The sequence below is a fragment of the Pelobates fuscus genome, chromosome 1 (assembly GCF_036172605.1).
Source record: "Pelobates fuscus isolate aPelFus1 chromosome 1, aPelFus1.pri, whole genome shotgun sequence".
NCBI lineage: Eukaryota > Metazoa > Chordata > Amphibia > Anura > Pelobatidae > Pelobates > Pelobates fuscus.
The window spans coordinates 49,379,850-49,524,028 of NC_086317.1; the positions used below are offsets into that span (position 1 = coordinate 49,379,850).

The following is a 144,179-nucleotide window of genomic DNA, read 5'->3' on the forward strand; positions in this document are numbered from 1 at the left end:
TATATATATTTTTTTATATATTTGTAAATGTTGGCCCTGTTTTTGTAGGAGATCAGTATTCTTGGTGCATCTGGTTGTAATACAGCTCCACAGCAATAATACTCACAATATTGTCTCTTTAAACTACAATAAATGTGTTTAGAATTCAGTTTGTGTAAATAAGATACATTGTTCTTGTTCTGAATTATATTTTAGTTGCATAAATTTTTATAAGCAAGTCATCTAAAATGTATTGCATCGCTACAGTGGGAGATGGGGGAAAATTGTGTCCACCTAGATTATACATGGCCCCGTATGCCCCCTGCCTAAAGTGCCAGTGCTGAGGGGCACCCATCTCTAACTGTGCAGGCTTAACTGTACGTGGCAGAGTAAGCACGTTCCTACCCACATGACAGGTGTCTGCTCTACCCAAGTATAATACTGTCTGGGGAGGGGGGGGGTGGCGGGGAGTATACAGGCAGCGAGGAAGCTATGTACTTAATGTGATCTCTCTGCACAGCTCCCTTAACGTGCATATGTCAATGTGTGTATGTCTCCATCAATGTGTGTATGTCTGTGAGTGTGAGTATGTATGTGATTATGTATGTATGTATGTGGTTATGTGTGCATGTATTTCTGTGGTCATGTTTGTGTGTGTGTATGTCTGTGATCGTGTGTGTATGTGTGTATGTCTGTGATTATGTGTGTGTCCATGCAAATGTGCGTGTATTTAGTAGATATCTGCCTAATTTGGTATCTTAAATATGGCAATTCTATATAAGAATAGCAAATAAGGGATTTATTTTCTAAACAACTGAAAGATCAGTTGTTTAGTAACTCCCTAAGTTGGTACCCTTATGTTGCATTTCCATATTTAAATTAGGGCCCTGTTTAGCAGATAGCTCCCTTATTTGGTGTCCTCAAATATGGTGATTTTACATAAACATATGAGGAGATATTTACTAAACAGTTGGAAGAACAAAATTAAGAGGTGTCATTAGCCAGCCCAGAACAATTCTGGATGGCTAACGTGAATTCTGTGCAAATTTATTGTCTGACAACAGCACACACAGCATGCCAATGGTGGCATGTTACACCCCCCCCCCCCCCCCCACCCCTTCCAGTGTAAATTATTAGTGCTCCCACCTCAGTTTTGACTGCGGTATTTTATGTGCCCCCCCTATACATAGTTCCTAGAGTTACCACTGCCTACATTTTTGCATAACAGCCCTGCCCTTCACCACACACCTAATCAGACCCCTAAAATTAAAGTGTTCTGCTCTTTGTCCATTTGAAATATTACAATGTAAGATAATTTGGGGGACGAGGCCCCTGATAGACTTAGGTAATCTAACTATCCAATGGCTTTTGACCTGAGAGCCTTATATTTGTGTTCTATAAATAAAACTATGGAAACTAAGTAAAACGATAGGAAACGTTACATTAATTTATAAAAAAACACTATTTATAATTTGAATGACTACGTTGACCAAGTGCCAGTATGCCAAGTAAAAAATGTGTGTATGTATAACAAGCCATTATTTTAACAGAAAGGGGTACAATACACCAACAATATAAAAAGAGCAAAAAAGAGACAGAAAGTCAAGCGGACGATGAAAGAAATAATAGCGAGATGAGAAGAGAGGTGGTTTGACTTCATTCCGTCCATAAACCAGTGGTAAAGCTGGAAGGGACAGTTATATTTTGTAACAATACGTTTGCTGTTACATATTTTATTTCCAAGAGAATGTGGTGCTTATTTAGTTCTAACTTAATTTTACCACAATGGCACTAAACATATCTTGACTCACTCTCACTTTTTATAAATATGGTTTCCATTGAATTTCTAAACCAGTTTTAAAAAAAACATCAACACATTTTCACGATAGGCTTCACTCTCTCACATCCAATTTTACATTACCGCAAGACTTTAAAAACCTCACACATTTTTATATTTATAGGTTTTTGAGAGACTGGTGTCAAAATGCCAGGAGCCAAAATTTAAAAACATGCATTTGGATGGAAAGTTCCAAAAATAAATCAAAGAATTGTCATCTCACATAATTTGTTTTAACGGGTAATTGTCAAAATCAGTTTTGCAAACAGACCCCCAAATACCAAGGCGACACGTCGTTGATATAATGTGAATACCTGTGCAAATTTTGTTACATGAGAATACAACGGTGCTTAATAAAATATGCCCTTTTTATAATGCTGAATCTTTCTGGGATATATAGAAACATAGAATGTGACGGCAGATAAGAACCATTCGGCCCATCTAGTCTGCCCAACTTTCTAAATACTTTCATTAGTCCCTGGCCTTATCTTATAGTTAGGATGGCCTTATGCCTATCCCACGCATGCTTAGACTCCTTTACTGTGTTAACCTCTACCACTTCAGCTGGAAGGCTATTCCATGCATCCACTACCCTCTCAGTAAAGTAATACTTCCTGATATTATTTTTAAACCTTTGCCCCTCTAATATAAGACTATGTCCTCTTGTTGTGGTAGTTTTTCTTCTTTTAAATATAGTCTCCTCCTTTACTGTGTTGATTCCCTTTATGTATTTAAATGTTTCTATCATATCCTATTCCCTGTCTCGTCTTTCCTCCAAGCTATAATATATATATATATCAAGTACATGGTCCATCACTAGCGACCCTACGCATTTGATAAAGGAGCCCAGAAGTCAAATATATCTTATTGATTTGATTTCACTGAAACACAAAGGGTTCTATTGGAGAAAAAAAAACGAGAGGATAAACATGAATAAGTATTATATATTTTGTGTTGAAAAACAAGATACGTGCTAGCAGTTTATTTTTAGTATTGGATTTGGGCCACGCTGTCTCATATAAATCCATGACTCCAGAATTCTGTGTTTTTGTTATTTCTCTCTACAGACTTAAATATTAGCATCAGGAGAACCGAGCTTGCTATGCTGAATTGCACTTCTAAACACAATCTTTTAATGTACATCCTGAATGTAAATCCTTGGTGGATTTTCATCTGAAGAGACATTAATTCTAAAGAAAATCCCGGACATACTTAGAAAAGTGGCATAATGTGGCATAATCTAACACCAGGAAAAAGCAAGGGTTTTCAGTGCTTCTCCCAGGGCTTTCATCATCTTTGCAGAATTACCATAACTTTTATATGTTTTATGTAAGATTTGAGATGAAGAGGAGAGTGTATCCAGCTTCTTTATTCTTTAAAGGATTCAACAGAATGTCAGAGGTAAACCAGAGGCAGGAAAAGAGAGAGCTGTAAATGTTTGCATGGTTAGAAGTGCACTAATGCCATCTGCTGGATTTAGAGGGTTATTGCATTTAAGAATAAGGTAGGGGAATGTTTTATTTATATTTAGAGATGTTGCGAACATAAAATTTTCAGTTCGCGAACGGCAAACGCGAATTTCCGCAAATGTTCGCGAACGGGCGAACCGACTTTAATAGGCAGGCGAATTTTAAAACCCACAGGGACTCTGGCCACAATAGTAATGGAAAAGTTGTTTTAAGGGGACTAACACCTGGACTGTGGCATGCCGGAGGGGGATCCATGGCAAAACTCCCATGGAAAATTACATAGTTGATGCAGAGTCTGGTTTTAATCCATAAAGGGCATAAATCACCTAACATTCCTAAATTGTTTGGAATAACGTGCTTTAAAACATCAGGTATGATGTTGTATCGATTAGGTAGTGTAAGGGTTACGCCCGCTTCACAGTGACAGACCAAACTCCCTTTTAACGCACCGCAAACAACCGCAAACAGTCCATTTGCACAAGGTTGGATACCAAGCTAGCCATGTCCCGTTCCTTGTCCTCACTGATGTCATTGAAGGTCTCTTCCTCCACCCAGCCACGTACAACACCAAGGGTCCCCGAAAGGTGACAACAAGCCCCCTGGGACGCCTGCTGTGTTTGGTCTTCCACCTCCTCAAAGCCACCTTCCTCCTCTGAATCCTCTTCTTCAGATTCCTCTCTCTGCGTTGCCTCTCTCTGCGTTATTATAAGGTGTGTTAAGTAGTACTATTCCTATCAGTTTAATCCCTGTTACGTCCTCCTACTTCAAATTTGGGACACTGCGCGTGCAATCTAATGTGCCACCAGATAGGAGTGGTGTGTTAAGAAGTACTATTCTTATCAGTTTAATCCCTGCTATGTCCCCTATCAGTGGACGTGTATATGGCATCGATTTTAGGAACCGGGAGATGGAAAAATATGCTTGTTTGGTCCTCCTACTTCAAATTTTGGGCACTGCGCGTGTAATCTAATGTGCCACCAGATAGGAGTGGTGTGTTAAGTAGTACTATTCCTATCAGTTTAATCCCTGTTACGTCCCATATCAGGGGACGTGTATATGGTATCGATTTTAGGAACCGGGAGATGGAAAAAGATGCTTGGTTGTTCCTCCTACTTTAAATTTGGGGCACTGCGCGTGTAATCTAATGTGCCACCAGATAGGAGTGGTGTGTTAAGTAGTACTATTCTTATCAGTTTAATCCCTGTTATGTCCCCCTCATCAGGCCTTTTTTAGTCGAATGTATCGCCCACTGTCAGTCCCTTCGGGATCCATCCCTCATTCATCTTAATAAAGGTGAGGTAATCTAGACTTTTTTGACCTAGGTGACTTCTCTTCTCAGTGACAATACGCACTGAAGGTCCTTTCTGACAGGACACTTGAAGCGGGGCAGGCCAGAAGTTCTATCGCAAATTGGGATAGCTCAGGCCACAGGTCAAGCCTGCACACCCAGTAGTCAAGGGGTTCATCGCTCCTCAGAGTGTTGATATCTGCAGTTAAGGCGAGGTAGTCTGCTACCTGTCGGTCGAGTCGTTCTCTGAGGCTGGACCCCGAAGGGCTGTGGCGATGCGTAGGACTTAAAAAGCTCCGCATGTCCTCCATCAACAACACATCTGTAAAGCGTCCTGTCCTTGCCGGCGTGGTCATGGGAGGAGGAGGATTACGTTCACCTCTTCCCCTGTTAGATTCCCGTTGTGCTGTGACATCACCCTTATACGCTGTGTAAAGCATACTTTTTAATTTATTTTGGAACTGCTGCATCCTTTCCGACTTGCGGTAATTCGGTAACATTTCAGGCACTTTCTGCTTATACCGGGGGTCTAGTAACGTGGACACCCAGTACAGGTCGTTCTCCTTCAGCCTTTTTATACGAGGGTCCCTCAACAGGCACGACAGCATGAAAGACCCCATTTGCACAAGGTTGGATGCCGAGCTACTCATGTCCCATTTATCGTCCTCAGTGATCTCACTGAAGGTATGTTCTTCCCGCCAGCCACGTACAACACCACGGGTACCAGATAGGTGACAACGAGCACCATGGGATGCCTGTTGTGGTTGGTCTTCCTCCTCCTCCTCAAAGCCACATTCCTCCTCTGACTCCTCTTCCTCACAATCCTCTTCCAGCGTTGCCGCAGGTCCAGCAAGTGATGCTGATAAGGCTGTTTCTGGTGGTGATGGTGTCCACAACTCTTACTCTTCCTCTTCACGCTCATCTACGGCCTGATCCAGCACTCTTCGCAGGGCACGCTCCAGGAAGAAAACAAATGGTATGATGTCGCTGATGGTGCCTTCGGTGTGACTGACTAGGTTTGTCACCTCCTCAAAAGGACGCATGAGCCTACAGGCATTGCGCATGAGCGTCCAGTAACGTGGCAAAAAAATTCCCAGCACCGCAGAGGCTGTCCCAGCACCCCGGTCATACAAATAGTCGTTAACGGCTTTTTCTTGTTGGAGCAGGCGGTCGAACATTAGGAGTGTTGAATTCCAACGTGTCGGGCTGTCGCAAATCAAGCGCCTCACTGACGTTGTTTCGCCGCTGGATATCTGAAAAGTGCGCCATGGCCGTGTAGGAACGCCTGAAATGGCCACACACCTTCCTGGCCTGCTTCAGGACGTCCTGTAAGCCTGGGTACTTATGCACAAAGCGTTGTACGATCAGATTACACACATGTGCCATGCACGGCACATGTGTCAACTTGCCCAAATTCAATGCCGCCAAACAAATTTCTTCCGTCACAAACCCCTTTGCCGATCTCCAGTTGGTGCCAGCCACTGATCTACCTGTGCGTTCAGGGCAGACAGGAGTGCTGGTCCGGTGTGACTCTCTGCTTTCAGGCAAGTCAACCCCAAGACGGCGTGACACTGCCGTATCTGGGATGTGGAATAGTACCTGGGGAGCTGGGGGGTGCCGTTGATGTGGAGCAAGACAAAGCAGCAGAAGAGGACTCAGCTGTGGAGGTTATGGAAGAGGATGGAGTAGGAGAAGTAGAGGAGGTGGCAGCAGGCCTGTCTGCAAGTCGTGGCGGTGTCACCAACTCCTCTGCAGAGCCACGCATTCCATGCTTGGCAGCCGTCAGCAGGTTTACCCAATGCGCAGTGTAGGTGATATACCTGCCCTGACCATGCTTTGCAGACCAGGTATCAGTGGTCAGATGGACCCTTGCCCCAACACTGTGTGCCAGACATGCCATTACTTCCTTTTGCACAATAGAGTACTGGTTGGGGATTGCCTTTTGTGCAAAGAAATTTCAGCCGGGTACCTTCCACTGTGGTGTCCTAATAGCTACAAATTTTTGGAACGCCTCAGACTCCACCATTTTGTATGGTAAAAGCTGGCGGGCTAAGAGTTCAGACAAGCCAGCTGTCAGATGCTGGGCAAGGGGGTGACTTTGTGACATTGGCTTCTTACGCTCAAACATGTCCTTGACAGACACCTGACTGTGGGCAGATGAGCAGGAACTGCTCAAGGCAAGAGACGGAGTGGCGGATGGTTGAGAGGGGGCAAGGAGGACAGCAGTGGTTGACGTGGCTGAAGATGCTGGACCAGGAGGAGGATGGTGGCTTTGAGTTTGTGTGCTGCTTGTACTCATGTGTTGATCCCATAGGTGTTTGTGATGTGCGATCATGTGCCTTCGCAAAGCAGTTGTACCTAGGTGGGTGTTGGACTTCCCACGACTCAGTTTCTTTTGGCACAGGTTGCAAATGGCATCGCTGTTGTCAGAGGCAGACACACAAAAAAAATGCCACACTGCTGAGCTCTGCAATGAAGGCATTCTGGTGGTGGCAACAGCATGCGTTGATTGGCGTGCAGTCTTGCTGACCCCGGGTGCCGATGCATGCTGTCTGACTGTGCCACTAGCTCCTTGCGATGACCTCCCCCTGCTTCCAACTCATCTCCTCCTCCTCTCTGTCTCCCCATCTGAACTTTCACCCTGTTCTTCTTCTCTTCTAGCGGGCACCCACGTGACATCCACGGACGCATCATCATCATCAACCGCTTCACTTGTATCTGACAACTCAGCAAAGGAAGCAGCAGCGGATACAACATCATCATCATCACAGCATACGTCCATGTGTGTAATGCTGCCTGACTGAGACATATCCCTTTTATCTACATCCTCTGGCAATAATGGTTGCGCATCACTCATTTCTTCCAACTGATGTGTAAATAACTCCTCTGACAGATCAATTGAAGCGGCTGTGGTGCTAGTGTTGGTGGTGGCGGCAGGCGGGCAAGTGGTAACTTGAAAGGGGCCCGAAGCTAAGCTGGAGGAGGATGGTGCGTCAAGGTTCCGAGCGGAAGCTGTAGAAGATTGGGTGTCCTGTGTTAGCCAGTCAACTATGTCCTCAGAACTTTTCGAGTTCAGGGTACGTGGCCTCTGAACACTGGGCATTATTCTAGGGCCAAAGGGAAGCCTGCCTCTGCCTGTCATTTTTTTTTCGATTAGTGGTACTATGCGTGCAAGCTACTTTTTTTTTTTAAATGTACACTGCTGTTACACCAGATATGAGTTGCACTGGTGTGACACTGTGCCCTGGCAGGAAACGCACACACGTGACTGAAACTGGCTGCTATTATTTCACAGTCAAAAAAGTGTTGTTTTTTTAAATGTACACTACTGTTACACCAGATATGAGTTGCACTGGTGTGACACTGTGCCCTGGCAGGCCCTGAAATGCACACGTGTGAAGGAAACTGACTGCTATTATTTCACAGTCAAATTTCTAGTTTTTTTTTTTTTTTACGTACACTACTGTTACACCAGATATGAGTTGCACTGGTGTGACACTGTGCCCTGGCAGGACCTGAAACGCACACGTGTGAAGGAAACTGACTGCTATTATTTCACAGTCAAATTTCTAGTTTTTTTTAAATGTACACTACTGTTACACCAGATATGCGTTGCACTGGTGTGACACTGTGCCCTGGCAGGCCCTGAAACGCACACGCGTGAAGGAAACTGACTGCTATTATTTCACAGTCAAAAAAGTTTTTTTTTTTTTTAAATGTACACTACTGTTACACCAGATATGAGTTGCACTGGTGTGACACTGTGCCCTGGCAGGCCCTGAAACGCACACGTGTGAAAGAAACTGACTGCTATACTGTCCCTCCTCTCACTAAGAATGCAGCTTCCGCGGGGGGGCGGGGCCTGGCCAGCATGGCGGACGGACGTGCATGAAGTGAGCTCCCTGCATACAGCCTGCAAAGTGAGACCCAGAGAGGGAATAATACCTTTGGAGGTTGCTCACTGAACACTTACCTGTTCCTGAACACCAGGGAGCTTACCCGATCAAGTTTGTAGCAGCCTATGACTATGCACTGTCCTGCGGCCTATCTGCTCTGCGGGTTCTGTGGCAGGGAGAAGCGGCCGATCTCCCGGCCTGGAGCTCTCATCGTGTCTGCACCTCATATCTACAGCCCCGTTTCCCCCCCTCTGGACCGGTGGGCGTTATTTGGTCCCCACCAGGGAAAGGCTTAAGTAACCCACAAGGCTAGATGGCCACTACTCACCCTGACAAAACGAGCCATCATGTCACAGCTAAGATGGCCGCCACTCCGACAGAGCAATCAAGCCCACACTGGGAAGCTAAGTTCCATGTAGCCTTTGATGCTCTCTGTGCAGCCTTCTGGAATCGGATTGAATCACGGCAGAGGGCTTGCTACTCACCTCACCTAGGATGGAAGAGATCTCTAGAGGTGCCCCAGCATTGTGCTCTCCTTCGGAACAGAGAGCCAGGGGGGATGGCACGCCAACCAGCCGCCCACGACTGAACAGGACCGATCCCAGAACCTCACAGGTTACTTATACTGAAGCTGGAGGGCTGGGGGTGACCAGGCGTCTTCTTCCACAGTGGACTGGGCTTGGGGAGCAAGGGTGCTGATGCGCCGACCTGCTGACCCTCGTGGTCCGAGCGATCCTCTGGTGCACCCGGCAGGCGGTGGAAGCACTACTAAGTGGCATATGGATGCAAGTAGAGACGACCACTCTCTGAAGCATGTCAGAGGAATTGGCTAAAACATATTTGCTGCTGAGAATCTAAAATGCCCTTGTTATGAGGTGTAGTCAGTTGTCGAGCATTTAACAGCACTCACTAAGAGGTTATTTAGTCTACTTATTCCTAGTTTTGATATTCTGATTCACACATGTTGATCTATAACTGGTGGTGTTAATCCCTCTTCAGTTCAAGCATGTGTATTCAAACTTACGAACACTCTCAACATGTCTGATGATTTCCCTATGCCATGCTTTTCACTTATATCAAGACAAGTTTACCTAGCATGATTGTTTTATATTTTAAAAATGTGCAGTTCCTCTTGACATTTTGTTTTATAACTCTAAGTCTGTATTCCAACGTTTTGCATTGCACCATATGTCATTGTCACTATGTGTATGTTCACTGCACTTCAAAAAAAAAGAATAAATAAAAAAAAAAAAGAATGCAGCTTCCGAATGAATCTAAAATGGATGCTGTCCAGGAGGTGGGAGGGTCTGGGAGGGAGGGTCTGCTGCTGATTGGCTGGAATGTGTCTGCTGACTGTGAGGTACAGGGTCAAAGTTTACTCAATGATGACGAATAGGGGGCGAACCGAACATTGCATATGTTCGCCCACCGTGGCGAACGCGAACAAGCTATGTTCGCCAGGAACTATTCGCCAGCGAACTATTCGGGACATCTCTATTTATATTTTAATTTGTATTTATTTAGTGCCAAAATCTGAAGCACTTTACAGTTATACAACGAGGATACATAATCATATTAGTTAGCACTTTAAAGATAAAATAATTTTGACAGATACAATGGTGAGGAGGGCTTTTTATCAAAAGAATTTACAAGGAATAATATTATCATAATTTTTTTTTCGCAAAGTACTCATTGTAATAACAAATTACTTGCATTGAACCCACTTTAAGCACCATAACTGATTGGCATGAAGATCACAACATGTATCCCAATAGCTAAGTTCAACAAATGATTCACAATATAATCATTTTTGCACACGTTACATATAAAGTCAAACTTAGAATAACAACAATAATCTAGCGATATATGGAAAATAGACATTACAAACTCATCATATGGATAACTCCCCCAAGCAATTAAAATGGGTGAGAACTTAAAGGGGCACTATAACCCCCTACCAGTTCATCTCATTGAAACATTCAGACACTTGCCAGACCACTGACACAAACTTTGCAAACACTTTAAAACATATATTTTTAAATCTTAAAACTTTTACAAAAATGTATTTAGAAGAACACTATAGGGTCAGGAACACATACATGAATCCCCGCCCCCCACGCCTATTAAATATAGTAAAATCTTACCTTTATTCCAGTCTGCTGGTGCTGGCTCTGCCCCTGTTCTGTCTCTATGGCTGACATCATCAGAAGTGATGATCTCATTCAATCACAATGCTTTTCCATAGGATTGCAAAGTAGGTAGACCAGAGACGGAATCAATTCATCTCTATAAACAAAGTTCAGTGTGTCCATGCAGAGGGTGGAGACACTGAATGGCAGTGCTGCAAACTGTGCCGTACTGCCCCAGGAAGCACCTATAGTAGCCATCTGAGGAGTGACAACTGGAGATGTCCCTCGGCTGTAATGTAAAAACTGCCTTTTTTCTGAAAAGACAGTGTTTACAGCAAAAAGCTTGCAGTGACTGACTACACTCACCAAAACAACTACATTAAGCTGTAGTTGTTCTGGTGACTATAGTGTCCCTTTAAGCTGAGGCTTGGAAAAAGTGATTGTTTATATATATCTTTTTTTGCTAGATTTGCTGTTTAATGCTTAAAGGACCACTATAGGCACCCAGACCACTTCAGCTTAATGAAGTGGTCTGGGTGCCTGGTCCAGCTAGGGTTAACCCTTTTTTCTATTAACATAGCAGTTTCAGAGAAACTGATATGTTTATAAATGGGTTAATCCAGCCTCTAGTGGCTGTCTCATTGACAGCCGCTAGAGGGCTTCCACGCTTCTCACTGTGATTTTCACAGTGAGAAGACGCCAGCATCCATAGGAAAGCATTGTGAATGCTTTCCTATGGACTGGCTGAATGCGCGTGCGGCTCCTGCCGCACATGCGCATTCAGCCGAAGAGGAGGAGAGGAGGCGGAGAGGAGGAGGAGAGCTCCCTGCCCGGCGCTGGAGAAAGAGGTAAGTTTAACCCCTTCCTCACCCCAGAGCCTGGTGGGAGGGGGTCCCTGAGGGTGGGGGCACCCTCATGGCACTATAGTGCCAGGAAAACGAGTATGTTTTCCTGGCACTATAGTGGTCCTTTAATTTGGTTAATGTAGATGGTAGATGCGTAAATTAATTGTTTAGGGCATGTGATATAACCATTTAGATCAGAGGTGTAACTAGAAACCCCAGAACCCTGGTGCGAAAATTGCCCTGGCCCCCCCATTCTCTTGATGTGTCTCATTTCCCCTTGTGTCTCATTTCCTACCCCCAGCCCCTCCATGTGTTCCTTTCCCCCATGTGTAACATTCCCTCCCCCCAATCCCCTCCACATGTATTATTCCCCCCAGGCACCTTCATGTGTCTTGATTCCCCTTCCACTCTTACCACTCCATATGTTTTATTTCCCCCATGTGTCTCATTCACCCCCTCCCCCAAAGGTCTAACTTGCTCCCCCCATACCCTCCTAGTGTCTCATTTCACCCACAAGCCACTCCAAGTGTCTATCTCCCCCCTCCACTGTTGCCTCTCCATGTGTCTCTCTCTCTCATTGCAGCCCCTCCATTTCTCTCTCACCCTCCCTTCCCCTGCAGCCACTCCATTTCTCTCCATCCTCCCCACCCCTGCAGTTTCTCAATTTATCTCTCCCCCACCATTTCCTGCAGCCCCTCCATTTCTCCCCTCCTTTTCTCTCTCTCTCTTCCACTGAAGACCCTCAATTAATCCCCCACATTTCTTCATCCCCCCTTCCCCTGCAGACTCTCCACCTCCCTTCCCCTGCAGACTCTCCATCCCCCCTTCCCCTGCAGACTCTCCATCCCCAATCCTTCCCCTGCAGACTCTCCACCCCCCTTCCCCTGCAGACTCTCCATCCCCACTCCTTCCCCTGCAGACTCGCCACCCCCTTCCCCTGCAGACTCTCCATCCCCCACCCATTTCCCTTCCGACTCTTCACCACCTCTCAGTGAGCACTTCCTGTCAGATCGCTCAGCTGCGCTACTCACAGCGGCAGGAGGGGAGCAGCACAGCACATCGCTTCCTTCCTGCCGGTTAGCCTGTGACCGTGGGGCCCAGCCGGTGCTGCTGTGCACTGGCACTAAAGGTCTGCTGGCTGCCCAAGGTTGCAGGGGTCGCAGTGGTGGCTGGGCTCCCTAGAGTGACAGTCCCGGTCACAGCTGCGACCCTTGCGACCGTGGTAGTATTTGAAGATTCAGTGCAGCATACAGTGTTTTTCACTAAAGCAGGAATTACAGAGAACTAACAAAGGAATTACAAATTATATTACAAAATATTCAAACTGTGAAAAAAAAATCTCCAACTTTATATTTCCAGTGGCGTGGCTCTTGACGGTCGAATGAGATGACATCACATTTGAAGATGTTGTCAAAGATGTTTGAAGATGTTGTCAACAACAGCCCCCACTAGTTAACAGTTTAAATGGCATACTAAAATCGATTCATGTGGAAACCCAAAAGGCACCCGATGTCTGACATGACCAAGTTGAACTTCTAACATCCTCATCACAAACTACGAGACACTATTCCTCCTGGTTAGAAACACAGCCACAGCTTCGGACAAGGACAAAATGGCGGTGAACTCACTCATCTACGTGCCCTCTTTCCTGGGCTCCTTCATAAGCTCCCATGATGGCCTGGACATCTCTTATTAAGTCTCTCCCGACAAAAGAGGACTTGGCAGTAACTACCAACACCATCATGGGCGACATCTATGGCCTCAGGTCGAAACAACAAGGCATTACCATGTGGATGGGACTCCTAGAGCACGCACAAAAAACTAAAACAGTGGAACAGGTCCACCACATCACCTTGATACAGCACACGGTCACACACATTAAGGATGTAGAGAGCAAAGGGCACCGTAATAACAGTAGAGTGAATGGCTTACTGGAATTTGATGGTTTCCCTGAGGACCTCCGGCACTCAATCACCCACTAGTTTAACCAATTACTGGGCAGAGATATGTCCATGAATATAGAGTTTGAGAGACTTAACAGGATATAACATCATTGTGTGCCTCCTAACAGCCCACTGACAGATATAATATGCTGTCTATTGAGACATGAAGTAAAGGAAAATAAAATGAAAAGGGCATCCAACTGGATTCAATTTCAGCAAATAACCAGCACACTATTCCAAGATGTCTCCTCACTTCCTTTATATAAGAGGAGATTGCATAGACCACTCACCTCGGCATAATGCGACAGGCACCTCACATACCGGTGGTTATATACATTTGAACTTTCCATTTGAACAGACCATGGGCTACTCATACGCTCTGACACTGACCTGACAACTGCTCTTCCACAACTGGACTTTCACAAGACACCCTACAGGATTGGCCTGACCTGTTGTCCAGATACCTATTGGCACCAAAAAGAGATGCAAAGCAGATAAATGGCTAGAGAACATACGGTAATATGATCAGGAGACTCTCCATCTCCTCTCCGCTCTACATGCTGATCTGAACTTTGGTGGCTAGATCACTTTATAATGTATTATACTTGTTCCCTTTCAATTTTCTCTGTTCTGTTCAATTATTATGATTTTTGATCCAATATATTACTTCACATGTAGATGTGAGGATAGACCTCATAACCATTCACCAGAGTCCTTGAGCCCCACATTTGCTTTAAAGTCCCCATTAGGAGCTAACTGATAACCACTCTCACAGACCTGAACTGGGAGCTGTACCCAGAAGATGTTTGCCAACACCTCACCCCCAATAGATAGAGATGGGAGTTATATTAAACAGTACAAAAAAAATATATAGTAAAATTAAACCAACTAAAGCTAGGGAAGGCCTTTGACCCTGAGAATCCTCTCAATTAATGCTAAAGGATTGAACATCCCAGATAAGAAACATATTATCTTGAAAGACTTCCACAATCATAGAGCCTCCGTAGTTATGATCAAAGAAAGCATTTTCGTGAGAGTAGGATCCCCCTGATAAAGAATGGATGATGCCTCACGACATTCTACAGTAATTCACTATTTGATAAAAAGATGGAAGTGGATATTCTATTTGCACAAAACCTACCTTTTATTATGATAGATGTTCTCAGGGATACTGAGTGGAGGTACATCTTTATTAAAAGGACAATATGCAATGCTCTGTATACCATTATATCTGTATATCTACACAATTCATCACATGTTGCCTTCTTCAGGATGATGTCTCGACTGGATGGCTTCCAGGAGGTGACCTTAACATCCCTCTTGATTCCTTCTTGGTTCGATTACTTTGAGCTATCAGAATATCCTTACACAATCTGTGCCTCTCAGATTGTTGGTGCACATTTTAAATAAGATTCTATCTTCCTCCCATTTGGCCAGCTACACTTACCAGACTACTCCAAGATCCTCCCTATGATTTGGTAAGACCACTCCCAAGTCCTTATTACCTTAACATCTCCATTACAGTGATGAATAGCATCTCACTGGAGACTCGATGAGATGGCCTTAAGTCTCTAATCCAACAATACTTTGAAAAATTTAAAAAGGAATATAATTCACCACCTCTTTGGTGTGGGGAACCCACAAAGTCGTGATCTGAAGTTGCCTAATCCAATGAGTGGTTAGACAAAAACATGAGTTCCAGAGGCTTTTAGAAAGCCTTATCACTTAGACTGGTGACATGGAGAGAAATAACAAACGCACTATGTCAGAGGGAGATTACACCCAATTGTTATACCTTCAATTCCAGCTTCACACCTTGCTCAAGATTCGACCATCTAAAATAACATGCACCATGAAAAAGTTTTATAAGCTAGGTAATAAAAGTGGAAAACTGTTGGTGAAAGCCGTCCAGAAGGTTGAGGTCTCTCTCTTATGCCACAAGACACAGACTGACAGACTGCCCTCACGCAGAATCAACAGAAGATATGCTCATGATGTACATCATACAGAACGCCTCACAAACAGCTATCCCAAATGCTCACCAAGCCCACATTGACAGTTACTTCACAAAACACCTGACCTTATTGCTAACACCAGGTAAGTTAGTCCCTAGAGTCTGCTTAGAGGAACTACAAGCTGCCCTTAAAAGACACTCCATTAGGTGAAGCCCCAGAGCCAGATGGCCCGACAGTCTGAAATTACAAGACCAATCTAGATCTCCTTGCCACATCCTTTTTGGAGTCTTGAAATGCTTTAATACCTAAGGCACAACTTCACCCACACAACCTAATGACAACCATTACGGTCCTCTTGAAACCAGGAAAGGTTTCAGAACTCTACCATAGTTATAGGCCAATCTCCCTGCTCAATGTGGATCTCAAGATGTTGGCAAAAATCCTGGTGAACTGCCTAAAAAACACCCACATTATAGGTCAAGATCAAATTGGCTATGTACCAGAAAGAGAGGCACGATATAGGCCTTTTCTATTTTCTACACTACAATATTTGGGTCTAGGTCCTAATATGCTCAGTTGGGTAAAATCTCTCTATTCTGCACCTACGGCTAGAATGAACTTAGATGGCTTCAACCATTCACTATCACAAACAGCACGAGACAGGATGTTTCCTTTCCCCACTGCTTTTTGCACTTGCATTAGACCCCTTCCCACAGAGCATTAGGCAGCACCCTTCCATACATGACATGGTTACACAACCAATGATAACACTGCCAAACATACAAGAATTCCAGCAATATAATAAACTCTGTAATCTCAAGATAAACATGACAAAATCAGAAATCCTAAACCTCAATATACCCGCTAATCTCAGGAGCAATTTGGCTCAATCTTTCTCCCTTGCAGAGAAGCAGACTCCAATATCTAGGAATACAACTCACTGCCTCTACTCCGGGCCGGTGCAAGGATTTTTGGGTACATAAATGAAAATGCATTTTGCCTCCCTCCCTTGTGTGCCTCTTAACCCCCTTTTGTGTTTCTTATCCCCTCTTTTAAACGTCTTACCCACTTTAGTGTATCTTATCCCCTATTTTTTCCCCATTCTTACACCTCCCTTGTGTATTTTTTACAACCCCCCTTGCGTGTCTCTTATCTGCCCCTCTTTGTATGACTCTTACATCCTCCCACATTTTGTATATATTACTACCCCGGCCCCTTTGTGTGTCTCCTCTCTCAGCCCCTTTCTGTCTTTTACTCTTCTTAGCTCCTTTGTCTGTGTCTCTTTCACCCCACCCCATCTGCCTCCCCTCAGCCCCTCTGTTTGTCTCCTTTTCCCCTTCTCCAGCCCGTAGATGTGTCTCGTTCTCATCCAGCTCCTCTGTGTATTTTTCTCCCACCCCAGGCCTTTTTGTGCGTCTCTTTCATCCTCAGCCCATTTGTGTCTTTCTCTCCACTCAAGCCCCTCTGTATGCCTCTTTCTCCACCACCTTTGTGTGTCTCATTCACCCCTTTCCCTGTTTCCTTGTAAGCGCTCCCACTCCGCCCTTGTCCCTTAGTGGTCTCCCCTACCCCATGTTTTTGCTCAGTCCCCTACATTCCGAGAGGTGTGGACATTTTTTACATATTCCAGTTAAGAAAGCTGGACATACTGTGAAACACAATTTGGAAGGAGAATCCCACGCATGTTGATATGTATTTATATTTTATAAAATACTTGGTTTCCAATTTTCATTTTATAAGTCAATGGAACATTTGCTGCTTCATCAATCATTAAATTAAAAGGGTGAACTGCACGTCTTCTTTGTTCTCTACAAGGGGAGCACTTCTACTATTTTAGAAGTCGTATATATGAAGGTACTACACTTTTGGATGTCTCAGTTCATTCTTTTTAGGGGATACTCACTGAAAACAGAATGGTAGTGTGCACCTTACAGACACATGAAATGGGTTAGTTGTCATTGATATTTTAACACTCAGTATTATTTATGTATTTGACCCAGCAGAAGCAGCTTTCTAATTAGGCGGCTGCCTAAAGCCTTTCGGGCCCGATCTAGGGAGAGGGCCGGCAGCCTGCCTATTATGCCACCGGGTGCGAGGCCCTTCCCTCAGTCTGCACTGAGAAAGAGCCAGCACTACAGTCAGTTTGCAGCTCCGCTGGGTGCAGAGCTGAGACTGAAGTATCCTGCAGTCTCCAACCAATCAGAGCAGATCTGACTGGAGATCGCAAGACACCATGTGGTCTGCAGCTCTGCATGTGGTGTAGCTGCAGACTAAATAAATAGAGCACCAGGGAATGGATTAGGATTTTTTTTTTTTTTTAAAGGTAGTTCTGATAGGAAAACCCCTTCCACCTTCCGCACTATATCACTCCCCCCCACTTCACACTCACTCACCCCAGTCAAACCCTCCCCCACACACTGTAACCCTCCTTCACATTAACCCCTCCTGATCGTTTCACACTCACCCCCTCTAATATTGCCACACTCACCTTATCACACAACCCCCCATATCCTGTCACTCTCACCTTTTCTCACACTATCACACTCATCCACCTTCACCCTATCACTCTGACACATTAAGCCCTCCAATCCTGTTACACTCATCCTGCCATGCCACACTAACCATGTCAAATAACACTCCCCAACCCTGTCACTTAGTCACGCTCACCTCCCCATATCCTGCAACACTCCCTCCCCACCCTGCCACATGTACCCGGTCTCATTAACACATCTAATCCTGCCACACTCCCCCCTTCACTCTGCCACTCACCCTGTCAATTTACCCCCTCCCTAGTCCTGTCATATTCACCTCCCTTTGCCCCGTTACACTCACTCCTCCAACCATACCACATTCACCTGGTCACATTAACCCCTTAAGGACCAAACTTCTGGAATAAAAGGGAATCATGACGTGTCATGTGTCTTTAAAGGGTTAACCCCCAATCCGGTCACACTCACCCCTTCACTCTGCCACTCACCCTGTCAATTAACCCCCCCAATCCTGTCACACTCACCCTGTCAATTAACCCCCCCATCCAGTCACACTTGCCTTACCTCCCTCTGTAACACTCCCTTCACCAACCATGTCACAGTCACCCCCCAACCCTGTCTCATTCATTCCTTCGTCCTGTCACACTCACCCTGCCACAGTTACCCCTTTACTCATCCTGTCAGTCACACATGAAGAAAACCCTCACACACACACACACACAAAGTCATAAAACATAGCCAGAGGCAGGCCCCCCATATACATCTTTTTTTTTTTATACTGTACTTTTCGAAATAAAAACAGAAAAATGAGTAAGCGCTGGATAACACAGGAGGCAGCAACTCTATAAGGGAATCCCTCAAAGACCCTTAAAAGTTACACAATAAAGACAAATAGAAATAAGAGCTGCGCCTAATAAAAATAAATAAAATAATGAACAGATAGTCCAAATAAAAAATACAAATTTTTATCACTTTTTATTGTATTTTTATATACATTTATTATTTCCTTACCTGGCATTTTATCATCACTTCGGACTCCAAGAAATCCTAGGTGGGGATAATACCACCAGCGCTATTTTAAAGGAGCAGTGTACCTGCTCCCCCATTGTGAGTACCCATTTTATTTCTTTCATTTAACCATAGTTTTATATCCAGTGTACACTATTGGTTGTCTCTCTCTACCCGAGTGTTTGCCATACAAAGGACGAAGAAAACACACTAAAGACGGAGGACACCTACTGCATATCCCATAAGCGGGGATCCAAACCGCTGCACGCCCTCTACACCAGAGCAGGCTTTTGCTCTTTCAAATGTGAGTTTGCATTCAAGAGTTTTATCCATTTTATTCCCTTTATTTTTAACAATACTACACTATCTGGCTTCCTCTATATACCCTTTGTCTCTTACATAGGAGTGGATCCATAAGGAAGAACCAAACAAGGATAAATATTGCGGACTGAACATTGATGTACCAGACGACCACATCAGATCGATTTAGATACGACTTTCTATTTTCATTTTTTTATTTGGACTATCTGTTCATTATTTTATTTATTTTTATTAGGCGCAGCTCTTATTTCTATTTGACTTTTCGAAATACACCTATGTTTCTATGAAAATTAAAGTTTTTGCAGCCCACATAAAGTCACACCTTGTTTATGTGGCCCAAGTTAGCCTTTGAGTTTGACATGTTTGCTTTACAGGATTGTCTCTGGTTTTTGGGTGTAATTAACATTTAGAGAGCAATAAGAAAAGTTATGGCAAAGCCCCAGGCCCTTTAGATGGTGGCCCCTGAGTGGCATGGTTATGTTCACGCGGAGGCTGTCACTTTGTTTGACGCCCAATCAGTCAGGAGGAATCAATCAGGACTAATAGGAGTACTATAAAGTAATAGGAGAACCCAGAGGAAATTATCTCCTGAGGAAATCACATAAGACTAAATGTGTAGAGCAAGCTACTTTGATAGACGTTTCCTATTTGAACTGTGGTCATTTTCTAAGTTTCCAGGCTCACCTCAAATCAAGACCTGGATCTTCTATGAGGAGGATTTATTAGACCAGCAGAGCGGCATACTGGAGGACTTATGGGAGTTAAGTGGCTCATGTGGCAATATGCTGTTAGCACACTTTTGTTGTTCTTTATTTCTGTGAGTGTCATGTTAGCACACTTTTGTTCTTTATTTCTGTGAGTGTCAGTTTATTATATTTTTATTTTATTTATTTTTTGAAATACCACACAATATATCCAATCTTTTTTCTATTATTTTCGTTTCTGTGAGAATTTGCTTTTTTCTTAAGATAACTGTAAACCCATTTTTATGCATTGGTACTTTAGGTGATGAGAGTTTCACTAATTTACACAAGAATGTACACCACAAACACTTTGTTTTGGTATTTGTATTTTATTTGGAATTGTGGGAGACAATTCAGTCTTCTTGGCTTAACTTCTTATTAAATGCAGTTTGTTCTCTGTAGCACTTAAAGGGACTCTCCAGTTCCAGGAAAACACACCCATTTTTCTGGCACTGCAAGATCCTGCAGTGCCCCCCCTCCCTAAAACCACTTCAGCTACTTACCCGAATACAGCGCCGATGTCCCTCGGTGCTGGGTAAGGCTCCGCCCAGACTCCTCCCCCCCCCCAACGTCAGCCAGCGGGAGAGACCCAATGCGCATGCTCGGCAATGGCCACGCGTGCGCATTAGACCTCCCCATAGGAAAGCATTATTCAATATTCAATGCTTTCCTATAGGGAAAATCTGATGTTGGGGGTCCGTGAGGACATCCTGCGTCAGATAACGGACCAAAAGTCCCTTATGAATCTGGACGCTCCCCCAGTGGCTGTCTGGTAGACAGCCACAGAGGGCAGACTTAGAGATGCAATGTAAACATTGCGGTTTCTCTGGAACTGCAATGTTTTACATTGCAGCACTAAGTGCCATAGGGGCACAGCACCCAGACCACTTCAATTAGCTGAAGTGGTCTGGGTGCCTAGGGTGTCCCTTTAATCAGTCACATTTGTATTTAGGGATTGAATGTCTGCTCTCCAAGGGCAACATTTTCATCCACCAATGACTAGAGAAATTACGAGCACCCCTTGCATTTGTTATAAGATCGATAAGAAAAATCTTTTTTTTTTTACTTTCCTGAGAAGTAATGGCTTCCTTTTAAAAGACCACTTAAAGCACCATAACCACTATAACTCATACTTGGGATATTCTGGCACTGTCCCGCAATAAGAGGTCTGTTTTACCATGGTTGCATAACTTACCCGAGTTATATGATCATTTGGATGTCACTTTAGAGCATGCAGGAATGCAATCATTGGCTTGAGAATGTCAGCAGAGTGCTCTCAGCCAATTATTGCAATCCTGCATTAGTTCTCCTGTGCTGTAAAGTGAGATTTAGCTTATCCAGGTAGAGAAGGACAGATGCAGTGCAAGCTCACTACTTGGAGTGACCCTTTAAAGACTAACAACTTCTATTTTTTACTCCGGAGACTGTCCTTGTGCTGTATGTATACATTTGGAGGTCACTAATGTAACCATCACGTCTGGAAAGCTTTCTAAAAATAATAAGACCGGAGTGCTTCTAATATTTTGAGTGTGTATCTTCACTGCCCATGAGGTCTTCTGTTTGTCCTCCCATTGGGTTCATTTTACAAATTGATTGTGGGTGAATTTGATTGGCAACGGAAAATCCCCGATTGTTTGCTGGGGCAGACCGGTATAGTTAGGGTTAAACTGTCCAACAAACAGATACATTAAAATACTGTTTTTTTATTTTAGTAAGCACTTCCCCACCTATATCCCCCTGTTTTCTTCTCTCCCATGGACCTACTTACCACCCTTAAAGGCACTCTAAGCACCAAAACCACTTAAGCTTAATTGTTTTGTTCATATGTCAGGTTTTTACAGTAGTACTTTAATCTAAAACTTAGATCTGTGTACCATTTGAAAACACAGCCATGTTTTTCAGTGGGCATGCACCCAAAATGCACAGTATTCTAGATTCCGAGTATGATTCTGGTAGTCGCATTGCACTCTGTAAAATGGACATGCACTGACAATTGCTTAAATAGCTTTCACAGTGCCATTACATTACAAGTCGTATTACAAATAAGACAAGAGACACTGAATGGATATCTTTAAAAAAAGCATGTATTATGTTCAATTGAAATTCAAACGTGTAATATATTTTACAATATTGATGCTGTAATTATTGGCAACAGCACTAAATTTTAGTCCTGAAACCAGTTTTAAAAGTGGAAAAAAAATATTTCAGAAATAATGTCCTAATTTTCTAAGGTTTAAAACAAAAAAAAACAAACCAAGGGGAAAAAAAACCCACAAATAAAAGAAAGAAAACACAAAATTATCATTAATTGCTTTGGAATACAAACAATTATCCTTCAGCATAATTTGACTTAAGAATCAAGAAACTGAATATTTTACTTACAAACTCAACCATTATCTGCTGTTCATCTCATCAAAAAAATATTCATCTATTCATACACAAATGTACAACTTAATGTTTTCATTTTTTTTTTTCATTTTTATTTTTTTGCAAACAGTAGTAGCCATAAATAAAACTTTATTCTTCAATTTCATTTACAAGCTACCAGGCACCATGTATTTAAACATGGCACCAGATAATTAAAATGGCGGCGGTCAAGGGATAATTGAAACAAAAATGTGTGTGTCAATAAAACGAGGTTTTGTTTTCTCTTTTGATAAAAGCAAGTTAATACTGTCACAGAAATGTAGCAAACAAAGCAGTCTTGTCTTTAAGGTTTTGGTTGCATCAGTTCTGCTATAAAAAAAAAAAAAAAAATGAGGATTGAGTGCCATGCATATATCAGCAATGTTTGTATTCTGCCTAAAAGTCTGTACAGTATTTTCATATTTAGCCGTCTGTAACATATAAAAGTTTAAAAAAAAAAAAAAATAGCAGCAACAAAGCGAACTTTGTGACAGGAAGGCATGAGTTAAAAACTGAAAAAGAAAAAAAACTAAATAAAACCATCCATACAATGTGCGTAAGAAGGTGCTTTGCTTATCTCCCATCAGCTGGTGTTCGACTAAGTGATAACATTATTCGAGCAAATCGCTCACACAGCTCGTGCGTAGAAAAAGAAGGAAGCTTTGGCGGTTCATTGAAACCTTTAATTTCTGTTGAACAATCGAGCAGTTTTGGCAGAAAATCAGTTAGCTTTTCTTGCAGGTTAGCTGGAAGTTAGAGAAAAATATAATCATAAAACTTGTTCAGGCAAATATCTTGTAGTTTTACACATTCCAATTGTACAGCTTTTATAAACTAGAACAGGGGTAAGCAACCTTTTCGTAGAACTGTGCCAAAACAAGATTTTGAAGTCTCTTGGTGTGCAGAACCGATTTTTTAAAGTGTGTATGTTGCAGCATTCTGCTTGTGTTATTTATCGAGGCAGCAGTTGCTTTGTTGCATTGTATTTGTGCATATATTGACTGTTCTATTGCATATATGTTCATGAGTAGTATTGTGTATGATACCTTTGAATGTGGGCTGTGTATGGAGGCTGCTTGTGGAATTTTGTATGTTAGTTGGTGTGTGTATGTGTGGGGCGGCTTCTGGTATTGCATGTGAAAAGCTGCTTGTGGGGTTGTGTGCATGTATGTGGATTGTCAATGGTTTTATGTTATGGGGCGGTTTGTATTATTTGTATGAGGGGTAGTTTCTTCTCCAGCTCTGTGTATATATAGCAGTGTGGGTGGCTTCAGTGGGGCAGGAGCTGCAATAGCTTTTGTAGGCTGCTTTATTCCAGTGTGGATTCCTGTACACAAGTAGGGGGAGGAAGTGATCTGAGATCACTTTCTCTAAGTGCTGGAATGCGTAAATTGAGGATTGCTCTCACCAACTACAACCACCGCTCGGTTTGCAATAGCAGATATCTGAAGTTCCTGTTTGTCTCTGGCAGCCCTGAGTGCTGTGCAAAGGCATCTCGAGTGCTATGCATGGCACACGTGCCATACGCTGCTGATCCCTGAACTAGGACTATACTCAATTTGTACAGCAAGTCACAATACAAAGTGCATGGTGCATAACTAACTCTTGTTGCTGAGAGTGGCTAACAGACTTAGTGATTTGTAAAAATCACTGCCAAAATAAGGAGTAATAAGTGATTTTTATTTCACAATGTTTTTTTCTTATATTGTAAGCTTGTTTTAGAAGAGCCTTCTTTAACTTTTGTCTTGGTCAGTATTCATGTCAATCATTTCTCAGCTATGCCTATCTTATAATTGTAAAGCCCTTAAGGAATTTATCGACGCTATATAAAATATATTGGTAAAATATATATTTTTCCTTTTTAATTTTTTTTTTGCAGTATTTTTTTTTTTAATTCATCACTAATATAATGCTTTAAGATTTAAGGGATAATCTAGGTTAAAAATGTAATATAATTTTAATCAGAAGCATTCTTCCAAATTATAAAAGATTTCCTAAAATACTTACGTTCCATTTCTTGCCCCAAATAGGAACACCAACGGTTCCGCATGTCTTCTACAGCAACCATGTCCTTCTCCTCCATTTCATCGACCAACAGCAATGGTAAACATGGTACAATAAGCTCATTCATCAAAGTCAAGCCATTGTTGACTTCTTCAACCTCCCCAGATTCAAACAAAGCTGCTGCCTGTTCATTCAGTTTCTTCAAAACAAAAGGGTAAGGAAAAAAAGAATCAGAAATACAAAAGCTTAATGTTGGTGTAAACAGTGTCCATGTGTAGAAACTTTTTTAATTATTATTTTAAAAGTCATACATATGGGAAAGTAGGGACAACTGTACTACTCTAAGTCTCCGTTAATCAAGTTACGATGGGATCAGCACAACTTGAATAAGGAGAGTAGCACCGGTTCCTGGGCCACTATGCGCCATGGGGGCTAGAGGTAGGCATAAATAGGCTGGGGGAAGTGAATTTAGTGACAGAATTGCATTGTGTCAAAATTTGATTTGCCTGCTTAATGCCCAAAATCTAAATACATTTATTTTCTGTACAGTCTGTTGAAAGTGTATTTGCCAAAGAGGTTCTAAAATAGCTTGGCTAAGTGTGGTCACTGCAGCTTCCAAACCTAGCCAATTTCTGGGAAACAGTTTAACAAACAATATACAACATTACGTAGCAACACATTTCTTGTACATATAATTTTAATGTTTACTACTATTCCCCAATGATTTAAGGCTGCACTTACACATAGACTCTAAGTATTACATATGTACATTAAGTAACTGGATTCCTTAAGATACTTCATTGCCTTAAGTGCTTTTAATTCCCTAAGTACCAATAACATTGTTTGAGGCTTTAACCCCTTAAAGACCAAACTTCTGGAATAAAATGGAATCATGACATGTCACACGTCATGTGTCCTTAAGGGGTTAAAACGGCACTGTCATGGGCAAATCCATTTATTTTTTTTTTTAACACCCCCCTCCCGACTCCACTACATCTAATTGCGTCATCTGCCCACACTAGATAGCGCTGTGAATTTCCCATGCATGCCCAGTTAAACACTTAGGCATGCGAACAGGAATTTCATCTTTTCATTCATACGTCAGAAATACTAATAAATGAATAGAAATTCACTTCCTAAGTCCCCCCATGAGCATAGTGGGGGCTGTAAAAGTAAACGGGGGACATAGGGCCCCCGAGCGGTGGGTGGGGGCCCTAAATAACAATAAGGGAGGGGGGACCTATTAAATGAAAATGGTGGGTGGGGGTCCCCAAGCACCTTGTCGCCTCCCCAGCCTAAAGTTTTAATAAAGACCTACCAACCCCCTCACCCTAAAAATAGTGAGGGGGAAACATAAAAATAAAACTAAATCCCTGTAAGTAAAAAATAACTTACCATTTGATGTCTTCTTTTTTCAGCCCCAAAAAAGGAAAAATAAAATCCATAATACTCGAACTATGAAAATAAAATTAAAAACCCAAGCGCCCCAAAAAATAAAAATAAATAAAAAAAAAGACGCCTAAAAAAAAAAAGTAATGTATCTTCACCCATGGAGGGCACCACACAGACTGAGCTCCGCAGGGCGGGGAAAGGCTTATAAAGTGTTTACACTCCCTGCAATTAGGCTCAGAGCGCTCTTATTGCTTGGTTTAGGCCAATCAATCAGAGTGCTTTGACTGGTAAATGAAGAGACTGATAGGTAAGTCTCTACATTTAACTGTCACAGGACTCTGATTGGTTGGCTTGAAATCCAAACAAACAATCAAGAGTGCTCTGTGTCATTTTACACAGCGTGGGAAAGTTCTTCCCATGCTGTGTAATTTGACTCATAACACTGTGATTGGTTGATTGAAAGCAGACAATCAGAGTGTTGCTATGAAGGAGGATAGGTCCTCCCCATGCCGCTAAGTGGTGGGGGCAATAGGTTGTCCATTCAGTTAAACAGCCCCCACTCGAGTGGCACAGGTGGGGGCTCGGGAGGTGGGATACTATGGTTCTGTTTTTATAACAGTGAGCAGCCACACTGCGAGTAGGGGCAGAATGTACCAATACTAAGTAATCTTTTAGTATTAGTAAATTTGGCTGAAAGACCAATTTACATCTTTCAGTCTTTTGGTAGATAGTTCCCTAATACCATGGTAATTAGGGAGTTATCTACTAAGCGGCTGCAAGATGCAGCCGCGGCACGAATCGGAATTTCATTCATTAGAATGAAATTCCTAACAGAATAAAGTCCCGAATTGCGTCCTAACATGAATAAACAAACTGTTCTCATTCTGTTAGGACAAAATTCTGTAGTTTCGCCGGCGTTCTGTCTAAGTGACAGGACGTTTGGGAATACTGACAGGAAGCATCACGCAGGAAAGGTAAGAATTGTGGGAAAATTGCTTTGACCACCGGAAATGAAGCACACTTTGTTCTCCTGCTGGTTAAGCGTAGGAAACCTCCATAAGACAAAGTAGTCCCTACTTTGTCTTGTGTTTTAAAGCAAACTAGAGCAGATGGGAAGAAATAAACAGATCATGACAGAGGGAGAGAAGAGGAATCGATTAAAGAAAGGTAACTTCGGCATGACAGTGCCACTTTAACAATCTGGCCCCTAAAAACGTTAAGCAAGCAAAAAACATCTTATTTACAGTATAGCTATGTAAAGCCATGATGTTAAGCGGGTGCAGTATTCTATTTCAGAAAACTGTTCCAAAAGACTGGATTATTACAACACAAACCAGCACTGATCCTTAAGGAGTTATTTAAATGAATATAAACTTTGTTTAATCATATACATATTAAAACACAATGCACTGAAACCTTATTGTTGTAGCATTTACTTACTAGAAAACACTCCCTGCGGTAATGGGATATCAACTCCTCATCGTGTCCTTTGTAGAGGCCTTGTGAAAGCAATTCTTTGTTATACTGATAGCCGTAAATTAAGTACAGTAAGGCTTCAACAAAACTAAAAGAAAAGATAATAAACAAGGATAATATTGGTAATCTTCACCGCTCATTGTAATTGTTGTGCTACAACAGCAAGGACCAAGTTTTACACTTCAGAGATAGATATATGTAACTACAGTGCTCATGATATTCAACCAGCTTATATGTCTAGGATGTTTAATCTTCTAATTAAGCCAATATAGTTTTCGGCAATCCTATTTCTCTTCTAACTCCAATTAGTGCTCTCCACTTTGTGTCAGTTTAAAATACCAAGAACAATAATTTACAGTATGTAAATAAACACTGGATGGTCACAAGACTGGACACACTAGCCCATCACACTTATATGAGTTTGTTGGATATCCCATTCCAAAACCATGGGCATTAATATAGAGTTGACCGGTTCCTTGCAATTGTAACAGATGCATTTCTTATGGGAAGGCTTTAAACGTGATTTTGGATTGTGTATGTGCCCATTCAGCCTAAAGAAAATGTGTGAGTCCAGGCAATGCTGTTGGAATGGGAAGGTCTGAGTCTCAATCAGCTTTCTAATTCCCACCTAGTGTTCACTGTGGTTGAGGTCAGGGCTCAGTGCAAGCCACTTGAGTTCCTCCACATAAAGCTCAAACCAAATCATCATGGACCTCCCATTGTGCACAAGGGAACAGTTATCCTGAAACAGGAAAGGACCTTTACTAAACTGTTTGCGCTAATTTGAAAGCATTTACCTGGCTTATTTTAATCTGATCTAAGATTAACCTTCAGTGAAACAAAGGGTCCTAGCTCGAACCTTGACCAACAGCACCAGTGGAGGAGTACTTTATAAAACTCCATCCGAACCTTGATATTGAGCATGTTAATGTGAGGTTTGTGTACAACTGTTCGCCATGGAAACCCATTTCATGATGTACACGACGGAAAATTATTGTGCAAATGTTGCTTCAGCTGGATTTTATGCACCAGATAGGAATAGGTGATGCTGAAACAACTGAACTCAGTAATTAGTAGGGGTGACCACATATTTTTGGCCATATAGTCTGTATATAAATATGCATATACATCGATAGTAATAATTTAGCCAGATTTGGTTTATTGATCCATCATCTCCTAAGCTGTGCTATTCAGAACTAGTATGATTCATATGGGTTTTGTTGGTGAAGGGGGATGGATAAGAACTTACTTCTTACTATGAAACAGTTCCAGGCCAATCAAGATTAACATTGTTGTTTCTCTGAAGAGCCTGTAATCCCTGTGCCACCTCTAAAAAAACAAAAAAATAATGTGAGCAAGTAAAACAACGTGCAAGATAAAACAGATTATCCTTTTGACAATAATACATCTAAAAATGGACTGACTTGAGCAGAAGAAAGAAAAACAAAAACAATATAGAGCTTCCTCTTTTAGGGGTGTTCTTCTTATACAGTGAATAGAAAAAGGTCAATGGAACTTCAAAAAATTCGGACAAAGCAGCACACATGGAAACATGTTTTTTTAAGAAAGTAAATTCATTGTTTAGATAACATATCCTTTAGCCTTTACTGTAGCACTCTTAAGCACCATAACAACTACCGTTCATTGCTCTGGGTATGGTGCAAATTTGTGTTGAGCCATTTGAGAAAAAAACAGGTCTTTCCGGATAGAATTTAGTAAAAAAAACTTTTGGAGGACTACAAATACATTTGCAAATCTATACATTACACTTTTGGGACCATTTTCAGGAAAAGGTTTAATCTAGACGTCCGGCAAAGAACTGAGACCTAGAACCTACAGGCCAAAAACCAACAAAGTTCACAGGAATGGGGGTTTGAAGAACACTGTAGCAGAGTTAAAGACATCAGCAATGCTAATAAAAAAACTTTTTTACAAACTAACCTTGTACTCTTCCATGTTTACTTCATCTGGTTTGATCATTTCAAGTTTTGCTTGAGCAACTTTCATAATATTTCGACATCTGCAAAAACACAAAATGATACCTCAGTCTGTGACTTTTCAAAGTGTGCGGAGTTATTAAATTGCTGCTGATTGACTAAGGTCACTCTTAAGCTGAAGTTTATACCTCCTGCCTCATCTGTCAGTAGTAACAACCCCTGGATGTTGAGCTAAGGTAACATCCCCAGGATGTACTTGAAAACCAGAAAGTGCCTTTCCTGGTTAAATACTTTGTATATGCATGTAATTGTATGAGTAATAATAACAACAAAGATACAAGACACTTTCACTGCATTCAGAATGGAATACACTTTGCTTCTTTGACAGAAGTTAAGTCCATAAAAAGTCAGACTAAGCACCATAATTACTACATGTTGGTATAGTGATTATAGGGCTATTAAGCTGCTGGTCTCTGTTCTCAATCAAACTGTTTTCAATGACCGTCCTCTGAGTTGGGGCGTGTGGGCTTCATTGGTTTTGATCAAACCACTCAAAAACAGAATGGGCAAGAACAGAGGGCAAGCGCCCACACTGCCTAAAAGCACCATACATCAGCAAGACAGTGGTTAAGGTGCATTGATAGACCCTTGAATGTAATCTAGTGATACAACAAAGATTTTTCTTTTTTTGCTATGGCACTTCAACATAGTGTAAACTGATATCAATTGATATCACACTTTGCAAAATCATTAAAATTTTTGAGGTTGTTTTCTCTGCAAATGTCTCCTGTCTTTAGTGCTTTGTAAGGTTTTCATCTTGCTTTTAAAATGCCCTCCACATCTGTCTAGAGGTGTGTAAATAACTGAATGTTGGAGTCTTCATTGATCAGTGAGTAAAAATTTAGGGTGAACCGTTTGTGAAAGGCACAGCTCCCCCCCCCCCCCAAAAAAACAAACAAAAAAATAACAATGCTTGAGAGAGGCAAACCCTAAACAATCTGCTAACGTAGTGGCCCTCCTTCCATATTTAGAAATTATTGAATTTCTTCCACTTTACATCCTAAGCAAATACAAGCAACTTTTGTGAAGTCGCTTACACAGCCTTATGTCATAAATTTATTTGCATTTGTATGAAGAATATTTCAGAAACAAATTGCTTTCTTTGATCTACTCCAATCCAGTACTATGGATAAATCTCTCTCCATTGCCCTTCTCCTTTTCCATGTCACCCATCCATTCCTCATTCTTGTCACTACCCCATGTTCTTTTCTCTGCTCATCCATGTCACCTCTCACCATGGTCCTTCCTCTTCTCATCCACATCACCCATGACCTTTCCTCTTCTATTCCAGGTCACTTCTCCCCCAGGGCCTTTTCTCTTTTCATCCATATAACTTCTCCCGGTGGCCCTATTAGAGTCCTGTTCTCTAAAAGTGCCCCCTTCATCTTGTATCTTTTCTCTAATTCTTCATAAGGTACACGCATACTCTTATTAGACTCATTCTTGGTATCCAGTTGTCTACAGGAGCCACGTGGACCTGTGATTGGGATCACACATCACCAGACATTAAGCCCATAGGAGCTGTGTTTAGAACACACTGAAGCACAACTCCATTTGGATTTGCAGCACTTCGAATACAGAGCCCATGCTTGCTGCAGTGAATTCAAAATGGCTGCAGGTGGTATGCAGCCATGATTGTTTTAGCCCACACTGAAGGTAGCTCACCCTGGCTCAAATTCCACTTGTCATCTTATAACATTGTAAGCCCTGGTATTGGATAAGCTTCTTTGTATTAAGGCATAACCAACTACAAAAAGGCAATTCTTAGCACCTGTTTGAAAAAAATATTTCAAAATGGACACAGAGCCTCGGTAAAGGCAAATAAAACTTTATGGTAGGCTTCAATAAATATCTTTTTTCCCATTAGTGTAAGTTCACTTTCCATATATCCATCTTCTGATACCTCCAATTACTCCATTCATAGAGAATTTAAGAAGAAACCTGATAATTGCAGCCACCCATTAAACTAGCCTGTTAGAATTCAAATTTTGTAAAGGGGAGGTATTTACAGCTGAGAGGTAAGCATAACACATTTTTTTTATTTTTATTTTTAAATACAGCATATTGTTTTATTTGTTATGGTCAATCCAACATTGAAGATCCGTCTTTGAACATGCAAATCATACGGATACACAAGATACCTCCACACTGTGACTGTATAATGTGAAGGCTCAGAATTTCATTATATCAGACAGTGCGCATTAGCAAAGCTAAAAACCGTAGCATTAATTAAGATAACCTACTTTTATTAATCCATTATTCAAACTTTGCAGCTCACGTAACTATGGGAAGGCCAATCTCCCTTAATAACGTTATCTTTCCCATAGCTATACCTTTGAAAAAGGACTTGCATTGACAGCTGCATGCTTATGCAATAACAATGCTTCATTGTATTATTAAAGGCAGACAAGATCAAATAAGGATGTGGAGTAGCTTCACAACATGCTAAATACGGAATGCCACTGCTGTAAAAATAAAAACCAAATAGACACAAAAAAAACAACACACTTAAAATCGGAGTATACTTTTTGCAACAAAATAATAGTTTATTACCTTTCATCAAAGCTTAAATTACGATCAGCAAATTGTTCAAGCAACGTCCTTTCAATTATTTTCTTTGGTGCCTGGCCCTGGATGAAGTAAACTATTGCATGTTGCAAGCGGTAATCAGTCTCTGGAGGAGTATCTTCTTGTGCTAGTTTTAAGAGTCGAGCATATTCCGTTTTGATGGCCTGAGGAAAAAAAAATAGCAAAAAGAAAATAGGAAAACAATCAAGACTAAAAAAAAATAATGCACAGATTTTTCTAAAAAAAAAAAAAAAAACCATTTAAAACAAATATATTATTTCACCTAAGAGCATAAAAATGGAGTTGTCAGTAAACAAACACATCTGCAGTTCATTAATATGGCATAGAATTTGTGGATTGACAAGTTCCAATTGTTGAGAGATAGACATGGGGATAATAAATGATCTTACGCTCACTCTATAAATAAAAATAAGTACTGTGTTAGTTGGTGTTTTTGTGGGTCCATATAACACCCGTTAGACAGTTATGATCAACTGTCCAATAAATAGCCTGGAGAGGCATTAAAAGAACTGAGTTTTGTTTCCTCACTTTATAAACATGAAATAAGACGTGTACAAATCAATGCTTGTAGTATAAAATACAAGGAGTAAAGTTACAAAAAAAATATAGTACAAGTTAGGGTAGAATGGTAGCCATGTACAGACTATACATCTGGAAAAACATACAGTTTTTGAAAGTGTGACATTTGGGAAGACAGACTGTGAGATAAGACAGGAGTAGAACCAGTGTTGTCAATCAATCAGCCTAATACTGAGAACTTTAGAGAGTCACAAGTTACTCGTATATGGGGGTCAATACCACCATTTGCCTGGCACATCGAGCTTATGAGGAAAGCTACTTCGTTGCGAGTGTAATACACCATTTGTAAAATTTATTTTCATACCAATACATGCACCATTGGTCACAGATACTGCCACCTATCAAGGGCATAAATCCATCACTGGACTGTGTATACTGCATGCTTTTAACATCATAGCTGATTAAAAGCTCTGCTAAACATAAGTGGGTATGTATATTATGTCATGCATATGGTGCTTAGTTGTTGGAATCTACACCACTGTCTTTTATTTATTTATTTTTTGTATGTACGTGTGGAGTGAAACCGATTTCATTGTGAAAGATTACTGGACATTGAAAATTGTGGACATTATCCAGTTGGACTTGTTTCTTCTTCATCATTTTCAGTTGTGTTTACGTTTGTTATGTAGGGGTTAAAGGGAGTTCCCATGTTTCACAAGGCTTGCTGCCTAATTTATTCACCACTTATTATCTAGCGCTTATCCATACCTGTATTTATAAGCCGTTTTTTTTTATTTTTTTATTGTACATATAGATGTATGGCTGTATATTGTTGTGTATACAAATACGTGAAGTCCGACATATATGCCTAGTCCGACATATATTCTGAAATTGGATGTTTGGTGCTGTTTAGGTTAGATGAAGCAGACTGGAAACATAGTAATCTAGGCAAAAAATAATGGGACTTTAGTTACATCATATGATCATACATTGCATAAGCCTGCCACAATGTCAATGTACCCAATCTCTGGCAGGTCATGGGGTACATTGACGTTGTGGCATGCTTATGCAATGTATGATCATATGATGTAACTAAACCCCCATTATTTTTTGCCTAGATTAGGTATTTTTAAAAAACTAACAAAATCTGTCAGCACCAAAGTTGCTGTTTAGTAGATTTTCTTTTTTATTGTACTCTTACTGGCTCTCAGCAGCACCCTATTTATGCATGTTTAGGTGAGTGCAGCCAGTCCCTTCTTTTCTCATGGAAACATGGCAATATCTGGCAAGAGGCAGAGATCTGTTATAATAAAAATGCCAATAACATCAATGGATTTATCCATATTCAACAGAAGGACAAATGTATGAGCCATATATGACTTGTACAGCAAAATATGCTAACTGAAGAAGAATGCAGAACCAATTAAACAGTATAAAGTGCAAAGTATAATAAAAATGACATAATTCAATGTAATTTAGTTGTATATTAGGAATATATGTTGCTGTAACCTATGTGAGAACGTTGGACCTTTTTAGAACCCATTCTTTGGCGGTTTATCAACATGAAGAAAGGATGTGGTTGGTTTGGAGGGAAGAAGGGAAGTGCAAGCCATAAAGAGCTACTTTATGCACCATAAACATGACTGCTCAATGTAGTGGTTATGATGCAAATCATTTGTGGGTGCTGTGTTGTGTTTTCTTTACGGTCAAACTGTCTGTGGGCAGCTTTAAAAGAAGAAAAGAAAATAAAAGAAAGAAAAATAAACAAACACCCAGAGCCCATCAACGCCTCAGCTACATTGGTAATACATCCTTTACACTACCACATTGTCAATGTCAATTGGGCAGTGCTAGGCTAAGTGCACTGGAGGAATGTTCGCTCAGCACTCTCAGTCTACCACTGCTGTCTAGACTGGATGATTTTGACATTGATATTGTGAGTGTGAAAGAAATGCAATGTGTGAAAAAAATTGGTGTTTTCTATATGTAGATGACAGCCCTTGTTTTGTCAAACTGAACTCGTCCCCCCCCAAATAAAGCGGTAAGGCACTTAGAAACGCTTGTGCACCATAACCACTACACTGGTGGATGATCTCTCACCTGACACGGTTTGAATCTCAGCATGTTCCAAGTTAGGCTTATTTAGTAATATTCCCCTCCCTTTAAAACATCAATATACACTTGAGAGCACAGCCTTTGTTCATTTTATTTACAAGATCGTGTTTTCATTTGAACTGGTCTGTAATCATATTTACTTTGCCCTGTGCATAATAAAGCAACACAAGTGAACTGTGTGAATGCAGAGCAATGTGATATTTTAAATCATGCCTACACCAAGTTTGGAAACAAATATATATAAGAGAAAAAAAAGTCATCTCTCTGTGCCCCACTGTAACATTACTATATGCAAATTATTTCTAGAGTTAATGTGCATGGTGCATGTATTCACACAAAGCAATGTTATAAAAGAAGGATACTTTACATTTTTTATTTTAAATGAATAATTACATTTAAATTATTCCATCACACTGTGAATAATGCTAAATTGTCTATTTTTTTTATATACAACATATAATGGACACTACATTAACAGATTACTAAAATAATAATATATATATTTTAAAAGAATTGTTAATTGTACCTTGAAAAACCCTGCTTCAGGCCCACACCTGTCATACACATTCCTGGATTTACCTATGGCCATGATTATACCTTGCATATTCGGGGTCATCATGACCTGCCACAGGGATTTAAATTTCAATAATTATCAAACGACTTATCCATGAAATATTATATCCATGCGTGAAGGAAAAAAAATGTGCAAAATAAAAAAATGTCAAAAGCAAGCTGATGCATGCAATCACTAGAGAAGCAGATTAAAAGCTAGCAGTGTTAATGAAGAGGATGGATGCAGTAATGGGATGCAAGTGAAAACATTCCACTAAAGAACTTTAGAATCCAAGCTCCATTTACACTTTCAGTTTCCAAATACACCATGTATTGACCAGAAAGTCAAATGCCCACAGCACTGACCATTTGGAATTACAGGCACAGTAATCAGGCACTGTAAGCATTGATGAAGGGTTTTTACAGTCAGACAGGTATAGTATGTTGTGAACTTATCTTGTGACTGAGCTTCTTTCGATCTCGGCACATGTTTTAAAGCACTGGTTTTATGAATGGCCTTAGTTTAGGGATTACCCAGTTCCATTCATGTGGAAATATGGAGAAATCCTTGACTCTGGTAATTCCTGGGGCATTTGAGAAGTGCGGCTTTAAAGCATCAGTTGGGAGAATGAGCCAACGGATTTAATAAAGTCTCTTTTTCAGAATCATAAAGCAGGTTTTCCTCTTTGTGAATGGGTGACTTAGCTAGACTTTCTTTGTAGCAGAGATTTTTATTTTCTTAGAACTTTGAATACCCAGGTTAGTTTAAAGGTTTCCAAACCCAAGTTAAAAAATACCAAGTACAATTCAAACATGTATGAAAATTAACATGGGCAGAGAAGATGTAGCAATTGGTTCTTATTTGTTGTCACACCGGGGGATTCAAGGTTTATTGCATGTGAAAAGGATAATAAACTGCTAAAGAGAAGAAAAATATAAGAACGAAGAAGAAAATGAAAAAAAAAAGACTGAACAGAAGTGAAACTATTTATACACACAAAAAAGCCACGGTTTAAATTATCTCCTTTTATTAACCCAAAGAGTCATTGGGTCAGCTGTGACAATAATACACTATAGGTCAGGGATATAAACGTCGAGAAGTTAAACATAAGCAGATATAGACATAGATAAACAGCAATGTCGATACCAAGTTTGATATCACACCAAAAGAGTATGGAAAAGGTACCTTCTCTCATGTACTGCATGGACACAGGAGACAAGGGGTTAATGCCCGCCAGATTTTATTTTGTGATAAATGGTATCCAAGGGTCTCCGGGGTTAACATACATATATCTGATGAATCATTAATTTCTAAAGGTATTGCAATGGCCTGCTACACACCCTTTTCTAAGAGAGTCCTATTCAAAATTTGGAAGATGATAGTTAAAGGGACACTAGTGTCACCTGAACAACTTCAGCTTAATGAGGTTGTTCAGGTGAGTGCTACAGCTACCCGGAGCCTTTTTCTTGTAAGCACTGTATTTTCTGAGGAAATGCAGTGTTTACATTGGAAGCTTGGAACACCTCTTGTTGCAGTCAGACGGCCACCAGAGGGACTTCCGAGTTCAGAGGCCCTAAAAAGGCCTCTCGTCCGATGCATTCTGTGAACGCGCTTTGTGTGCTGATAGCCTGTCAGCACTGCTGTGGGCGTGGCTTCAGCTGACAGCTGAAGCCCGAACCCACAGGGACGCTTACTGTCCACAATAGTGGTTGAAGGGGGGGGCCGGACAGGGGTGGGGGCCGGGGGGGGACAGTAGGTCCCCCCCTTATTGATAATTTTAGGGCCCCCACCCGCCGCACAGGGGTGGGGGCCGGGGGGGGGGACAGTAGGTCCCCCCCTTATTGATAATTTTAGGGCCCCCACCCGCGCACAGGGTTGGGGGCCGGGGGGGGGACAGTAGGTCCCCCCCTTATTGATAATTTTAGGGCCCCCACCCGCCGCACAGGGGTGGGGGCCGGGGGGGGGGACAGTAGGTCCCCCCCTCATTGATAATTTTAGGGCCCCCACCCGCCGCTCTGGGGTGGGGGCCGGGGGGGGCAGTAGGTCCCCCCCCCTCATTGAGAATTTTAGGGCCCCCACCCGCCGCACAGGGGTGGGGACAGTAGGTCCCCCCCCTTATCGATAATTTTAGGGCCCCCACCCGCCGCACAGGGGTGGGGGCCGGGGGGGGACAGTAGGTCCCCCCCTTATTGATAATTTTAGGGCCCCCACCCGCCGCTCAGGGGTGGGAGCCGGGGGGGGGACAGTAGGTCCCCCCCCTCATTGATAATTTTAGGGCCCCCACCCGCCGCACAGGGGTCGGGGCCGGGCGGGGACAGTAGGTCCCCCCCCTTATTGATAATTTTAGGGTCCCCACCCGCCGCACAGGGGTGGGGGCCGGGGGGGACAGTAGGTCCCCCCCTTATTGATAATTTTAGGGCCCCCACCCGCCGCACAGGGGTGGGGGCCGGGGGGGGGACAGTAGGTCCCCCCCTCATTGATAATTTTAGGGCCCCCACCCGCCGCTCTGGGGTGGGGGCCGGGGGGGGCAGTAGGTCCCCCCCTCATTGAGAATTTTAGGGCCCCCACCCGCCGCACAGGGGTGGGGGCCGGGGGGGGGGGCAGTAGGTCCCCCCCCCCTCATTGATAATTTTAGGGCCCCCACCCGCCGCACAGGGGTGGGGGCCGGGGGGGACAGCCCCCCCCCCCCCTTATTGCTTATTTTAGAAAGCGAGCTGAGCTGTCAGTCAGACAGCTCAGCTCGCGAACGCGCATTCCGCGCACATGCGCGGTAAAGCGCTCAGGTTCTTCATAGGGCGGTATTCAATGCCGCTCTATGAAGAACGCGATTGGTGCAGCGCGAAGCCGTCCCATTGGGCCCCGCGATTTCGTCATTTTGACGAAAAAGGGGGCGCGGCCTAGCGGGGAGCTCGGCACTGGAACGGAGGTAAGTTTTTAATAGAAAAACACCTCAAATTTTTTTTTTAATGAATGAAAGTACATATAAAAGCAAGAAGGAAGGCTGGGGGACCTGTCTTTCTTGCTTTTATATGGTGACTATAGAGTCCCTTTAAGGGAATGAAGTCTTTATCCTATTTGTTTCTTAAATTATTTCATTCTGACCAAAATGTATATTTCGAGGTCATTTTTGCAGTTTACCAAAGTGTTATTGTGCGTGGAATTGCTCTTACTAAAAAGGACTTGCAAGCAAAATACAATATCAAATGTATTTATCATGGTGATGATCAAAGCAAAGGCAGGGGGGGGAGCTATGGACACAACAATGACATGTTAAACTGCAGACACTATTGGGGTGAGAATAGTGAGAATGCAAAGTGAATTTAAAACTTAAGTCCAGAATAGACGAAACTGGAAAATTCTCTACAAACGAAAAAGGGGAGAGTGTCCTATCTTTAACCCCTTAAGGACACATGACATGTGTGACACGTCATGATTCCCTTTTATTCCAGAAGTTTGGTCCTTAAGGGGTTAAAATATAACTTAATAGTTCAGTTAAGATTGTTAAATTAACAAGGATAGAATATCCGGTTATCAAAAATATATAAATAAATATTTAATACCAATGTACTTTAGTGAATAACCTTAAAAATGAATATGTATATATTACTATAAATGCTAACACAGATTGAAATATACACATTGATAGTCATCATGAAAAGTAATAATTGTAAGTTTGAAATTTTCTTTACTTAATGATGATTAGCTTATGTAAAATAGGGCATGTTAGGCTGGTTCACAAGACTGACAGAAGAAACTACATTCTACCAATATTCATAAGATTAGTTCTACAGGATAACAAAAGAACATCTCGCCGTAAATGATCAAATCACTTGGGACTCAAAAGTGTATATACACAATGTTCTCCTAAAGCTTGAAGAAGACAACGTTCAATGCACTCTATATACCTGGGCTTCAGGTATATACAATTAAATTAATTGTTACACCAGTGCACAACCTACATATAATTGCAGGATTTTAAAATATATAATTTTCATAACGTAAAGTAATGGTTTCATAATAGGCACGGCTAATATTGTGTATTTCTCTTTTAGCACTTTTATATTGCAACAAAAGAAAAATAAGCCTTGACCAACCAAAGAAGAAATGCATTAGTAACCTCGCAAATCCCCACCAATCGGCCTACGGGTATGTCCAATCCTCAAGTCAAGTCCTGGCACACAGTTTGGCAAGTCCAGTGGTGCCAGGGTGCTGCGATGGGCACACAGGGGAGCCACAAGATATTTCCCTGGTGCTATGATCATAGCACCGGGAACCATGCCTTGCACTCCCCTGCCGGCTCTGCAGGATCGCTAGCACCGTCTAGGCCCTTACGCTCTGCTGAAGACTTACGTCTATCTTTTGTCCGTACTCCCACCTCTGATGCTCGCCTTCAAGACTTCTCGAGGGCTGCACTGTTCCCGTGGAACTCACTTCCCTCCTTCATTAGATGCTCACCCAGCCTCCAGTCCTTCAAAAAAATCATTAAAAACCCTGTTCCTGTGTGTCCAACTTTTCTGGTTACAACTACCTGTTTGTTCATCCACCCACTGTAAAGCGCTGCGGAATTTGTTGGCGCTATATAAATAAAAACATAATAATAAATGGAACTCTGGAACATGGACTAAGCAGGTTGCATTGTTTGAGTGACTTCATGGCATGCAAAACCTGCTGTTTATGTACCTCATCAGAACCTACAAACGTTTTTATGGAGTCAGCAATGTGTGGAAGATATGAGAATATACACAGCCTCTGTCTTCTACAATGCAAAGATACTTTATATTTTACTCTGTGTGCATTTTTTAACTGCAGTGTTTCATTTGTGCCTAATATTTATTCAGTGTGTCCCACTGCATTGTATCACTTATGTCTGTTAGGCTGATCAATAGCAGCCTGTTCATGAATTTGATCATGACACAGTATGGGGTGCTCCATCATATGATCATATATCATGATCAGTTCCTCATCTCATACAAATGACAGGAATGCAGAGTATGTGATGGATGTTGCAGCATTTGTATTGTATTATAATAAATAATGTATGTGTTCCATGAGAGACACCATGTGCCTGGTGTATGAATACAATGTTTGTGATAGGAAATGTGTTCCTGTTAAATTGTAACTAATGAATGACCAAGACGAAGTTTGCCCTTGTGTTAAAAGCCAACTCATAATTATATGCTTACACCAAAAATAATTTTTACTTTGTTAAAGGATGACACCAAACCCCTAAATCACTACAGCTCGCTGTAGTGCTTTATGTGTGAAGAGTGTGCCCTCCTCTTTTAATTTTACAAAAAGTACAGATTTCAATAGAATTTGGCACTTTTATAAATTAACTTTGCTACACTTTCTTGACAGTCAATCAGATAATCAGTCCTTTTACTTTCTGGGTGTTTAACTCAGTGGAGCTAAGGTGCTCAGAACACATGCCTTGCAAAGACTTCTCATTAAGCTGCACTGGGAAGTCTGTGATTGGACAGCCACAGTAAGTCTGGGCAGGGTTAGAAGAAGAGGGCTTGCTAAGAGTGCAGAAAAGAGATCTGCAGCTTCTGCAAGCTGTTTTTAGAGAATATAAATAATTTAAAAAAAAAAAATCTACTTTAAATACATGCATGTTTTCATTTATCATTTTCTCTTTGGACAGTGGAGTGTCCCTCCAAGTTCTGTTATAGCAATCATCCTCTTAAAGCAACATAACCACTACATTAAGCTGTAGTTGCAATGGTGCAAGGAATGTGTGGCGTTTCACTCACCACTGTTTTTAAATGGTTTGACAATGATCTGGTTCCCTCATCTGACCCTTCAGGCCAGCTATCGCTACATCAGGTGTTTTGTTTCTGTATCATCAATTTTTCACAAATCTGTTCAGAATTAATTAGATGAGAAGCGTCAGACGATATTCTCACATAAGTAATTCAATCAATAGACAAATGGAATTGCTATCAAGAGTGTGAAAGGGGAACTTTCAGTAAACGATCAATATGTTTTTTGACTTTTATCCGGAATCATAAGACTAGTAATAACAATCCATAATTCACAGTGTTAAGTCTTTTAAGGTCCCATTTATGTGCAAATAACCCTTCTTTGGGAGGATTGTGATCACTGAAACTTGACTGGTTAAGATAAGGAATGTGGCATCTTTTCACAGATCCATTAATGGTTACTGTTGTTGAAAAATATTAAAATGGTAGGATTTTGGTAAATTGTATAGTCTGTAAGCTCGATTGAACAGGGCCCTCTTCAACCTATCGTTCCTGTAAGTTTTCTTGTAATTGTCCTATTTATAGTTAAATCCCCCCTCTCATAATATTGTAAAGCGCTACGGAATCTGATGGTGCTATATAAATGGCGAACATAATAATAATAATAATAATAATTGCTATTACTTTATTATTGCTAGCAATCTTGTCCGTAAAGTTGATATAGGGGAAAGACAACCTAAAAAAAAATAAAAAATAAAAAAATCCTTGATTCATGATTATCTGAGAGTAGTTTGTAAATGCCAATAGTAGACACAGTAATACAATTTGCAAAACACTAAGTATTTAGCCAGCAGATTCTATATTTGCGATTGTGGAATGCTTAAATAAAGCAAAAACAACAGCTACATCAAAGCATATTAAGTATCTCATAAAAGTGTACAGTGCTAACTGACTTTTATGGATTCCATTATTTTTTTGTTTTAAGTTTCTCTGACACAAACAGTGCTGACCTGAATACAGAAAGATTTTGTTAAGCCATCACAGGTGATCTATATACCCAAATCATGATGCATGCACACAATTTTCGTTCTAGCACCAGTATGAGCAATGCTGAAATGATTTGCATTCAGGAGTGCTATATTAGTCAATGCTCATGCTCATGTGGGACAGTGTCAGGCAGCAAAATAAAGCACCGGTGTAAGAGATGGCACAAGGGGCTCAGCCAGCCAAAAAGTAAAAATAGTACCTCATCGTCATAACCCCCCTCCTCTGACTCAATAACAAAAGTCCCTACGTGAGGGATCGCCACCTCTACAACTCGTTGGTTAGGAGCTGGAGGAACTGGGGTGCTATCAGTGGGCTGCAGAGAAAAAGATTGTGAGATTTATTACAGAGTTAGCTAGATAAAACATGTTAAGAGCATCAGTCCCTCTCACAATGCAGAATAAAAAGTGATTCTAAAGAATACACCATGCTTAACTAATCCATGAACATTTCTCGGTGCTGAATATTTAGAGACAGTGGATCTTTTTTTTTTTTTTTAAAAGAGCTCATATAAAAATTAAAACACACATCATTTAACATATATGTATATAATATTTATGCTTATTTCTACACAAGACCTGCATTTTATAGTAAGTAGCCATGGATATATACTCCTCTGTGCATTTTCTAGTCTGTTAGGATGAGAATTCAGACTGTACTAAAACTGTAATGCTGCCAATCAGATTAATAAGTATGATTTTACGCTCTTATTCCTTGAGTCCCACAAAACACAGGTATGGCGGTAAAGGGTATAAAAATATGCATGCCTCATATGCGCCGTTTTGTAAAATCTATTTACGATGAGGTCTTGCTTTTGGATACACTGTTCTATTCGTATCTATTCCTTTACGGTCTTCAATAAAAGCTATCCATACGTTAACGTTTACCATTAGGACAGAGTTAAGAACTCCTTCTGGTGTGAAATCTTTCCCTATTTCATAGCTACTTTATTAAGTTTACTAATAAGGATTATAATTGTACAGTATTGTTTGCTTTATTTTGTTGCATACACCTGTAATGCTCAGTTTTTATAAACACACAAAAACAAAGGGCGAGCAACCACGGTCACTCCAATCTCCCACAATTCTCAGCAAGTCAGCAATTTAGGTAAAATGGAGCCTAACAATAAAATAGTGATGTATAAACTTGTACTATAGATGTAATTGAACTACATTCCCCATGTTGGTTCACCAGTCTTGCTTAATCCTTTAAAAACAGATCTAGCATGTAAGCTCATTGAGCAGGGCCCTCAACCCCTCTGTTCCTGTGTGTCCAACTTGTCTGGTTACAACTACATGTCTGTTCGTCCACCCATTGTAAAGCGCTGTGGAATTTGACGGCGCTCTATAAATATCATAATAATAATACTAATATTTGCAAACTAAATTTGCCATAACAATCAGCTATCCTCAGCTAACCCCTTATGGACAGAGGCAATTGTAAACGTTCTTAACTAAAACAAAAACCTAGAATTTGAGCTATATGCCTGTTCAACCATAATTTACCCATTTCATATCAAGTGCACCCAATACTTGCATGTCATTTTGTTGCGGAGAAACGGGGCTTTCATTTCACATCAAATATTTATATATGAAACTATTTAAAATTAGTAAATCTAAAAACAAAAGTGAGAATTAAAAAAAAATTATTTTCCAAGTTTTTCATGGCATTTTAACTGTAAATGTCTCAATAATATTAGCTTTTACCTCAAAAGCAATCTCTCACAAGTACAACAGTAACCCCCTGTGTACAGGTTTTATAGGGTTTTGTAAAGTTACAGGGTCAACTATAAGCCTTTTCAGTTTATAAACATTGAAATCTGCCAGATTAGTTTTTTGGCTCAATGTGGCCTTTGAGACTGTATGGCAGCCCAGGAATGAAAATAACCCCCATCATAGCATACCATTTGCAAAAGTATGAAAACCAGGGTATTCAAAATGGGTATGACCAGTCTTTTATAGTAGCCAGTTACAAACCCTGGCCAAAGTTAGGGTTTATATTTTCTTTTTTGCATTTTTCACACAAAACTGACCATTCACCAATGATATCGTCATTATATGTTTTATTGCTCTAAAACACTCGTATTTGTGTTCAGCGATGTCTCACGAGTACAAAATTGCCCCCATGTACAGGTTTTATGGGGTTATGGAAAGTTACAGTGTCAAATATAGAGCTTGCAAATTTCAATTCTCTGGACTTTCCGTCTGGTTTGTCAGGTAGGTCCCTGGTAGGTTACATAATTATGTTAAAATAACATACATACAGAATTTAAATTGATATATAAAGAGTATTTTGATAGTGCTACAACATCCATTTGTAGGACAGCATAGCATGCCCCAGCTTTAGGAAAGGATTAAGCTTGTAACTGGAGCCGTTTGTAAATAACACTTGCTGGCTGTTATGGGGAATGTTATTCACAACCATCTACATTGACAAGGTTAGCAAACACTGCACTGCAGGATGAAGGTGTGGTAATTTCTCAGATCCACTTAAAATGTATCAATTAAAAAAACAATTTGTTACAGGCTGAAAGATTCACAGTTTAACATTCGTACAATGTTGCTTTCCCAAAAAAAAGATAAGAATTGTGTTTAACTTTGGAGAAAAAAAAAAAAAAAAAGTGGAATATGATCTCCAACATCTACAATTCAGAGTTACTAAACTGTGTGCAGTCAAACAAGAGAATATTCTCATACATTTTTTTTTTTAAAAAACACATTAATACTTAAATAAATATAATTAAGAATGTGACATGCAATGTACTACTATTGACCTTTTGTGGCTAACATGACAGCATCACTGATGGGTTAAATCACCACTCAGAACAGGAAGCATCACTTAACAAATATTTACATTCCCCATCGCTCAAACCTTCCTCTCGCTCTCTCCTATAGGGCCACACTCCATTCTCACCACCAGCACTGCTACTTTCCCACAATGTTTATTTGCTGTCTCTCTCAATACCCTTCCTATTGTGTTTTTATACCCCACCTCCTCTAGGCTGGGAGCTTGTTTGAGCAGGGTCCTCAACTACCTATTGTTCCGGTTACATTTTGTTATTGTCTCATTTGGTAAATTTCCCTTTTATTGTAAAGCGCTGCAGAATAAGCTGGCGCTATAAAAATACCAATAATAATAATAATAATAATGACTGTAGGAGATGACAATGGTACATGGGGTGCATAAATGGCCTCTAGTTTTTGCAGATTAGACTGTTTGTAAATCCCCATCTTCCAGTGAAATACAGCTTTTCTGCCTCTATCCAGGATATTTAATTTTGGGTTTCCCGTCTCGGGTAATTGCAATTGAGGCTTTCTTATCACAAAATGGGTCACATTTAGGATGTTATCAGTGAGCATCTTTGTAAATTTTTATGTCCAGTATTGCAGCTAGATAAAAGAATGCAGATAATTGCTATACACATTCAAAGTTTTCCTGTATGTTAAAGCTCTGGAGACCGAGGAAATGCCAATATCAGAGCTAATGGCTACACTCCATAGAGAGTCTGCCTGTATACTACAGCCCTAAACACAGAAATAAAGTCCAATAGCAGGGCTAATGGATAACTTCAGAAGTTTGCCTCTATATTACAGCCTTGAGAACAGAGGGAGGGTCCAATACCAGCGCTAATAGATAACTTCAGAGGAAGTCTTCCTGTATGCTATAGCCCTACTAACATAGGAGATACCAATTCCAACAATAACTGATAATAACAAGGCTAAGGTATGTGCTTCATAGAGGCCTGTCTGTATATTACATCCCTGAGAGGTTATTTCAGAGGAAGACTAGGACAGAATGTTATCAATCAATTGTCCAGAGTAAGATATAGAGGGACTAAATACCTGCTCATTTCGGTGGCTGATGTATGTTGGGAATATGTTTATGCTTGGCTCTATCTTTTGTTTGTTTTTCCTATCATGTCTGCTACACTGATATACTTTATGTCTGGACTGGGGCTCTGCAGCTTATTCGTATGTATTTTACATGACTGAACCCAGATACAGATGTGAGTTTTCATTTAGTATTTAATGAGATCTAGGGAGCTTCATATACAGCCAAACTGTATTAGGTGATCTGCAAAGCTTGATATCCAGTTATACTTTATTTTCACATTCTGTATATGAGTTTTCCTGAATAACATATACAATTGAGTTTGAATTACGGAATAGCTTGTTTCTTTATTGAGAAATCACTCTAAAGATAAGGGTTGGAGATTCCCTCACCCATGGGCTTCAGATTCTACTTTCACAAGGAATTACTGCCTAGATATTCCAAAGGATAAACGTTCTTCTAAGTTTGGGTCCAGTGTTATATCCTCTTAACGCTTTGACAATATTTAATGTTTGCAGTACCATAATGTATCGTTCCCTTCTTGGCGTGGGGATTGCCCATTTGCGATGCTGCCATGTTCACCAGGAAACAGGACTATCTTAGCCATACTTATCAGATTTTTTTTCTCTGGCCATTTCCATGACAACATCAGCTTTCTACATTTCAGAAGAGGCTTTATAATAAGACTGAGAATTCTACAGAGGGAGGGAAGTTTATCAAGATTTGTTAATTGATACTTTCTGTCCTGACTGGCAAGTGGAGAGTTTTTGTCTTAACCTATTCGTGAGGTTGCCATGGAAATGGGCAGGTAAAAAAATTCTGGTAAGTATTTTATTATTTAAATAGGAGTACATTTATATAGAATAGTTATCCTTATCTGTGAAAGAAACAGTATAGTGTTTACAAAGCTCATCACATAGCTGCATTTACGCTTGGTATTGCAGCTGGCTGTTAGTACATTTCTCCTGGCTAATCAGTGTGAGATTTGGCCTTAAGTAATTATAGTTATTGAAATTTAAAAAAGCAAAGCACAAGTGTTACAAATATCAACCAACATGAAGTCAGGTTAATTTCAAGACACTTTTGTTTTAAATCTGCATTAGATACTCTATGGCCCATGTTTCAAATTAGTTCGACACAGAAGCGGTTTCACTGCACTGCTGAAAAATGTTTTATATAGTGGGAATGTACCATTCTAAAGCATGCACACATATCAAAGCGGGTGTACAAAATATCCCTTGATGGCTATAACTGACCAGTGGTCCCGATTCAATGGCATGTTGTTGCTAAATAAACATGGAGCTATGTTTACAGAAACTAATAGAATATTTCTGCAAAAAAAGTTTAGTATGTTAAAAAAAAAAAAAATCTCTTTCAATTTTCGTAATAAAAACGTGGACCATTGCTTCTATGTAAATTAGGCTACCCACTTAGGTGAAAAATTGTGGACTTCCTATCCTCTCTCCCCCATTATAAATTGGTGCATGCCACATGAATATTATTACAAAGATTTATGTCCTGGTTTCTGTGCAAGTAGAGCAACAAGTGAGTTTGTGCATTAATTAGCATTTGCAATCCAGTAAACTGGAACTTGGTATATAGGTGTACACCGAAATATCAATTCCCATACAGGTTATCATCAACAAAAGTGCTGTTTGTGTGCAATAATCCAAAACCAAAATAAAACGACCCATATGAATTGCATAAACATATTCATTAAATATGTTATAAAGTTAAAAAATGATTCCACATCCCTCAAAGTCTTGTCTTATCTTTAAAGACATGCCACTTATTGTTATGGCAACGTCTCAGTTTTTGTTATTTGACTTTTAAGTATGCTGCATGCAAAGCTATATAGAGCATAAGGTTTTATAGACAAACACTGCGTGCATTAATGCATGTCTCCATCAGGGTATCAAATGCCGCGCTCTTTAGGTACTGCAACGGCCCCAAATCTCAACAGTGAAATCCAACTAAACATGGAATCTCAAAATGCATTGTTAATGATGTTCTAACCGTTTGCAGGACAGCCTCTGGAACCTTGTCTTCAGAATCTGTGACTGCTCGAGCAATTGCACTAGTGGTCTCCTCTTTAATGTCACTTGAAAGATCTGCTCTAGTAGGCTGCTCCATGTACTCTGGATCCTTCAAGGTAGATTCTGGAGGAAATGACAAACGTGATTAAACAATATTCTGAGCCTTCACAATAAATGGAACCATAAGAAGCAATCAAGTGTCAAAGAAAAATAATTTTTATATGAACAAATGATGGGTGAGAGGAACAGTCATTAGAAATAAATACAGGAAAAATGGGAAATAATGAACATGTTTAATGAAGGAAAACTTTGAAAAGATTCTAGATAGATTGAAATGTTCTCTTTCGCTTGTAGAAATGGCTAAAGTATAGATATATATCATTCAATGCAATAATCTATGCTAATTCTACAAGAAACTAACTTTTGAGCTAAAAATATTACAGAATATGTTCAGCTACTTGGATCAAGAAGCTTAAATATTGATTACCTAAACTTGTTTATTACAAGTAAAGTGTGCCTGAAGGCAGTGTTCAAACAGCCTAACAATTAAGATGTAACTCAGCCCAATACATGACAGCTTTCAGACAAGTAGTACAGTTTTAGTTCTTCAAACCAACGTAATGCTGGTCATGCAAATGACTGCAGGGAAAAAAATGTTTTCTTAAAGATTATATTGACTTTGTCTAAAGTCATTCAGGCATTGCACAGTATGTGTACCCAAAGAATATTTTCAATTTAAATCTAGCTCTTTTAACCTTTGTGCCTTTAGCGAAGTACAACAAGCTTCTACATATACATCAAATATTTTTCAATTAAAAAGAAACCTCTTGACACCTCAGGTTTTAAAGAAACATGACGGCCTGGACCTTACACCCTCATATTATGAAGAGACCCAAATCAATAGAATAATAAAATACATACTTTTAGATTATTATCGTTTAGTTTGCTCTGAGTAAAGCTGTATAAATCATTCTTTATTAAGTTTGGTATTTTGATTGTCATTTGAAGTCAGTGTGCAGTTCAATAATTTAAATGCATTGTCACTAAGTGACAGGTTTCAGACATTTTATTTGTGACAGCAGCTTTAATCACGTTGTCCCACATTTTTAAAGGCAAACCTGAGCATACCTGAGCATACCTGAGCAAATTTCAAACATTTCTTATACATAGCAGTTTATCAAAAGAATGCCTGACAGCAGCTTTAAATTGTAACTAATGGTATGGATTAGAAGTGTATTTGATATATTCGGAATAAAATGGTATTTTCACTCTGGTAAAAAAAAAAATGAGCAGCTACAAAAAAGTGTTCTGTTTGATATAAAAGTGTTCTGTTTGTGGAATTGAGTTTTACATATTTAGGTTAAATTGGCTAGGTTAAATTGGCAAAAAAAAATTCAATCAAAAATGGAACACTATTGTGTCAGAAATACAAACATTTTCTCTGAAAAGGCAGCAGTTACATTGAAAAGCGTGCAGGGACAAGTTACAGACACCACAACCACTACATTAAGCTATAGCTGTTCTGGTGACTATGGTGTCCCTGTAAATATATGCCTCCTGAAAAGTCAAAAGAAAGCAAAAACATTTCCACAATTTGAGTGTATATTTTTAGTACATTATTATTATATATTAACTAACCGCTCATCTGAATGTCATACAAAAAAGAGGAGCAAAAAAATAAAACAAATTACCAGGATGTGCTGCAAAATCTAAGTTGCTTCCTGCTCTTGGCCAACATGGGGAATCTGCAGTGAAAAAGTGTTAATGAACTCAAGACTAGTGTTCCTTTAAAATGTCATGATTGGAATAAATGATTGATTTCATGAAAGAAAATACAGTAGAATAAAAAAAAACGTATAATTGTATATCTATTGAATATGTAACCCCCAAAAATGTAGTCCTTACATTACAACCTAATGCTGATGGAATACACGTTACTTATATTCCATATGAACAACATTGTTACAACAAATGGGGAAAATATCATTGAGATATGAATGTTTAGATACGTGTTTGAATGATCTACAGGTAGCTGTAGTTTCCCTACCAGCAACAGTAGGTGGAGCAGGTTTCAGTGTTTTCTGAGAAATATGCATCTTCTCTTGTTCTGCTTTCCGCAACTGCTCTTTATCCCATTCCTCAATTTCCTTTTCAAATCGCCTGTTATCTTCCTTGACATATTCCCGTAGATCATGGGGTAAAGTGTCCATCCCAGTAAGGAGCTGACCAGTCTCCTTATCATATTCCTCTGCAAAAAAAACATTGTGTATCATTCAGTAGCAGAAAAAAAACTAAATAAATGCACAGTCAAGTTGGCTGCTGTTATTTACTCAGATCAGTTTACTAAATCACAATGCAAAATAATTTTCACATTTTTACACTAGTCACTTGTTCCTCATCATTAAAGTTGTCCATCCCTGGTCACGGCAATTCTGAACTACAGTTCCCAGAATTCTATTCCAGGCCAGGAAATAAAGACTTTCAAGTAAGTTTTAAAGAAACACAAGGGTTGATTTTCTGAACCAAGATTTGACAAGGGAAATACAAATAAAAAAAATATATATATATATATATATATATATATATATATATATATATATATATATATATATATATAATAAACAATACACAAGATCCACATATATATATGTGGATCTTGTGTATTGTTTATTATATATATATATATATATATATATATATATATGTATATATAATTTTTTTTATTTGTATTTCCCTTGTCAAATCTTGGTTCAGAAAATCAACCCTTGTGTTTCTTTAAAACTTACTTGAAAGTCTTTATTTCCTGGCCTGGAATAGAATTCTGGGAACTGTAGTTCAGAATTGCCGTGACCAGGGATGGACAACTTTAATGATGAGGAACAAGTGACTAGTGTAAAAATGTGAAAATTATTTTGCATTGTGATCCTCTTCCCAGGAGGATTTTGTAACAGAAATATCATTGTATTTCATCCACCTCTTTTCACGGTGATCAAAAATATATATATATCTACCCTAAAAAAAAAATTGAGTCTAAAAAAGAAAAAAGAACTGCAATTTGTAATCAGTAAGCTCCAAATCATTTCCACAAGGTGGAAGAGTACTCTATTTATTGAATAATATACAACATGGAACAGAAAATACCCACAGACACCATAACATGCGATCTAGATAAAATCATGAATAAGTTAACAAAAAGTAAAAAAAAAATTGAAAGTCCTAGATCAGGGGTTGTCTCTTGGTTTCCCGATCCTAATTTTTTTTAAATCTAGTTCTCTATGTTGCAGTATTGTGCTTGTTAGTAATGGGAGCTGCATCTGCTTTGTAACATTGTATTAGTGCGTTTGTGGGCTGTTCTATTGCATATGTTCATGATTAGTTTGTGGTATTGTGAATGATACCTATGAATGTGTGCTGTGTGTGGAGGGCTGCTTGTATAATTGTGTCTGGATGATATGACACATTGTGTGTTTAAAGTTGTGTGTATGTGTGGTGCTGCTGGTGGTATTTGCTGGTGGGAGGCTTAAGGTGCCTTTGCAAGGCTGTTAAGGCTGCCAGAATCAAACCGGCTCTGGCAGTCTTGAGAGCCGCGCAAAGGCACCTTGAGTGCAATATGTTGCTGACCCCCGTGTCCTAGATCCAAGTACCTGTAAAAAAGGGGGGAGAGAAGTAATGAAGGCGAGGAATTACCATAAGCAGGTTCTAAAACGAGTTTCAGGTTTACCGCTTTATGAACTTTTATGAATTTTTTTAATTGTTTAATTCCTTTGCCTATTTCCACCAGCCTCACCTTTTAATATCACATATAGAACTTTGTTTGACAATACCTTAGGTTATCACAACACATCCACACAAAACAGGGAATAAAATATCCTTAGGATTTAAATCAACCACTCAAGCTATGTGAAGTAACATGATAACATGAATAACGTTCCACAAGCTATAAAATTACAAAAGGCCAACTAAATGAAGCTTTGAGTTGACAAAAGTATTCATTTTACCCTAATGCTCTCAAAAACACCCACAAGAACTTTATTGCCTTTGTGCAGCCAATACATCAACAATGGTATATTCGTAAAGAAATAAACATTCTCTACCAAGAATGAAAAGAAGTATAATGACGTATGAGCAGGTGCTGCTAACAATGCTTTGCATAATCCAGAAGAGAGTGCTAAAGGATCATCGGAAGATTGAAATTAAAAAAATTACTGTTTTTTTTTTTTTTTTTTTAAATGTTACACAGTATTGTGCATACAAAACGAATATTACTTTATAGCTTTCCTATTAAAGGGAGTTCCCCAGAGCTCAGAACCTATCACTGCCATCCAAACTTGGGCAATTATCATGGAGGCAGTAAAGAAACTGGAATCTGGCTGGGATAGATTTGTCAAACTGCTCAAAAACAGAATATTAAAAAACAGAAGAGATGGAATCCAGAGACTCTTGCTCATAACCGCAACAATAATCTGTAGGTTGGCTCTCACTAGAGTTTAAGTACATATCGAAAATTGCAGCAGAAAAAAAAAATACAACATATAATGTGCATTACCTTGTATTAAATGCTGTTCTCCATCATTGATATACATCAAACAGTATGCACTGGCGTTCCTGTAACCCCCAAATGAGTCTCTCTCTAATTCTTCCCAGGAGGATTTTGTAACAGAAATATCATTGTATTTCATCCACCTCTTTTCACGGTGATCAAAAATATATGCCCAGTAGTGTCCTGCATTTGCTTGGCCTTCATGCACGAGCACAGCATGCAACTTGTAGGGAACCTAAGGATGAAGGACAAGGTGGTGACAAACACAATAAACAACTTAATCGTGATCAATGAAATAAACAAGATTTATTTAAAAAAATGTTTTAACTACTAGGGATATCAACAGAACATGGAATGCAGGTGTCTTATGCAGGGGGGCTGTAACATATTGTCTTGGTGTGTGATCAGAGAAGATTTATTGAGGTCAGTATACCTGCTAAGACTTGTTTTAAACTGGTATCTTGTTAATTTGCAGTCATCCAATAGCCTTCTGTAAACATGAGCTAATTATATGGTGACCCATTCTAAAGTGATGCGAAATAAAACCAAAATAAAGCAAATAAAAAAAATAAAAAAAACACAACTAAAAATAGTTCCCAGTGAGACATTGAGCACCAAAAAAGGCAACACGTTGCTAAACTGCTAAGCTACTACAATGTACTTAGATCTTAAAAGGATGATGCAAAATAAATTGGTTGTGATAGTAGCCTGTAAAAATGAAAACCAAAAAAAATCAAAATCAAATATTAGTTTAGTACTTGACTTTGGAAATCATGCACTTTTACATACACCAAACAGCTAGTGTCTGGAAAGACTTTTTTTTTTTTTTTTTAAATAGGATGCCAACATCCTGACTAGTGAATAAACCCTTCCATGAAGAAACATTCTGAAACATTAATTCAAACTTTAGAATGTTCAGAATATAAAAATAATAACCAAGCACAATTATCAAAATTAATTCCACTTACTTGCGTCATCAGCTTGTCAGAGTACATCAGTTCTATGGTTCGATGTATTCGGCCTATACTCTCCTGCAAGTCTGAAGAACATGATATATTATTAATATATTAATTCAGCTGATAATATTAAGAGGTTTCAATTAAAACGATGAAGACAAATATTTGAACAAGCATTTGAATTCTTTACACAAAAAAGAAATGAAACCAATTTAAGCAGACTTGATTTAACAAACAAGACAGGATTTTAGTAATCCATAATGGTCACAAAGTTAAATAAAGTAGCTTTTTAAAGTTTACAAATGCGAACAAGCATTTATAATGTCAGGTTAGTCCCCTGCAGGTGACTTTTTTTTTTTCTTCTTAAGCTTTGTTGGTGAATGGTTTATAGTTAACCCATCTTTATTTAATTGTTCAACATGTTTTCTGAAGACTGTGGTGCTCGGTACCAGAATGGTGCTTAAGGACACATGGTTGCTAAAACAAACCTCTTCTAAATTAAATTACACTCATATGAAAAATAACAAAATGTAACACCGGAGATGTTCTCCAGATTTATATTCACTGCAGTGTCTTCTTACTTGTGGATATGCAAGGTTCTAATTTCCTGACAAACTTTCCTAAAGATCTACAAAATATTTAAACCAATTATGCATACCTTATGCGATAAGAGAAAATGATGTATTTGACGCAGATTAATGTACTGAAATAGTTTATAGCGAAAAGTGGTAGAATACACCTTTGAGAATTCAAATGCAATCTTTAACATAATTTTTTAATATTTTTTCTATATTACACTACTTATTCCCATGATATCTCCACATCCTTGAACCGGATTCTGTTTGTGGTTTCCCGATCTTATTTACAAGCAGGAAGTATTCTAGTATATACATTAACTTATTTTCAAATCCACAACATATTCCTCCTGGTTTTATGACAATACCTCTTGTATCCGTTTCCACTTCAGTTCTCCAACGATGCAAACATCCCTCTAATACTGACAGCTCCTCGTCTGTAATGTGACGTGGAGCAGGGTGCATAGGCATGTCAGGAGGTATCCGTGATTGTGTGAAAGGCTTGTGAATCACAGAACGCTGACTGGGTTGTGTCTCGGTGGAGGAGGAAGGCCCCTGAATGTCCATGGTGCTAGGTGGATGTTAAAACACACAGTTTAGAATGTAAAAAAATGGTCTGTTTTAATAATTTTTAGAAAATAGCATGCACAATTCAACATGAGATACTTTAATGAGAAATTAAAATCTACTTTAGCTTAATTAAGGCAGTTTCGGTGTATAGATCATGCTTCTGAAGACTCACTGCTCAATTCACTGCCATTTAGGAGTTAAATTATTATTATTATTATTTTATAATTTATATAGCGCCATCAGTACGACTCCGTAGTGCTGTACAATGGGAAATCACATTTGTTTCTGTTTTTGCAGCACTAGCCACACCTCCCTTGGCTGTGACTGACACAGACTGTATGAAAAAAATGGTTTCATTTTCAATCTGATGTTAACTTGCTTTAGAGGTTTTTATCTTCTGCTCTGTAAACTGAACTTTAAATCACACACACGAGACTTCTGCAGAGTCTAGAAGGCTGTTTGACACAGCAGAACATAATACATTCTAAATTAAACAAAATTTGCAACAAAGCAAGTATAAACTTCAGAACTCCCTTTAAAGAAAGTGTTTAGGAGGGCTATGTAAGTTGCATGCAGAGAGATGTGGCTAGGACTGTATAAACAAAGTGATTTAACTCTAAAATGGCAGAGAATTGAGCAGTGAGACTGCAGGGGCATGATCTAAACACCACAACCAGTACATTAAGCTAAACGTTGATTTAGTGCCTATGGTGTCCCTCTAAATATGTGGCGGTCTCTAACCAGTTGCAGGTATTCATTAAGAATATTTGAACAAAATAAATTAAATGCTTTTTCTACACACTGTATTTCTGGACTTTTAATAAAAAGGACCAGACAGAAACTCAAAATGATTTAAAAAAAAAAATGTCGTGTACAACTGTTAAAGTTTGATTAATCAGCCTTTGCTTGAAACACTATCTAGATATCTAAAAATAAATGTATACAAACAAAGAAAATACAAAACAAACGTATGTTAAATATGAAAAGAAAAAACAGGATAGAAATACACATATACGCACGCACACACACACACAAATACAAAAAAACAGACTACACTCACCTTTGCATGGTTTGTGTTCCTACAGAACCACTAGGTGGGGCACTTGTATCAATATCATCCACCGGGGAAGTGCAAACAGGCTTGCTAGAAGCAAACTCAAGGGCATACTGTAACACATCTGCCAACGGGAAACGTTTGGGGCCAGAACCATAGCTTAAGTACCTGAAAGTTATGAAAAGCATGTAAGTGCATGATGCCAATAAGAGATTTCGAAATAAGCATAATAAAGTGAATATATGCAATCAAGCATGAAATAGTTGTGTTAAAATGAAATGTATTGTATGTTCAGTTGCCTTGTCTGTGCAACTGCTCCACATACAGCTTACTGTAATAGTTATATTGACTTGACTGTCCTTAAATTGGACTTCCATCCAGCTTGGAGAAAACCGACATGTTTAATGTGAACGTGTTAAATTGCATAAGACAGTTAAAGCTTATAGATTAAAACAGAGTAACATGTGACATTACTTTATCACTGTGACCCCTTAACCTCTTTATGAGTGTTTGACAATTCTATAACAAAACATAATAGTTCATTTATTGGTCATTAAAGGTTAAAATTGCATAGGCTAATAAAACCTGGGGCAAATCTTGTGTAAGAAATGGTCTACTGTTCCCCCATCGGTGCCAATTTACAAAGAAAATGCACTTTGAGAGCAAAAGAGAAGTACACACAAAATCATGAATATAGTCTTCTGGAGGGCAAGAAGACAAACAGGGAAAGACTAATGTTAATATTTAAAAAAAAAATGTACTTTGCTAGTATGGATATAGGAGGGGTTCTTGTGCCATACATTTAGCTACCAGACACACAAACAAATAATATATATATATTTATTATTTGTTATATATACATACATACATACATACATAAACACACACACACACACACCGTGTCTGTGTGTATATAATTTTATATGCAATTGTAATTTCACTGTACCGTTCAAGCCGTTGCTGCAACACTGTAAGGTGCTCTTTTAGTCTTTTTATCTCATCCCGTTTCAGTCTAGTGATTTCTCTGTTTTTGTGTATGTATCTGCCAATATATAAATAAAAATACATAAGTACAACATACTTTGCTTTGTTCAGCCATTTTGCAAAAGTTGTATAAGAGAAAAATCTGAACTAGAATGTAATTAATATAACCAATGAAAGTAATTTTGCCATTTTAACTTCCTCAGAATTGACAATGGCCAAATGGGCATTTGGCGTAACTTGGTGAGAAGCGGTTACAAGACTAAACTACGCAAGGTCATGGTAAGGGTTGACACTAATGCAATGTAGATTTCACAGACACTCAAAGTAAACCAACACAGGCTGCAAACTAGAATAGGGGATTGTGTGGATTTTTGGACAAAGACCATTAGTGGTATTAACAGCTTACACAGGCTAATAGGGTTTTGCAGGGAGGAGATAAAAGTAAGAAGATTACAGTAAACCCAGACCAAAGGGTCCATCCATTGATCACAGCACATGGAAAGCTTGTGGTTAAGCACCTGAAGCCATTGCCCCTCTTCTTCACTGGTCACTTTCAGAATGTCCTCTGGTAATCACTATTGAGTTTTTATCCATTATTAACTGAACAAACTGTCACAGAACCTTACTACATATGTGCAAAGAAGGCAATCAAATAAAACAAAATGAATTCCTATTAAAGGGATACTATAGTCACTCGGACCACTTCAGCTCAATGAAGTGGGGTGGGTGCCAGGTGCCCAAGGTTTTAACCCTTCATTTGTAAACATAGCAGTTTCAGAGAAGGTTAATCCAACCTCAGGTGGCTGTCTTCCGGACAGCTGCTAGAGGCGCTTCTGCGGGGCTGGATGTGAAATTTGCATCCAGTGTGCAAAACACCCATAAGAAAGCATTGAGAAATGCTTTCCTATGGACTGTTTGAATGCACGCGCATGCGCATTCCGCTCCATTTGGGAGTTGACGTCGGCGGGGAGGAGAGGTCACCAGCTCCGAAGGAGCACGGCACTAGATTATGGTAAGTGGCTGAAGGGGTTTTAACCCCTTCAGTGCCACGGGAGGGGGACTCTGAGGGTGGGGGCACCCTTAGGGCACTATAGTGTCAGGAAAACCTATAGTGATCCTTTAAGCCAGCTGCCCACAAACTCTTTACCTGTCCATATACAAGCATGAGGGAAATTCCAATTTATTGTGAATCTTCTCCGGCCTTCCTAGTGCTTGATTGAACTCAAAACGGGAAAGCTCGAAAGTTAACACAGGTGGGAGTTCCGTGAACCAGTGCTGCAGAGGGAATAAAATAAAGAAAAAAAGAAAAAATAAACATAAAATGTTTTGATACACACTCGTGTAAAAGAAGAAAAATATATAGTGCAAATAAAATAAATGTCTCAAAATACACAATGTGAAAAACAGTTTTGGCCATGATAACTGCATCGCTGGTTACATTTTGGTTTTATCTCTCACCTCTTGACCGGATTTGCCAGAGTTCTCTGAATGCAAAGATTCGATTTCACCTTCGATCATGGCCGCCTCCAGGCACTCATGCAGATCCTTAAAGCCATTCACTTGGAGAGGGTACTGTCCAAACATCTCTGTATTCTCAAATTTCTTTCCTTCGCATAAAATAGCAAAGTTAGATATATTTACCAAAACAATGGTTATGATGACAATGGCAGTTTTACATATATTTTTATTCCCCTTTAACAACCCCACCACCCCCAAAAGAAACACAGTATACAATCATTAAGATAGGATTATGACAGATTTGCTAGGCAACAATTAGTGAGCTATACTGTAGGTTAAGTCAAATATGACACAGACCTTCCGAATAGCCTCCAGTATGCATCAAGCGGATATGGTGAAGCTTTATATAAATATAGTACATACACCTTCCTTGTACGCTATCTCATAATTAAAGAATGCTAAAGAGTATAAATGTACTTGTCACAGCTCTTATATTAGGCAGTACATCACATACAGAACACTGTCACTCTCCGTCTGTGCTCAAGTAACTCACTCAGTAAGATTACACTGTAATAAAGCAAAAAACTTCACTTTCACTGACAATATAATTGCTGTGATATTTTTTACGTTTTATTAAACACGAATATTTGTTTTCAGCAAAGTTTCCCGAGTAAAACAGTTAGATGCTAGACCTGCCGCGCCTTTCCGTCTGAATTACCAAGAGGCGCACAGCAATGGGAGTTAGACCTAACAGGTACGATTGAAATGACTAAGGCAGGCTGGTAACATAGTATGTATCTATCTGCTAGCTGGCAATCATAAAGTATTAACTGTAAAAAGAAAAATTAAACATTACGGAGCATGGAAATTTGTATGGGTAAAACCCTCAGGGTATAACAGTGTGTCTCTTGCGGTTACTTGGAACAGTCCAAGGCCTCGAGCGTAGCAGGTGTCCATGCTGTTATTCAGCCCTACCCACATGGAGGATTTGTGTTGTAGCACGCACGGTCCAATCCACTTGGTTGTGGGGGGCTGCCTATTTGACCCACCGCTCCATGGAGGCCCGGGTCCGTTTCTCTATAGTGGGCGTTTTGGCCCACTGAGTGCTTAGCCCTCTGGGTTAAGGTGCCCCCGGTGTTACTCCCAGTGCGCTGCCGCTTGAGTGTCCCTTGTCTTCGGCCCAAGGCCGTATCGGAGACCCTTGCCACAAGTCCATTGACCCCATCTCCAGGGTCGTGGGCCCAAGGCTTTGCCGGAGTCCGGTTGTTCCCTTGGGTGTATGGGTGGCGGTGAGGAGTAACCCTCGGGTGGGCTCCCAGCTCGGAAGAAGAGTGGGGAGAGCTCTTGGGTGCACACTTGGGTGTACGGGGGGTCCCCCGTGGTCTGCTGCTGTGCTCCGATGCTTGTTTCTTCTTTATGATTATGCCTGCAGGCTGAGGATCTCTCCTCCTGCGGCGCCATCTTGGGGCCCTGTGCCTTTTAGGAGTGAGGCATCGGCCGTTATGGTGCTGCGATTGCTCCTGGCTCTGGCATGTGTCTTGTTTATTCAGCCATGCCCGGCGCTCCAGTTGTGCCCAAAAGGCATCGAAGAGAGCGGTGAGTCTGGCTTCGTAGTTTGGCATGACTGAGTGGCTTTCATGTAGCTCGCCTGGTGCTTTCACGGTCGCCATTTTAGCAGCGCCTCGTGTTAGCCGATCTTGTTGCTGTATTGCCCCATATTGTAGGCTCAGCTTGTTGCCTCTTGTCCAGTCGCTTGTTACGGACCGAGATGACCCCCATCGGTCCAGAGGGGGGGGGGGGTTAAGAGGTGGTGTCCCCGAGGTATATCCGACCAGGTCAGTCAGCGCGGGAAGCGGCCGTCTCCCCGGCGCTCGATCTCCGGTAGGCCTCAGATCTCTCTTATGGGTTCCCGGTGTGGTAGGGTCTTGTATTTGGTGTCGGGCGATTCTCCCGGGTGTTCCCAACATGATCTCTCATCTCAGGTGGGCGACTGTGCCGTGTTTTTTGGGGTTTACCCCCTCGAAGTTCAGTATTTAGCAGGAGCTGAAGTGAAACACAGCCGCTCAGCCTGAGTGCCAGGCTCCGCCCCCCTGATTATATATTTTAAAAGGCAAGGAATATTTTATTGTGTGTATGTATTAAAAAGTATATAAAGTCATGATTATATTGTATATCCACCCAAATTAAGAAAGTTAAAGGGACACTATAAGCACCAAAACAAATGTAGCTTAATAAAGCAGTTTTGGTGTACAGATCAGAGACTGCAGGCTCATGATCCAACTGCTTATTTAAGCTAGAGTTGTTTTGATGCCTCTGGTATCCCTTTAAAAATAGTTGACACACTAACCTTCGTGCACGCCCACTGCCAGAAATCGCCCATAAAATAATTCCACCATTGGGTTCTTTGGCTTTTCTCCATCTCTGGGGGAAAAAAAATAAATAAAAGTTGGCTATGCAACCTGTACAAAATACAATAATTTTTGAGCTGAACACATCTACAGTGAGGAGTAAAAAAATAAAATACAGACACAAAAAAACAAAACAAAAAAACACTAATACAACTTAAGTATTTGAAGATTGTTACATTGGTGTGAGAACATGGAATTATGGGGAAAGACAAGACAGGGGTGGTAAGAAGAAACACAAGGGAAGAAGGGGATTGAGAAGAGCTTTGGGAAGGACACATGGGTGGTAAAACACAAGAAAATTTGGGAGGATGAGAGGAGATAAAAATATTCAAGTAAGTTTCATCAAGAAGCCTAAAAACAAGATATCAGAAAGATCCCTTCTAGTATTCAGGCACAATCAACTCATTGACATCATATGCCAGTAGCCCCCGGTAAGAATTTCCGTTAGTCATCTGACCTCTCTAGATGTTGTGCACCCCTAATGTGAGCCGTTCCCATTATAAATTAATGAGAGCTGTGAGGTTTCCATTCAAGCGAATTAAAGCTCCCAAGTGTACTGTTGATAAGTAAACTGCTCATATTAATTCCTTTGGAAAAACACTGCAAAACTGGGCATGATATCCTAAATATATGCATGTGTGGTATTTCTACACTGGATTAAGGGGATAAATGGAATGTCATATCTCTAGTAGATAAGACCAGTAGTTTGAGGATTTGCTGTAAGACAATAACAACAAGAATAATCTGTGTTCAATGCACTATTTACACAATTGTGTGATCGATAAAATATAAGGCAAATGGCTAAACATACATCTTTATATTTGGTGTGAAGCCATGTAGCTTAGGGGACGTTAAACATTAAAATGTTTCATATGTACTTGGAATGAAAGGTGTGAACAGAGCCTCTACGGAGATCACCATAACACTAGCTAGAGATTTATTCTACAAATGGTGAGAATTAGAACACTTAAGATGATTATGAAAAATAGTCCAGTAAAAGTCTAAATAGTAACTTGCAGAATCATATTTGGCTATTGCGTACAAGTGAACTAACAAATATTGACAACAAACACACATGTGAGCAACTGGTTTTGAATATGGCAATATATTTCAGATCTCTTCCTTTAAGTATGGATAGGATTAGACATTAGACACGAAGGCACATGGAACGCAAGAAGCAAAACAATCACTTAACGGAACACTCAGAACACTTAAAGGAAACCAAGAACAAAAATTACTACATGTTAATCTAACGGTTTTGGTATAAATACAATCCCTGCTGCTTGGAGAGAAAAAGCAATGTTTACATGTGGCCATCACAATGCCTCTAGTGGTGGTCAGACAGCCACTAGAGGCACTTCAAAGTGCCCTCATCATGTTTTTTTCTTTCCCTATTTTGATTTTCATTTCCTAACGATCTCTGTATCTTAGTAATTATACCCCTTTCGCCTCTTTCCTACATTTATATTTATTATCTTTTCTTGGCTTCATTTCAATATCTGTGTGCTGCCATTTTGTTCTCCTCTGCCCCATGTTGTCTGTTTGTCCTACTGTGGAACTGATTTTACTGATAAATTGTGGGTAAATTTGACCGTAAACTGAACAGAACTTGCTTAATTAAGCACTGTGCATTATTAAGTTTTGTCAACTTGACTGCTTTAAATATGGAAAAGCAGTCCTATTTTCCTTATGTATTTTATGAAATGTAGGCTAAATGGAGGCTAAAGACCTTATTTAGAAGCAAATTCAATACAAATACATTTTTGCTGACAGAGCTGCTGTAACTAATTTAAAGTCTTCATGCTTTTCTTCATCAGCAGCTACTTACAACAGGATAATTAGCCAAATAACTATGCTCCCATCATTTTAAAGTACCTCTAGAACAGCAGTGACTTAATTTTACTCCAATGTCTTGACTCTCAATAAACAGCTTTAAGAGGAGGAGTAATAGGAGGTTTGCCGTATGAATACATAGTCCACAAAATCAGCAGCTTGTGATGCAACAGAAGCGTCATGGACCAAACCCCTGGAGAATGTTTTAAGAAACCTTGCTGAATCAACGCCACAAAAAACTTGCCCGCTGGTTTTGCATAAGAGAGGTCCAGCACTCAACTAATCCATGCAAACAATCTTTTATTTGTGTGTAAATATCAGGAGCGACAACGTTTTAACCAGTGACTTGACTGAAGATCAGGGAACTGGTTGAAACATTGTCACTGCTGACGTGTACTAGCAAATAAAGTAATGCTCGTTAAGATTAGTAGAGTTTTAGATCTTTTTATCATCATTTATACAAGTAACGGGACAGCAGATCTTAGGTGCTTGAAGAACCCTGCTTTGGGTATCTGAGTGCTTACCATATTTATAAATCTTGATAAATATAAAGTACATAAAGTGTGTACCTTATACTATATGTTACACTTTACCTTGACTTAAAACCACTGGTGATTAAAGTTATATCAGAGATTTGACGGGTAAAGAGGAGTCAGCTCTGGAGTTAGGCAAGGCACAAAAACAAAAAACTAGGGATCGACCGATTATCGGTTTTACCGATATTATCGGCCGATATTCGGTATTTTCGGCCGATATTCGGTATTTTCGGCCAATATAGCTACCGATATTGCCGATAATACCTCCTAGGACCGCCAAGCTCATTACAAGCCTGGCGGTCCTGGGGGGGCCGGCAGCAAGCGCTGACTTACATTGCCGGCAGCTCCTGCAGCTCCATGTCTAAATCTTGCGAGACCCGCGGCGGTAGAGCGTTGCCACGGGTTTCCATGGCAACGCTCCGCGCGGCACTAAGGGCCGCGAGATTTACACTGGGGAGCTGGAGAAGCTGCTGGCAAGGTAAGTCAGCGCTTGCTGCCGCCCCCCCCAGGACTTAACAAGCCACCGGACCACCAGGGAATACTATATCCCTCCTTCCTGGTGAAGAAGCAGGGAGGGGGACTAAAAGAAACAAAAAAAAACAATTTAAATATAAAATAAAAAAATAATTAACATAACCCCCCCCCCCAATTTTACACAAATTACATCACTACACAAACACACATTACATACATACACACTACACAAACACACACACACACACACACTGCATTACATACATACACTACATTACATACATACACACTGCATTACATACATACACCATACACAAACACTGCATTACATACACACTACACAAACACACACACACACTGCATTACATACATACACACTACACAAACACACACACACAAACTGCATTACACACATACACACTACACAAACACACAAACACAAACTGCATTACACACATACACACTACACAAACACACAAACACACACACTACACAAACACACACACTGCATTACATACATACACACTACACAAACACACACACACACTACATTACATTACATACACACACACACACACTACACACACACACTGCATTACATACACACACACACACTGCATTACATACACACACACACACTGCATTATATACACACACTACACAAACACTGCATTCACTTTACCCACACTACACACACACTGCATTCACTTTACCCACACTACACACACTCTGCATTCACTATACACACTTCACAAACACACACTCTGCATTCACTATATATACACACACACTACACAAACACACTGCATTCACTATATATACACACACTACACAAACACACTGCATTCACTATACACACTACACAAATACACACTGCATTCACTATACACACTACACAAATACACACTGCATCCACTACACACACAGCTCCCCTGTCTAAATACACTTCATCCACTACACGTGGCATGTATATTTTGTGCATTTACCGTTAGAAATAGTTTCTTTTTTCAAAATGGTAAATGTACAGAATATCGGTAAGTTATCGGCTATCGGCGTGAAAGTTAACAGATTATCGGTATCGGCTCTAAAAAAATCAATATCGGTCGATCCCTAAACAAAACTCAAATGAAAATAAAAATAATAAGCTGTAAAACACAAAGTAAACAACGCCAGTTGCTCTTGAATAACCTTATTTATACAGAGCAGAGTAAATACTTGGACATGTCATTGTAGCTACGTTTGATGCTTCCCTCAAGTGCAATGTGGATGTCACTTAGCTCTTCAATTGTCAGAAAATTTAAATAGCTCAAAGGCAGCACTGTAGACCCTCACTGAATTACTAAGCAGTGACACAGCTAATTACAGCAACCAGGCCAACACAGTGGGAGGCTTGTAACATTAACATGTGCAGTAACACGAAGAAACTATAAAAAGAAAAGCCAAGTAAACAAAGAAGAGGAGGGGCACTAAAATATATATCTGCAGCATAGAATATATAAACACTATAAACTAGGCTCCTAACATGGCCAGGTCACTCTTGGCACTATGTACATAACCAATTACTGCTAAATTAAAATAACTTGCAAAAATAAACAAACAAAAAAAGTTACACACGTAAACTAAAAGACTCCATATCACCTGCCCCAACCATGTGATGAGAACGGTCAGTGAACATTGAAGAATATCAAACACTGAACCAAGAGCGCTCAGCTTTTTTTGAATGTTATTACCAATAACGCAAATAAACATGTTCTCTTATTTATCAGTATGCTATGTGCCAAACACTTGGAGAGGTCGGTACATATGCAACCGTTGAGAAATGGAGTCCAGTAAGAAAAGGCAAAATGCGACTATATTGTCATTTTGGCTACTAAATTTAAAATCTCTTCTCTGTTAAGCAGTTTTTTTTCTCCATATATTTAATTGCTAAATTAAAATGATTAGAAGACTCCTTAAGATGTGTTTTCTGCAAGAACCAAAACTGAAAACTGAGCAAGGTTATGTAGGCATGTTCAAGAAAATCTGAATTCTGTAGAACCTATAAATTGCTGTAGTGAGGCATAATACTAAGCAGTTATACTTCATATACATTTTCATAATCTTTTATCATAATTTAGTGTGCATCATTAGTATAACTGTGCCACGTCAATTTCTTTATACGGTTTTCTTTTGAGTGTTGACCAAGAGGTGTAGAGTAATGCTAACATTTTTATCCATACTGAATAACAAAAATTCAGTCCATACATGGTCATTCATAATGCAAAACCAACCATCTGTAAGCCAATATATTACTGTATGCTTATAGAACTACAGTACATACTGTATAACACTTAACACAAATACTGATCCTTTGTTGACCTTCCGCAAGTGTAGCTTCAGGTCTAAATAAATTAAAATAATTACATTTAAATAAATGGACTTCCAAAATCCTAAAACTTGACTGCAGCTCCAGACAGACTCCCACACTCCATGTACAAATAACTAATGTTCCCCTGAAGGGTACAGTTAGCACTAGAAAGAAAGTAGCCATTTAGAATGATTACGATACTTCTATTACCTTTCCTCTTCTGCTTTTATCTGGAAAGCATCTTCTAGCCAATCCAGTAGTTTGTGAGTGAATTCGCTTACATCTTGCTGGTAGAAGGAACAACCGAAACATAAGAGAAGGCGGAACCAAAAAAAAAAAAAAAAGACACACAAAAGTGTTAGTTTACTCACAGACATGTCTGAATATTTACAGCACATATACAAAAAGCTTAGGAAATTAAAGGGACACTCTAGTCAACTGAAAACCTACAGCTAATTGTAGTTATTCTGGTGAGTATAGTCAGTAAATGCAGGCTTTTTAAATGTAAACACTGTCTTTTCAGGAAAAGCATTGTGATTTGATGAGATCATCACTTCTGATGAGGTCATCCAAGGAGGCAGATCAGGGCCAGAACCAGCACCAGCATACTTGAATAAAGGTAAGAATTGACTATATTTAGCCGGTAAGGGGGCCCAGGAGGGCTAGATTGTGTTATAACACTATATGGTCAGGAATAAAGGTTTGTGTTGCTGACCCTATAGTGTTCCTTTAACCCCTTAAGGACCAAACTTCTGGAATAAAAGGGAATCATGACATGTCACACATGTCATGTGTCCTTAAGGGGTTAAGCTTACCATTACAGACTAGTAAAGAGATAAAGGTTACTATGAAAAAATGCAAACTGGGTAAACTGACATCGCCTTGAGTAGCTAGAATGCTCAAAAAACATGCACCAGAAGTAATAAAAAATGTAGGAGTCAGGGACTCTAAAATCGGTTCAGTGCTTAACTACTCTTGCTAGAGGCAACTCTTATTTTATCCATCACTGGGGTAGGGTGAACACTTATTGTGGTTGACTATAAATAAAATAGTTTTATGGAAGTAGCAATCTAGTCTGAATTATACAAATAGTTTAGAGTTCCTATTTAAATGTTTGATACAGCATATTACTCAAGTACACAAGACAAATCATATAATTCAATTATTTGTCTTGACGAAGTCCATCATACGATTCCCACTGAGAATGTGTGGTTCCAATGGGACCACTGGGTCCACAAGATATTGCAGGTATGACCAGTACCATCCCTAGCCATTTCCATATTGTGATAGGAGTCATATTAAATTAGAAAACAACATTTGTAATCACCACCAGTTCATGTACCGCACAGTAGGTGCATGTGGAATATCTGTTTACCTGCTGTGAATCATTTGATTTGAAAGCGTCTTTAAGTATCTCAACAGCTCTTGATGGATCCACATATTTCCGTTTAGAGCTGACAAGGAGCGAAAAAAGAAACCTCAACTCACGCATAAAAGGCAAATTCCTGTGTTCCTGCATTGGGGAAGAAATAAATGTATACATATTACAGAAGATGGCTCATACACAAAAGCAAAATGCTTTTGCTTAACTACATAAACACCCAGTATTGACTGCAGAAAAACAAACCCAATGACAAACTGCAATTGCAAGGTTTGACAGTCACGTGTACTTTGTCCACAACCTTTGCGAGCATGGGGTTACTGTAACACACAACATGCGGCAGAGTTGACAGACACTTCTAGAACTAAGAACACCATTTACATTCTATTTTTATTTCATTTAGGAGCCAGGGAAATGGTAGATTAAAAAAAGAAAACACACCAAACTTGTGCATATCGGAAGATATATAGTTAGATGCAAAATACAAACTGTTCTGATGAAAAAGTACATACAGAAACTGTGTCAAGTAATGGATGCAATAGCAGAAAACATTTTATTTGGAGGGAGGTTCCCTTTAAGACATGTTCTAACTGAGTCAGGATAAATATGTATTTGTGAGTACACTGCATGAATTCACTCATTAAATAGGTCGATATATTGGGATGTGGAAGAGAAAGAGAGGACCCCCAACGGGGGCCTAGATTGTGTAAAGGGACTTAAAAGGGGGTAACCGTAGAAATTAAATACATTTTATACAGAAAAGTGTCCAATGGATACAGAGTCCAGGGGACCCCAAAAAGTCCCTATAAAGATACAATGTTTTATGCAGTCTGATTAAAAATCTCAGTTTATTAAGTAATAATAAAAATATAACAAAACCACAACAAAAGAGAAAAAAGGAAACAAATACAAACTAAAGAAAAAACAGAGGCTATTAAACTCTGCAGTATACGAAGGCTGCTTGTAAATACTGTAATTAAGGTAGGAGGTAAACTATCCATAGTGTGAGCAAAACCATGCAGTGATTTAAAAAAAATATATATAGGCTTATTCTCTATTTTTTTTTTTTTTTTAAATCAACATTCTGTAGAGCAGAAATATATATATATATATATATATATATATATATATATATATATATTTAATTCTTTATTTTTCTTTGTGCATTTGATTACATAACAGAGTAACCTGTAGCGCCACAACAGCGGTTACAGGCGTTTCAATGGGGTACATTGTTATGGCAAGAATAAACAGCACATTTTTTTTTATAAAACAGGCTCGGAACATTTTTAAATTTTAAACATATTAAGTACAAGCTAGTTTTGCTCGTCTATTGTGTTAGGTCACGGTGGGGTCATCAAGTTGAAGACAATAAACGTGCTATGATTCTAACATATATAGAGGTGATTAGAGTCGATTAAACATTGCCTCACTTGCTAAAGACATCTGTCAGTGCCACGTCAGCTTGGGTAAGTACAGCAGTGTCACGGTTAGTCGCAAGCATGGAATTGAGCTAGTGGCAGGATTTTGTGTGCTGTATGGGCAATATACACTGGCTTATTTGATTCTGATTCTGTCTGGGTGCTAACTACATGCTTTATGAGCAGCAACAGGCTATATTAGCTGGCAATGGGTATTGATGCAGTCATATGCTTAATGAGTGGGTTGGGGTTAACTCTTTTGGAGACAGATGAGTGTGACCTTTGTTACAACAATAAGTCATAAATTGAATTAGCTTAAAACTTGAGAGATGGATGTGTGTGATATGTCAAAATAAAAGTGTGAGACAGTACGGCATGGAAGAGATCGTACAGGTGAATGACATACGGCAGAGGGATATATGTCATAGCTAAAGATCCCCGGGTGCTTCAAAACCTGTAGCCAGTCAGAGGATCTGGAGAAATCATAGTAATAATTGCGAGTTAGCCCATGGAAAGGTACCCCCAGACACCACATAGAGTCCTTTCAAATCCCACTATTTGCAGGATGCAGTCCCAGCATTGAGAAGGTTTGCATGCCCACAGCCAGACTGCCACCCAGGCCAGCCATTATTCAGCTCGGTAGCGAAGTGTGGAGTGTTGACGGTCGAGTTGGGACATTCGAATATGGTAGGTATAGAGGAATTTCCAGTGCCTCTGGTGGTTCGTCGGGACTCTGGAAGCAGTGTAGCTGCAGTGGTTCACATGCTCCCTGCCATGGGACCTTGGTGCTGATTGTTAGTCCCTCCGTTCAAGCTTCAGGAGCTGCAGGTTACTTAGATTGTGATATCCCGCTTTGCCTGCGGAGGGCGCCAAGAGCCCTGAGCTGCCTTCACCATGGAGTGCCAGGCTTCATCGCCATCTTGGAAGGTAAGTGAGACCTCTGACACTCTCAGGCACTCCCAGAGTCCCAGAGTGGACCGGAGACAGGGCCAGCACCTCGCCGATCAAAAGGTCCGGCCAGGAACTGACAGGCAGGATAGGGGGTATAGCACATGTTTTGACTCAGTGTCCGGGCCAGCACCTCTTGTTGCTGTGGGCTGTCACTCCTCAGCACCTGATGCCAAGCTGGACCACGTAAATGGGTCAAAAGGGTGGTTAGTTGCATGAGCTGGTTTTCCATGCGGCCAGCCAGCATGGTGGCTTGGCCCCGTCCCCTATTCTCTTTTTTAAATCACTGCACGGTTTTGTTTACACTATGGATAGTTTATGAGGGATTCTGCATTATACCCATGAGGGGAAACTCTCTTCAAATGGGGTTTAGTTAAGGGCTACTTTTAAGTTAGCATGCAAGGTTCAGCCTTTCCTCTTTAGGATTTGTTTTAAATTTTCTTTGGAGTAGCTTTCAGCCTTCATTTTATAATTTTTTTCAGATAGCGACCTTGAAGTGGATTTTTTTTAGGAAGTTTCTATGAAGGCTTAGCTGCTCTCTCTACTGTCAGTGACTATTTCCCAAGGATGCCTTTCAGGTGGGGGGGGTCTTTGATTTCTATTAATTGCCGCTAAACATCATAAGATCCATACTGCTCAGCAATTTGCAACAGCCAGCTAACCATTCATAAGCAAAATATATCCAAGGGAGTATTTGTTTAGGTAGAAGGTACTGACTTCTATTCATTTTGATAGGTTCTATAGTGCTCAGCATCTTACAGTAGTTGGTTAACCCACTGTAAATTAATAACTTTTTACCTACTATAATTACTTTGCGCTAGTGTAACCTGCATATTTATTTATTTCCTCCTGCCTTTAATTAAAGTATTTACAAGCAGCCTTCATTGCTTTAGAATCCATTCTACCCCTCCAATACTGCAGAGTTTAACAGCCTCTGTTTTTTTCTTTTGTGTGTATTTAGAAGTTTCCTTTTTTCTCTTTTGCTGTGGTTTTGTTACATTTTTATTATTACTTAATAAACTGAGGTTTTGAATCATACTGCATAAAACATTGTATCTATATAGGGACTTTTGTGTCCTCTGGACTGTATCTATTGGACATTTATCTGTGTACAATATATTGGGATATGCAACCATTGTGTGACAACGTATATATCACAGTTAGTGCTTTTGTCCATCTCTACGGAAGGAATTGCTACATCTATATACAGGTGATACTCGAAGAAAAAGTTAATTTATTTCAGTAATGCAATGTAAAAGGGAAAACTAATATATGAGATAGACGCATTACATGCAAAGCAAGACAGTTCAAGCCGTGATTTGTCATAAGTACGATGATTGTGGCTTACAGCTCATGAAAACCCCAAATCCACAATCTCAGTAAATTAGAATATTACATGCAATCAATAAAACAAGGAGTGTACATAGAATATCGGACCTCTGAAAAGTATAAGCATGCATATGGACTCAGTACTTGGTTTGGGCCCCTTTTAAAGCAATTACTGCCTCAATGCGGGGTGGCATGGAAGCCATCAGCCTGTGGCACTGCTGAGGTGTTATGAAAGACCAGGATGCTTCAATAGCGGCGTTCAGCTCTTCTGCATTGTTCGGTCTCATGTCTCAACTCTCTCTTGGCAATGACCCATAGAGTTCAGGTCAGGCGAGTTTGCTGGCCAATTAAGCACAGTAATCCCACGGTCATTGAACCAGGCTTTGGTGCTTTTGGCAGTGTGGGCAGGTGCCAAGTCCTGATGGAAAATAAAGTCAGCATCCCCATAAAGCTTGTCTGCGGAAGGAAGCATGAAGTGCTCCAAAATCTCCTGGTAGACGGCTGTGTTGACCCTGGACTTAATGAAGCACAGTGGATCAACACCAGCAGATGATATGGCTCCCCAAATCAACACAGACTGTGGAAACGTCACACTGGGCTTCAAGCATATTGCAGTGTGTGCCTCTCCATTCTTCCTCCAGACTCTGGGTCCTTGGTTTCCAAATGAGATGCAAAAGTTGCTCTCACCAGAAAAGAGGACTTTGGACCACTGAGCAACAGACCATGTCTATTTTTCTTTAGCCCAGGTAAGACGCTTCGGACGTTGTTTGTTGTTCAGGAGCGGCTTGACAAGAGGAATACGACATCTGAAGCCCATGTACAGGATCCGTCTGTGTGTGGTGGCTCTTGTCCACTCCTTGTGAAAGTCCCCAACACTTTTGAATTGCCTTTTCCTGACAATCCTATCCAGGCTGCTGTCATCCCTGCTGCTTGTGCACCTTTTTCTTCCACACTTTTCCCTTCCACATAACTTTCTATTAATGTGCTTTGATACAGCACTTTGGGAACATCCAACTTCCTTCGCAATTACCTTTTGAGGCTTTCCCTCCTTATGGAGGGTGTCAATTATGGTTTTCTGCCAGGTCAGCAGTCTTCCCCATGATTGTGATTCCTACTGAATCAGACTGAGAGACCATTTAAAGGCTCAGAAACCCTTTGTAGGTGTTATGGCTTGTTAGCGGATTAGAGTGGGACACTGTGAGCCTTGAATATTGCACCTTTTCACAATATTCTAATATACTGAGATTGTGGATTTGGCGTTTTCATGAGCTGTAAGCCATAATCATCACACTTATAACAAATCATGGCTTGAACTATCTTTCTTTGCATGTAATGCGTCTAGCTCATATATTAGTTTCCCCTTTTACGTTGCATTACTGAAATAAATGAACTTTTGCACGATATTCAAATTTTTCGAGTATCACCTGTACAGTACACAATGATTGTCCTCTAGTAAAATTAATAAGTAGTGCTTTGCATACTTTGTAGGCATCCAAACCTGAAGAAATTGTGGAAGAACGTAGCACACAAAACCAGATGATTTGTTTATTTTAATGGAGGTATGTTTTATGATCTATTGAAAGGTGTGATAAGTTCACACAGATAAGCCTAGAAGAAAAACAATTACACTCCCAGAATGTCACTGAGGGAAGACAACAGAAACAAACAATTCAGCATTTTACAAAAATTACCTTCTGGTTACGTGGCATTTCCTGGGCACTTGTAGGAGGAACATAGTTGAGGACCAGTCTTCGAAATTCCAACAGATTAAACAAAGACTTAAAAAAAGCATATATACACACATATGAATTAACTTAAAGTGGCTTTCAACACAATGTAAAATTACAAGTTATGACAAGGTAAAAAAGCAAAACAAACATAAAATGTAAATAATTGCTCACTTCATTAATAAGTACTTAAAGTTACCTGTGACATACAGACTGAGCTCTGTTTTTGAAACACAGATGATGAATTCGAAAGACCATTCTGAATTCATTTTTCCACGTTATTAAACCTACTTGTTTCAAAACAGTTTAGCTGCATATGGCTGCTGAAAATCAACTTACTGAACTTTGAGATGTCCTATCTAAATGAGGATATTGCCAAGTGCAAATTTAGTCTATCACAGTTTTTGACAGGCTAATGAAAGCTGGGATCATGATTTTTTAAATGGTTTAGAAAGTGTAAAATATTTATAAATAAAAAAAAAATCATGCAAACAAAGCTCTTACTTTTACAGTACATTACAAATTTACTTGCATAATTTTCCTACCTTTGGACCAATGCACACTTCAATGAGAGAAACGCACTTACAATTTTTAATTTTTACACTTATGTGCTAGAGCTCTGTTTCCGCACTAATAGTTTAATCAAAACTTAAAGATAAAATTGCATGACTGAGAGTGCAAGGAAATTAAATATTGAGTTTAAAAATACTGTCACCCCTGCCACCCGTCGGCGAGCGTATTCCGGGAATGTGCAGCAGTTCACAAGAGATACAACTGCGGAAACTCTGGTAAATCACCGTGGTCTTACCACCCTCAAAGAGGAGACAAATCACAATTTGCAGCCTAACGGAGAGTACCCCACGTACAGGGTCCTTAATAACCAATACCCTGAAACCTGTGGAACCATGAGGGGATCACCGTAGGGGACACACAATTGGTGAGCCACCTGACGTGTTGCTTTGATGGGGCAAGGGGGTCATGTGACCCACACCACCTACTCCCAATGATCCATACACCCAACTCAACAATACCAAAGAGCATTCCAAATCAAGAACTCAACAGATCATCCCTCCAATCAGTTTATTAATGATCAAGTTAATCCGAATATGTCTTTACTTAAACGTCCAGCCACCCTATGGGATACACCAATTATTATGGGAACTGTATTCTAAATAAAATTGCTGATTTTCCACAAGTTATCCATCAGTGGCTAAAATTATACTGCCTGAGCAGGACCATTCAGTTAGAACTGAATAGCAGTTGTATGATTTTTTTTTTTTTTAAAGTCTTTATTTTTGAGTGCAGTTATTGACATAACAATTTGCTTAGCCACAACAGCCATAGCGAAAGTATTTTGTGATGCAAACATGTGGCAATGGAGCAGATGCACAATTTTTATGATTATAATACAAGTATATTATTACAAACTTATGTACGGTCAGTTTGTCTAGTGATATGTGTGGTCATGTGGTAACTTTAAAGTTACTTCAGTGAGAGACCGTTGATTATGAGTCGTAGTACGGCTTCTTCACAGGTCGTGCACTAGTGGTCAGTTACTTAGTCAAGAGTGATGGGTGTGGGTGTCTAGTCTGATTACATCTCTGAGCTGTCCGCAATGGGGTCTGCCATATGAGTGTTCTCAGTTTAGTCGCTCTAGTCGCCCGTTCCCGTTAATTATAGCGTGCTTATAGTGATCGTGCTTACTTCAATCTGAGTGGGTGGATGCATATAGTGCAGAGTTTGGGCCTGGCGGCCGGAGAGGCAGGTGTGCAGATTAGTATATGCCTGCGAGTTTAAGGCCCCTGACCAAGGGGGTTACGGGGGGGGGGTGGGGGGGGGGAGGGTAGTAGTCGCCACTCCTGTGGTCTCGTTGTCCGATGTTATGGCCTGTATGAGTGTAAGTTAGGTCTGTCCCTAACTAAGTCGAGGTTGGGTAATAAGCGGTAAAACAAGTACATAAAAGTACATAAAAATCAAACCAAACTTTAACGTTAATATATAGAGCCTGAGTTCGTGCTTGTTAATCGTGGTCTTCCGTGCTTTGCAGGTCAGCCGTTCTTGGTACGAATGGTTTTATGGATGCGGGGTCCCAAGCCGTCGCTGGTGCTCCCGAGGTGGGGGGGTTGCTCGGGCATGGTAGCCCCAGGGTCCCCAGAAAGTTTGTCGCTTCAGCCACGGAGGGCAGATTATGTGTAGTCCCGCCATGAGATACAGTAAGGGAGCCGTTCGCCCCCCATCGGTAGGCCAGTCCTGCTGCCCGGAGCTGTGTTGTGACTGGGGTGAAGGACTTGCGGAGGAGCAGTGTGGGCCTTGCCAGGTCCTGGTAAAAGGTTAAGATTGAGGTTTCGAAAGTGAGAGGTGTCCTACCTCTTAGCGCTGCCATGATCTGGAGCTTGTCGGGTAGGGAGATGCAACGAAGAATTACGTCTCGGGCCATATTATGTTGAAGGGGAGAGTGGCCTGGGAGACGATAAACACTATCTATTGCGACCTTCTTTGCTACAGCGTGTGGTAGGATCGTAGCCAGTAGCCTCCTAATATAGTGGGGCAGCTCCTCCGCCGTAGTCGTTGCGGGGATGCCCCTTATTTTAATATGGTTCCTTCTCTGGCGATCTTCCAATGTGGTGATTTTATGTGCTAGTGTTTGTTGTTGCGTTTGGAGCATTGTGATAGAGTCTGTCACTGAGGATAGGTGAGATTGCACCTGTGTTATGGCAGATTCGGTAGTCTTGACTCTCTCCGACACTGCTCGTACCTCTCTTTTTAAGATGGCCGAGTCTGCTGCAAGCAAGTTGTGGATTTCTGCTAAGAGGAGTTTCAGGTCCTTCTTTGTTGTCGGCGCTGAGTCATCAGCTGCATCCAGTGGCTCGGCTTGAGTTACCGGTGAGTGTTTCGAGCCTCCGGGCTCAGTATGGCCTTGTGTAGCGCTCGTGTCTCTGTCGGGCGTATCGCTTGCAACAGGAGTCCGGGGATGCGTGGGTCTTTGGAACATGGCCCCGATATCCCTGCCATCCGTTGGGGCATGTGTTTTTTGTGAACGCCGGCCCATGCCCGGCATTGTTGTTGGCAATGCGAGTGGTAACGGGGTGTCAGGCGTCTCGGCCCAGGTCTGCGTGCCGCCTCCCAGGAGGTTCTCTAGGCTTTGCAGCGTGCGGTAAGCCCCGGGTTTGTATTTCTGCCGGACCGACTTTGCCGGTTGAAAGAAAGGCATCTATCGGTTCTGTCAGCTCTACGGAACCTGTTCGTGCTGGTGCCGTGACCGGATCGGGTTCGGTTCTGCCGTTATCGTTTGGATTTGGCTTGATGTTAGGGAGCTTCGGGAAATGGCGTCTGGTCAGGACGATTGGTAAGCCCCGCCCCTCCGCAGTTGTATGATTTTTGACATGCCTTTGTCTTTTTAACAAAATGTACATTACCAATAGTCTGTCAATTGGTTACCTTTTAAGATCAGCAGTATTTCTTTATACCATGACTAATTCAGCTATTCACAATGCCAGGCCACCAACAATGAAACACCAAAGCGCCAATGACCCTTAAATATATAAAAATACAGCAGCTCTAAAACCCCTCAATATCTACTTTTGCCTTTTTTCTTCCTATAACCGATAAGTTCTGCTGCCATTCAATTACAATTCAGCTAAGCTATTTTCAAACGGTTATCAAAAAAGCATTCAGTTCAAGCTGAAAATAGCATGTACCCATTCGTCTCACTAAGGTTTCAATTTGGCCGATTGTGAATAAAGTCCTCAGCCAAGGAAATTCCCTCGCAGAGTTCGAAATACCCAAATGAAAGGAGCAGAATTTACCATAACTATAGCATATTTGGCATTTAGTAAGGAGACCTGTAGATCGTTCGATCCTGGATTACACGTGTAGCCTGTGCCCACTGCAGAGAGGCTGTTGGCTTCAAAAAGTGATTTACTGCACAGCACAATGTACCCTCAACAAGAACATGCTCACGTAATAATGACCGCTACTGTGTCATGCAGTAAGGACTGTCAGAAGGGCTAAAACAGGTTATCAACAATTAGGCTTCAAACCAGAGAACATAATGGAGATTGGTACCTAAATCACTCATCTAGAGGTACAGGAATCTGCGAGTAACAGTGTTAAATTCATGACTGAGACAGTAACATTAACTTGAAGGTTAGTGCCAATTTTGACTACCTTGACCTTCAGACCAAATTACGGTAAGAGTTTTTCCTTGAACTTCCCTGCTTAAAATATTCACAAGTGAGAGATTTCAAAAAGCATTCAATTATATTTTCGAGAAGTTCTGGCAGAGCATGCTGAGGAAGCGATCCACAATGTCAGCACCAACAATTCAGTCTGCCCGCAGAGCAGCAGCTGGGAGACTCCCTTGCCGATGGGGATTTCAGCTGATTCAGCAGTCCGGACGTGGTCTGCACATTAAAGTAAATTAATGCTCCCTAAGATTTTGGGACCCCTGTCTGGATGGTCGACGTGCTCAGTAACTCATTCATGTGCGGTAAAAGAACACTCCAACATTAAAATTAAATGTACTTTGAGTGTTCCTTTTTTCATGCAGAATTAAGGCCCCATGCTTTCCAGCAGCAAAACCATCTTACTACTGCTATTCCATGCTGTCCTACAGAAGATCATCAATACCTAATCCAATGCTTCTCACAGAGAATGGTGCATGTGTGGTAACAGTATGCTCCTCACAGAGAATTACTGAATCCAATCTTTTTCTTTTTTTTTTTGAGAAGCCCTATCTACCACTTTGAACAATCGTTCTCAAAGCGAGTAAGGCAGGAAACCCTCCTCAATGACAGCCGGAAGGATACTGCGAACGACTTTTATAAAGTGCAATTTTCTCTTGAAATATGCACTTTTAGAAAATAATAAAGTGGGAAAATTGGTTAACCCCTCAAACACTTCAGCACGATGAAGTGATTTGAGACTGGAATGTTCATTTAATAGCCAGTCCACTCAAGCCAGCTTCAGCAATGTTCAAAATAAAACACTTTAAAACTCAACTTGCAACACATCAAGTGGTGTCGAGTTTAAAAAATGCTAACTGGAAAGCTTTAATATTATAGACCAGAGTAAAATAACTGAGAATCTGCCCATTTACCTTAAATTGCAGTAAACTCTTTGAAATGTCATATGAATAAGCAACTGCCTGTTCACTTCCTCACTAATGTGCAGGTACTTTACCTCCTCTTTAAACCATTCCCCAGACACTGTATGACAGACTGACTTAGAAGAATGATCTGCAAGCTGTTGTGTAAACTATCAAAGGATCTCTGTCTGTCGCCACTACTAATTAACTCAGCAGTAGCACTCTGCTCTGCGAGACAGAAATACACGTGTAGTGTCTTGAAAGCTTGTATTCTGTGAAAATGGGATTTCTTCTGGGTTTAAGCCTAGATTTAGGATCAACAAAAACACATTTTATATATCAATGTGAATGGTGAATTGTAAAAGTCCAATACGTATATCCATACATTTATAGATAAAAATAGAATTCACCCTTGGGGAAAAACATGTCTACAGTTGGAGTTATTAACTAAAGACCAAAGTGTTGAAGAACTGCAAAGGTTAGAACAAAATAACTTAAGGAGTACCTGTACAGCCATCCCATGTATACATTGACATTTACATTTTATTTCTGCATGGCAATTTTCCATATTTGCCGATTTATAAAGTGAATAAGCCACTATTTTTAATTACTATTTTAGTATTAATTTGATGCATGTTCTGTGTTTCCATAGTTCAGTTTTGTTTAACGATGCCAGAAAGTGTGGAATATACCAGCATTAAGTTTTAATCAAGCCGTGCTTCAGACTAAACAACACAAGCAAATAAATAAGTCCGTGAGTAAACAAGCTCTACCCAACAGCTGACAGCAGTGTCAATGGTCTGCCATCTGCTACAATCTGTTAAAGACTCGTGATGAGTTGGATTTCAGAGGAGTAGACCCATATATTGTAAACAAACTAAAACGCCATTCCCAAATAAACAAGACCGGCAGACAAACATGCCCATTTTATCAACTTTTTTCACACACACTGCGCATTTTTTTTATAACACAGACCAAGAAATTGTGTAATTATCAGGTTTCAAGTTGAACATCAAACTTTGTACTAATATGTTGGCATATTTGCAATTGAAGGTATATTTTTAAAAATGTTCTCAACATGTGCCACTGTCTCTTGATCAATGCAGTCTTGACTCACTGCCGTCTCTCGAGATCCTTCACTTAGACCTGCCTACATGGACACATAGCAGCCCCAGACAGCTCCCCCACAAAACCAACCCGAGACAGCGCCACATTTCCTTTCTGTAATTAGGCACCCAGCCTGCAAATTAATTTTGTTATAGTTGAATGACAATCAATCTTAGCCAGCAATTGGCTAAAAATATTGAAGTCATGCAACATAAAAAATAACAGGGTCAAATCTCACAGTGTAGGGCGGAGCCTGTGCCTGAACCGGAGCGGACGCAAGTCGCATCAGCTCCGATGTAATTAAATCGGAAAATACCCCCCCCCCCCCCCCAAAAAACCACTCACGCGGGCAAATCACCTGAAAGCACCGAGGGTGCAACCCCGATACGCCACATGCCGTTCTTCCAAGCGGCCAAGGCGCCAAGGAAGAAACGGAAAACCGGGGCCTACCACACCACCAAAAGCCTGGACCTGGCAGCACTGTTTGGCGTCTACACACCGCCGAGTACGACAGGAGAAAGACTGGCACATCAGGCCGCAAGAGCAGCCGAGATGGGACACAGGTCCCAAAAAATCGCCCCCACACACACCATCAGGGGCGCAGAACATCGCAAATATGCTCCAGAGGCAGCCTCTACCACAAATGGCGCCGCCTGGGAACAACAGGGCCGCGGAAGCACAGCAAACGCTCCACCGACCGAGACTAACACACAGCCTGCCCAGTCACACACAGGGCTTACCAGACAGGCTACAGAGGATGGATCAGCCCCAGTCACCCAGAGGGATTTCCAAAATTTGGTGGGAGAAATTAAAACCCTACTGGCGGCTAACGTGGCAGTCATAAAGGCAGACCTGCAGAGGGTCAATGACAGAGTGAGAACAGCAGAGGGAGACATTGCAGACCTTAAACAAGGTATGAACACGGTACAGGAAGCCATCCAACACCTACAAACCATGCAACAATCACGCTCAATACACCAAGCCGCACTGGATGACAGGTCAAGGAGAAACCATCTTAAGATAAGGGGCATCCCAGACACGGTAACCCCAGAGGAACTCCCACACTATGTGAGGCGATTGGTAGCCACCATCCTGCCAGCTGCACAAGCCAAAAAAAGTCACCCTGGACGGGACCTACCGCCTGCCTAAGTCCAGCAAGGCCCCAGCGACAACTGTACAGGATGCCATAGTGAGATGCTCACACTCCCACCACAAAATCTCCATCTGGTCGGCGCTGCGGGGTAAGACGCCGCTCATCTTCGAAGGCGCTAGCCTCACCTTCTATCAGGACCTCACAAGGTCCACCCTGCAGTGGCGGAGGTCTCTACAACCACTCACAAGCAAGTTAAGATCAGCTGGCATCAAATATCACTGGATGTCCCCCAGGCTACTAGTGGTGAACCATGAAGGAACGATACACAAACTTTCGTCGCTGACAGACGCCTCGACCCTCCTCACGGCACTGGGCCTACCATCCCAGGCGATGGCCGACGACGGACGGACAAACACTCATGGCTGGAACCCACACCGAGTTGCTCTGTTCGTTCCAGCCGCCAACCCGGTCTCTCACCCAGGGACTTGAACCCCTAAGAGACTACACATGCTTGCAAAGTGTTATGCCAGAGCCTGTTATAAGTAGTTCATAGATAGTTATTAATTATGTGTTAAAGCACTACACACACGAAAGTCCCCACAAAGAGAACCTACCACCTCTTGACTCACAACACCTGGAAACAGGGCGTTACATGGCAGGTGCCCGGCTCCACACCAGCCGGCTCTCCCCCCCGCCACCCCCTTGGTAAGGGGTACTACCTATGGAGGGCCAGTTCACCCACCCTCATTAAACACACAACAAGCCATAATACGATAGCTCCAAACTGAACAGCCCGACCCGACACATCCCTACCACCAATCCAGACTAATCAACACATAATCTCAAACTACACACTCGCAACCACCTCTATAACCCATCCCAGTTACACCACAACATTCACGTTCAAACAATTAAAAAGTGCAAAACAATTATCGGTATGACTGTTTTAACCATACAAATGCTTTATGTTGGTCAAACCCCGCTGCAGCTGTTGGGGCACAACGGAGAAACATGTTGGATGTCACCTTTAATGTGCACAACAAAAATAAAGAATAATAATAATAAAAAAAAAATAACAGTAAGTCCAGTAAATCCAAGCTAGCAGGTGGTAAGAAACTGCAATAATTACCATTAAGAGTTAACTCCCCTCTAGTTGCTGTCTACCCCATAGACATAGAACACATAGACGCCGCACGTCTATGGCATTGTGTGCTGAGCGGCGAGGAATGCGGCAGCCATCTTGGACCGGTTGCCGCTCTACTGAAGCCATTGAAGAACCCTTAGAAAGTCCATCTCACAAAAGGTAAGTGAAGGACTCGGGGCACTTAATACCCCTACCCCTACAGTGTCAATACCCCTACCCCTTAATACCCCTAGTCCTTAATACCCCTACGCCTACAGTGTTAATACCCCTACGCCTACAGTGTTAATACCCCTACGCCTACAGTGTTAATACCCCTACGCCTACAGTGTTAATACCCCTACGCCTACAGTGTTAATACCCCTACGCCTACAGTGTTAATACCCCTACGCCTACAGTGTTAATACCCCTACGCCTACAGTGTTAATACCCCTACGCCTACAGTGTTAATACCCCTACGCCTACAGTGTTAATACCCCTACGCCTACAGTGTTAATACCCCTACGCCTACAGTGTTAATACCCCTACGCCTACAGTGTTAATACCCCTACGCCTACAGTGTTAATACCCCTACGCCTACAGTGTTAATACCCCTACGCCTACAGTGTTAATACCCCTACGCCTACAGTGTTAATACCCCTACGCCAGCCTATCCCAGCACACAGTCATTAATACCCCTACCCCAGCACACAGAGTGTTAATACCCCTACCCTAGCACACAGTGTTAAATACACATAGTGTGCTGGGGTAGGGGTATTAATGATTATGTGTGCTGGGATAGGCTGGGGTAGGGGTATTAACGTGCCCCAAGTCCTTCACTTACCTTTTGTGAGATGGACTTTCTAAGGGTTCTTCAATAGCTTCAGTAGAGCGGCAACCGGTCCAAGATAGCTACCGCATTCCTCGCCGCTCAGCACATAATGCGGCGTCTATGTATTTTATGTCTATGGTCTACCCGACATCCACAAGAGGGACTTCCGGGTCGTTCGGCAACCTCTGGTCGCCTAAAGGACGCTGGACGTCCTTATGCTATGCATGGGGACAGATTTTTCCAATGGGGAAATCGTCATGCGAGCATGACCATTGTCGCATTAAGTCTCAGGAGCAAAGGCGGACCCGAGCCAGCACCGAGGGAATAAATCATACTTGCTACCTTCTCTTCAGACCACCATTTTTTGGGCAAGTAGACACACGTCATATGAAAAGGAGCAAAAATTATATTTTATCAACACACACAAATATTTGTTCATAAGATCAAAGATTTCTTTTTTTTTTTCCCCTTTATGTTTAATTTTTGTCCCCAGTCCTGGGTGTAAGCTGTTTGATGTAGTCTCACCCACCGACCTAATTGAATGCTTTACTTTAATTTGAAAACCATAACACTATCAATCTAACGGTAAGGGAATATGTGCTTCGTTAATTCATGTATCACTTGTGCAATGGGATTCTCCATGCTTCTCAGATCTTTTTTCCCCCTTAAAAGTTCTAGTGGCCACAAATGGGTGGATCTTTCCACAGCCAGAAGAACTTGACATATCGGAGGGGGTGAGGCGCAGTGGCCACAAAATATGAATGGGCTAGCGGCCATGTTTGAAAACAGAATTTGGTGTAATACGGGTATTTCTCACATGCATGCAAACTAAAAATTTCATACACATTCCCAAACATATATATGCACCATAACTACTACAACTTGTATTATTGTCTTACTTTTTGAATCAGAGCTCGGCAGATTATCTGATAGAGTGCAGAAGATTCACAGCTGCACTGTCCAACCTTGGACAGCTAGGCAAAAAGTGATGGGTTAAACCTATCCCAGCCAGGCAAGGCTTTAAGGCTGAATGGCTTTGCACAGACAACACAAAGTGACTGTTTGGCATTACAAGAATGACTGAAGAAAGGACAGACTTTGGGTGCCAAGAAGAAACACATTTTTAACAGACTGCTCCAAAAGCAGTTTCACAGAAAATGGGGGGCTGCACCATACCCACTATAAAGAGAGTCTCTTTCAAAATCTACAAACATAGATATTCTTTAAATAGGATATTAGATTCAAATGACTTACTTCTGTCTATTTTAAAGACACGCAGACAATAAATTTAGTTAACATAAAATATCCTGACTGTCATAATCCCCAGTGTTACAGCATTGGGTTTCACATGAGTCAATATGAGATCACTGGCTTATTGAATTACTACATATGCTCCTGCTTTTATTTCTTCATCTAAAGAGTCCACTGACTTAATGGTTTTGTTGATTCATTTGTGCTAGCGTTTTAAAGGGCATGTTCTAGTTCTAAAACCTCTGCAATATCAACATATAATTCTGTAACAGGATCCACTTATTCTGATGCTCTCACTTTTATTTCTGTTGTAAATTGACAACACGAACATGTAATATTCCTTTCATAGTTTACAGTAAAAGCAGCCTCTTGTTTGTGGCCCTCCATGGCATTCAGAAATGCTGCAGTGATTTAATGAGATTGCTGCAGTCACATTCCTAACTTGAGGCACAGTACACTTTATACAACAGAATATAGCCTAAGATCAACATTATCATTAGGCTTGTTCCATGCTTCCACAAGTCAAACAGATACCAATGATTCCATCTTCCCCTTAACAACAATGGACTGGTGCAATAAAATGTGCATTTTACTTAGAATGAATGTACCAAAGTGATTAATGGGGAATACAATTCACAAAGATTTGGGTTGCCAAGAGCAGCCATGGCTGAGCTTGTATATGTTATTTACATTTAAAGCTACAATTTGCAATCAACCTCCCCTAGGGTTGGTACCTGAGCATTATTGCTCCCCTGCATAATTAGCTTGTATGTAAGGCAAAGATTTTATAGTTGTGAAGTCAGCTTACAAAAAGTATATATATCTATCCCGATTTGCCACTTATCTTACCTGGATGACAGCGCTGAACCAACAAGTGTTTCCAACATTCTTTAGACCAACAGGACAGCTGTCTTGTCGTTTTCGGTCATAGGGATTTGGCGAGTCACTCCATACCTCTGGATGCGTCCGTTTCAGACTTGCTTTGTTTTCCGCAATGCTTGCCTCTAAAACCCTTTCAGCACAAAAAATAATACTAAGTGTTTAAAAAAAGAAAAAGAAAAAAAAAAAAAAAGTAAATTAAAGCAAAAAAGACAGCATTTGGATACTTCGGTACCAACAGCACTTAAACCTATGCATATTCCACCCTCCCCACCCCCCACCCCAGATCTTAACCCTTCCCAACATTAGGGCCTGCCATGCCATCCTAAAAAAGGAGACCTTTAATGCTATTATGGCATCATAGCATCCAATAACGGTCAGGCCCTCCCTGCAACCTCTATACTTACCTTCCTCACTGGATCCGATCCGGGGGCAGGAGGGGTATGTCTGACAACCAAGGCAGTCAATCCCGCTACTTCGAGTCATGTGATCTCGACGACACTGCGATCTCATGTCTCGGATCGGCTGGATTGCAGTAGTGCCTGCATGGGGAATGCCTGGGTTGTCTGGCAGGTCCCCAAAATATTATTGGTAAAATCACATAATATGTAAAATAAATAATCCATAAATATACACGTAGAATTAAGTTTCATTTTTATATCTTTATATTGTTTTCATTGTAAGTGTATACATTATATATATATATATATATATATATATATATATATATTAAATACACTTAGAATGAAATTTATATATTTTATTCAAGCTCGCACCCTGACTGGGTAACACAAGGCAGAACAATACTGGTAATGAAGGACCCTCACAAGGGAACACCACCGTCCAACTACCGACCAATTACCTGCTAAATGGAAGGTCCTGTCAGGCATCATAGACTCCAAGATCCATACGCATGAGTCAGTACATGAGTAATGCTCAGTAGGGGATTGGAAACAACACAACACCAACTACTGGTAGACTACAAGAAAGTCTAGAACACTCATGGATACTGGAATGCTTGGCTCTATACAAGGACAACAAGACAATAAGAGCCTTCATCAAGAACTCGATGGACAAGTGGAAAACAACTCTAGAATCCAATTCCAGGATAATAACACAAGTAAACATCAAATGTGGCATATACCAAGGTGATGCCCTATCCACAATGCTGTTCTGCATAGGCCTCAACCTCCATAGTAAAGATCATCAAGAAGAGTGGATACGGTTACAGATTCAAGAGTGGAGCTACCATCAGCCACCTACTCTGCATGGACGACATCAAGCTGTATGCCAAGAACGAGTGGGACACTGACTCACTGATCCACCAAAGGACATCAGAAAGCCGTTTGGACTAGATAAGTGTGGGCAGATGATAGCAACAAGAGGTAAGATGATCAAGCAAAAAAGAAGTTCAAGTACCAGAAGGCCATAAAGGAGATGTAGTGATCTTGGGTAGTCTTGTCCGTTGTTCAAGGAATGCTAGGTTTTCTAGGATAATTTTTCTTATATTTGTTATGACATTTTAGGGCAGGGATTCAGGTTGGCAATCTCTCCAGGTATGGATGTGGGTATAGGAATTTCTTCTTCCTCATGGCACATTGTTGATGTTTTCTGTAGTCTGTCTTATTCCAGCTGTGAACCCATCTTCCTCTTCCTTATTCCAGCTGTGAACCCATCTTCCACGATATTCAAACGTTGTTTAAACAGCTGTTTTGGTGTTATGGTAGATGACGGTCTCTTATTCATCCATAGTTCCTACATAAATTTCATGTAGCCCCTCTCATTGGGTCTGCTGTTGTAGTAGCATCCAAGTATATTTTATAATATAGTAGATTGATAAATTATTTCTATGTACATACTTCTCTCTGAACACAATGTATTGTTTTAGCGCAGTAAAACATATAATCATTGGTGAAAGGGCAGTTAATGCGTGAAAAATGCAAAAAAACTAAAATACAAAATAAAAACAAATATGAACACTAAGTTTGGCCAGGGAATGTGACCAACTGGCTACTAAAAAGGCTGTACATACCCCACTTTGAACACCCTAGGTTGTCTACTTTTGGAAATAGTAGGTCATAATGCGGGGAATTTTGATTCCTGGGGTGCCATACAGTCTCTAAGACAACATAGGCCCAGCAAACCAATCTGGCATATTTCAATGTGTATTAACTGAAATATGAAAAACCATATATTTGACCCTGTAACTTTCCAAAATCCCATAAGACCTGTACATGGGGGTACTGTTGTACTCTTGAGCAATGTGGTCATGTGTATTTTATGCAGTAAAAGCAGTATTATAACATTCAGTTGAACAGAGATATAGCACAAGTTCCAGGTTTTGTTTTGGTTCCAAACTTGTACAATTGCCTCTATCCTTAAAGGAACTCTATAGGCACCCAGACCACTTCAGCTCATTTAAGTGGTCTGTGTGCATTGTCCCATATCCCTGCAAAGCTAATTATAGCATTTTTTTATTTTTTATTTTTAAATAAACTGCAATATTTAGCACTGAAAGGTAACTGACTTTTTGTCGCCTGATGTCCTAACAATATGCATGAGGGCACCCAGCATCATCGGAATCCCCATGGGAAAGAGCACAGCTATTGCCACGCATGTGCATTAGGTCACCTCCACCAGCTAGTGCTGGACCCAAGTAAGTTGTAGAGAGGGTTTTTAACTCCTTCTGCATTACGTAGGGGGGGAAATCTTCTTAAGTCAAGACCTTTGTAAGATATGCAAGATTTTTTCCCGCATATAAAACTCAAGATACTAGAACAATAAAGGGCACTAGTGAGCCTGGTTCTGGATAGCCAGCTTACATTTATTAATGAACATTAGCAAAGTGAAATTAACAGAGCACAATAAAAAGAACGAGATGTTTTCTAAACAGCAAGTGTCTCAACTATTAAACATGCATCACATGGCTTTATATGAAAGATCAAAGATAGTACTATACTTTGGAAATTCACTAAATCACTGTCAAAATAATACAGGGAGTGCAGAATTATTAGGCAAGTTGTATTTTTGAGGATTAATTTTATTATTGAACAACAACCATGTTCTCAATGAACCCAAAAAACTCATTAATATCAAAGCTGAATATTTTTGGAAGTAGTTTTTAGTTTGTTTTTAGTTATAGCTATTTTAGGGGGATATCTGTGTGTGCAGGTGACTATTACTGTGCATAATTATTAGGCAACTTAACAAAAAACAAATATATACCCATTTCAATTATTTATTTTTACCAGTGAAACCAATATAACATCTCAACATTCACAAATATACATTTCTGACATTCAAAAACAAAACAAAACCAAAATCAGTGACCAATATAGCCACCTTTCTTTGCAAGGACACTCAAAAGCCTGCCATCCATGGATTCTGTCAGTGTTTTGATCTGTTCACCATCAACATTGCGTGCAGAAGCAACCACAGCCTCCCAGACACTGTTCAGAGAGGTGTACTGTTTTCCCTCCTTGTAAATATCACATTTGATGATGGACCACAGGTTCTCAATGGGGTTCAGATCAGGTGAACAAGGAGGCCATGTCATTAGATTTTCTTCTTTTATACCCTTTCTTGCCAGCCACGCTGTGGAGTACTTGGATGCGTGTGATGGAGCATTGTCCTGCATGAAAATCATGTTTTTCTTGAAGGATGCAGACTTCTTCCTGTACCACTGCTTGAAGAAGGTGTCTTCCAGAAACTGGCAGTAGGACTGGGAGTTGAGCTTGACTCCATCCTCAACCCGAAAAGGCCCCACAAGCTCATCTTTGATGATACCAGCCCAAACCAGTACTCCACCTCCACCTTGCTGGCGTCTGAGTCGGACTGGAGCTCTCTGCCCTTTACCAATCCATCCATCTGGACCATCAAGACTCACTCTCATTTCATCAGTCCATAAAACCTTAGAAAAATCAGTCTTGAGATATTTCTTGGCCCAGTCTTGACGTTTCAGCTTGTGTGTCTTGTTCAGTGGTGGTCGTCTTTCAGCCTTTCTTACCTTGGCCATGTCTCTGAGTATTGCACACTTTGTGCTTTTGGGCACTCCAGTGATGTTGCAGCTCTGAAATATGGGCAAACTGGTGGCAAGTGGCATCTTGGCAGCTGCACGCTTGACTTTTCTCAGTTCATGGGCAGTTATTTTGCGCCTTGGTTTTTCCACACGCTTCTTGCGACCCTGTTGACTATTTTGAATGAAACGCTTGATTGTTCGATGATCACGCTTCAGAAGCTTTGCAATTTTAAGAGTGCTGCATCCCTCTGCAAGATATCTCACTATTTTTGACTTTTCTGAGCCTGTCAAGTCCTTCTTTTGACCCATTTTGCCAAAGAAAAGGAAGTTGCCTAATAATTATGCACACCTGATATAGGGTGTTGATGTCATTAGACCACACCCCTTCTCATTACAGAGATGCACATCACCTAATATGCTTAATTGGTAATAGGCTTTCGAGCCTATACAGCTTGGAGTAAGACAACATGCATAAAGAGGATGATGTGGTCAAAATACTAATTTGCCTAATAATTCTGCACTCCCTGTATTGTGTGATTTTGATAGGTCGCCACTACAAATCAATACATGTATGACTTATCTTCAATGGAATAAGGTTACGATCTCAGGAAATACACGGTCTCGCCCCGCCCCCCCCCATCCAGTACTTTTTGGTGGTTTTAAAGAAAAAAAAAACAGATTTTTAAATGTAATAATAAATAGTGAATCCTAATGAGTCAGTGTGCGCTGCATGTTATTCATGGAAATATTGCTGATTTTCTAAATATTGCACTGGAATCTCTTGCTTAACCTGACAAGCTAAACAATATAACAAAAACAATACCTTACCTGCTAATGGCTTGTTCTTCATCAGTAATTCCTGTCTCTCTGAACGTCCGGTTTGACTCTTCCAAACTGAGTGCAATCGCCCTTTGAAGGTCATCTTTATCATCTCCTGTAAGATCAATCACGTCTAGAAAAAGGGGGGGAAAAATTATGGACTGAAAATGAGACAAAACACAGTTGATAGTACTTGGAGTATCTCCTTAATTATTAGAGTCACCTCTATGCATTGCAAAAAGGTAGAATTGTCACTGCAAGGTGAAAAGGCACTTCACGTGGGTGCTATCTGATAATCAACCGATTTTTTAAATGGGTCAGAATTCGTATACAGAACAAGTCGGTTTGTGTTGCCATTTTCCTTGGATGCTTGACTAAACATGCCTTTAGCAGAAACAAATGCCAGCTGGCTTTAATAAAAAACAGTTCTGCCAACTAGATATATTATCCAATCGATAAAAGGATGATGATAATAATAATGAAGGTTGGCGGTTTAAATTATAAAATCAAAAAGACCAAAAAAAAAAAAAATGTATATTCTTTCTCCATCACATCATCTTAAAATATCAGAGCTAAAAAGACAGATTTCAGGGCTCTGGCATCAACTCACAAATGTGCAACTCTTACTGTCAAAGTGTGTGTTTGTCTTTGCTGTAAAGAGATCTCCCATGCCCTGAAGCAATAAATCTCTTTGTTAATAATAAAAAAAAAAAAAAAAAGCATTGAACAAAAATGTACTGCCATAAGTTACACACGTGAGGAAAGGTTACCAGAGTGCAAATATAAAAATATAAAAAAAACAATGCTGTTCCGAATAACTTTATGTTAGATTCTCCTATCTTCCCAGGAAGTTATTTTCCAGCTGACATTTTAATCAGATTAGAGTTTAGTAAAGAAAGGGCGGAGGTTGTAAAAAAACTCAATGTTATGATGGTAATTACATTTTGTAAACAGAGGCGTGGTATCCATTTATCACTAAAGGATATCTACATGAAAATGTAGAACAAGATTTAGCATCCTCGAAAGACATAGAACTTTCAAGTCAACTTTGCTGGTTTACTCAAAGGGGTTTTACTGGGAATAGTGAAATATTGACAAGGGAATGGCATATTGTAGGAGTTTTTAAAACAAAAAAAAAATTAAATATCCAACACTGCTACTTTAGAAATAGGCTACTTTGGCGGAGAATATGAAATCCCCCTGTCAATTGTCTACCTTTACTAGATTACTGAATAGCTTTCTCCCTATTTCATCACAGGTGAACTTTGGGAACACGACTGCAAATCAGCCAAGAGATTCCAATTGGCAAGCGAGAGACCCTATCTACTAGTTATTATTGTAAAAGCACTTATGATCAATGGTATTCCATTACCAAAAAAAGGAAGAAAAGAAGAATCATACGTTGGTCATAAATACAGGTTGCTTTAGCTCTCTGATAAATATGTAATAGTCAGAAAAACCAGGTGGTCTGATCATTGAAAAATCCACACTTTGCCAACAAATTAAAGGACCACTATAGGCACCTAGACCACTTCAACTTAATGAAGTGGTATGGGTGCCTGGTCCAGCTAGGTTTAACCCTTTTTTCTATAACCATAGCAGTTTCAGAGAAACTGCTATGTTTATATTCGGGTTAATCCAGCCTCTAGTGTCTGTCTCGTTGACAGCCGCTAGAGGCGCTTCCGCGCTTCTCACTGTGAAAATCACAGTGAGAAGACGCCAGCGCCCATAGGAAAGCATTGTGAATGCTTTCCTAAGAGACTGGCTGAATGCGCGCACGGCTCTTGGAGAAAGAGGTAAGTTTAACCCCTTCCACCCCCTAGAGTCCGGTGGGAGAGGCACCCTCAGGGCACTATAGTGTCATTAAAACAAGTATGTTTTCCTGGCACTATAGTGGTCCTTTAAGACATTTTGAGATACCTTGCAACATTAGGATCACACAACAAATCAGAGATGTAAACACTGGAGCAACACAGCAGCAAAATTAGGTTTCCTTGGAGGTATTCTACATTATTGTTAGAAAAAATATATATATGCAGACGAAAGTGCAATGTATGCTTACTAAACATACTTTTAGAAAAGTGATCCAAAAAAATGTCAAATTCAGTATTGGTCTGCATATATTCTATAGTTAAAAGCTTCTTAATTCATAAAAAGAATTTAAAATCTACTTTAGAAAATTTAAACTGTACACTGTCCTATATAAATTATCAAAGCAAAACATTAAAATTTAATTCTAAGCTCTATAACCAACAATCAAGGTTAAGTTGAGATTGCTACTGTTGTCTTATTTTAAAACTAAACATAATACAATGAACATAAAAAAATAAAAAAAAATAAAACACAAAATAAAACTCAATGCACATATAGAAAGCATTTTTGGTTCTATAAATTGATACAATGTCCCATTTACATGACATGTAATCTTTATTACACACCATTTTTCATTTATTTGTTCGAACACTGGTGGCAGCTGGAAAAAATGGCATGTTACTCACAGTTGGGCAAAAAATAAAATTAACCTTGGAAGACGAAAAACACCTACTTGTGTCTGCCTGGCTGCCCACGCTGATGTATCTGTCATTATTCGGGAGCGCCGTTTGATAGTAGGTTGCTTCTTCCTGCTGAGGAAGCTTGGCATTCTTCGCAGTAAGAAATGCAACTGCTAGCTCCAAATTTCCATTGCTGTCCTTTAAGAAGAAAATAAAAAAAGAAAGAAAGAAAGAAAGAGGAAGAAAAAAAAAAAAAAACGTAATTCACTGAATAGAATAATATACATATAAAATTATATACATGAAGGCAGCAGCATGCACCCACATCCTTTTCTTTTTTTAAATGTTCTCTTTAATAATTCCGCCTTTTCACAAGTCTATTTTTACACTTTGAGGGGAGGTTTTTGAAAACACCTTAAAATTTGATTATAAAATCTATCTGCGACAGGTTTGCAGATAGATTTTGTTAAATATTTTGATGCCCCCCCACTAGCTTGTAATGGTCAGGCTGTCATGTGGTGGGCTACACACATTGCCTGAGCGGAGGGTGAATGGTTTTTGTCCAATCCTTGTTCTTAACAATCTACGCACTATTAAGTTCTTCTGTAACAGAACATTTACTCAAGGCAAGCAAAAATAATTAATAAACTGTGCCTTATGTAGAATTGAGCGTGTCCCCCACCCCCACCTGTTATAATTCTGGTAAATCTACTCAGCCTTTGTTCTTCTGACATTGATTAAACAAGCACTAGGTTTTCAGTATTACTATCATTATAGAAAAAATTTTACTTTCTGCTGTCAGGGTGAGAATGAGCTTGTACACAATGAGGTGCAGATTCCATAGAACCAAAAGGTTAAGAGCGCTTGGTTTACCCATCTTCAGCACTCGCAGCCAATTGCCACTAGCAGTGCATTGAGCTGTAATGATTATGTTGCTTAGAATGTCCTTTTTGAAGCAAAGCCATCACTCCCAGAGATATGGCAGTTCCTTGTTTTTCTTGCCCCAATAAACGGTATTGCAGAGTTTACTGGAGTGAATAAAGCTGCAGAGGTAAGTAAAAACCAAATCAAAATAATTGCTTACCTCTGCTGCACTTTCATATTCTTGAAGATGGAGAGGTCCCATGATGCCTCAGGCATGCTCATGTTCGTTCTGGCATCTACAAAGAAATTCCGTACAGGCACATGCCGGCTAGGAATTATCTCCTGCAGTGCCATATGCGCAAATGCTCATGGGTACAGCAAAGCAGGGGTTAACTAATTTGTGCACCTAGCAAAGCATCAAAACCATAAGAATATATTTATTTATAGTGCATTCCTTTAAAATAAAAAGGAATCTATTAAAAAATATATTTATAGCACAATTCATCATTAGCTTCTTGTTAGCGACTTTGTTGTGCTACAATTTATTTATTTAAAAAGGTACTGTCCGGTTACAAAAATAAATCAAAATCACTATTTAGTACACATACCACCAATGGAAAAGTGTGCGTTTAAAGGAAAAATTTAGAGTTAGAAATACATATCTGTATTCCTAACGTTATAGTCCTGGTCTGGTGTTCCTTATCACCCCTCCCGCTGTACAAATTTAAAATATATAAGAGAAACTAAAATTACTCACCTTTTCTCCAGCACCGAGTCTCCCTCAGCGCTGCCCCAACCTCCTCCTTGGATTGTTTCATCCTAGAGGCAATGCCTCCAGGATGATGGGCCAAGCCAATACTCCTCATAGAGTTGTAAAGACTATTTCTATTGAAATCTTTTTTTTAACTTTTTGTAAAATGGAGAAGAACTAAATAAAGCAGTTCACCTTAAGTACCTTAGGGATCCAAGAATATACAAACTTTAAATTCTGCACCAAAGGGAAATTGAGGACGACATACTTATGCACAGCACTTTGGGTATTCATATTTAATAAGTCATACTAATCTCATAATAAAATATTTCATAATATTGGCAACTGCAAAAAAAAAAAAAATCTAAATATTGTGGAATGCACAATAGATCCAGAAGATTAACCCCTTAAGGACACATGACATGTGTGACATGTCATGATTCCCTTTTATTCCAGAAGTTTGGTCCTTAAGGGGTTTAAGGGACACTATAGTCACCTGAACAACTAGAGCTTAATGTATTTGTTCAGGTGAGATCTATAGCTCCCTGCAGGCAATCAAATGTAAACACTGTATTTTCAAATAAAATACAGTGTTTACATTGATTGATAGGAATACCTCCAGTGGCTGTCACTCAGACGGCCACCAGAGGGACTTCCTATCATGCAGGGCCCCAAAAAGGCCCTGTACACATCAGACGTTTGAAAATACGTCTGACGTGTGCAGGAGAGAGAAGGCACTGTGTGCGCGCCTTCTCTCTCCAGCCTGTCAGAGAGGAGCGGGCAAAGACCGCGAGCTGAGCTGTCAGTCAGCTCAGCTCGCGGCCGCTCACACCGCGCGCATGCGCGGTAGTGCGCTGAGGACTTCAGAGGGCGGCATGAATGCCGCCCTCTGAAGTCTGTGCGCATGTGCGGCGAAGCCGCGCATGCGCACAAGGGAGCAATGATGCTTCCAAACGGAAGCGTCTGATTGCTCCCTGCTCGCGCCCGCCTATTTCGTCATTTTGACGAAATAGGGGGCGCGGCTTCACGAGGCTCCCGGCGCTGGAACCAGGTGAGTAAACAGGGGCTGCCTGGAGAGTCCCTTTAATTCAAAACAAGGTTTGATACACATGCTAATAACCACGATTAGCTGATTACTTTATATTGCCCCTGAAGAGGTCCAACCAAATCACAAGAAACACGTTGGGCTGGATAGACTTTTATGGACTTTCATTATTTTTAATTTATTTGATGTATTTGTGGATATTTTTTTTTGTATTTGTTTGTAAGAAAGGAACATTCTTTGGTGCAGTTTTCCTCTGAACTAGGAGGTGAAGCTTCCAAGTTTCCTGAGCGTTTGAGATGTGCTTTCATTTCTACACTTTCGTATGCCAAGTGGAATTTGTATTAAAAGTGTTTGTTCATTTTTCTAAAATCTGGCAATTCTGCACTGTGTTTGCCTCTTGTCTCTAGTTGTTATATGCATTTTTCTGGAAGAAGGCTTATCATTTACTCACTCAACTTTGAGAGATATGCCTTGTAGCAAATTATTTTTGAGATTTTAATTATGCACAGAATACACATTGGTGCATTTATAATACCACCCTATGTCCCATTTCATTTTTATAGTTGTAGATATTTTGGGTTGCTACACACTGTCTATAGTTGCACATCTTTTAGGGAGCTTGTTTACAAGATTAAGTCAAAAGGAAATAGACTGTCCACCCAGCAAAACCACCATTTTTATTTAGAATGTAGACATACATTAAAAGTATTAAAGAAATGCAATATTGTTAAATGAACCAACCATTATCTTACCTTAAGTGCTTGTTGCAATACTTGTTGGTCATTGATTCCAGTGATCTCCCTTAGTTGATTCAAAAAGGTTTGTTGGTGCTAAAAAACAAAATCAAAAGTATATTCCATGTGAATACAAATATGATCAACTCAAGTGTTCAATAATCATTGGGAAGCACTTCTTTTATCTGAACTGCAATTTAAACATTTTTCCCCATACTTCCCAAGTCTCTCCCAACCGTCTCGGTTTTGGTGGGACAGCCCCGCTTTTGGGGACCAGGGAACAATTCCTAACAATGAAGTTTTGGCTAAATCTGCATTTTGCCTGTGCCCTCTCCAATAGTAAATTAAAATCTAAATGCTTTTCTAATGGTTTACATAATGAATGCAATTAATTAGATTATGTACCCTAAATATGCATTATTGATTCAGATGAACTGGTACAAATACCTAATTTTGTTGTTTATGGACGTACCATAATGAGAGAGAAAGTGGTCTTTGCTTTTTAAACACAGTCCATTAAAATAACATAAAAAAAATAATACAATTTTATAAATAGCAAAGCAGCAAAACGATAAGAATTTTATATATATAGCAAAGCATCAAAACCATAAATATATATTTATTTCTAGTGCATTCCTTTAAAATAAAAAGGAATCTATTAAAATATATATATATATATATATATATATATATATATATATATATATATATATATATATATATATATATATATATATATATATATTGTGAAATGCTCAAAGGTGAAAGAGACTGGATGATAAGGAATCAACATATATATTGTTGCATTGAAAACAACATGTTACAATTGATTAGTCAGAACTTAAAGGATCACTATAGTGCCCTGAGGTTAAAAATCCCTTCAGCAGCTTACCTTATTCCAGCGCCGCGGCCGCCGTCAGCAGAGCCGAATGCGCATGCGCGGCAAGTGCCACGCGTGCATTCAAAGTGTCCATAGGAAAGCTGACTTATCCCCAAATGTAAACATAGTTTCTCTGAAACTGCTATGTTTGCATCTGAAGGGTTAAAACCTGAGGGACCTGGCACCCAGACCACTTCATTGAGCTGAAGTGGTCTGAGTGACTATAGTGTCCCTTTAAATTAAATTTTTCAGTTTTTTTTTTTTTATGTAGACAGTTTATTTTTAGAAAAGCATTTTCAGTTGCGTTTCCCAGCTTCAATAGCCATTGTCACACACCAGTTTTACTAACAGTTTCTATTTGGTTGCCTGGGAACATAAATACATGATGATTGAGGAAGTCATCTCCTGTCACAGATTCCTGCTCAATTATGCCAAAATTCCAATGACATCACCGAAAATCCACCCTGTTTTGTATGAATCCTCCTGAGTAACCAAATTTTGAAGTGTCATTTTAAGAAGAGCATAATGAAAACAATATATGTGTTTATTTCTATATCTATCCCACTCTCTCATACACACACACACATATAAGAAATCATGTTTCCACAACTACCACTGAGTTCCCTGCTTAACATGCAAATGAGCACAGACAGGCATTGTTTTTCAGACTTCACACGGCATTTTTGCAGATACCAAAGCATGGGTTATGATCCAAATGGACCAATGACCAGAAACCATCCATGTACTGCAGTTTCATCCTTGTGGGTCTTATCAGCATAGCACCAGTTGATGTCTAAGAGAACATATAGTTAGGTGCCAAAAAGAATGTGGTGAGGCCAAACACAACACAACTCTGCACAGTGTAAATACAAACAATTGCTGTTGTGCATCACCTGTATATTAAGTTGTACATTGAAGAATCCCTTCTTGGGAAAATAAACTGGAAAAATCTTGTTTCCACAACTATCTCAAGAGTTCCCAGCTTAATTTGAAAAGGAAACACAAAGATAAAGCACTGTGCTCACAGCAGCAGTAGCTTAGTATCCAACAGCTCAAAATACATAGTAAAAACAAAGAGAACGTTACCTGCACTTTGGCCTAAATCCCTATTCCAATGGCCATTTGAATATAAGCCCACCTGCAACGTCAAAGCAAACCCTGATAGATTTGTGGATATCAGCCAAAAATCTCCAATGAGACATCTCATTGGGTCTGTACCCACAGGTCTTTTGGTACCTGGGCAACTTAACATTCCTCTACACTGTACATTATCAGACATCATTTATCAGGGATGATTAGCAATGTAACTTCTAGGTTTAGCTAGTAGGAAAAATACTTGAGCCATATTCTACATTGGTTAATACATGCATTTTCTTTCTAGTTTGGCTACTAAATTTATTGATGACATTTTGCCACCCACAAACAGCTGCCAGGTTATTTTTGCACTGCAGGTGCCCTTTAAATGACTCTGGCTTTTCTTTATTACCTGTATTTAAATCCAGGTTGTTCTTTATTAAAACATACTCATTAAATGCTATAACTATGCCAGTGTTAAGCATTTAATAATGGCATAACAGAGCAGTGTTTCAACAATTCTTTGCCCAGGGCCTGGCAAGTCTGTTCCTCTTTTTTGTTGTTAATAAACCTCACACTTAATTCTGAACGTGAACAAAACAAGCTTCTATTTTTGTGTCACAAGTACATCTCGAAAGTCGAAATACGTGTTAAGATTATGTAAGACTATGTAACAATTTTTGACCCAGGTGAACAAAAAAAAAAAAAATATTTACCATGGATGAATAAACACATTACGGTAACACTCCCATTACAATTTCAGATCACTGAAGTGGTTATGGTTCAGAAGTGTCCAGGATCTATCTTCCCTTCAGAGGTTAAAGCGTTTTCCAACTGTTAAGCCCCAACGTTGGTTCCTCCGGTGCCAGACAACGCTGCCCCTGCCTGACCTCTTTCCTCTCTGGTGTTGCAGTATGAGGAAGGTTTTTTACCACGCAGGTGATTGACTGAGTGTTGGAAAATGCTTTCACCTCTGAAGATAAGATAGCGCCCAGACATTCCTGCTATAATAAGTCAACTCTAAAAAGGGGGGGTGGGGGGGCTTGCTGGGCACCACTCCCTGCCTCCACTACCTTTAAATGATAAAAGCCCTGCGGTGCAGTGTTAGCTCATTGGCTAATTACTCTCAGCCAATGAGCCAAGCTCTGCCCTGACAGCTTAGCTCTGACAGAGAGCCAGAAGTAGTAGAGGTGGGAATAGCACCACACAGATCGAAAACTGTTTAAAACAGTTTGATGCCTTATAATAGTTTGATGCTAGAGTATTGTAGTGGTTATGGTGTTTGGATTGTTCCTTAGCTAACCTGTTATGATAAAATGAACTTCAAGGATCACTCTAGGGTCAGGAACACAAACATGTATTCCTGACCCTATAGTATTAAACCCCCCCCCCCCCCCCTCCCCGGGCCCCTCATGCATCCATAAATATAGCTAAATCTTACTATATTTAAGTCTAAAGCTGTAGATCTGCATGCTGTTTGCCTAAGAAAAACAAGCAGTCTGCTGACATCATCAGTAGTGGTGGCCTGATCCAATCACAGTGCTTCCCCATAGGATTGGCTGAGACTGACAAGGAGGCAGATCAGGGGCAGAGACAGCATGATTCAAACACAGCCCTGCCCTGGCCAATCAGCATCTCCTCGTAGAGATGAATTGAATCAATGAATCTCTATGAGGAAAGTTCAGTGTCTGCATGCAGAGGGAGGAGATACTGAATGTTTGGATGCATTTTAGGCAGCCATGACCCAGGAAGAATCTCTAACAGCCATCTGAGGAGTGGCCAGTTAAGTTATCACTAAGCTGTAATGTAAACACTGCATTTTCTCTGAAAAGACAGTGTTTACAGCAAAAAGCCTGAAGGTAATTATTCTACTCACCAGAATAAATTCAATAAGCTGTAGTTGTTCTGGTGACTATAGTGTCCCTGTAACTGAAATTGCTCCCATAAACATTAAATACACCATATCACAGAGATACATGGTGTATTCAAAGTAAAAAACAAAGATTGACTCACTTTTCCTCTTCGTGTAACACAGACCCCCTGACCGTCCTGAGCTGAAACTAGATGCTGATCACAACAACCATTTATTGGCTGAGAATATCAGCTGACCACACTCTGATCACTGAAACACGGTACATAAAATTTACTTTTGCCAGCCCAGAACTATTGTTCCAGTCTGGTTATGAGGCTCACTGACATTGCCATACCTCTGGCACAAAACGGGATAAACTCTGTAGCGGAGCTCCATGTTCCCCGGCTGGGTACCTTCGCCAAGGACCACTTTCTAGCTGGAACAGGGGAAAACTTGAGCGCTTCCCCAGTCGCCGTGGCATGACTGGGTTCATCCTGGAGCCTCTCCATCCTGGAACAGGATAGGGGACTAGCTCTATTCCCTCACAGGGACTGGACGACACACAGTCCTGGGAGCTCTAGTCCTTACTAGAACTTTCACAGCTGAATCCTCCATGAGCTGGAACAAGGCGCTGAGCAGTGATTATAGCCCTTTCCCTCCCAGTAACTAGACAACACATAGTACAACTGGTTTAATCTCCCAGGAACAGAGAGGCAAACATAAAAACACCCCAAAGCATCATAAAAACATAAAATAACCCCACAAATATATCCCCAAATAGCCCTGATCTGAGCGCCCAAGTTCTCCAAATAGCGCTCAGATCCGTGCAGTAAAGGGAAAACGCCACCGTGTTAAAGTTCTGACCAGCCGCACACGTGGTCCTATGCCCAAAATATTTCCAGGACGTTTGATGCTTTTGCATGTCAACTTTCAGGCACTCCTCCAGCCGCAGTATGGGGTGCTCTGCCTGGCTCTTAGGTAGCGTTTGTTCCCCTTAGTCTTAAGTACCTTCCCTCTAAAAAATTCACAAGGAGAGCACTTTTTGAAGTGGTTCCAAACCGCAAACGAACTTGTCCGGGAACCGCACAGTCACCTCATGTCGAGGTTCATGGCGAAGTCCTGAGCAGGAGGCCGGCTTCCACACTCCTCCAGGAGTCCGTGGCAAACGTACGTGGGAAGGAGCGTTTGTCACAAACTCCATATGTGCAGCATAGAAACATAGAATGTGATGGCAGATAAGAACCATTCGGCCCATCTAGTCTGCCCAATTTTCTAAATACTTTCATTAGTCCCTGGCCTTATCTTATAGTTAGGATAGCCTTATGCCTATCCCACGCATGCTTAAACTCCTTTACTAATAAAGTTTCATAAAGAAGTACAGGTAGTCCTCATTTTACAACTTACCTGTTTAACGAAAACTCAGACTTACGACCAGCTCTCTACAGCAGGTATTAAAGGAATTCCCCACTTTATATAGAGTGGGTCTATGTTCGGAGAATTTTCCCCCGAACATAGACAAATGCACCAGTGCAGGGAATCCCTCTATTCGATGTTCGGGGAAATTTTCCCGAACATAGACAAGCACAACAGAACAGGGAAGCCCTAAAATCTATGTTCAGGAAATTTTCCCCGAGCATAGACCTGCACTGGTGCGAATGCTCTGTAGCGCATCCTTACCGACCAATTCGTTTTAAGACCAAGTCATAAGAACGGAACCCGGTCGGTAAGTGAGGAGAGCCTGTACTACATATAAAGTCTCAAGACACCATGACCCCATCAAATCACTGAAGTGGTCATGGTGCTTGGAGTAAACCTTTAACACTCAGTTTCTTTTTAGGACTATTTTGGTAGCTACCTGAGGGGGATTAAGAGCAGGATTTTTGCACAACCGCATCTTCCAGGGACAGGTTACCTCCTACCATTAGTCTGCAATGCTCAACTTTTTGTTTAACAGGTTTTATTTTAGGAAAGAATGTTTTTTCCATCTTATTATATTGAATTTATAAAGAAGGAGAGTGGTTTTGGTTTTCATAGCGTATATGTCTGCATATTGTATGTATTAAGATTTTTAGGTTACTTGTTTGTAGAAATTATCTAGGATAGCAGGTCTCAAAATTAAATTATTATTTATTTTTTTTGAGTAATGATACTCCAGTGAAACAGGTTATCTATTGAATCGTCTGCCTTTTCCAAGTATCAGAACATGCTCTTAAGAAAAAAAATTATTTATAGCTAAAAAGGGTTGCATATCACACGTACAAATGAAAACCAACTTTATTACTCAGATACAAAACATTGTATTTTATCCAGGAATGTTATTCTAGAGATTTATGAAAAAAAACATAAATTTTACTTACCGTAAATTTCTTTTTCCTGAAGATTAGAGGCAGTGCTTATACCACAGGGATATCCAATCTGGAGGGAAAAAACAGGCAGGCAAATCTCCAAACATTTAAACCCTCCCCTAATTACCTCCTTTCCCATAAGTAGCAGCTCCTCCTGATCATACCCAGAAAATACATAAGCCAAATAGCTGCAAAATTACTGAGTTTATTAGAAAAAAGGGGCGGGAATGTAGCACTGCCTCTAATCTTCAGGAAAAAGAAATTTACGGTAAGTAAAATTTATGTTTTTCCCTTCAGATTAGAGGCAGTGCTTATACCACAGGGATATAATAAAGCAGATCCTGAGGGCGGGTTCATTTCACTACAGCTTGAAGCACCTTGCGCCCAAAAGCAGCATCCTCCGAGGCCAGTATGTCCAACTTGTAGTGTCTCGAGAAAGTATGGAGAGAGGACCAAGTAGCAGCCGAACAAATCTGAGAGGGAGATGCAGCTGCTCGGAGAGCCCAAGACGTCGAAACCGCTCTAGTAGAGTGGGCCTTTATAGGGCCTGGATGTTCCATGCCATTCTTGGAATAAGCCAACAGAATACAATCCTTCAGCCATCTAGCCAGAGAACTCTTCGAAACCTTCATGCCTTTCCTAGTGCCTCTGAATAGGACAAAAAGACTATTATCCTTCCTGAAGGATTCCGTAGATTTTAGGTATTGTAACAGACATCTCTTTACGTCTAGGCAGTGAAATTTGCTTTCCAAGGCATTAGATGGATTCTGACAAAAAGTCGGTAAGACCACTTCCTGGTTGACGTTCGAAACCGAAAAAACTTTAGGTATAAAAGAAGGATCGAGCTTTAGAACCACCTTGTCCTGATGGAAAACTAAAAAAGGAAAATTCGCCCGAAGAGCTTGAATCTCACAAATTCTTTTAGCTGATGTAATAGCCACCAAAAAGACAGTTTTTAACGAAATAATCTTCAGGGAAGCTTCCTCCAATGGTTCAAAGGGCGGCTCACAAAGCGCTGAAAGAACCAAGTTAAGATCCCAGGGAGGATAGGTTTCCCTAACATAGGGCACCAAACGAGTTAGAGCTCTGAAGAACCTCGAAATCAGAATATTAGAGGCCAAGCATCTGAGGGAGAAGAAACTGATAGCAGAAACCTGCAATTTCAATGAAGCAGGTTTAAGACCTTTAGCAAATCCCATCTGAAGGAAACTTAGAATCTTCTGGATGGATGCGGAAACAGGGTTGATTTTAAATCTACAACACCACTGACAGAATATCTTCCAAATTCTAGCGTAGATCTTTGAAGTAGATTCCTTGTTAGTTGCCAACAGGATATTTATCACTTCAGTATCCAGACCGTTGCTCTCTAGAATCTGGCGTTCAGAAACCAGGCCGTCAAATGGAATCTTCGAAGGGTCGGCAGAGGCACCATGGCGTCCTCTAGTATTTCTCTTGAAAGTGGGAGCTTCCAAAATGTGGCCCCTGGAAAATTCAGGAGAACCGAGAACCAACTTCTTCTTGGCCACCATGGAAGGATAAGGATAATACGTACACTTTCCAGTCTTACTTTTTGAAGTATTCTGGGAATAAGCACTACTGGCGGAAAGGCATAAGCCAGATTGAACTTCCATGGAACTGACAGGGCATCTATGATATCCGGCCTGTCTGTTGGATTTAGGGATGCAAAACGTCTTGTCTTCCTGTTCATTCTGGAAGCCATCAGATCTATCTCCGGAACACCGAAGCGGTCTGTGATGAACTTGAAAGTTCTGCATGACAGGGACCAATCTGCTTGTTTCAAATGATGCCTGCTCAGGGCATCTGCCACCACATTGAATTTCCCTAAAATGTGAACTGCTGAAATTGACATCAGGTGCACTTCTGACCACAGCATGATCATTGAACAAAGGCTTTCTAACTTTGTTGATCTCGTACCTCCCTGTCTGTTCAAATATGCCACTGTCGTTCGATTGTCTGAGCGGATTTGAATATGTCGATCTTTGATAAGCATCTGAAATGCCAAGAGTGCCATCCACACGGCCTTTAATTCCCTGAAGTTCGAGGAATTTTTCATATCCTTCTCTTGCCAGGACCCCTGCTTCTTGATGTCTCCCAGATGGGCCCCCCAGCCCAGGGCAGAGGCGTCTGTCGTAATTATAGTGAAGGACTTCATCCGGAATGAGAGACCCTCGTGCAGGAATCGAGAAGATGTCCACCACTGCAGACTTCTCAAAGTTAGCTTGTTGAACCTCATAAGCCCATCCAGGCCGAGTTCCTGTCGATTCCAGACTTGCAGAATGTTTCTTTGTAGAGGTCTCATTCTGGATTTTGCCCAACCGACTGCCGGGATTGAGGCTGTAAACAGACCCAGTAAGCCCATGGCTTCTCTGATTGAAAACACAATTTTTCTTCTGAGATTCCGAATTAATCGCTTGATTTTTAGTTTCTTCTCTTCTGGCAGGAATATCTTCATTGCGATAGAATCCAAAATCAGACCCAGGAACTGGATCCTTTGAACTGGCACTAGTTCCGATTTGTTGAAATTTATTAGCCAGCCATGCTTTTCTAGCGATTCTATCGCTGTCCCCAGGTCTAGCTGTAGTTGACCTTGGGACTCTGGAATCAACAGCCAGTCGTCCAAATATGGAATGACAGAGATGCCCATACCTCTTAGAAAAGCTGAAACGACTACTAGCAGCTTTGTGAATACCCTGGGTGCTGATGACAGGCCGAAAGGTAATGCTCTGAATTGGTAATGTTTGATTACTGATCGGCAGCACACAGCGAACCTTAGAAGACTTTTGCTGGATTCTGCTATGGGCACATGAAGATAGGCATCTTTTAAATCCAGGGACGCAAACCAACTTTTTGGATGAATAAGCAGAGTAGCGGACTTTATTGTTTCCATGAGGAACTTCTTTTTGATAATCCACCTGTTTACGGCTTTTAGATCTAAAATGGGTCTGAACGAACCATCTGGCTTTGGAACCAAGAAAAGTCTTGAATAGGTGCCCCGAAAACTTTCCTTGATAGGAACTTCTTCCACCACTCTTTTCAGTAATAGAGTCGATACTTCTCGCATTAGAGAGAGTTCCATCTCTAGAGAATGAACCTCGGGACATAGAAACATTTCCATTGGGGCTTGTGATAATTCTAGAGCGTATCCGTGTTTTATCACTGTGAGAACCCAGCGATCTGATGTTGTTCTTTTCCAGTGCTCTAGGAAGTGACTCAGCCTTCCACCCACAGGCCTGGCGTCATAACTTTTTATTTCTTCTGTCAGAAAATCTTTCCTTCTTCCTATAATCAAAGGTTTTTTTATGCTGACCCCTGAAATAGTTTCTACGAAAGGAACTTCTAAATGAGGGAAGCGACTCCGCTTTACGTCTTCTAAACTGCTTCTTAAATGATTCTGGTAAAGCTTTCCTTCCTTCCTTCATCTGTTTTAACAATTCATCCAGTTTTGAACCAAAAAGTCTTCCTGGTTCAAAGGATAGGTCACACAGTGAATTCTTAGATGCTGTATCTGCTGACCAATTTTTGAGCCAAAGCGCTCTTCTGGCGACTGTTGAAGTACCTATATTCTTGGCCGAAATTTTTAGGCTTTCTGCAGACGCATCTACCAAAAAATCAGATGCCATCCTGATATTCTTTAATAGCTTTACCGGGTCTTCCTTAGTTTCTCCCGTATAAACTTTTTCAAGTTCTTCCAACCAAAGTCTTTGGGCCTTGGCAACAGATGACCCCGTAATCAAAGCTTTAGCTTGGGCTGCAGAAGATAAGAACAACTTTTTTAAGGAGGAGTCAATGCGTTTGTCCATGACATCCTTGAGCCCGCTTGTGTCTCCAATCGGTAAAGTAGTTTTCTTAGAGATTTGAGCAATAGGAACGTCCACAACAGGGACCGTATCCAGCTTACAGTCTTGCTCCGATGCTAAGGAAAAAAGAGTTTTAAAATGTCTAGACAGAAACGGCTTGTGACTAGGGAATTTCCACTCTTTTAAAATCAATTCCTTAATCTGTGGGAGAAAAGGAAATACTTTGGACTTTTTCCCTGTTTCCTCAATTCCAAAAATGCACTGCACTTCTTTAATCAATTTCCCAATTGCTTCATCTGAGAAGGCAAACTCCTCGTCTGAAGAATCACTACCTGAAATTTCCTCATACTCAGAACCACTAGTTACTGAACTAGTATCAGAAGCTTCCCAAGATCTTAGTCTTTTCTTAGCATGTTTTACAACTTGCGAATCTTGGGCAACCGAGGCCTGGACTGACTGTAATGCAGCCGACTGCATATCCACAAATGTTTGCTGCATACTTTGTTGCAACCAGCTGAGGAAAGTAGACATTTCTGTTCTTTTTGCTTCCTCTGAAGCTTCTTTAGAACACACTGAGCAAAGTTTCTTTTTGTAACCATCTGGCATAGGTTGGCTACACACAGAGCAGATTAAATGCTTGGCTTTAGATGAACATTTCCCCTTTTCAGCAACTTTATCCAAATTTTCCGGATTAGACATACTGAAAAGAGAAAACAAAAAAGGGAAAACAATCAAAATTTTTCTCCTTATCGATTCAGGCTAGGACCCATTTAATTAAAAACTTAATCAGTCTTACCTTAAATGGCCTGAGAGTGTGTTGGAGGGCAGGTGAGATAACACTCTTTACAACCGATCTGAGAGCTCCTGGCAAACAGAGGTTGCTGCTGGTAAATGCTCATATAAGTCCTGAAACCAAAGAGAACGCCCAGTTCAAATTTGGCGCCTGAATCAAGGTTCGCATTGCGCATGCGCATAGCGCTCCGCGACTCCCTAGTGGAACGCAACGCAACCTGTGTGTGCGTTCCACCGCAGGACTTCCCAGCCGACGCACGCCTGCGTCCTTCGTCAGACCGGCACCTGGCACGGCATTAGACGGCAACATAAAACTTGAGGGACCACGCCGTCCGGCGTGTTAAAGGCTACTTACCCGGACCTGAAGGAAGCAGTGCCCCCAGAGCCTCAGCCCTTCTCACCTGCTTCCTGGAGAACCTCCTGTCTAACCTCCCCTGCCGGAGGCAGGCAAAGAACTGGGTATGATCAGGAGGAGCTGCTACTTATGGGAAAGGAGGTAATTAGGGGAGGGTTTAAATGTTTGGAGATTTGCCTGCCTGTTTTTTCCCTCCAGATTGGATATCCCTGTGGTATAAGCACTGCCTCTAATCTGAAGGGAAAAAAGGTTTAAAAAAAAAAAAAAAAAAAAAAGAGAGAGTGAGATGGGGTTATAGAAAAAACTATTTAGAAGATTTATCAGGGCTGTGTTCTGAAAAGTACAGAAATTTAAAAAAGGGCAAGCCACCAATAGAATGTGCCTGTTAGTTCCACGTTTAGAGAAATAAATTTTTCAGAACACAACACTTGATAAATCTCAATGTCTATTTCTATCCATATTTTTTTTTAGCAGAGCAAAATAAGCACGTCACACTACATATTCAATGACAAGCAGAACATTAAACTGCAACTAAATTGAAGATTTTAAAGAATATTAACAATGGTGTTTACATTGTATTAAATCAGTGTGCAACTGGCAAGGGAAAACAATCACTCGTGTTGCATGGATTTAGTTGATGACAGTATTGTAAGAGAAGCGAGGCTGTAATGGAACATTTATTTCCGCATCTTGGCAAACTAAACAATCTGGAACATCCAGAATCATTCCTACACTTTGTTTACAAAAATACATAGTTTTAACAATACAACGTCCAAAACACCACAATCAAGAGGGGAAGAGTACTTATCTCACTTCCAATGTCTTAGAGAGCAGCCAAAGGCAGTAATGGCAATCTGACAACTGTACTGTCAATTACTATCTGCAGGCAGAATGGAGCCCTGTGTCTGTTTCTTTACTAGCCTTGATTTCCAAACTAATCATCACCAATAGGGGCTCAAAGATCTGTGCCCCCAGGAAATGATGTTCCCCGCCAGTGACACAAGAAGATACAGCTAATAACAGAGGAGAAAATAATGGTGCAGAATTGGTCCTAATACACAATTAGTTGAACACCTTAAATACTTATCGTCCCTTTTCAAGATGAACTGGTAATACATCTAGCAAGAAATACACAGTTTTTACAGTCAATGAAGCAGAAGATAGAACATTAACTTCCTGTTTAATTCACTTCAAGCAGGAATATCATACAGGGCTTGATAAAGATTAAAGGGACACTCTAAACGGTCACTTAATTTATGAACGCTTTGATATTAATCTGGTTCTGAAGCCCTCAGCCAATGACTGCTCTTGCAAATGCTTCCGCCTTAGCCAGGGACAGAGGAGCAGATGGAGAGAGCGGTGCCGGAGGAAACAACTTACCGGTATCTGTAAAACTGTTCAAGAACAGTTTAACACTTGCAGGATAATTTAGTTAAAACGAGAATTAAAAGTGAATTTCAAATTTAATGGCCACAATAGCTCAACTCAAAATATTCTCCAAGTCAGTTATGCTTTGCCTTTAAAATTTTAAATTCACTTTTAATTTCCACTTGAGTGAATAACCCTGTGAAAGCCAAGACTGCGTCAGAGGACTCCAGGAATGATACCTTAAATGAGATGAACTTGTTATGTTCCTCAGAGGAATCTTTTAACCCCTTAAGGACCAAACTTCTGGAATAAAAGGGAATCATGACATGTCATACATGTCATGTGTCCTTAAGGGGTTAACATTACAATCCAACATCTTTGAGATTCCATATAATGGAAACTGCCAAGAAACATGCATTGTGCTCAACTAACCACAGGGGCCAAAGAGTCACAATTCCTACAAATGTCAAATAAACTGTCTAACACCTTTTAATAGTAGACCCAAGTGATCCTTCATCGGTGTAAACTTAGGGACCTCCAATCGCTGCATTATGCCAATCCAATGTTTCTATATGAGAAGAACTAAATCAAATGCTTCTCACACAAAAAGCACTTGACAGGCAACCAGCATCTGCATACTTTGTGTACGGCTGATGGATGTAAAAAAGGGTCAATTATTAAATCGATTTTAGTCTGAAGCACCTAGCGGCTGTCTGAATGACAGTCATTAGGGGTTTAGGTACTGCAAAATGTAATCACTGTCTAAGACTGTGACAAAACAAGGGCAGCATTCATGCTCCAAAATAACTCCATTAAGATGACGTGATTTTGGCACTTGGACTGTACCCTAATACAACAAGGAGAAGTTTAATACAATGGGGTAATAGCTTCTGTAGGATTGGTACAGCTCTTGAGAAATCCTGTACAAGGGAGTTAGCAAGAGAATGTCACTCACATAATGAAAAAAACAAGATGGGGTGTATTTGTTAAAGGGTTTTCCCAACCCTTGTTTTGTTGTTAGATTAATGCCATATTGGCTTTGTCACAGGAGCTGAATGGAGGTCCAATCAAAGGGTTCCCTGCAAGGGAGAAGCAGAGAGCGTCTGTCGCCAGTGCGCAGTAAGCACTGGCAACAGATGTAGAATATGCACGTAATTGACATTTGGCAGCTGGGAACAGAATTCTGGGCTGCCTGCATCACGTGTGCCAGGTGTGTAGCTAGCCACTGGCACAGAATTGCCAATAACTCTGGATGTGCAGTGTTTCAACCTGAAACACTGCACATTCAGAATCCTACCACCATGACCAACTTTAAAAAAGGAGAAGTGATCATGGCGGTTTGAGTAATCCTTTAAAAATGATATGTACAGAGGAGTGGAATGGAGGGCTGTAATATTAGCTTTAAATAAATATCGGATCCTGTAGGATACAGAAAGCCAATGTAAGGGTTTTCGAGGAATAGCAGTGGGGTCATAGTAGAGAGTCAGGAATAGAAGTCTGCATTCATTACAAATTGAAGTGGGGCAATACAGGTGTTTAGGAGTGTGTAACAACAGCCAAACTGATAAGGGCATAAAGAAGTGTCTTAGTTAGATATGGACAAATATGAGCAATTTTTACATGATTTGGAGACAGACCGGATGTGGGGAGATGAGGTGAGATTAATCAAGAGTAATTAAGGCAAGATGCCTTAATGTAATGCCTGTGCCCATGACCTACAGAAAGTGAGTTGGAGGTGGAAGATGAGCTCAGTTTTAAAAAAAAAACATGAGAAGACATTTAGTTAGGGATGAAATATAAGTAATGAATGATGGGGTGGTGGGGGTTTGGGAGGGGAGTGGAGTGAAGTGGAGAGATCAGGCGAAAAGCAGGAAATCTGAGTGGTGCCAACATACAAATTGGTACCTGAATGCAAAAAGAGCAAATAGGGTTACAAAGGAAGACGATGCAAAAAGAACCATACATCAAGAAAAGTTGCTAGAAGGGCAAGAAACTGGTATTCTTTCACAATAACAAGACACTTAAGACATGGCAAACTGGGTATTTGGTGATATATCTTCTGCGGAATGACCACCCCCCTATGTTCACAAAACGCCTGGAGATTTTAATATTCCCATTTTACAGATGACGAGAATAAAAGTCTAAAAGAGACACCTGTCTCTGGGCATACCTAGCTTGTAAGCTCATTTGAGCAACACCTCCTTCTGTCATCAATATTATTCTGCCATTATTAGTGGTTAAATAACTATTGTATAATTGTAAAGTAGTGCAAAAAATATTGGTGCTAAATGAATAATACTTATAAAAGTAAAGCATCTGCAGTGACCAACTGCTTGCCAATAGTCTATAAGCAATTCTTTATGTGTGTTCATCCAGCACCTTTATAGTATATATCTCACACTCACATGACATGACTGGAATTTTATATGCATGCAACGCTGCTATAAAGATATAATTACATGTAGCCTAAATTTAGTCTAGAAAGTTGTGCCGTACAAGAAAACTTCAAAACACAAAGTGGCTTGTTTCAAAGAGGCAAATCCAGAAAAAAAAAAAAAAAAAAAGAAGAAAAACAAAATAAACAAAAAAAATTACTTTAAAAAAATGAATTAAAAAAATACAACAACATTTAGTAGAGATCAGGAAGATTCAGATGATAACTTTGCAAGCTAGTACACAGATTTACGATCATCATTTACCAAGCAACCTCTAAATTGATCAAGATGACTTTCAGTTTGGGATTCATCCCAATGAGCTCGAATGTCCTTACAAGTGATCGCAATAGCTCAAGAAACACAAAGAGAACATTTCCAAGTGATTTAGTGATCATTAAACTGGCACTCTAAGCACTACAACCAACTGCAGTTTCTATGGTGCAAGGGTTCCCCCAGCACCATCCCACAGTTAAAATTGAAACCATGTTAACGCTGTAGTGATATCTGGTAAGAGGGGGGCAAACCATAGGCACCCAGTAAGGGTCAAACCGTAGGGACAGCTCCAGGGGACTTCTGGCACAGAACCACTACAGTGCGCTGTAATGGTGCATAGAAAGCCCATTTAACTCTTGTTTCTCAACTCATCAGATGTCTGTCATTTCAAACATCCAATAATATAAACGATTGGATACAAGAAAAGGAGGTTTGCGCACACGATGGATAAATAGTATTTAGATCTGTAATGTATAAAAGACCATCATAGGGCAATATATATGCATAAAATAAAAGCGTAACTTGGAGCACTCACAATCTAGAGAGCCATGTAAGTCGGCTCTAAACTGTAGTAGCGTGTAGATAACTCCAGTGTGGATGCTGTAGTAGAGATGAAGGTCCCCCAGGAAAAAAAAAAAAATACATTTTCTTCTGGATAAAAATACAGGAAACAAAATAAAATGCAAAATTGCTCTTTATATAGAGATTAAAACTAGCACAAAAATAGCACAAAGCGTTTCGACCACTCTCTTGGTCTTCCTCAGGTGCAATAAAAATAGGTATTAGTGACAGGTTTATATACCTTGTACAAAGAATTACAAACAAAATACATGTGTACAATTAATACAATGCCCGCCCAATTTGGTGGACCGCTCAATTTGGTGGACATGCGATCCTTATCATATGGGTGTGTATAAGTCAACCTTTTTATCATGGCCGTGCGATCCGGGCATTCATGTGCGATCACGTGATTTCTGGTATTGAAACGGAATGTCACTTCCGGTTCACGTCATCTAAAGGGGAGGTGAAATCTTCCTCATATCGTCCTTTATTATTAAGGGAACAGTCGAAACATGTTGTGCCATTTTTAATCTTTAAATAAAGAGCAATTTTGAATTTTATTTTGGTTCCTGTATTTGGCTCTCTTGATTGTGAGTGCTCCAAGTTACATTTTTTTTTTTTTATATATTTTATGCATATATATTGCCCTATGATGGTCTTTTATACATTACAGATCTAAATACTATTTATCCATTGTGTGCACAAGCCTCCTTTTCTCGTATCCAAATTAAGTGGGTTTTTTTAGGTGACTTAACACTGGTTTGGTTTTAGACGCACTGGGATATACCAATCGTACATTTTAGCGCAACTTACCCATTCTTTTGTGTTTGACTAAATATATATTATACTTTGTAATAAGTCAAAATTAAAAATACAAAATATCTCATTATAAAAAGAGCAACTACACGGACGCAACCACGATCATTGATCGACTCGAAGGCCGCACCCCCACAGACAGATGTCCCCCTCTCCCCAACAATAGGACGACCACCACCGAAAGCATCTGGCCTAATGACCCTACGACCTTAACTATCTCTATTAACCGGCACATCCCGGAACTGGTACCTTGCTGGATGCATCGTAGCCACCCCAGGAACCCTGTAACACCAGCTAACCAAAGCTAACACGACCCGTAAGATCACACACGTAACCCCCCTGATTCAAGGTCCTCAAAAGAAAATGCTTTAAGAGATACCAAAACGCAATGCCGGAAATATATGCTACTGAAAATATGTTGTATCCTATTGTAACCCCCTGACTAACCAACCTCTTTTTTCTGTAAAAAACGTTCATTAACTTTTGTTCATGAAAATTGAAAAATGAAAAATAAAGAATCTTTAAAAAAAAAAAAAAAAAAAGAGCAACTAAAGATGCTGTCTCGGCCGGAATCCTCGCTGACCACAGTAGATGATATCATTTTCAATTTTTTTTTACAAAAATTAAAAACACAGTAACAGTTGTCAATATTAAAATCTTATTTATATTATCACAGAATGACACCGCATTTAAGAGTGCCCTGCAGTAGCCTCAGTCTGCTCCTATTACATGACATCGTAACTCCCTCCTGTTTTGCTAGCAACTTTTGCCATCAGGTTTACTTGTGACTCCTCAAGCATTTTTTAATTCTCAAGTTAAAGATTCAATTTCGAATCCAAAATATTTTTGTGTTTAAGGAGCTCTGCCAAGTTCTATGTGCATGGTCTGACCGGTCTAGAGATCCCATAACAACCACCTGTTAGCCAATACTTTACATGACAAGGAGTCACAGCAATGTCTTCCATGGCTGATGCCAAATGGCAAATAAATCTGTTGTTGGTTAACCTTTGGAAGGCTCATAGTTCCTTATCGTATATAGTTCAAAAGGACCATTCCCAAGTTGTTTGGATGGAGACCGATTATCAGCTCAAGGGATTTAGGTTTTTAATATAAAAAAAAAAAATATGAACATGTCCTAAAATCCATCTGCACACAAAATTAACAAGGAATGATATTTGAGATTTGTTTTCAGTACACCTCCAAATAGACAAATCCTGACGTGGGATCCCTGTTCAGCCATGACAGGTTTATCTTCACCAGTGTCCAGATTTTGGAGCACTCTGGAAAAGTCTTGTAGACCTCGAAGACTATTTGAGATGTGTGTCAGCCCAGACTGCCATTGTTGATAGCCAGCGTGCTCTCAGCTGGCTTTGCCCAACCATCATTCATATCGCACAATGTTGGGAAATTTGCATAAAACATTTGTGGAGGTAAACAAAAATGTAAGCAATGTGACGGAACTGAAGAAATGGGTACTTGCTGCCCTGCATAACACATACACACTACCTGTGCTGCCTTCTGTACTTTTACAAACGCTACATATCATTCACTGATCTGTCCCCTGTTCACCTCTCTTTTCCACACACTTCATTCTTAAGGTGCTAGATCATATTCCATCAAAAAGCTAGAATAAATGAATGTGGAGGAACCATGCCAACACGGATGCTACCTGTAAGTAAACAGAACTAATTCATTTGCATAGTTTGTCGTCGTACCATTTCAGTTCAGTTCAAAACTATTTGCGGTAAAAGGGACAGTCCACAAAATAGAACGCCTGTGCTATTTGCATAACTAGGGGTGCCAATTTATCTGTTCTTACAGTTTAAGGTTGTTAACATCAGCAAATTGCAAAAATCCCTGCAGCTATAAGCCAACACCCACTACTTGAAGAGATCACAAGATGAAAGTGCTATTCCCCTGCATGTTCAATTACTTGTATGGTATGTGTACTCACAGAGCACAACTTAGAACCACAGAACCTTTCTACCAAGCTCTCTCGTAATGCAGCCGAACAGCAATTTCCATTTGGGACTGTGATATGATTATCTCCTAGGAAGAGAATTTAGCCCATAGCCTTCTGAGAAAGAACTGTAATAATCCCCAGACAGAACACAGGGATCTATAAGTAATAGAGCAATGAGGTCTGTAACATATTAGCACAAAGTGTCTCAGAAAAAGGGAGCAAAAATACACCTCCCAAATAGGTCTATATATAAGGGGGGTGCCAATGACAGATAGAAGACATGACTTAAAATTAACAGAAGGCCTCTCCCTGCATTGATAGAGCAAAGCTAAGTCGATTATCATAAGTTGTAGTAAGATATAGTAGGACTGCAAACTGGCAATGAAATTATTATGATCTAGGGGCACTTCTGATGAGCCCTATGCTTGGTAAGCCACTTAGTAGATGTCTGTGTATACCAACAGTTGCCAACCCTGTTACGGCATACAAACGGTCCAGGTTTTTTAAGAATCCCTACAAGCACAGCATTGGAAATACCTAAATTTAGGATGCATTACATAACTGGTACTTTGCTGCTTTCATAACATAAGCTCCGAAAGAATGTGCTTCTAGTGTCTGAGTGACAGTCACTAGAGGCATTTAAATCCTACAATGTAAACATAGCTTTACAGCATAACAGCAACGTTTTCACTTGCGGGGTTAAAACAGAGGGAAACATGGCACCCAAACCACTTCACTGAGTTACCTTTCATTAAAGGAACATTATAGGCACCCAGACCGCTTCAGCTCATGGAAGTGGTCTAGGTACAGCTCCCATATCATCCTTAAGTACTAAGACAACATCTAAAACTTCCCACAGTTTACCGGACTCCAGGTCGCCGGACATCCTCACGCTCTGCAGCGCTCACCACGCATTAGCTCCCCCCCCATCGGATGAGGCCGAAGAAGGCGGCGCGCCGATGGACATCAAGCGAGTAAATAAAATATTTGTTTTAACCCTTTATGTGCTGAAAAGGAGGCGGCTGGGGTGGCAGAGGGCACTATAGTGCTAGGAATACAACTTTGTATTCCTAACACTATCGAATCCGTTCAGTGAACACTGAGCGGAGAAACGCCTGGGTTGCCAAGGTTAGCCCTGGCAGTGTTAAAGTATCCATGCATTATGAATTCCACATGTTCATATAGAAAAGGAAATAGAACAGTCTTGTTAAGGAAGGACTCTCCATGCTCAGCTTTAATGTTTATCTGTCAACTGTTGGATACTTAGAAAGCCTGGGAATACGTTTTCCCTTCTCGTGTTCCTACATACATCTCAGAATTAATATATTTTACTTTAACTTCCTGCAGGAAGCATACAAGAGCATATCATCTGCTGCGAATTTCCACAGGTCAAACTCTCTTGGGTCAGCTGAGAGTAACTTTGATTAAAGAAACTTTGTCGTGGGAGCGTGGCCTAACATTATTTGAAGTAGCCATTTGTTTTACTTCTAATCTATATTTTATATTATTCTAATGGCTAAAGATAACTTGAGACCGTTTTGTTGAATAAAGGAACATTATCTATAATAACCACTCCAGTTCACAATAGCACAAGGGCACGATGACTCTTTAGGGGTTGTCCCCCAGATTTCCGCTGCAAACACAGGCTAAATTTGGCGTAGGATTTACAGCTTACTATAGCCAAGATCCAATGCAGGTCATATTTGCATGGATAACATGGTAAAAACTCTATTCGTGCACAGATGGGAACAAGGCTTAAACAACCTGAGAACAGATTCTTTCAAATAAAAAAAAAAAACTATACTTGTGATGGTATCAAGTCCAAAATTGCCTAGTCAAGAGCTACAATATAGTTTATGCAAGAAAAATTTTAGCAACTACTTATGCGATACATTGTTTGAGGTCCTACTTACCGATAAAACCTGTCCAGTCTCAAACATGCACACCCACACCTGAAGCCAAATGTACCACGTACCCCAACAATGTCTTCATAACTATCAATCACGTATTGTTTGGGATAGAATAATCGATTGCTAAACATTAACATGATGATACATTCTTGACAACCTCCCCCCCCCCAACAAAACACACACACACTCTCTCTCTCTCTCTATGCTATTTACATGGCTGCAGAAAAAAGAAAAAAAAATACATGCCACGTAAAATTTATGGATTATATACACTATACAAATTGAACTAAAAAAGCAAAGAGAGATAGAAAACATAATGCATTTCTCTCGAGGCACCATTTTTTATTTTATAGGAAATTTGGCAAGAACGTGGCCTAGATTTCCTGTTGTACATATTAGAATACCACAAATCGCATTCCACTGGCAAATAAGCATATGGAAAGTAACCTCACTTCCTGCAAGCCTTACGCTAGTAACCCTGGAGAACACATGCCTGACGACCACAGGTGTCAAATCTTGGTGATTTTTAGTGCATTTTTCTGACAAACAAGACCTGCAAAGGGAAACTAACCTTTGGGGGCTGAAAAATACCCAGGCGCCAGGACAAAATTCCTAGTTGCCATGGTGACCTGGAGCCTGGGGTTTGTTTAGCCCTGTAATACACACATGAAGTGGACATGCATAAATTTACACATAGAGGAAACTGACATATAAACATAGTTTTGGGGCAAAACAGAGGACTAAATCACTCCTGCGCAGTTAATGAATACCTTGTATAAGAACTACATTGTATCACCATTGCTCAAGCTACCCAAATTATCCCCTCATTAAGGTCAAAATCCAACAACAGGATCTGTCACCAAACACCCATGTGGTGCTGTGGATACCATCTGCACTAAACCAACCCTCCTACATATGTTACAATTTGGAATTTTGAAGGGGCACAAATATAAGCTAGTGTAAATAAATGTAATTGACTCAATTTGCTATATAGATTTTTTTCAGTGTTTGTCAATTGCCTAAAATATTACTTACTGTATTTTAGACATCCTGAATTAAATTTGTCCGTGTATAGGCAAATATTGGGCGGCAGGAGGAAAGCTGAGCCTTTCTTGCCGCATCTAACACCAGCCGAGGTCAGTGTGAGGTTGGGAGGGAGCCAGGGCACTCCAGACACCATAACCACTACAGGAAGCGGTCATAGTTTTAGTTCTGGTAGTGTTCTTGATCACTTCAGTACAACAAACTTGTATACCTAACTATATAGTGTGCCTCTCCCTAGCTGTAAATATGATTTGACCTCAATGCTTTCCTATGGGGGTTCAGTGACTTTTGAGGGCGTTTTACTCAGTCTGTGCCATGCAAACTGTCAGTATGTCAGCCGATAGAGGAGTTAACCCTGCCATGTAAACATTGCAGTTTCTCAAAAACTTCAAATATTGCACATTGCAGGGTTAAGGAGACAGGGACACTTCACCCAGACCACTTCATCTCGAAGTCTGGGTGTCTATAGTATTCCTTTTTATAAGGGAGCGTACATCACAAATAAACACAGAAATATTAGACACACAGTAAGAATTACACACTACATTTTTAAATATGACAAGTCTACCCAATTTCACTATATATCATTTAGTAGCTCAAGCAGTTTTGGCATTTTTGGTTAGTACTGTGATTTTCCAGGCCGATATAAAATATGCCCTGCTACATCTTTTACTGAACAGCTACTATGGCCGACAGGTCACCTAGAAAGCCTTGTGCTAACCTGGACAAAAATAATAAACAAAGGGTCTGCAGCCATAAACATCCTTATAAAGCAGAATAGAGTGCATCATCTCTGGGCGTCAATACCACTACTTTCAGTACTACTTTCATTTATCCTGCCTTTTTCTCCCGCACATATAAATTTGGGATCAGCACATGTGACAGCTGCCCCCCCTTCCCCCCCCCCCCCCCCCCCCCTCAGTTCAAGGATAAGGCCTCAAGGCCTGGAGCTCCAGTACAAAGAGCAGCCAGCAGAAGTGTCACAGCTGGAGGCTGAGCTTTTTTTTCTCTCTCAGAGGAGGATAAAACCATACAAAACTTCACAAGATTCTATGCATAAGGTGTTTTATAAAATGATCACTGTGGGTAATGGAAGGTTAGTCAAGCAGAGAGAATACAGCACTGACATTTACTAAAACTCCCAGGATTCTCAGCCACAAAGTGACGGGAGAGGAAAAGTCATTTGGATTGGATTAACGAAGTCAAGGGTTCAGATGAGAACTTCGCAATAAATCACAGAAAGCTAATGGACTTACCAGGAATTTGGGCAATATTAAAGCCACAAGATCCCCATCTGCTGCAGAATTACAACTCACAGCCTAAAAACTGGCTGAGCACCCTGTGAGTTGCAGTTTTAAGACAGCTGAGGGAGGTTCTAGCCTGTCTTGCATGCATGAGGAATGCCTGTACAATAAGAGGAAGCATTACAGCAGCTGGTTGTCATTACCTATGGGTGGAACAAGCAGCTACATGCAAAACTAGCATAGTGGGTGCTCCAGCCAGGGAGTTGCACATAGTAAATAGGATGTTAAAGGGGTGGAGGACAAAGGGCTGAACTAAATAACATGCAGGGAGGTTTGCATAATAACGAAATACATTAGCTACAAGTGTAATATTTGCGAGTTTAGTGGTTATTTGTGCTAAACACAGATTATTTAGAAGGAACAAAATGGAAAATTGTGTGTAGCATGTACTGGGTATGCACTGGCATGTCAGTGGGTACACCATGCACAGATTGGAGGGTACACACAGTGAGATGTCAGTGGGTGCACCGTGCACAGATTGGAGGGTACACACAGTGAGATGTCAGTGGGTGCACCATGCACAGATTGGAGGGTACACACAGTGAGATGTCAGTGGGTGCACCATGCACAGATTGGAGGGTACACACAGTGAGATGTCAGTGGGTGCACCATGCACAGATTGGAGGGTACACACAGTGAGATGTCAGTGGGTGCACCATGCACAGATTGGAGGGTACACACAGTGAGATGTCAGTGGGTGCACCTTGCACAGATTGGAGGGTACACACAGTGAGATGTCAGTGGGTGCACCATGCACAGATTGAAGGGTACACACAGTGAGATGTCAGTGGGTGCACCATGCACAGATTGGAGGGTACACACAGTGAGATGTCAGTGGGTGCACCATGCACAGATTGGAGGGTACACACAGTGAGATGTCAGGGGGTACACCATGCAGATTATAGGATACACACAGTGAGATGTCAGGGGGTACACCATGCACACATTATAGGGTACACACAGTGAGATGTCAGGGGGTACACCATGCACACATTATAGGGTACACACAGTGAGATGTCAGGGGGTACACCATGCACACATTATAGGGTACACACAGTGAGATGTCAGGGGGTACACCATGCACACATTATAGGGTACACACAGTGAGATGTCAGGGGGTACACCATGCACACATTATAGGGTACACACAGTGAGATGTCAGGGGGTACACCATGCACACATTATAGGGTACACACAGTGAGATGTCAGGGGGTACACCATGCACACATTATAGGGTACACACAGTGAGATGTCAGGGGGTACACCATGCACACATTATAGGGTACACACAGTGAGATGTCAGGGGGTACACCATGCACACATTATAGGGTACACACAGTGAGATGTCAGGGGGTACACCATGCACACATTATAGGGTACACACAGTGAGATGTCAGGGGGTACACCATGCACACATTATAGGGTACACACAGTGAGATGTCAGGGGGTACACCATGCACACATTATAGGGTACACACAGTGAGATGTCAGGGGGTACACCATGCACACATTATAGGGTACACACAGTGAGATGTCAGGAGGTACATCATGCACACATTATAGGGTACATACAGTGAGAGGTCAGGGGGTACACCATGCAGATTATAGGGTACATATAGTGAGAGGTCAGGGGGTACACCATGCACAAATTATAATTATGCTGTGAGATGGCTGAGGAGTGGGTCTATTAGAAGATAATTTGAGGAGCCCTTTGATCTGCCTGCCAGGCCCTGGGTGTTGTGGTTGCCCATACAGGGCCTGGGTGTAGTGGTTGTGGTCCCAGGAGAGAAGCACATGGCACTATGCCCATAGGGTGGTGCTGGGCACCTCTTACCTTCTGCGAGTTTTGCTGCAGGACATTTTGCTCCACGGTCATGGCCCAGCACCTCCCCTCCTCCTCCTGCTGCTTCTGCGGCTAAGATCCCGAGTTCGGGGCAGGGACGGCAAGGAGAGCTGGTATCAGGGCAACTCGGGGGGTCATTAGCCATCAACTACAGGATATCCAGAGCCCGGAATGGCAGCCTCTCCCTGTGCTGGCACTGCTACCTAACACCGACCGTCCGTCTCTCTCTCACTCTCTCTCTCCAGCACAGAGACCGCACTTCACCACTCCCACCCTCACATGCACTCTCACAAGGGGAACAGCCTCACATGCACTCTTACAGCCTCACATGCACTCTTACAGCCACAGGAGAAACAGCCTCACATGCACGCTCACAGGGGGAACAGACTCACATGCACTCTCACAGCCTCACATGCACTCTCACAGCAGGAACAGACTCACATGCACTCTCACAGGGGGAATAGCCTCACATGCACTCTCACAGGTGGAACAGCCTCACATGCACTCTCACAGGGGGAACAGCCTCACATGCACTCTCACAGCCTCACATGCACTCTCACAGCAACAGGAGGAACAGCCTCACATGCACTCTCACAGGGGGAATAGCCTCACATGCACTCTCACAGGGGGAACAGCCTCACATGCACTCTCACAGGGGGAACAGCCTCACATGCACTCTCACAGGGGGGACAGCCTCACATGCACTCTCACAGCCACATGGAGAACAGCCTCACATGCACTCTCACAGCCACAGGGGGAACAGCCACGCATGCACTCTCACAGAGGGAACAGCCTCACATGCACTCTCACAGCCACAGGGAGAACAGCCTCACATGCACTCTCACAGCCACAGGGAGAACAGCCTCACATGCACTCTCACAGGGGGAACTACCTCACATGCACTCTCACAGGGGGAACTACCTCACATGCACTCTCACAGGGGGAACAGCCTCACATGCACTCTCACAGGGGGAACAGCCTCACAGCCACTGGGGGGCAGGTTTTTAGACCACTCCCCCATCACACGCACTCTCGCAGTCTCGACTTAGAGTGATTGCTCCCACCCTGGCATGCACTTTGACAGCCACAGGGAGCAGGCTCAGAGACAGCTCCTAGTCTCACAGTCACTAGTGGGCAGGTTCTCAGACCATTTCACATCACATACACTCTCACAGTCACTGAGACTGCTCCCACCCTCACAGTCACTGGGGTAAGGCTCTGAGAAAGTTCCTAGCTTCACATGAACCCTCACAGTCACTGGGGGCAGGCTGAGAGACACAGTTATGGAGAGGGGGCGGGGCAGGCTGAGAGACAGCTTCCACCATCACATACACTCTCGCAGGCACTGAGACTGCTCCCACCCTCACAGTCACTGGGGTAAGGCTCGGAGACAGCTCCTAGCTTCACATGCACCCTCACAGTCACTGGGGGCAGGTTCTCAGACCACTTCACATCACATACACGTTTACAGGCACTGAGACTGCCCCCCCCCTCACATGCACTCTCACAGTTATGGGGGGGGCAGGCTGAGAGACAGCTTCCACCATCACATGCACTCTCACAGTCACTGGGGGCAGTTTTTCAGACCACTCCCACTATCACAAGCACTCTCACAGCCATTGTGGGCAGTCTCTGATGATGCTACTTCCCTTCTCACATGCACTCTCACAGCAGTAGGAGGAAGGGTTTGATGCCATTGGGAGGCTGGGTCTGGTATAATTTCCACCCCTTACATGTGCACACACTGGAGTCTATACACTAAACAGGATTTGCTGTTGTAAATTTAGCTGATTTCATTTGGCTCATTTCTGCAATTTGTTACAAACTTTCCTCTGTGTTCACTGACAACAAACTGTTAAGAGAATTGAGCTGAGTGGATCTAAATTATTTTAATTATGATTATTATTTATAAAGTTATAATTTATAAACTTCAAACATATTCTGCAGTGCTGTACAAATTGGAAAATGCAATACAATATAGACAGACCAATAAAAAAGGTATTAGAGGACCCAGTCGGTCCCTGAACAGTTCTAGTTACGAAACGTCTTTTTTTTTTTTTTTTTTTTTTACAAAGTACTTAGCTAGATAGCCTGTGAGCTTGCAATCTAATTTAAAATGAGATTAGTTTGAAAATAACTGTGACAGTGACCAGGAGATCCAACCAAGCTGGTTACTGCTGCTGAAGGATGTCCTGGGCATGGGGCTAACTGTGTCTTGAGCGGGTTGTAATGCGGGGGTCTATTCACTAAGACGCCAAACAGCAACTGAATGACATTTGGTTGTCACAATTCAGCGTTTTTTAACCAATTTGCTCATTCCCAAAATCAGTCATTACAACCACGTTGGCACTTCCATCCCACTGGTGAAATCAATCAAATCTCCGTATAAAATGACCCATTCCACTGTTGTCCAGCTGTTCCAATTCTCCTGATACAGGCAATATATGTTAGTGAGCACTAACATGATAAAACAGATCACAACAACTGCCAGAGTTAGATATTCACAGGGTGGATTTACAAATCCCTGGCCTGATGTTAAAGTGGACCCCAGGCTGTGCAGGATTTGGGAAGTTTGCAGAAGGTCCTGCTCAAAGCAGTTTCAGAGGAGGATGATACAATATAACAACAATTATCCCTAGATCTCTATCTGTAACTTGATCTGTATTGTACACACTACAAAGCACTTCTCTTCAGTGCTCTCAACCCTTGGTCCCACTGTCAAGAGGGGGAGGGTCACCCACTCAAGGGCTTGGGAGCAGCAAGCACAGTGGCAGTTTTGCAATCTTACTGACATGCTTCTGCGATCACTTGGCACAGACTGAAAACAAGCTGTGGTGGGTGATCTCCCTTCTAATGCAATATTTAGGCGTTCCACTTGGCACGCAGAAAGAGTACAAATTACTTTAACTTAAAGGACAGTCCAATAACTCTAAATTACCCGTCAGCTGGCATTAGCTTGTGCGACTACTTTTAAACCTCAGCACTGAGATGCATTTGACAATTCTAGGGACCCAATTGGCTTAGTTTAGTTAGTATTTGGTTATTAGTGAATACAGTGTACCACAGAGAATTGAACCAAACAAGTGCAACATTTATGAATAAACCCCTGTATGGTGACAGAATGTAGTGGCACTCTGCTGTCTGTTTCAGGACATTTGGGCTCTGATTAAATGAATCTTGGGTTTCTGGGTGCATCCTGCTGCATTCTTTCTAGTCTTTAGTCATTAAAAAATAAATTGAAACAAAGCCTATAGAGGTAACTTTGGCACCCATACTAGTGTGACGAATATCATGTTAATGATAAGATATATAAACATATAGTTTTATAACGCTTGAATGAAAATGTGTAATCCAACTGATATAGTGGATAAGCTTACTGTCTGGTAATGGAAAGGTTAATAGGCAAAAGTGTATTCGTAGCAGTATAATTATTTTGTGACAAAACATTTACTGTTTGTTAGACATGTGCAATTCGTTACGGTCTGAATGTAAATTCGGACGATTTTCGGCAATTCGGACATGTGGATGCTTTTAAATGTCCGAATTGCCGAAGTGCCAAACCGAATTGCTGAAGTGCCAAATTTCGGAAGTGCCGAACCGAATTGCCGAAGTGCCAAATTTCGGAAGTGCCAAAGTGCTTTGGATTTCTGAAAAGTGGCAAAACAGGAGAGGGAGGGAAAATTAAGGGATTGATGACAGGAATCTAACCCTAACCCTTACCCCAACCTTCCTTTAACCCTACCCCTTACCCTAACCTTCACCTAACCCTAGGGGTAGGGTTAAGGAATTGCCAAATTTTGGGAGTGCCGAACCGAACCACATTTTTTGCCCATACACATCCCTACTGTTTGTAACTAAGGTTTTTAAGGACAGCAGGTGTGTGAGGAGTTGTCAGTCATATTTGTATGAAATTAGCGTAATCAGATGACTAGCAGCATTCAAGCTTGCTGATTTGTAACTGTTGGGGCTTGGTCCCCTTACCCCTCGCTCCTTCCTTCCCTCCTCTCTACATTTATACCTTCTATTGCTGTACTAACTGAGGCTGTGTTGAGCGTTGATACTGACTTTTGGCTGTGGTTTAGACATTTTTTTTGTGTCCTCCTTGGCAGACCTAGGTACGCTCATTCACCCTCTAGTGGTATACTTAGTATTCTCCCTTTTAACTGTCTTTCACTACCCAGTTTTTCTGTTATCCTTAGAATCATTAAAGGTCGGGTATCCCCTTTCATTCCTTGTCAGTCGCCTTGGACACCTTGGGCTTTCTTTTTTGTATATTTTACTGTGGGTTATTCCCCATTTATTGTGAGAGTGATAGTGGGCACTTAGGGGGCTGGTGGGTTAGCTCTCACACACCTGTTCTCGGACTGCTGGATTGGCTCCTATATATATTTATTTTTTTGTATTTTAAGTTGATCTATGATTTCTGCAAAGTTGTAAATTTCCGTATCAGAAGAATTGATAAATATGAAGTCTTAGACATTCCAAGTAGTTCCGGGAGACTCCCTCATTTTGCATGCGGCTCCCTGACACCCTCAGCCAGCCCTTTAAGAGCTGACCATAGTATCAGCCCGCAGGGAAAAAGTGATGACAGCCTGTCACCTTCTCCCTTCTTCACAGAGAACCGCACAGGAGGACTGGAGGGAGGAGGCAACAGCTGTACAGGCAGCATGGGGGCAGAAGAGAGGCTGGTGTGAGCTGCTACTGCATGCTCACTCCCATCAGCCTCAGCCAGGACAAGAGCATCAAGTAAGCCACACTCCACGATACCAAGGTTAAGTTAACAGGAGTGTATCTGAGTGTTTGTGTCAGTGTGTGTATCTGTATGTCATTCTGTGTATTTGTGTCAGTGTGTGTATCTGCATGCCAGTGTGTGTAATTGCATGTCAGTGTGTGCATCTGAGTGTTCGTGTCAGTGTGTGTGTATCTGTATGTCAGTGTGTGTATCTGAGTGTTTGTGTCAGTGTGTGCGTCAATGTGTGTATCTCTGTGTCAGTGTGTATGTGTCAATGTGTGTATCTGACTGTATGTGCCAGTGTGTGTGTATCTGTATTTCAGTGTCTGTATTTGTATGTCAGTGTGTGTATCTGTATGTCAGTTTGTGTATCTGAGTGTTTGTGTCAGTGTGTGTATATCTGAGTGTTTGTGTCAGTGTGTGTGTGTGTATCTGTATGTTGGTGTGTGTATCTGAGTGTGTGTGTTTGTATCTCTGTGTCAGTGTGTGTCTCTGTATGTATGTGTTTGTCAGTGTGTGTGTGTGTATCTGTCAGTGTGTGTATCTGAGTCTTTGTGTCAGTGTGTGTGTGTCTGTATGTCAGTGTATGGATCTGAGTGTTTGTGTCAGTGTGTGTGTATCTGTATGTCAGTGTAAGTATCTGAATTTGTGTCAGTGTGTGTATCTGAGTATTTGCATCAGTGTGTGTGTATCTGTATGTCAGTGTGTGTATCTGAGTGTGTGTGTGTGCGCGTGCCAGTGTGTGGATCTCAGTGTATGTGCCAGTGTGTATCTGTGTGCCAGTGTGTCAGTGTGTTTGTATCTGAATGTATGTGTCAGTGTGTATCTTAGTGTGTGTTTTAATGTGTGGATCTGTGTATCAGTGTGTATGTGCCAGTGCATGTATCTCTGTATCATGGTCTTCTTACATGTTTGTTGGTGTGTGTGTCTGTGTGGGGGGAGGGTGTGCGCTTGCGTGGGGGTTGATAACGCCAAAGCTGATGAAGCCACCTCCCTGAAATTTATTTGGGTAAATTAGGATGTCTGAAGTCTGGAGATCTACCATGGCTCCTAGAAAAGAGGGACAAATGGGGATTTGGGACCGAAATAGAGACTGGCCTCACTAATAGGGACATTTTGGAGAGTGTGCGGCTTATTTACATATACTATTTGGGATTACAATTTAGAGAAATATTTCCATTGTGATTCTAGTGTAATGTTTCTCTGGTAAAGTAACCTTACAGAGCTGTGCCACTATAGACTATTAAAATACAATTATGGGTGTGAAAACTTTGAAGGAATGTGCAGTTTCATTTTGACTAACAATTCTCATGTGGTTGAAAGGAGAATTAAAGAACTTCAGGAGCTAACTTATAATATTAAGCAGGATGTGTCAAAGGGAATATGGGACTGGCTCTTTTCATGGTTACCCGATATACAATTTTTAAGAGCACTTACAGGGAGTATTATGGTACTCGACACTATAGAAATTGCAACATGCTATTCCATACAGTGTATCCCTGGTTTATGCAATCTGTTTTGTAGGCAGGCTGGATCTTTAAATGACTCTCTGCAGGTCAGGAGTGCTATTCTTGAATCCCAAGGATTCGGGAAATGTAAAGGTTAATCAGAAACCTTTTAAGGCCCACTGTTATATGGGTGTATTGTGAATGAACATGTAATGTAAGAGATCAATCATTGATCAAAAGTAGGGATTGTGGCGAATTTCATTGCATTATTGGATTATTGGATTGGCTGAGATCATCAAGATTGATTATCTCGGCTATGGAGGCGGGGCCAGCTGTGGTGAGGCCGGCATGGTGCGGGATAAAAGGTGAGTAAAAACACCTTTGAAATGCAGAGGGACAGACATGAAGACATACCGGGCCCGAGGTGCTGAATCCGGATCCAGGGAGCAGGCGGGCGGGAGCGCCAGCCTGTGCGACCTACAGGGCTGCAGCCGCATGGAAGGCCCCAGCAGAGGCCTGACCGCGGGGGGTGGGGGGGAAACACATACACCAACACCAGTGGCCAAACCAGGCTGGAGGGGATCCAGTTGCTCCTGGAGGTGCCTGCCATCATCCAGGGCAGCAGCAGCTCTGAGGGCAGCAGGATTGAATCCACATCCATCATCAAGCAGGTAAAATCAACAAGCCCAGGACAAACAGGAGCAACAGAGTCAGGGTAAGTTGTTTGCTGGCCCGTCTTCCAAGAAGCACTGAGGTAAGATGATCCCTAAACCACTCCAAACACATAACCACTCCCATATACACATACATCCAATCACAAGCATCTATCCCCACACTCATACATGTGCCCTTGTCCGCTTAGCTGCGCTATCTCCCCAGGGCCTAGACACCTAAAAAATAAATATACACCTACTTTAAATCCTCATAGGTTGTACGTTTGTTTGAGCAGGGCCTTCTTCACTTCAAAATATTCCCTTTTTATAATTGTAAAGCACTGCGGAATATGTTGGGACTATATAAGTAATAAGAATATGTTGGCGCTATATAAAGAATAATAATAATAATAAAGTGGCACTAGCTAAGAACAGCAGTCACCTAACCAGTCTTACACTAGGATCAATGAAACAATTAAAATGTCACCTATCTTCTGCTCAAAGTTGGTATAAGTGGCATTGGCAGTGCACAGGCAGGCACAGCAGTAACCTAAACCTAACCAGTCTCACACTAGGATCAATGGCCCATCTCCCACGCCCACACAGGCACAGGAAGAATAAATCAAGGCAATCCCTGTCTGCTGGCCTGTGTTCCTCAATAGCTGATTTTAAAGTGTCTAGGAGAATCCTTCCTAAAAAAATTTAATTGGCTATTACACCTTTTGATTGTGCAGTATATACAGCCCACAAACTAAGCTGCTTTTTTGCATTCCCTTCCACCCTCCCCCCCCACCCCAAAAAAAAAAAATCAGCTTCTTTTCCATTCTTTCCACTATTCTTTTTTGCACCAGGAATGGAACTCTGAAGCACGACTTAATCAAACACACTCCTTCATTGAGTCATTTGCTTGGTTATATGTTTGGGAGAATATACAAGTCCAGCGTTTGTCATAATTCCTAGCTAGGCCCCAGTAATAGGAGGTGATCTTGCAAATGGACCTCACTCACCAGTTGTGTGGTGTGGTTAGGGGTTAATACCTGTGTGAAAGCTGTGGAATGCTGATATCGCCTTATCTCCATTTGATGGATTATATGGTAATAGTATTCCAGTGGACCAGAGGTTTTCAAAGTTAAAATGTCAAGTGCATTTCTCATCCCATACATTGTCATGGTGAGTACACCCAAGCACATAAACCAAGGGAAAACAGTAGTAGAAAGAAAAAAAATGATAATATCCTATAGACTGTAAGCTCGTTTGGGCAGGGTCCTCTTCAACCTATCGTTCTGGGAAGTTTTCTTGTAATTGTCCTATTTATAGTTAAATCCCCCCTCTCATAATATTGTAAAGCGCTACGGAATCTGTTGGCGCTATATAAATGGCAATAATAATAATATAGCAACTAATTTAGGGTTGCTAGGATGGCTGGGCCTAGTGTATAGAGGCTGGAGAGATGGTCAGCAAGTAGAAAGAGAATAAACTAGCAGAAACCAGAGTCCATGGACACAAAGAATCAATAAACAGTCCGAGGTCAAGAATTTACAGTAGTTAGTATAATCTATAAACAGATTTGAGTCAGAGACCAGAATGACCAAATAATCAAAGTAAATGCACTCTCAGGTGTCAAACACCATGACAGGACACTGAAGAGACCAAGGCCAGATCTTGGGTAACTACTGCAAGTCCTACTGGACGGAGTCATTGCAATGTTGTCTCAAAAATTACACAACACACTGCGGATCCCAAACATTTTGCATCAGAAAGGACGCCAGAATGAGTGTGTCGCAATGTCATTGTGTGTCCTATGGCAGTTCCCAGACAGGACAGAAGCTGTGACACAAATAAAATATAAATAAAAGCTTGTAAATAATCCCGACTAAAGTATCCACAGGGCCATTCACAGGAGTATCCAATCCGCCTGTCCTAAGTGATGTTTTCATTCCATGTATTTTGTGGCTAAGGGGCCCTCAAGATCTGAACCGAGCTACTACTCTTAGGAATAGCTGGGATAACTTATAACTTGGCCTTGAAACTGAAAAACAACAATTAAAATGACCCTGTCACTTTTATTTTATTTTATTTTAGGCTTCCTTTCCTTATTTAACCCTCATCTTTATACCAAAAAGTACTATTTATTTTATGCATGCATTTAATGTTTTTTTTTTCATTAGGGAGCAATCACAGGCGTCCTGATGCAGTTTAATCAGAATACTTAGCAAGGCAGGTGGGCAAACTCGTTTTCCTGGCACTATAGCTTCCCCTTCTGTCACTTCCATGGGTCCAGCGCCGATGTGCCTTGGCGCTAGCTCAGCCCCACCCACGTTCCTCCCCTGCCGATGTCAGCCGGTGACGCTGGAAGTCCTCATGCATAGCGTGAGGACGAACACGTCATTTAGGGGACCATAAGTCGCCTATCCAACCAAAAAGCCCTCTAGTGGCTGTCTCATAGACAACCACTAGAGGAGGAGTTAACCCTAGCAGGTAATTATTGCAGTTTATAAAAACTATAAGGCCGTGTATCAATGAGCTTGTGTGTGTCAGTGAGATTGTCTGTCTGTGTCTGCATGTGAGTATGCTTACTGTATAGTTAAATGTTTTAAAGCTAAAGTGCTTTAGGTGTTTGAAGCGCTCCTTTAATGATTCTAGCCCCCAATTCCTTGTTACTTCCTTTATTTATATTTCTTCTCTTTTTTTGCTTGTGTTAAATCTCAATAGCTGTGTGCAGCCATTTTGTTCTCCTCTGTCCGCAATGGCTGCTGTATGCCATTCTGTTTGATTGCTTTTACTGATGGCTTGTGAGTCAATGTGATTGCTAACTGAAATGGAACCTAGCATACGCTCTGCCTATTGTCAGGTTTTGCCAACTTGGCTGCGATATGTAATGCATTTCATGAAAACTAGAGCGCTCAGATTGAAAAAAATAACAGATTCAGAAATTGGCGCACAATGTAGAAGCAGATGAGACAAAGTTTATTTTTGTTGACAGAGCTGCTTTAACCCCCTAGTGACCGGTGATGTACCTGGTACGTCCGGCAAAAAATGGTTGTTAAAGACCGCGGATGTACCTGGTACGTCATTTAGTAGATCGGGACTTACCTGATCCCTGGCGATAACCGGCCGGGAGTCGCGATCCTGGGGTCTGCATGGGAGCTTCCGGGCCATGTGATCGTGGGGTCCTCGCAATCACATGGCCGGAATAGCCGGCTTGTGCAGTGCCTGCAGGGGGCCTGACTGAGCTCTCAGGCAGTTCCTCTAGTACCTGAAAAAAAGTTTAGTTAAAGTTAAAATAAGAGTTTATAAAGTTCATAAAAAGTACTTAGATCACATATACACACACACACATATACATACACATATACATACACATATACACACACACACATATACATACATACATATATAATATCTAAGTACTTTTACATGCACATAAACACACATACACCATTATTAAAAGTGTATTTTAATATTAATTATATATATTAATATTAAAATACACTTAGAATGATGTTAATTATATATATATATATATATATATATATATATATATACACACACACACATACATACACACACATATATATATAAAATAATAAATACATTGAAAAAATGTAATTTTAAAATATAATACAACATTAAAAAAAAATTATATACTAGTTTAAATTTGTTCCAACTGTATTTTGATATTAATATACATGTATATTTAAATAAAAAAACATACATATATCCCCTTAACGACCATGGACGTACTAGGTACTTCTGACAAAAAAACGTTGTCTGTGGCAAATAGGAGCCCTGGCCTTACCTGGACTGGCGGTGGGGTGTGCTGCCGGTGCCCCCAGTAGTCCCCCGGCAGCAGCTCCGGCCACCCCGGCCTGCCAGGGCCATGTGATCATCATGACTACATAGCCGGAATAGGAGTCTATGGAGCTGCAAGCAGGGGGACTGTCTGAGCTGTCAGGCAGTCCCTCAGGCTGCTAATAAGTTTAAAATATATATATATATATATATATTATATATGTATAATATATTATAACGTAATTAAAACATTTTATAATATATTATATATATATAATGCATATATCTCAAAATACACTTATAATGAAATCATATATATGCATTATATATGTATAGTATATTATAAAATGCTTTAATTATAATATATACATATATAGGAAAAAAAAGTGTGTGTATATATATATATACATATATATATATATATATATATATTTGTGTTCGGGGCAACATTGATTATGATATGAAGTAAGATTGTTGTTAGCAAACCTGTGATAGGAAAAAGTCGGTTGATGTGTGCCGAAACCAACGTATGCTGTAGGCCAGTAAATAAACTGGGCCTACACTAGAAGAGTATGGTGAATAAAGGGATTGGAGGGTGGGGCAGCAGCTCATCAGACCATTCACTGTAGGGTAGGGAAGGGGGAAGTCTCTTTTAAAGGTCCATAAGCCCCTACCACAACTTCAGGCCAAGCCTTCCAATTTGTGTTCGGGGCAACACAAATTGATATGAAGTAAGATTGTTGTTAGTAAAACCTGTGATAGGAAAAAGTCGGTTGAGGTGTGCCGAAACCAACGTATGCTGTAGGCCATTAAATAAAGTGGGCAAAAAGGAATACATATAATGCTCAAAATAAATTTGAGTAAAGAACATAATACAACGTAAGTACATTAAGATGACATTTTAACAAATGCCCTTAGTATTTCCTGTACAAGTTGGGGTAGGTATGTTGTATATGCTGATGACTTCCAGTGACCTAGAGTTTTAATGACATGGACTGGAATGTCCTGGCTCAATGCCGTAGATGCGGCTCCTATCCTAAACGAGTGTCCTGAATAAAGGCTAGGGTTCATACCGAGCCTTGTTAACAATAACCGTACATATAACATGAACTTAGAGGTAGTGAGGATAGCCCCGTGAAGTGACAGTAGCGGAAGAGATGCAATATTTGGTACGGTGAGGAGGTAGGAATCGAAAACCTTCACCGACACCATATATTATTCGTGGGATAGTATGGAATGTGGACGGGTTGACCCAGTTGACTCGTTTTGGTAACGGGTAGAGTCAGTATGTAATGATCTTGATGTTTAATTAGGTAGGAGCTTTGAAGGCAACCTTGTGCATTGTGTTGGCCACTGATGATGAATTCTTGTGGCCTCAGAAAACCGTAAAAGGCCAGGTAAATAGCGGTTTCAGAGTTAGAGAGGGTTCTGAAAGTGTAATGACATGAAGGGGTGCTGCCCTGGAACAGCACTGTCCCTTTAAATGTGGGAACCAATACAGCAAATAAATAAATGCCAAGACACAAATGAATAGGTTAAATCAAGATATATATATATGACAGAGAACCAAAAGACAAAACAAAACAATATATATACAATGCCACAAAATATATACAAGAAATCAGGATAAGCACGAATAGTGCAGGCAACGTATACTGAAACAGTCCTTTGGTAAAAGGGCAGGGTTGTGCAGTTACCACGAGTAGTAGGTAGGGCACAGATCCAGAGTCACAAGACTAATATATTGACACCAGGAAGCAAGGTCAGAAGCAGAATAAATGAACAATGCTGCAGGGTCAGGATCACTGGTAATAAAGCAGAGAACACGGAACCAGAACACAGGATCGGAGGGCACAGGAACGAAGGACCAGGAGGACACAGTAATGCAGGATCAGGAGGACACAGGACCAAGGAACAGTATGCAGGATCAAGGAGCCAGGAGCCAGAATCACAGGGAACCAGGAACCGGGGAAACAGGAGACAAGAGACAATGATCTGGCCAGGAGTGAGGGGAGAAACCAAACTATATAGGTGCTAAACAAGGACCAGGTGAAGTGTTTAACGAAAAGAAATTAGGAACAGTGCCAAACAAAGATAGTGGTGAATGTGGGTAGTACACAAGGGCAAATCAACTAAGGAGTGTCGTGACAGAAAGGGGCTGAATGTAGAGATTGTTGGAAAGTAGAGAAACATGTGATGTTGGATGCCAGTCAGGCGTAACTTGATGGTATAGTGAGAAAGCCTAAATTGAAGGTGGCAAAAAAAGTACCGAACACAACCAGAGACTTTATGTAATGAAAGACCACTTACCTGTGACGTTAATAGTAATGGAAAGACCACTAAGGACACAACTTGAAATACCTTAGAACCTGGAGGAGTAATACTGTGTACACTGAAATAGCAGAATCTGCCAGACAGTGGTGTATCCTGGTTTTGTGCTGCCCTAGGCAGGACAAAAGCCAGGCGCCCCCCTCACCCAACCCTTCCCCCTGCCCCGCCCCGCCTTCTAAATACACACACACACACATTCACTGACAGATCGCAAACACTAGCTAACAAAAACACACACTCACTAACAGACACACAACCCACTCACACTTACAGATACACACACACTCACTAACAGACACACACACACACACTGACACACACACACTAACAGACACACTCACTCACTAACAGACACACACACTCACACTAACAGGCAAACACACACAGTCAGAGACACACAGAGACACACACTAACAGACACACACACTAACAGACACACTCACTCACTAGCAGACACACACACTCACTAACAGACACACTCACTAGCAGACACACTCACTAACAGACACACACACACAGTCACTAACAGACACACACACTCACACAGTCAGAGACACACACACACACAGTCACTAACAGACACACACACTCACACAGTCAGAGACACACACACAGTCACTAACAGACACACACACTCACACAGTCAGAGACACACACACAGTCACTAACAGACACACACACTCACTCACACAGTCAGAGCCACACACAGTCACTAACAGACACACACACTCACACAGTCACTAACAGACACACACTCACACTAACAGGCAAACACACACACAGTCACTAACAGACACACACACTCACACAGTCAGAGACACACACACGGTCACTAACAGACACACACACACACACACACACAGTTAGAGACACATACAGTCACTAACAGACACACACACTCACACAGTCACTAACAGACACACACACTCACACAGTCAGAGACACACACACAGTCACTAACAGACACACACACACTCACACTAACAGGCAAACACACACACAGTCACTAACAGACACACACACTCACACTAACAGGCAAACACACACACAGTCAGAGGCACACACAGTCAGAGGCACACACTAACACATTTTTTTTTTACATTTAACCTCCCCCCAGCCTCCTTACCTTTGGGAATGCTGGGGGGCGGGGTCTCTTTCTCCCTGGTGGTCCAGTGGCTGCTGGGAGGGCGGCACTGGCTGCTGGGCTGATTGCTGGCGGGCGGCTAGCGAGAGAGAGCTCCACCTGATCTGTCTGCTCAGCTCCCTCGTGCGCCGCAGAGTGAGGCTGGGAGCCGGAAGATGACGTCATGCCGCCCGCCTGACCGGCATGTCTGTTAGCCGTGAGGCTAACAAGGCATCTGCCCTGGGCATTTGGGGGCGGTGTTTTTTGCCGCCCCCTGGAAAATGCCGCCCAAGGCAAATGCCTTGTTTGCCTCGCGGCTAATACGCCCCTGCTGCCAGACACGTCAGACACGAGGACTAATGAAAATTGTTGTAAACATGTAAGTGACAACCAATATATACCTTGCAAACAATTGAAGGGTAACACAAGCAACTTAGACTAAACCAGGTGGCATGAATATGAAAATACCAGCAAATGACGTCAAACTTAAATTAATAGCAATAAGGCATATAGCAAAATTCTAATTATGCAGAAACTCTGGAAAGTAAGTGAATCGTGAACCTGTCACATGTATAAGCCCCTGTTGCCATAAATAATGGGATAGCCCGAAGACAGATGAACGTAGTGATGAACATAGATAAGTGATTAATACAGCGAGGGCCAAGTTGACTAACCAACGTATATAGGGGAAATAATAGAGTAGAAAGGACTGAGAACCAGAAAAGTATCTAAAAAAAATCACAAATTTGCACTGATGTTACTACCGCAAAGGATTCTGGGTGGGCATATTCAAATTAGTTTAGCAAAGAATCACATTTTTGCCTCATTACATTTTAAACATGGATTCCTTTGAGTCTGTGTTTGCTGTATACAACAGCTTTGAAACACAACTTAGGAAAAGATGCAAAGCCAGTGAACCATTCATGTCTTTTAAGCAAGTTTTATGGCTTGACTGGTGTGCAGATTTTTGTTTTACATTGTATTAACTATCCACAGACTTCAGGTGGAAGGGGTTTTCAATCACAATTTTTTTTCACCACCATAACCTATATTTAAAAAAAAACAAAAACATTTTATTTTGTTTATATATATATATATATATATATATACACACACACAGATTTTACATATATATTTAACTATTACCTACATGATTATTTGATTTGATTAATTATAATTTGAGGGAGACAGTCCAGAGAATTTAATTGGCAAGCCCTTTATTTAACTCAGTAACTTTCCAGAACACCATAAAACCTTTACATGGGGGTATTGTTAGACTTTGCTGAACACAAATATGAGTGTTTTAAAAAGTTAAACTTATCATGACGATGTTATCACCAGTAAAAGTGCAGTTTTTGTTTTAAAAAAATGCAAAAAACAAATAAGATTGCTAACTTTGGCCAGCGTTTGTGACTAAGTGGCTACTACAAAAGACTGGAGATACCCCATTTTGAATACCCTGGGTTGTCTACATTTAAAAAGGGTATGCCTTGCTTTCTTTGCTTATTCTGTTAATTATCACAGTTAGTTAAGGCTGTATAATTGGTGTCAAGGGCCAGTGGCTTAATATCTTTGGTGGGTAACTCCAACATGATAAAACATGAATCTTAGTCAGATCAACATTTTCACTTGTTTATTAAACTTATAAAAATGTGCACAATACTCAAATGCTATGGCACAACATTTTGATGTATGTTCCTAGAATGATTATTACTGCCGTCATGGCATTTCAAATCTGTATGTCAATCTTTGCACAATAAAAATAAAGAATAAAAAAAAAAAAGGGTATGCCAATATGGGGTTAATTCACATTCCTGGGCTACCATATGGTCTCAAAAGGCCACATAGACCCAGCAAACCAATCTGGCAAACTGAATTGGGCAAACCCTATATTGACCATGTCACTTTCAAAAACACCATAAAACCTGTACATGGGGGATATTGTTATACTCGGGAGACTTTGCTGAACACAAATATGAGTGTTTAAAACAGTAAAACTTATCACGTTGATGAAATCACCAGTAAAAGTGCAGTTTTTGTGTAAATAAAATGAAAAAAACAAATATGAACGCTATGTTTGGCAAGCGTTTGTGGCTAATTGGCTACTACAAAAGACTAGACATACCCATTTTAAATAACCTGGGTTGTCTACTTTTTCAAATGGTATGTCATGGTGGGGTTAATTTTCATTTCTGGGCTGCCATACATCTCAAAGGCAACATAGCCAATCTGGCAAATAGCAATTTACAAAAACAGAAATTGGCAAATCTCATGTTTGACCCTGTAACTTTCCAAATCACCATAAATCCTGTACTTGAGGGGTACTGTTGTACTTGTGAGATATTACTCTACACAAATATTAGTGTTTTAAAGCAGTAAAATATATTATACTGATAATATCATTGTGAAATCACAGTTTATGTGTGAAAAATGCAAAAAAACTAATATAAACGCAAATTTCGGCCAGGGTTTGTGAATAAGTGGCTACTAAAAAAGACTGGACATACATCATTTTGAATACTGTGCATTGTCTACGTTTACAAATGATATGCCATGATGGGGTTAATTTTCATTCCTGGGCTGCCATACAGTCTCAAAGGCAATATATGCCCAGCAAACCAATCTAGCAAATTTCAATGTGCAAACATGGAAAAGGGGAAAGCCTTACATTTGACCCCTGTAAGTTTGCAAAAACCCATAACGTCTGTACATTGGGGGCACTGTTGTACTCAGGAGATGTTGCTTCACACATATTGGGGTGTTCTTTGTCAGTAACACATAACAGGAACTGGGAATCCCTGCCTAAAGTACAATGTGAGAGAAAAATAACACACACAAAAAAATGACTACCCAAAAGTCTGACAAAGACTGGTGGTAGAATTAGTGCATGGAAAGTGTTAAAATACCACCATTTGAAATAACCTAGGGTGACTACTTTTCAAAAATGGGGGTAAATTACATTGGCCGGCTTTAAAAATGTCCCAAATGGAACATGGGTACATGATGACTTACTGTGAAAATTCCAAGTTGGAAAACTTGAATGCGCACCATCCAAATAAGGTCTTTTGGCTCCCAGAGAACCTAACACACCTAGACATGGGTGGTATCTCTGTACTCAGGAGATGTTGCTGAATACATATTGGGGTGTTCTTTGGCAGTAACCCTTAAAGTTCTCAGTACATGTATTCTTAAATTGCTATGTGTGTCAAAAAAACGCATTTTTTTTTTTTTTTGGCATAAATTGGTGGTAAAATGGTTGCATGAAAAGAGTCAAAACACCCAAAGTTTAATACCTTAGGTTGTCTTGTTTTAAAAAAATATATTTGTGAAGGGTTATTCAGGGATTCCTGACAGATATCAGTGAAGGGTTTGGAAACAGCAAAGTGCTACTTGTACTTATTGCCCTATAACTTTCCAAAAAAAGCTAAGAACATGTTAACATTGGGTATTTCTAAACTCAGTACAAAATTTAGAAACTATTTAGCATGGGTGTTTTTCTGCAGTTGTAGATGCATAACAGATCTTGGGGGTCAAAGTTCAAAAAAGTGTGTTTTTTTTACATTTTTTCATCATATTTTATAATTTGTGTGTATAGTAAATTATATGACATGATAAAAATAATTGTATGTTTAGAAAGACCATTTAATGGCGAGAAAAAAGGTATATAATATATGTGGGTACAGTAAATTAGTAAGAGCCAAAGTACAGCTAAACACAAACACTGCAGAAATGTAAAAACTGCCCTGGTCCTTAACGGTTAGAAAATTGAAAAACGGTCTGGTCACTAAAGGATTAAAGGCTGATGGGGGGATTTATAGAACAAATGCAGATAGTTCTTTAGAACCCATGATCAACTTTAGCAGCAAATTAGTGTATCTTGTGTATAGAGTTTGACTATCTGTGTATAACTGTATGTGTATCTCTTGTAGTATGTTTGAGAGGATACTTGCCAATGCCATTAAGTGTCCCTTGAATATTTTTTTAAATGTTGGCTGCCATGCACAAGCAGTAGAAGTTGGTAATCAAAAATGTTTATTTTTTCTGTAATGGGACTATTTACAAACTGGAAAGGAGAAGTTACCCCAGCTGCCAACTTTGGTAATCTTGATTTGCATGCAAATAAAAAACTGGCAAGGCTAATATCTAATACTAGATTCATCATTTCCATTAAAAAGCTATGCAGCTCACATACAATATACATAATTTACCTGCTAGCAGATGAAAGTAGCGAAGAACTACCGGTTCCTATAGAATCCCATTACTTATTGATCTAACTATGTAAATTAATCATACTTCAGCACTATGCATGTAGCTCCTGAATAAGAACCTTTATAAATTCTACATTCACTAAAACGGGGGCTTAAAAGTGCTGCCAAGTGCAAAATCAATTGATCATTAACTGTTAGAATCCCAAATAAATCTCCATAATTAGTTAGCTCATTTCCCACATTAATTCCTCATATTTTTTTTGTCAACAATTTTAAACTTTTGCCAGTCAAAAGCAGAATTCATAAGCATATTAAAGGGATACTATAGTACCAGGAATATAAATCTGTACTCCTGGCACTACAGCTGCCCCCTCCTCACTCGCACCATCCCACTCCCCCCCCTCCCTCCCCCCCCCCCCCACTGGTAAATGAAGGGTTAAAAACCTTGTATTTACTTACCTTTTGTCACGACTACCAGTGTGGTCCAACACACAAAACTATGTAACATCTACATAGACTATTGAAGATAGACAGAATGTAAACCGGTCCTTAGAATGGCCGGGTTAATACGTTGAAAGACAGAGAATGGTCAAGGGAAAGCTGAGATCAAGGAAGCCTGAAATACACGAGATCGATAAGGAAAGCCAAGTCAGGGAAACCAGAGATAAGAGTAGTCAGGAATAGCCAAAGTCAAGATACCGGGAAGATCAAATAACAAGAACAAGGAAAACACACTCTCGGGAACCAGGAACTGAAACCACGACAGGGCAAGGACCTAGGGAACTTTAGGGGTTTAAATACCCCTCCTTGTGCTGTGATTATTCAGAGCTTGACCTTTGACCCCAGAATGTGCGTGTGCGTCGACGTTGTGACGTCACACGCACATTCGGGTGACCCTTGGAGGCGAAGCTACAAATGGCCGTGACCTGGAGGTCGGCGCCATTTTGTTTGCCGCTCGTGCAGGGGACAGACGCCCCAGCGGGAAAGCTCCCGGCTCGCTGCTGAACAGGTAAGTTCACTAACCTGTCAGCGTGGTCGCACCAATCAGGTGCGAACACGTGCAGCCACGAGCCGGGGGCTGTGTCACCTTTTCCCAGCGCAATGTCCCTCAGCACTGGGTCATAGCCTCGTACCCTTCTCCATCCCGTGAGCGGAGTCTAGTGCCAAACCAGGAAGCCATCTAGACAGCCACTGAGGGCAGACTTAGAGATGCAATGTAAACATTGCAGTCTCTTTGGAACTGCAATGTTTTACATTACAGCACTAAGTGCAATAGGGCCACTTCAATGAGCTGAAGTGGTCTGAGTGCCTACATGGTCCCTTTAACAATGCAGAAGCAGCAATGCAAATGTGTTTACTGTGCAAGAGTGCGCACACACACACACACACACACGCTGAAACAACAAAACCTATTGGTGGTACTTCACATAAACCACAAGACAATTTCAACCAATAGATGTCAGCACATTTTTAATCACACAAACCTGCACTTTAGAAACATGGCACAATATACAGACTCCATATCCTCAGTGAGAGGCAGGCTCTGTCTATGTTATTCCTCAAATCACAACAAACAAATACAATATTTTGTGTTATTTTTCTTTTTTACTTACCAAGTCATACAGAAAGAAAACACAGCCAGAGAGGGTTGAATGGTGTAAACAAAAGGTACATCAATAGCATGCAAGTTATTCAATAATGCAATTTATTTTGAGGTTTTATTACTCGTTGACACACAGACAGTCTTTATTGATGATATATTGAGATGATTTAGACAAGTAACTTTTTATAAAATGTTTTTATTTGTAACTTTATGTTTTATTATTTTAATATCAACTTAAGTAAAAGTTTGCAAACTAAATGGCCAGTTTGATGATCTTTCATCCCGTGCATATTATATCAATGTACCAGTAACATAATTTAAATTGACAAAAGACACATCTATCATGTTCACCTTTTAACATCCCTGTTGCTGCTGCTCATAATAAGAACACAATAGACTAAAATCTTTAATTTTTCTTTCCTTTTTTTCCCTTTTTTTTAATAAAATATACTCTTTATTTGCTTTCTTTTCAGGAATTTTCCTTTTCATAAATTCTTTACAACAAATAAAACATACAATAATAATTACAAGAGCATGCATGTCAATTCCACAAAGACAAAAAGGAAATAAGTCAGATCTCTTGCACTTACAACATATAACATTAATCTTATTGGCTGCCAGCCGGGTTATCACAGCTTCATTGTTTTCCTTTAAAAGGGACTACAATCTTTTCTGTGCTAATTCAAGAACCTTATTCAATATAATATTGGGTTTTTTTGCCGCCCCCACAAACCATTTTCTACCGTTTTCCATCTTTAGCTGCCATGACAATTGATTCGAAAAGGATGATTTTGAAAAACCATGGCTCTGCTTCCAGCCTCTTGCAATTAAGAATGTAACTGCTGCACAAGTATGTGTTATTAGATAGGCTTGCTCTTTTTGGCATTCAGACAGGTTCATATTTAATGAGGCAATTTTCAGGGAAATTGTAATACTTATTATTAATACTTTCTTGATGAACTCAAAATTAAGACATTTCTGGACTTTGTTAGATAATTTAGTTTTTTCTTAAGTTAGGCCACAATGGTAATATATGGTTATGAATCATACAACTGTGTGGTCAACCACAAGAATCCTACCCAGAATACAATAGCCAAGAAAATAAAAAACAGCATAGACATGGATAAACTAACTGCACAAATACATGAAACACCCAAATCTTTCTACAAAATCTGTGATCTGTGGCTTGAGGGAGACACCTACCGTGGTAACCGACCAATGAGCACTCTACACCAGACCCAGATACACCCGGGACCCACCATTCATAGATCACCCAGCCTGGCAAGCCCTCATATTGCCTCCTTCCTCCCCCCCCCCTATGCCCCCCACCAGGACCACCTTCTACTCCTCCTGCCTTGCTTAAAAACAACACTACCCCTATTCTGATCTACACCTACCTACCCCCCCTTACTCAACTAGTAGGCCACAATCTTCAGACCATAAGAGCCATGACAGATCCGACTTCTTCACGATGGTGATGGGGGCAATTACTTGAACTACAGACACAAGATGACTGGAAACAGAGAGCAGCCCTCACCTAGGGAAAGGAATTAATTCCATAGAACCGCGGGTGAGAACCGCGGGAAAAGTTGATATTGCTTGTGTGCACGGGGATATACATAACTACCCTACTGCAGATATACTTGTTAAAACCCAGTGTGGTACTGTAAACTGCAGAGTGGGGCTGGTACCAAAACTGGCACATGAGATGATTATTGGAAGGGATTTTCCCCATTTTCTAGACCTATGGGCATGTTTTGAAAACCCATCAGGTGAACAGAATGATGAATTTCCTTTTGCAAATACTCTGGCAGATGAGAGAGATCATGATGATGAGCCTAACAATATGCAGCATTCCCCTATAAAAACATTAGTTGGTGAAAACCCAGAACAAACTAATGCGGGACCTTCTAGAAGCTCTGAACCAGATATAGAGTTAGCTGATTTAGAGGTTAGGCCTGGTAACTTCAGAAGTGCACAGTGGTCTGACCCAACATTATTGGTAGCCAGGAATAATATTTCTATAAGGAATGGATCTCCTGTCAATCCAGGGAATTCTCTTACTTACCCTTATTTTGAAGTGGATAATGATCTGTTGTACAGAGTTGAGAAAAAAGAGTCCGTTATTACAAAGCAGCTGTTAGTACCACAAGCCTATTGGCGCACTGTGTTAAACCTTGCACATAGCCATGTTTTGGGGGGTCACCTAGGGGTTGACAAAACAAGAGAGCGTGTTTTGAGGAGATTTTATTGGCCTGGAGTAATCGCAGCTATCAAGAACTACTGTTCGTCATGCCCTGAATGTCAGGTCACTGCGCCCTTTACGGCTTACCGTAGCCCTTTAGTACCCTTGCCTGTTATTGAAGTGCCTTTTGAACGTATTGCTATGGATTTTGTGGGTCCTCTGGTAAAATCCAGTAGGGGGCATCAGTATATATTAGTAGTACACAGTGAGGATTGGGAATCTCACCTTCCAAAAGTACAGGCTGTCCTTAACATAATACAAAATGCTGGCTTAACTGCTAACCCCAATAAGTGTACAATTGGCCTAGAGGAAGCAAAATATTTGGGCTACTCTATTGGTAGGGGACTAGTGAAACCCCAAGTTGCTAAAATTGAAGCCATACGAAATTGGCCGAGACCACTGACTAAGAAACAGGTGAGAACATTTCTTGGCCTCATTGGCTATTACAGGAGATTTATATCCAATTTTGCTACAATTGGAAGCCCATTAACTGACCTTACTAAAGCTAATGCTCCAGTAGTGGTAAAATGGTCCCCAGAGACTGAACAAGCATTCAGAAAGCTTAAAGAAGCCATTTGTGCCCAACCAGTGTTGGTAACACCTGATTTTTCTAAAGAATTTATTTTACAGACAGATGCCTCTGATGTAGGACTAGGTGCTGTTCTCTCTCAGGAAATTCAGGGTGAGGAGCACCCCATATTATATTTAAGCAGGAAGCTTAATCCCCAAGAAAGAAACTATTCCATTGTTGAGAAGGAGTGTCTGGCTATAAAGTGGGCAGTAGACACACTTAAATACTATCTCTTGGGACGAAAATTCAGACTAGTGACAGACCATGCACCCCTTACTTGGATGAGCCAAAACAGGGAGAAAAATAGTAGAGTAACCCGCTGGTTCCTTAGCTTGCAACCCTATAATTTCTCCATAGAGCATAGGGCTGGGAGTAAACAGGGAAATGCAGATGGTCTTTCGCGGATGCACTCGCTAATGTCCATGGTCGCTCGACCCAATAGGTCTGAGCTGGGGGGGAGGATGTGTGACCGAAAGCAAGGAATTGTGCTGGAGGGAATCTATATACCTCCCCAGATTTTGCAAGGTTCCTACTTTGTGTAATTAGCCCCAGGGAAATGTGTAATGTTATAATGAATGTTGCACTTTAAATATGTGTATATTTGGGCCCTGGGGTGGAGTACTTGGAGAGTAGGGTGGGCCAGTGCTCCACTCCACATTTTGGAAGTTGCTTGGAACCTACAGGTGAGAAGTCCAGTTCCAGAGTTTGAATCCTAATTTAACTCACCTGAAAAGGATTGCCAATTACCGGTGCTATTAAGTACTCCCCTGCCAAGGAAGGAGGGAGATTGTGTTTGGTTTCTGTGAGTGGAAACAGAGAGCTGAAAACCCTGAAACAGTAAGGTTGTTTATGCTTATGTTTATGTTGGGAAATGGACAAGCCATCCAACCCAGTTAGCTAATTATTTTGTTTTTGTTTAAAGGTTTTTGTTTTATATAGTTTTGTTACCTTTATACCTTACTGTGCATTTATTTTGGAACCTCAATAAAAGAGCAAGTTAATTTACCTCATCCAGCGTGTGAAGTGTCTCTAAAGCCTGAAAAGACTGTGTGTAACACCCCAAGCCCAGGACAAGGTACCAAGGGAAAGGAGTACTTTTGTCACAATACATACATTCAGACTGACATACATGCATATATACAGACATACTGACAGACATACATACATACATACTGATATATATGCATACATACATCCATACACACACACACACACAGAGACATACGTTCATAATGATATGCAGACATACATTGATACTGACATACATACATACATATATACATATATAATGACATACATATATACATACATAGACATGCATACAGACATACATACATACATACAGACAGACAGACAGACAGACATACATAGACAGACAGACAGACATACATAGACATACAAACAGACATACATACATACATACATAGACATACGGACAGACATGCATACATACATAGACATACAGACAGACAGACATACATACATACATAGAAATACACACACGCACAGACACAGCTCATTTTCCAGCCACCCTCCTGTCTCTTACCTTTTCTTTGCAGGAGGGTGGCTGGAGCTGATGGGAGTAGTCGTCATGGCTCTCCCTCACTGCTGTGCGTGCGCTCCTCCCGCCCGGAGTGAGCTGGGAGGAAGTGACCACTTCCTCCCAGTAGCACTTGCTGCGGCTGCTTTTTTTTTTTTTTTAAGGGGCCCGGTCGCGCTATACCACGGCCACAGCGCTGACCGGGCCCCTGAAGATACAGGGCCCATTGGGTGGCCCTAAGTGCAAGTTCCCCGGTGGCAGTTCCGCCGCTACACGTGGATATGTTTGTCACCCCCTGATGGCGGCCCTGCATGGACTGATTTACTGTTGCCAAACCGGACTAGATTTGACCCTTTTCCTGGATATTCCTATGGACTGATTTACTGTTGCCAAACCGGATTGGACTTTAACAAACCTTCTGGATTTTCCCTATTATATTCAAAGTAACCAGATTATCACCTACACATCACTCTCAATCCTGGTGATTATCTTTTATTCTCCCAGACCGACCTCTCATACTAGTGAGTAGTGTCTGTTTCTAATATCTATACACGTGTCTCCAAATTTGTGTATTCTATTAATATGGTAAACATTATTTCTTAAAAAGAGAGCTGCTTTCATTATAAACACTACCATAGGTGAAAAAACCTAATAAAGTGGTTTGTGTTTGGCTATTCTTCTTTACTTTATTATCCTCTTCCCTCCTTCTCCTTCTTCCTTTCCTACTATATCTTCTCACCCATTTGTTATTTTACACTCACTCCTCCTGATATTCATGTGCTACAATTGTCTTAAGTGCTTTAGTGAGTGACTCATATTTGTGTTTTGCATATTTCGCAGTCTGATGTGAGGAAGAGGTTAAACTTATATATATATATAATACTCAAGAAGATATGGTTTCTTTAGACCAAGATTCTAAAGCTTCTGGAATTTAAAAATGATAATTTTCTGCCTTCCCAAAATAATTTAATAGAAGTTGGGAAGCCCCAGTTATATCTAATATTATATTGTCTTAATTTTTGCAGATCGTCTGCAAAAGATTTTCGTGTATTCTTGTCTGATAAGAGAGGTCTGGGAAGATCAGCACATCTTTAAAATTCAA

General features: G+C 40.8%; 1 protein-coding gene across 9 annotated transcripts; it reads right to left on the reverse strand.

Moving 5' to 3' along the window:
• Positions 1-22,651: 22,651 nt before the first annotated feature.
• On the reverse strand, positions 22,652-119,146 carry USP25 (ubiquitin specific peptidase 25). Of its 9 annotated transcripts, none has more exons than XM_063448463.1 (27): positions 118,823-119,146; positions 94,217-94,294; positions 90,858-90,997; positions 88,322-88,445; positions 83,446-83,629; positions 72,072-72,158; positions 66,677-66,814; positions 65,512-65,588; positions 60,051-60,124; positions 57,704-57,852; positions 57,393-57,520; positions 56,208-56,303; positions 55,268-55,429; positions 54,006-54,208; positions 53,075-53,145; positions 52,113-52,341; positions 49,614-49,814; positions 49,258-49,311; positions 47,547-47,689; positions 41,902-42,015; positions 34,927-35,022; positions 31,731-31,909; positions 29,122-29,200; positions 28,430-28,509; positions 27,145-27,268; positions 24,316-24,511; positions 22,652-23,054 (listed from the first exon to the last, which is right to left on the reverse strand). In XM_063448463.1, exons 2-27 carry the CDS (start codon positions 94,246-94,248, stop codon positions 22,882-22,884), a joined length of 3,333 nt encoding a protein of 1,110 aa, XP_063304533.1. In that variant the 5' UTR covers positions 94,249-94,294; positions 118,823-119,146; the 3' UTR covers positions 22,652-22,881. The 9 variants fall into 9 exon arrangements, with proteins under 9 accessions (XP_063304533.1, XP_063304506.1, XP_063304497.1 ...); XM_063448436.1 differs by having other exon boundaries at positions 83,446-83,608; positions 90,858-91,002; XM_063448427.1 differs by having other exon boundaries at positions 90,858-91,002.
• Positions 119,147-144,179: the final 25,033 nt, after the last annotated feature.

Excerpts from the sequence above, each read along its gene's own strand:
- USP25 (XM_063448427.1), bottom strand. The coding sequence starts at position 118,864 with ATGACCGTGGAGCAAAATGTCCTGCAGCAAAACTCGCAGAAG. Across the intron at positions 72,159-83,445 it reads GGTTCAGCGCTGTCATCCAG|TCTTTGTTTAATCTGTTGGA; the intron begins GTAAGATAAGTG and ends GCTTTTTTTAAG. Across the intron at positions 57,521-57,703 it reads CTGGCAAATCCGGTCAAGAG|CACTGGTTCACGGAACTCCC; the intron begins GTGAGAGATAAA and ends TTCCCTCTGCAG.